The 124895-nt window shown below is 41.2% G+C and overlaps 7 protein-coding genes across 11 annotated transcripts in view; 3 read left to right on the plus strand and 4 right to left on the minus strand.

The window, feature by feature from the left end:
* The window catches only part of mex3a (mex-3 RNA binding family member A), a 4822-nt gene extending 3036 nt beyond the window's left edge, over positions 1-1786 (minus strand). The window contains exon 1 of the mRNA XM_022746425.1: positions 1350-1786. Coding sequence (XP_022602146.1) covers positions 1350-1770 — 421 coding nt within the window. The 5' untranslated portion in view covers positions 1771-1786. The remainder of the gene's footprint in view (positions 1-1349) is intronic.
* An 8179-nt stretch (positions 1787-9965) lies between these two features.
* On the plus strand, positions 9966-43529 carry lmna (lamin A/C). Of its 3 annotated transcripts, none has more exons than XM_022746351.1 (13): positions 9966-10050; positions 16494-16882; positions 35270-35426; positions 36043-36168; positions 36826-36996; positions 37535-37660; positions 37891-38111; positions 38942-39248; positions 39674-39781; positions 40206-40325; positions 40418-40477; positions 40623-40796; positions 41447-43529. In XM_022746351.1, exons 2-13 carry the CDS (start codon positions 16539-16541, stop codon positions 41480-41482), a joined length of 1950 nt encoding a protein of 649 aa, XP_022602072.1. In that variant the 5' UTR covers positions 9966-10050; positions 16494-16538; the 3' UTR covers positions 41483-43529. The 3 variants fall into 3 exon arrangements, with proteins under 3 accessions (XP_022602072.1, XP_022602070.1, XP_022602071.1); XM_022746349.1 differs by lacking the exon at positions 9966-10050 and adding an exon at positions 14603-14690; XM_022746350.1 differs by lacking the exon at positions 9966-10050 and adding an exon at positions 14699-14811.
* A 101-nt stretch (positions 43530-43630) lies between these two features.
* LOC111222568 (platelet endothelial aggregation receptor 1-like) lies at positions 43631-91314 on the minus strand. The gene is made up of 23 exons (XM_022746348.1): positions 91135-91314; positions 68772-68882; positions 67934-68035; positions 67736-67836; positions 64195-64287; positions 59775-60021; positions 57888-57990; positions 57338-57474; positions 56581-56793; positions 55354-55528; positions 55031-55151; positions 54717-54880; positions 53507-53609; positions 52579-52731; positions 52338-52469; positions 52064-52195; positions 51417-51536; positions 50565-50783; positions 49730-49839; positions 49463-49589; positions 48690-48752; positions 48194-48388; positions 43631-45597 (listed from the first exon to the last, which is right to left on the minus strand). The coding sequence occupies exons 2-23, from the start codon at positions 68876-68878 to the stop codon at positions 45446-45448; spliced, it is 3069 nt and encodes a 1022-aa protein (XP_022602069.1). The 5' UTR covers positions 68879-68882; positions 91135-91314; the 3' UTR covers positions 43631-45445.
* Positions 91315-93919: 2605 nt separating this feature from the next.
* On the plus strand, positions 93920-100757 carry gpatch4 (G-patch domain containing 4). The gene is made up of 8 exons (XM_022746435.1): positions 93920-94037; positions 95565-95643; positions 95739-95812; positions 95940-96032; positions 96537-96653; positions 97298-97416; positions 98018-98068; positions 98218-100757. Exons 2-8 carry the CDS (start codon positions 95565-95567, stop codon positions 98891-98893), a joined length of 1209 nt encoding a protein of 402 aa, XP_022602156.1. The 5' UTR covers positions 93920-94037; the 3' UTR covers positions 98894-100757.
* On the minus strand, positions 99243-105301 carry LOC111222641 (C-type lectin domain family 4 member A-like). Of its 3 annotated transcripts, none has more exons than XM_022746437.1 (7): positions 105101-105301; positions 104367-104444; positions 103819-103920; positions 102694-102900; positions 101529-101680; positions 101249-101367; positions 99243-100780 (listed from the first exon to the last, which is right to left on the minus strand). In XM_022746437.1, exons 1-7 carry the CDS (start codon positions 105159-105161, stop codon positions 100633-100635), a joined length of 867 nt encoding a protein of 288 aa, XP_022602158.1. In that variant the 5' UTR covers positions 105162-105301; the 3' UTR covers positions 99243-100632. The 3 variants fall into 3 exon arrangements, with proteins under 3 accessions (XP_022602158.1, XP_022602159.1, XP_022602157.1); XM_022746438.1 differs by having other exon boundaries at positions 99243-100767; positions 103819-103923; XM_022746436.1 differs by having other exon boundaries at positions 103819-103923.
* Positions 105302-106077: 776 nt separating this feature from the next.
* On the minus strand, positions 106078-112285 carry LOC111222620 (C-type lectin domain family 4 member G-like). The gene is made up of 7 exons (XM_022746411.1): positions 112122-112285; positions 111139-111216; positions 110939-111046; positions 110654-110848; positions 109197-109357; positions 107911-108029; positions 106078-106598 (listed from the first exon to the last, which is right to left on the minus strand). Exons 1-7 carry the CDS (start codon positions 112183-112185, stop codon positions 106451-106453), a joined length of 873 nt encoding a protein of 290 aa, XP_022602132.1. The 5' UTR covers positions 112186-112285; the 3' UTR covers positions 106078-106450.
* A 1654-nt stretch (positions 112286-113939) lies between these two features.
* LOC111222608 (tetraspanin-13-like) lies at positions 113940-117944 on the plus strand. The gene is made up of 6 exons (XM_022746399.1): positions 113940-114162; positions 115451-115618; positions 115764-115844; positions 116406-116519; positions 116645-116761; positions 116866-117944. The coding sequence occupies exons 1-6, from the start codon at positions 114100-114102 to the stop codon at positions 116938-116940; spliced, it is 618 nt and encodes a 205-aa protein (XP_022602120.1). The 5' UTR covers positions 113940-114099; the 3' UTR covers positions 116941-117944.
* The last annotated feature ends 6951 nt before the right edge of the window (positions 117945-124895 follow it).

Below are 124895 nucleotides of genomic sequence, written 5' to 3' on the forward strand. Positions count from 1 at the left end.
TCTCTCTGCCCCAAGCCCCTTATTTCTCCCTCTCCTGACAGGCAACCATGTGGTATTGAGAGTGTGCAGTGAAGTGGGGCTCATGAGGAGCCCCTTGTGTTGAGCTCCAAGGCGTGACTCCCATTCAGCTTTTTAGATGCTATACTGCCCTTCCGTCCCCATCCTTGTTTTTCCTGCCCCTCTCACCCATGGGTTCATCACATCAGTTAACAATGGGTGCAGCCACATAAACAACACCACCAAGCAGAAGAAAGAAGACGGAGGAAAAAAAAAAAAAACTACTTCTGGGTTCCCTGCTTCAAAACCAACTTAGGTTCAAGCTTGTTCGCAGCTTATTGTACATAAATAAAGAACTTGGGCAGAGTGAAAAATCACTTGACAACAGCTTTACTGCAAATAAGCACAAACAGAATATTATGTTTTTTTAAAAAAAGGATTCCCACCTCCTGGTGCAACTTCTCGCTGAGTCACTCTTTAAGACCATCCCGTGTGCCAAGCAGCCACACTGTCTTAGTGCGCCCCTCCCCTCATCCCCCGACTTTCACACCTTTGTTTGACAGCTGCTGTCATTCAACTTCAGGTCTTTGTTCAATAATAGAAAAACAACAACTGTAAGAGAAATAAGCAGAATCTAGAATGTGTCTGGAATTGAACTTTCCAACTCCCTCATTTAAAAAAAAAAAACAAAAAAAAACAAGGGGACCACGCTCGCTCTATTGTCCAATTGTGTCACTGGGGCAGTGCGCAACATAAACAACAAGCTGAATAAATGTGGAAAGAGGCAAAACATCTTCCACCCTTGAGCCCAAACGTCTGATTCGGGTTATTTTCTTAACGATCGATTCAAAGTGAAAGACATTCCTCCCTTCGCCAGCCGCACGTTGCCTTTTTGAACAGTCTGGCGCGTCTCAGACGACAAAGGAAGCAAGTGCTCTCTCCCTGCTCCAGTGTGTGTCTGTGCGCTGACATTGATGGCGTGGATGTAGAATAATTCGCCCAGGAGGGAACGGGGGGCTCTCTCGTGCCCCTGTGCAAATTCAACTCTAAAATAAAAATAATCAGCACAAAGCGGCGACCGACTTGTTTCAATGCTCGAGTGTTAACGATGAGTACACGGGAACTTGCAACATTGTAGGAGAAAAAGTGGGAGGCTGATGTCTCGGGGGAGTACAAAAAACACGCGAGCACACACACACACCACTCCCTTTTCTTTGTCAAATAACACCAGGTAACAGTAAGAGAACAAAAAAAACAAAGCACACGGGAAAGCACAGCGGGGATAATGCGGCACGGTTAGTGGGATAAAAGCACAAGTTTGGAGGGAAATTATTTGCAAGCCAGCGGTTTACCTTGTCTCCCCACTATTTCGGCCACATGTTCAGAGCTGGGCACTGGGACGCATTCTGTTATGTTGCAGCCTCGTCCTTTCGTCTCACTTGAGGAGCTCTCATACAGGGCGCACAACTTGCTCTTCCCTTGCAGAATCGCCGTGTCCCCGCCACCGCCGACGCTGTTCGTGTGGTTGTGGTGGTTGTTGTTATTGTTACTCCGGTCCTGTACTCCTGTTGTTGGGGCTCCGCCGCCGTCCTCGCCTTCCCCGAGCCCCAGCAGAGACAACTGGCCCAGCGCGACCCTAAGGGCACGGGAGTCGTCTTCCTCCTCATCGGGCGGCACAAGGAGACCCTCGCTTCCGAAGCCGGAGCCGGCCAGATCCCCGCCGTAGCCCCCATTTTTCTCCATGATCCCTGCTAGAACCAGCAGGCTAGGCATGGCTAACAAAAGAGTGTATGAGACAAAGACAGGGGAAAGAGACTGGAGAAACAGCACCCGTGCCGCCTCCTCCTCGCCCCCTCCTCCTTCCAATTCCCCCCTTTGCGCTAGTCCCTCCCATAGACCGGCCCCCTCTCTCTCTATCCGCCAGACTCTCAGTACAGTAGTCTCTCCGCGAGCTCCAGGCAAACGGGACACAAGGCCGTCTGCACGATAGATGGGGCTGGGCGATGTGTTGCTCCACCCAGTCTGGTTTACACAGCTCCCCTCCTCGCCGAGACAAAACGAGCCGCCCTCCCGTTGTACCATTCCGTCTCAGGTTCCCGAGCCTGTGGCATCTCGCGTCAAGCTTCCTCCCGTCACCTCCAGAAAAGAAGAAAAATTCCTCATCGTTTCCTCCTGCAGCCGCACTCGTTTTAACGCAGACTGGTTTTTTTTTTTTTTTTTTTTTTTTTTTTTTTTTTTTTTTTTCATTTGGAGCTGCAGTGTAGCCTGAAAACCGCATTTTGGCAACTTATGTAAGAATAGCCATCCAGGATGTAAACAGTTGCGTATCAAAAGGTGCAAGTACAGTGCGCACATGGTCATGTAGTGGTGCTGCTGAAAAGATGATGTCAACTTTATCATTACAACATAAAGAAACAGCAGCTCCTGTATGTAATAAACGGGGATCGTGGACCATCTGCCATGAAATGTTTGAGTTAGTGACATTATTTTTTGGGGAGGGGGGGTCCGCCCACCTCCATGTAGCCGTGCTTTGCGGCAGGTCACCGCGTTGTTGTTTCTGGCGCCGTTGCGCATGAGGATGTTATGTATAGGAGGGAAGGAGGGAAAGAGGGTGTCTGGGGGAGTGGGGGGGCTGTATACGAGGAGGAGAAGAGAAAGGGAGTTGTCAGACAGGCGTTGCAGAACCTATGCAGCGGGGGAACATCAGAAAAGCCCTCGCACATTTCCCGTTAAAAAAAAAAGGGTTTGCAGCAGCCCCGGTGAACAAAGAACCGCGCCGTTCGTTTCGCGTACAGACTCCCCAAGATGTCCTCGACAGAAGCCACGCCTGACGGCATGGTTGTAGTACAACACAAAGACTCAAACTGCAGTTATAAAAATAATCTTATAAAAATTCTACCGATGCAGTCAGTGCATTTACTCCGTTTTTTCCCCCTTTTTGTGGATTTCTTTTGTTTAGTTTCACACTGTAAAGTATCTGCAACTTAAATGAATTGTCATCAAAATGTTGAATTTTACACGAATCTTAAACAAACATAAAAAGATCAGAAAAAAACAATATACACCATAATATTTTTATGACTGAGTTGTAAATTATTATTACACTTGGGTCACTGTCATAAATAAAGCACTGAGGAAACATTGGATCTAACATATAATTATACAGTGCTGAGCAACAACTGATGTCCATGTTTTCAGCTTCCTCAAAGTGTCAGTTTAACTCAAGCTAAGCCTGTCCTTACCATCTGTGCATATGTATGGTGGGATGTACAGTGAGCATGTGTTGCGTAAGGATACCTGAATGACAAGGCAAACTCTGGGGATGTTTGAGAAAACATTAGATGCTCCACCACTTCACCATCCACCATCCACCAGTCCAGGGAAACACTGAACTTTATGTTGACTGGACTTTATATATATATTGCTGCCAGATGAAATGTCTGTGAAATCAGTCAGTGTGTATGTTTGCGTTCCCCAGGGAGGTATTGAATTCACTCAGTAGATTATTTGTGCATTTTAACCCCATCCAATAAAATGAATTTATTATTCTCCATCATATGTGGTGTTTTCCCACAGTGCAACTGGGTTACAACTGTAATAACAAAAAAAAAACACTCACAGTCTTCCATTTGGGCTTATATGACAGACTGAGCATGGCATGTGACTCTCAGAGAGATTCAGCATGAATATTTTAGCATTTCTAGTGAGAACACCTCCTGCCTTTTAATAACACATAGAACGGAGCAACAACAATATAATCACAAATTTCCAAACACCAGATCTGAAAATAGAAACAATATAAACGTTGTTATAAAATGGTACCAGAAAGACAGAGCAGGTGTATTTGCATGTGTAATCATAGTCTAGACCTGCTCGCTGGGTGCCAATCAGGAAGGGGTTCGTTCCCCAAAGGCGTGTTGCAGATGAGAACTCACAGGGAGACTCCTGGTATGAGGCCAGGATTAAAACATCCCCCACTCCACCCAATAACATGGATAAAAAAACAGCAGCAGGAGGAGAGCAGGATGGCGTGATGCGTGAAGGACCAGAGGGTGGTGGGCCCAGGGGGTCTGCCCCCAATCCCAACCCCACCCAGTGGAGGGGCCAGAGGATTGGGTGAGGGCATTGTTGGGGATGGGGACGAGAACCACACAAGAGCCAGCCCCTCCATGGTGCACCGGGTATGCCAGTGTGTCCAAGAGGTTGTCTGGCTCCATTAAAATGGGTCCGCTGGGAGTCCAGAGCCCCAATCAATAAAAAGCATGGATCTGGGATAGTGTTTCCCCCCTTCACACACCCCTGTCTGCCTGGATGTGTGGGTCTGGTGTAGCCTGTTGGAGGCCTGACTGGTGATGCTGCTGTGCCACATAACCTTTGTGACCCTGAACTAAACCTTCTCTGGCTCTGAATGGACCACAGCAGGTCTGGTTTTCATTCAGACTTCACTGCCTGTAGCTGTGGGCTACAATTGTGATTTGCACACTTGTGTTTCTCTGTGTGTGTGTGTGTGCGTGTGTGTGTGTTAGCTACAGGATACATGTGAAGCCCAGAGTGCTGAGGTCATGTTACTTGCACATAAAAAGCTCAATGATCTTGAACATCTGTTCGTCACAGTAGTGCTGTTTCTCTTTTTTCCCCCCGATGAAAGGCTGACTGGCATCTTTTTGGGAGATGCTGTGGTTTACTGTGCCGCAGAGACACACACACCAACCTCTTTGTCCGAGAGTCCATGCAAATATTGCTTTCACCTATATGGACAGTATCTGTCTTTCAAAGAGGACAGGCTTAATAGGCTGTGAAGACATGTCTGAGAATCCCTAAAGGACATCCCTTTGACTTCCATGGCCAGATGTCCTTTTCAAGACTTTTCTGGTGCCCCGCTGTCAGTTGAATGAGGCTTCTGCGAGCACAAAGGGACATGTTGGCTAAGCACCACGTGCTGATGCCATAATGAACGGGCTCTCAGGGATGATGTAAGACCTCATGCAAATGATACCACATCTTGTGCTCATAAGCTGATGGGAGCCCTGAAGTTGATCAGCTGAACAAATGAAACAGAACATGCAGAGGCCACTTCGTGTGTGGGGTTTTATCGCTTCTATTTTTTTTTCTGTTACTTGTTTATTTGTTTAGGTGTTTGCTCATGTTTGTTTTTATTTGTTGTCTTCGCTGTTGAGATATTTCTTTCAAGGAAGAGCAGGCCGAAGCAGCAGCAGCAGACGGACGGCGCATAATGATGATACGATAAAACAAAAAAAACATAAAAACAATAGTTAAAGAAAAAAGAGTAAAGGGCTGGAGAGCCAGTGGTGGCGCGTACAATTATAATGTAAGAACATCATTATACTTAAAGCAACTGTGTGTTTCTTTAAGCTCATGTTTTATCAACAGTTTGTTAAGTTTCTCTGCAGGTTTATCCACCGTGCAGGGATCCTGGTTATGACGCCTTTCCCTCCCAAACTTACATCTTTAGGGTAAGTCAGCGAAAGCACAAAGCTCCAGTGTTATTACTCAAACGTGAAAGTCGATGTGTATGACGTGCTCACAGATGTAAAACTTCCCTTTCTTTGAATAATCCAAGACACGACTTGACAGGACATGGACCCTGTAAAAGGGATGAGTTATTGCTGTTGGCTTCAAACAAAGCCAAACTCACATGGTATCAGTCTAATCTGAATGTAATTCAATTCAGATTCATTCAATCCAAGCATTGTTACATTGCCTGGGGCTTTGATCAGCGAGCAGTGTGAGCCACAAGACAAGTACACCCTTTACAAAACTATTGTTTGTGTGTGTGAGGGCGTGAGACCACTAAGAGTGTTGTCCTGTCCCTGAACGTTGGCTGTTTTTCAGGGCCACAACTAACAACTGATTATTTTCATTCATCATGAATCTGTTTTATTTGTATTAATTAACTATTATTTTATTCTATAAAATGTGGAAAATAGTGGGAAAATGCTAATGACATCTTCAAATAGCTTGTTTTGTCCAAATAAGATGCCAGAACCCAAAGATATTTTATACAGAATTAACAGACAAAACAGACAAAAACAGCAAATCCTCACATTCGAGGAGCTGGAACCAGAGAACAGTTGACAGATTTGGTCATTTAATTAGTAATTGATGATCAAAATCATTGTTGACAAATTTTCTGATTAATTATCTTATTGTTTCAGCCCTACTTTTTTCATCTGTAAACACGGTGCACAACAGCTTGACTGCAAACACTCAGGCAAGAACAAGTGAAACACACACATGCATATGAAGCTGTTGACCCACACACACATACACACTCTCACCTCACCCTCTGACAACAAACACACACACACACACACACACACACACACACACACACACACACACACACGCACTGGGATGTTGTGATTGGGAGAGCTGGTGTCAGCTGGGAATATGAGTCAGGTAGTATGACTTCATTGCTTTTTACGGGTATTAGGTCATCTCTCTCACTCACTTTCCCTCTTTCCACCCCCCCTACCCCACCCCACCCCCCGGCTGCCTCTCTAATCACATTGATGCTGTGGAGCTAGTGACACGCCTAGTGATGAGTAAGGCTCACCTCACCACTTGCTTCCCGTATGGTGGTGATCTCACACGCGTCACAGAGCCCCTTTGAACTCAAGGGTCCTCACTTTATTCTTGGCATCCGTTTCTCATTTCATTGACTGTATTTCAGACAATGTCAGTTGATTCAGATATTGAAAGATTGCTGTTTTAATCTGCAAAAGGATGAAGTCACAGGATCAGTTCCACGCTATGAAATTACTGATTGGGTCACATTTGAATAAAGAAATGTTGCTACTAAATTCTGCGGGCATGTTAGAAATTGAACCTCTCACATGCTACTTGCACATAATGAAGCTCTGATGCGCTTTAACCTTTTTTTATTTCAAGAATAAAATACAAATCAGATGGGCTTTAAAACCATTACTGTAATTCTCAGACATGTTTCATCATGGATGGAAAGTAACTGACATTGATGTGAGACATTTTTATTCTACTTAATACCACTGGTGGGAAGTAACAAAATACATTTATTCAGGTAATGTACTGCAGTACAAATCAGAGGTATTTGTACTTTACTTGTGTATTTCTATTTTGTACTTCTACTCCATTTAATCTCAGAGGGAAATAATACACTTGTAACTACACTACATTTGTTTGACACCTGCAGTTACTGGTTACTTAGTAGATTCAGATATTAATCACAAAACCAATGATCAGCTAAAGAAATGTGATGCATTTTTATGGGTTAACTACATAACAGATAAAATAGTTAAAATGACCTTCACTTTTACCAGCCACAACATTAAAATGCACATATAATACAATAATGTAATATATATACAATAATATAACATTGTGGAAGGGGCATTTTTGATATTTCAGGTACATTTTGCTGCTCATATTCTTTATTTTTAGTAATAGTAGTAGTAAAGTAAAATTTTGAATGGAGGATTTTAACATTGTGGTATTTGTACTTTTCCTTAAGTAAAGGATTTGAATTTGGCTTTAAGTGCTGCCTGATACTTCTTCTCCAAATAATGCATGTTATTGAAATAATCTATCTTCTCTGTGTTGTTTTTAATGTGTGGTGAAGCCGAGGGCCGTAAGGCCGCTGTCTGTAATGAGCTGGGCCGCGCTACATGAGGAAAAACTAGAGGACAGGCTCTTAAATGGAAGCTGAAATGTGGACACCAGTACACTTGATGAACAGACTGTCCCAACTTTTTTGATGTTTTTCAATTGTATTATTTTTTATCTTTTGTTTTTAATATAAATGTACCCAGGACTCAGTTGAAAGCAGTACTAGGTGGATTATCATTGGGAAATAAAGTAAATTGAATTGAAATGAATTGAACAGGTAAATTAATTTATTTTTATCTTTATATAACAGAACACTCTGAAAGCTGTAGGTGAAAATAACAAACTACATTCACTCAAGTATACGCCTACTGTACTGAAATATATTTTTGAGGTACTTGTACTCTCCCTGAGTCTTTCCATTTTATACTACTTTATACGTATACTCTATTAGGAAAATATTGGACTTTTTAGTCAACTCCATTTATTTAATAGTTATAGTTACTAGCTAGTTTTTAAATTAAGATTTAACACACAAAACATCATCAGTTTCTGAAATATAATGCAGTTACAAATCAATATACCCGACAGTATTAAGAAGTTTTGAAAGCAGGACTTGAACTTGTAATGGAGTACAGGATAGAGTTACTTTTTGTCGGTTGGTCTCCTGGACCGCTGTATTATCACAGTGTCAGACACATTTACTGTGTGGATCCATTTCTGTAGACAAATGTGCCCTGGAAGCTAAAATGTGGATGTTAAGGTTCTTTTTGTGGGTTTGGTTCTCCTAATGGGACATTCCAGAGGGTACAGCTTTGTGCCAAAACTTCGAAATATGTACATCTTTGTTAGCTGGATTATGCAATCACTTCCAAGCTACAGATGACAAACTAATACTATCCTGAAGGTAGAGTATTAGTGCCAGAGTGGGCTGCAGTCACAGCAAGCATGGGTGCATTCTCAGGCTTTGTTTTCTCAGAGATCAGGATGCCTCCGAGTGACCTACAGTCCTGCTCCATCATTTATGAATATTGTGAATGTAAACAAACCATTTACAGCTCAGTAACATAGGTCATGTAAAATTCATGTTCATCTGTTACATAATGATAAGCTTACCCATGAAGAGCTCTGTAAAATATCTCCAGCAGCACACTTCAGATGTTTTTAATTTGTGTTTTTGTTTGTATTTAGAATGAGTTTGGGATCACAGGGAATTAAACTGACTGCGCCATTCAACTGGACCATCTGTACAGCTTGATAGTGGCAGTCGTGCTGGTAAAGTTGCCTTGAGGAATAGTTGTATGATGCTCCCTGGCTGCCTGTTTAATTAAATTATCAATTCATGTGAAACCCAGCTCAGGTCAGTATATCAGTCACTGCCAAAGAGGGGTCCTTGGAGTCACAGGGGCCCCTCAGGGCTCTCCAGGGGGTCCTGAGTAAAATTAATACCACAGTTATTTCATTTATTTCAAGCCACTGACAGACAAGTTTATTGATGACGGTTAAGATAACAGATATCTGAATTGTGGTGTGAAATAATAACATTTTCCTCAGGCAAAGAAGACAAAAAATGAAATTAGTAATCAGCGGTGGGGGAAATAATCCTTTACTAAAACAAAAAAAGCAATACCACAATGTAATTCCATTGACATTTAAGTACACTTCCCTGCTAATATTGTGTACTTTTAATAAAGTGACTTTTTGAATTGACAGATTCAAAAAAGATTTGGAAACTGAAAAAAATACCTATAGATAGATAGATAGATAGATAGATAGATAGATAGATAGACAGATAGATAATTGACTGTGATATTTACTTAAGTAAAAGTGTGTGAGTAGCATTAGCAAAATGTACTTACCGTCACAGAAAATAGTCCCCAGTGGATACTGTTCTGTGTTATAACGTTGGTTTAAGGAACTGTTGTTTAGGTGAAGTTAGAATAGGATTGAATAGAATTGGACTGAACATTATATATAAGATTGTCATGTTGCTGTATGGAAAATCTTAATTTGTGAAGTAAAAACAGTGTAAATAAAGTAAATAAAGTACAAGTACCTCACAATTGTACTTAACTGCAGTACTTGAGTACAAACAAGTCTACAAACTTCACCCGCCTTTATTAAAAATCCTCACCAGCTAAAAAGTAATGACGACACGAAGCGACAGCAGAGCGTTAATTACGGTCGCCAGGTGGCGCCTATAGGCTGCATTGTAATTAGCAGAGACTGGCAGGCTAATCAAGTGTGTTGATGCGCAGGTGTCTGTTGGCTGCCAGCTCGGCTCGGTGGAGTTCATCCTCCCGGATTTGTTTCAAAGAAGAACCGGCCCTGTGGATAAGATCAGGGTCAAGTGGACTGCCGACAGTCGGGGAGGTCAGCGGTGACGGTGGAGAGGGGAGACATGTTTTTAAACGACTTCAGAAGAGCCTCGTTTCCTACTAAAGAGAAAAGGTAAGGTGTTTCGACCCTAGAAGCTAATTATGTGGCGGGTTTAAGGTGGTGTGTATTTAGTTTTGGGTCCTTGTGTGTTTAAAGACTAAGCCAGGCAGGCAGGGTGTCGCATCAGTTCATGAACTCTATGACCCGTGTTGAGGGATATCGCCCACAAGTTTTCATTCAGCGTGTCAGCCAGTGGATGGCGCTTCGCATCTTCCCTGTAAAAACCACTTGTGAATGACTTGACGTTGTGACTCTGTGCAGCCAGACAGACAGCAGGGAAGACAGGGGGCGTCAGACAGGCACAGAGCGAGAGCTGCTGCAGCCATTCATGTGGAAAACAGGCAGGCACTACAAGGATATGCACTCACTTTAATAAAGGTAAAATAATGCAGTCAAATACAATAAATCCCCCCTTCGTGGAGAGATGAAATGTTTGCTTTTTCAACTTTATTCAACTCTATGGAGACCGGTGAGTTGGATCCCGTGACATTGAAGGTGTTGATGATATTTTGTCCACACCTTTTTTTATATGAATGACTGTTGTCAGGTTGTGTTTTCTGTCAGTATAGTGGCTCCCATCTTTTTGAATGTGGAGAACATTTAAAGGAAAGGCTTAACACGTGTTAATGCAACACTCACATGCTCATGTATACAGCCTACAGCTGCCAGTTTATCAGTTACAACTGCAGACAGGTGACAAATTAAAGGAAAAACCTGAAAAAACAAGTGGAAAAGATTCATCAGACCAGGCTACGGGTTTCCAGTCCTCAGCTGCAGCCTCAGATTTCTGTCCTTGTGCTGACGGGACCTGAACCTGACGTGGTGTTCTGCTGTTGTTGTCCATCCACCTCAAGGTTCAACGTGTTGTGCACCTGAGACGCTTTTCCACTCACCACCATTGATAGGAGTGGTTATCTGCGTTACCGTAGCCTCAGAGTTGTACTTAAGCATATTAAAGCACCGAGGTAGTCCCGACCACACTCTGTATTTTTACTTTACTGTTACAGAGTTGATGAGACCCTGACAAAGAGGTGCTGGTGGAAACACCTGTGATTCCAAAGGTGAGATTTTCACCGCTGCAGCATCCAGAGGAACAGAAATAAGATTTTTAAAACTTATAGTAGTTAAAGATTGTTCAGCCTGGATGTGGGTTTTCTGTCCCATCTACAGTTTCCTCACTTTCCCTCGGGGAGAGTTACTTCCTCATGTTGTTGATTGAAGTAATGAGACAAGCCTCTGATCCTCAGTCATGGTTTATCTGTTCAGACCCACCCAGTTAAGAACAGTCTCTTATCGGAGAGATTGTGATGCTCATCCCAGCAACATTTATTCCACATTACCAGTACTTCATGAAAAATTATAAAATTAATTTACATAAGACTGGAGGCCTACATGATCATTTGCATGGTAAGCAAAACGAAAGCTCACAAAGCAACTATAGTTTGACATTTCAGTACATTACAGTATATGCTCTATGGATAGAAATGAACAGAATATCAAACTATTATTTAGCTTGTATCAAACAACCAAACAAGTTTAGTTTGTAACCTTAACTGTTTCCAAAGCACAGCAGGCTCTCGTTCATTGGTTAGAGATATGGCATGTTTTATTAATGATTAAAGCAGATATATGAACAATGGTTTCTGGAACAAGAGAGATAACACGGTGAGAGAATTAAAGCTGCTGCTGAGCTACAAAACGAGCAGATACAGACTCAAGGACAGTTTACTGTTTCTGACTGTTTGTCAAATGAAAGATTAATGCTTCTGTCAACTGTTAAATTATACAAATGAGTCATCGTTGTTTCACCGTGTTATCTGGAAAATAATCTGTACATGAGGGACTGTAGGCCTGCTCAGGAAATGGAGAAAAAGGGAGATAAGGGATGAAAAACAGGAGCTCTTGTATGTACTGCAGAGCATGTGTGAGCTTCAGGTTTTGAAAGTGGAATGGGTGCCCTGATTCAGTAGACTCTGTTTACTTGGCTTCAGAATATTCTGAAGAGATGACTCTCGCACCATATTTTCTCATGCTGAAAGTCGTCTGTGTCATCACTTTTTTCTCCCAGGAGAGCAGCAAGCCAGTGGCTCATGGTGGAGAAATGAAACCTTTAGATTGCACAACAGGCACGCCTTGTGTTTTTTGCCGCCTGCTTGGAATGCCATGGGGGCAGAGAGAGAAAGACGGGAAGAGCACTCATTGCAACCCATTGTTCAGTACTTGTCTCGCCTGGTGAGTTGCACCACAGTCTGTCATGCCCGTTTCTGTCTTTGGAGTTGATGAGTGAATCTGGGATTCAGACTATGTCAGACAGGTGGCTAAAGATATGAAAGCATTGGTGTTTGTTGGCAGTTGAAAAATGATTGTTTACTTTTTGAGTTTGTCAGATCTCATTATTCAAAGGTGCCGTATAGTTTTTGCTATTTGCTACACAGCCAACATTAGCATTAACAGCTGTTTACTCACCAGACTAGAAGAAACTTTGTGTTCAGCATCAAACTTCATTCCTTTACTTGCCAAGATCTGTCTCCAGCAACACTAATGTTCACCAAGCCCAGGGCTTGCTGGTTAGCATGCTAGCTTCACTAGATATCTCCACAACACACTACATAGATGTAGACTGTTATTCCTTCACATTCTGCTGATAGCTTTAGTTCATTTTTGAACGTTTTAAGCTAGAATACTCGCGTAAGCAGCATCCGAATGATCATTATGTGTTACTGTATCACTTTGAAAAATATTCTTTTGATGTCACACATTTTGCCTGTGTTGGACAATATTTTACTCAGTTCCTTGGGGAGTAAGAGCAAAGATCCAATAGGTGTAAATGCATCGCTGTGCAATTTACTGGAAAAATTGAGAGCTGAATCGATTAGATGTGCTACAGACAATTAATTTGCTAATAATTTGACTCAACACACAACACTTGCTGATAACAGCCTCTTAAATGTGAATATTTAGTGTTTTTCTTAATTTTAATATCTTTGTAAAAAAGAAAATGACTTTAAAATCATGGTTACGGTTTGTGGACAAAGTTTTCTTGCCTCTTGTAGCTAAAATGTGCTGCGGCCATGCTCATAGAAGAAGCTGATCATTGCAAACAGCAAGAAACGAAGGCATTAGGTTTGCCTTTAAAAACCAAGAAGTGGAGAGTTTTGAAACAGTGAGTTCATTATTGATAAACCACCTGCAGATTTGTTCCGTGGTATCGGAGAAAATGTCAGTTATCACAATTTTCCATCCTTTTTATTGTAGTTTGTGCCCAGAGAACATAAACAGAACAGAGGAAGATTCATAAAGGAGAGATGTTTGGGCTGCCAGCCAGGCATTCTTGTCTCAGTGTGACTTCCATGGAAACGAGGGGCTGAAAAGCTTGAAATGGAGAGATAGAGAGAAGGTTAGAGGAAGGAGGAGAGGCGGAGAGCAGGAGGACGCTGGAAAAATGAGCTGTTTGTACAAGGACGTGTGACTCAGAGTGGCCGCTTCAGAGACTGACGGCTCCTTTCCACTGCAAGGCCACACTGGAGCCAGGATACTCCCTTATAGCCACTGAGCCTGCCCCATGCCCAAAAACAGATGCTGTCTTGCCCCCTTGTTTAACCACAGGCGAATACAAAGTAACACACACACACACACACGAATGGACAAACCTTCATTTCCATGGTGAGGAGATGCATACACACACAGACACACACAGAAAACGTCTTTTTCTCCTGCATCAGACTTGATTGGACCTGTGATTCCATTAACTCCACCCCAAGGAAATAAATATAAGACCAGAATCAACTTGGATTTGAGTGTCAGAGCTTTGCACTTTCAAGATGACATGTGGGAATTATTCTATCATTCACTGGGAATATAATATGAAATATTTGTGGACTTTTTCCTCCATGGAGTCACTGGACGAGCTTGCTGACAGGTTATTATTGTTCTGCCATGGATAACAGCAGAGCCCTGCTATGAGGAGATCAATGATATGTATGTATTTGACTTGTTTGATTTCCATGCTATGTTTGTTTGACTGTCCTAAGTTTAGCTCTGGTCCTTTCTACAGCACTGAGGATTTTCTTTTCACTGTATAAAACCGAAACAGAAATTCCTCTTCCATGTATTTGCTTTAGAGTCGGCTGTCACAGCTGTTTTCAACCAGAAAAGTGGGCTAAGAATGTATTCCTCATAGCAGCAGGGAAGCAGGATCAGGGTGAGAGTCGCACATTCACACACTTTCATCCACCTGGGAGCTGTTCAGTATCATCAGTGTCACCGCGTTTTATTGACAGACCACTTGCACCAGTCGCTGAGGTCAGTCTGTCTGCGAGGGCGCTGTCTGAGTGAAATGAGAAAGGAAAAGATATGGCCAGTGCAGGGAGAGATAAAGCTCAGCAGCTGCTCTGTGTGCGCACACACACACAACACACACACACACACACACACACACACACACACACATACACAGTCTGTCTAGTGTGATTCGTTGCCCCACCCTCCCTCCTTCTTTTGCTCCCGCCCCTCTCCCTCTTCAGCAGTAGGTACATGTGCAGTGAGCGACAGCTAGGAAAGCAGTTCAGGGCACGAGCCAAAGGCACACACACCCACCAGCACAGAGCAAGACTGCATTATTCAACGGATCCTCTTCTCTCCGCTCCTCTGGGGTATGGCACACACACTCTCACAGCAGCTTACACACACTCAAACCAGCACTCAACTTCCAGAAAGGTCCTGTACAATCAGTCCTTCAGCAGGCTGCAGTCGAGAGGTTCTCTCACAACCGAGGTAAGGTTCAGAGTTTCCACAGATCTCCGTCTCCCTCTGAGACTTTATGTCGGTCACACTGATAAACAGTGCTCGTTTAACTTGTTCAGTCAGCTCAAAGCCGTTTTCATTGTCATTTTGGCAAGGAGTGGCGTGGAATAAGTTTGTAACTTGTAAAAGTTTTTCTTTTTTTTTTCTTTTTTTAATGTCTGCTGTTACTGAAGAGTGGAACATCAGACAGCACATTTTGGGAGCTTAAATGGATGCTTCATTTATTCAAAGTTAGTCCAGAGAGTACTTGTGAGTGTATGGGTTTGCTCCTGTGGGCGTGTGCACACATCATGTGCATGCATGTGTGCGCCATCCCACCCACATGGGCGTGCAAGTCCTTGTGTGCACTTTTGGTAATGGGCGGTGAGGGGATGGATGGCAAAGTTTGGTGCATCCACCCACTCCTGAACCAAACTGGAGAAGGCTTTCCTGCTGTACTTTGGCAAAGGGCTGTTAGGTTGTGAGTGGAGCAACTGCTGAGAAATAAAATGGCTCTTAAGTTCCACCTGTTCAGCCACAGGTGCCATCGATAATAACAGTGCTCATGCCTTTATCAATATTGTGGAATTCTTCCATACTTGCTGTTTCAAGTTGGATTCATAGCTTGAAATTTTCCTTTCCTTTACGATATTGGAGGCATCTTCCATTTGGAAAAAAAAAGATTGTTCTCTTTGTTCATTTATAATTCACCTTAAATTTAATATTAGATAATTAATGAAGAAAATTCTGGATTGTAGCTTCAATGACAGAAGTCTTTAACACAGAGCCATCTTATTCATTTGACTGTTACTACACATCTAAGGAGCCGTATGTCCTTATCAGGGCATCCTGCAGTATGTGTTTATATTATGAGTCAACACTTTGGTATTATAACTGATGCTCGGGCTAGACTTTTTTTTTTTTTTGTGGTTTGCCTCCATTTCACCAAAAACTGTGAAGAGCTGAGGAGGAGGAGGAGATATGTTTTTATTCATTTTTCCAATGTGCAGCTGCACATTTTACGAGTAATTATAAAAATATGTAATTGCTTTGTGTTTAGTCGGTGAGCCGAAGGTGGAGGCTGGTGTTCGTAAGGAACGTGTTTGCTCAGGAGTGAGCTGCATAAAGTGGCTGAACTGCTCCTAAAACAATTTACTGGGGCCAGAGGAGAAAACAGCAAGGCGCATGTTATGACTGTGTGCTCCACTTTGCAGTGAAAATGCTGGTGTGAATAAGGGATGTTATCAGCACTGAAAGCAGGAAAAAGGCAAGGAAACGGTACCTCCTTCTTTTATAAAATAATAGTAGTTATCTGAAACTTAACAAACAAGAAGTAAAGAAAACAGAGATTACGTTCCTGTGAAAATCACTTTTAATTCTTAGGTATTAAATTAAGCTTTAAAGATGGGCTCACTGATTGGAAAAAGGATCTTGGAATATATTGTCATGCAGAACTGTGAGCAGACCCAGCACCGAAGGCGGGCTGCCCAGACAAGGATCAGGTTTATTCAAGTTATTCATTTTCTCACTATAACTCCATTAAAGTTTAACATGTGACTCAGTCCGTGGTTTGGTGCACTGCGTTTCTAGGGAAGACAGTCCTAGAAACGCCTTGTAGTTTCACTGTGGATACCATAGTTTTCATTAACTCTTCTCGCCCTCCTCCCCCACAGCCAGTGACTCACCCCCTCTGCACCTCTTGCTGAGCCATTATTGCCATGGAAACCCCGAGCCAGAAACGCACCAGCCGTGGTCACACCACCACCCTCTCGCCGGCCCGCATCACCAGGCTGCAGGAGAAGGAGGACCTGTGCAACCTCAATGACCGCCTGGCGGTGTACATCGACAAGGTGCGTTCGCTGGAGGCAGAGAATGCCGGGCTGCGGCTGCGCATCACTGAGTCCGAGTCCTCAGTCACCCGCGACCTGTCGGGCATGAAGACAGCCTATGAGACAGAGCTGGCCGACGCCCGCAAGACCCTGGACCAGGTTGCCAAGGAGCGAGCACGTCTGCAGCTGGATCTGGGCAAGATCAGGGAGGAGCACAAGGAGCTTAAAGCCAGGTAGGAGGAGCATGATAGGGCGGAGCTTGAATGGGAGGGGCTATAGTACTACAATTGTGTGCATGAAATGGATGTAGCTTCACATACAGTACATGTTATCATATTTATTGAAAATAATGTATTTTAGCTTATAGCAACATGCAGTTAGTACTTGGTGCATCTCTCAGAATTTTCAGTGCACTGTTAAATGCATTGGAATAAAAGAGGCCTTCATGTGGTTGTAACCATCCATAAACCCTTCAAGAAGTACTGCAGTATGGATGACATAACATTTATTTGCTGTTATCAGGCTCCTCTGTGGGGGAATTCCCCAGCTTTTCTGTGATCCCACAGTAACTCAGGAATGTCTGTGACTCGGATTATAAACAAGCCCAGTGATGTTTATTGTGTGGCATAGTATGAAATGATTATTCAGATTAATTGTCCTTTTGGGTTTTACACACAGGTGCTATCTGACCCATTTATGATAACATTATTAAAGCGTTACGTTGTGCCTCTGTACTTGCTGTATCACATCAACCAGTGCAGGTTGGTTGTTGCATTGGTGTCCCTTTTTAAAATTAGCATTATTCATAATGCTCCGGAGCCATCAGCGTTTCAGCTTTCTCAAGAGACTTTTATTTTTTTTTTATGTTAGTGTGTTTCCAAAGCATCTCATAGCCGTGGTTAAGGCGGCGCTGCAGTCAAAACAGCTGAACACATGGATCTGAATGCTGTAATTTTACCTTTTGTGCTGTTATGCCTCCAGTTCACACCTGTTGTTGTTGTTGTGCGGTATGACTGAGGTGGTGCGACACCCTCATTTTCTAGCAGGAATGCAGTGTGGAGTGTGGAGCCATACCCTACATTAGTATTCTAGATGACATTCCTGGTGGTTAAGTTTGTATGACTCGTCATAGCAAGTTCAGTTATGTCACTTCAAGATGGTGGAAATGACACACGTCCCACGAAATAGACTCCACCTTTAACACACAGCCTGCTCTGTTTAGTGAGGCTTACTGCTCTAATGTCAGAATGTCTTTAATCACAGTGTGTGGCTCTGCTGTGTGATAACTTGACTAAATAGTGACAATATGGACAGAAGTGTAGAATTCACATCTGTAGTCTGCTGTACTCTTGACGGAGTTAGATAAACTAGTGTGCAGCGAGTACAAATCAGTGGACTGAGAAACGTGTGGAGCAAAAACTACTTTTTAAACAGTTTGTATTCATTAGAAATAAAACAAACAAACTTCTGTCACTTTACATTGCAGCAGAAATATTATGTGCAGCTCGATGCTTCGTTACATCCTGTAGGAGTCCACTGCATCACTAGCAAACATTTAGAGTTAATATTTTACTATCAAAAAAGTCACCTAGACCTTTGAGCAAACTTGGCACTGAAGGTGTGTGTGTGTGGGTGTGGTAGTAAATGAATGACTGGCTTAAGGTATTGTGGAGTATGATTTAGTAGAATTATATTATTTCTACTATCTCTTTTAAGATGCTTACTGACAGTACAGTATGAAATTTTCCTGTCACCTGCAGCTTCGTCGAATGTGTTATTGTCAGCTGTGATTTCTGCTACGTAGGTGAATGTCTGCAGACTACTGTCACAGAGCTCAGCCAGTGGTGGCTTCTCAGGAATGTGGCAACGTCTTGGCATAGTGCATCTCAGGTTAGAGGGGTCTGAGAAAGTGCAACTACTAAATATAAACTATTTGCACTCCCCCCACTGCATTTACCTGCACGTGCTCCTATCACAGAGATTCCCTTTCCCTGTTTACAGTCGAGAATGTAGAAGTAGAGACATTCAACACATGCTCTAAAATGGAAAAAAAAAGAAACTGGGTTTTAACACGACGAATTTCACTGCTGAAACGCCAGTGTGTGTGTGTGTGTGTGTGTACACGTGTGGTAGGGAATGCTCTCCCCCAATTACTGCTATTGTGGTCTTTTCGTGAAGTTGGCATTTTTGTTGAATGGGGACTGTGAGGCATGTGAACTCAGTGGGAGTGGTTCACGGCTGCTGCATGTGGAAAGATAAATAAAAATTTGAATCGTGTATAGGAAGTGTACCTTCAGTGTGGCTCGCGTGTACTCTGCAGCCGTGTATTTCGCTCGTGGCCTTCATTGTGGTGTCAGTGGTGCAAAGCTCATCAATCTGTGGTTTGTAAATTTGCACATGCTGTAGGTGGGTGAGGATGTTGACTTTGTTGCATGCTCCGGATAAAAGGCAGTGTGCGCCCTGCGATTGTTGAGAGAACAGTATTATCAAATTTTGTAAATGATCTCCACAGTATCCCCCTGCCTCTGTGCCTCTCCTTACTCTCCAGCTACTTGTCTAGAGAAGTAGCAACGGCTCCTGAAGTAATATTGTTTTCCAAAGGAAGCAGATCTTTTGACGCATGTGTGGTCTGGGCCGGCTTTATCTGTTATACTTCAGCCCAGCGTGTTTGGTGTTTGGTTGTCATGGAGCTCTGGGAGTCTTGGCTCGGCAGACGGGGTGGTGACTCAGAGGTTTTTCATGGCCTCTGGAATGGACTGACTGTGGACTCACTGTAACGGGAAGTCAGGTTTATTAATACACACTGACGGGCTTCTTCTGACTCGCCGCTGAGCCGAGCCTCAGGTGGCGACAGCAACAGACGGTGGTTTAACAAACACTACAGTGCTACGTCTCACAATATGTTGACTTTTTTGCTGATGTCCTTGGTTATTCCTCCCGAGTTTGACAGAACACACAACAACAGGTGGAGCCATCAGTGCAGTTCAGTTGACTGGACACACCTGTTTAGCCCAAAGGCACGACACTGCGTCTCTTTACAGACATGTCTTTGTATGCATAACTACTACAAGGAACACATGCTCTCCCTCCTGAGGCAACCCTTCAAACTGCTGGCCCAGAATGCCAACCATTCTCCCTGCAGCACTATTTGACTTGTAAATAATTCAAAACTGTAGAAAAAAAGCAAATAACCTGGCAAAAGCAGGTGTGGGAGGAATGTGGCACTGTAAAAGAAAGTCTAAACATAAATCTCAGAGCCATGTACGCAAGTTGAGGAAGAAAAACAGGTCAGAAAGACTAAATCTGAGCCCCTGAGCTACTGCAGGAGCCACAGAACCATGTTCACAGGTTGATCAAGGGCTTGTTTAGTCATCTTCCCTGTAATACTGAAATAGTGCTCCTGTCTGGTGTCTCGTGTCCAATCTAACCTCCAGCTGTGCCGCTGGCTGTGAAGCATTATCTTATGTGGGGGAACCGGCTCATCAGTGTCACTGCCAGTACTCGTTCCTGAAGTCCTGTCTCAGCGCCCCACCCACGCAGATGTGGAACTTTGTCTTTAGTTAGTTTAGTTTAATTTACTTTATCAACCTTTTTTTTTTTTTTTTTTGCAAAAGACAAATTTAAAAACTACATTAATGTTGATACAGTATTATCTGCTGCATGCATGCGTCTGCATACCCACGCTATCTAAATTCAAAACCCAACACCTTTTTTATGGATATTGTAAAGGACTAAGTGACTCTTTGCTTTTGTCTGATAAGGATGAGACTCAACTGGAGTTGTTGAATAGTTAACAGCCAAGCCCTTCGCCTGTTCAGTCCATTCTGAATACATAAAAGCAGGGATTTACCCCGGCTCAGTCTGCCCCGCCCGTCGGCATGGTGTGGTTCAGGGTGTGGTTCAGGGTGTGGCACCAGGTAGATGAAGCTCTTTTTTTGTTTGTTTTTTCTGCTGCCAGTCTGTTGGAACAATGTTTTTAAAATGAATCAAATAAGTGCTGTGGTAGACGAAACGTGACGGGACATGTTCAGCTGCAGACTGAAAAAGATCCAGTCTTGTACTTTACATGCTCTTAATGTTGTATCCAAGGACTGATATGTAATGTTGAGGCTGACTTGTGGCATTCACAGCTATCAAAGAACACAGCAGGAAATGCACTTATCATTTAACACATTCACATTTCCTTGATTGGGAATATTTTCTTTTGCCATTTGCTTTTCAGTATGTATTGCTCCTACTAAATATGACCCACGTGTTTTTGCAGTTAGGGAGTGATGTCACTTATTAAATTGTGTTGGATAAGATCACCCTTAGCTCTCTTTCATTAAGACTTTTTTTCCCCCACAAACTACATTTATTCATAATATCCCATTGACGTGCAAAGCTGTATTCTGCCCTTACTTCCTTTCCCCCGGCAACACATGTACATATTTTTATTGTCCTCTCAGAGCTACACAATAGACACTGACATTCATGCTCAAAGAAAAGAAGGTGTCGCATCCTAGGCAACGCATACAATGTGATAAACAGAAACTTTAATATTCAGCCAACCTGTATCCTGTGAAAGGAAAATGGGGAAGTAAAAGGGGGAGAGCATGATGGAGTGGTAGCGGCAGTAGATGTCATAAGTTAGTGGTCTAGTATTAGTCATAGCTTGAGTTTCAGTGGGTAAAGTTCCTATATTTACCTGAGGGGAAATTTTAAACACATCTCTAAGGTAACACAGTATACATGTGTGCTATTATTGGACCATGTTATGGATAACAGGAGGACTCATGTCAAGTTTGTTGAGATAAAATGTTTGTGTTCAAAGTCTCTTCCTAAAATGGACAAGAGCAAACCTGCACTCCCCTTCTGATCGTGCAGTTAAGCCTTTGAAATGTGAAGCTTTCTTTCAATAGACTTGTGGAATCGGTTCATCATTGTACTGGTTTTTTTTTTTTCTTTCTTTTCTTTTCTTTTTTTTTTTTGCGTATGCGACTGGGAAAGTACCGCTGACTGAGCAGCTCTGCCCTCTACTCTGCCGAAGGACTGGCATTATAATGACTGAGGAATCAGTGTGATGCACATAACGAAGTACTGAGTGATGGAAAATATTTATATTAAGGAAACTCCAGGAAACTAATTTCAAATATATAATATATATAATATATATATATATATATAACACACACACACACACACACACACAATCAGTTATCATTATTGATCATAATCTGCAGAATATTTTCGTGCTTAATTTTAGAAACTAGAACTGGAGAATATTTGATATTTATCCTCAGAAAGAAAATTACACAGGAAATGATTAATTATCAGAATAGTTGCAGATTCATTTTCTGTGAATTTACTGTTTGAGAGCTGCAAGAAATAATTTGTAAAAATTAAGCACAGCAGGTGAAGTATGCCTGAGTAGCTTCAGATAAGTATGGCATATTATTAGCCCCAGAATCTTCCTGCCAACATCTAAAAGACTGATTATGCGGACTTTGTAAAGAATTAATGACTGTAACAAGCTGTTATTAGGTCAGTGTAATTAGTGGGGTGAAAAATGAAGCTCGCCAGGTCGCTGTGATCCTGGTATATCATTGTTTAACAGTCAGAAGTATCAACTTTGACAGGTATCTCTATCTACAGTTTACACAAATCCATTTTAACAGACACTCATGGAAGCTCAAAGTCTGACTGCTTCATTCATAATTAACTGCAGCACAGTGTCTGGAAAAAAGTCTCCTGGCTGCTTTTATCTTCTTTTTTTTTTTTTTTTAGAAGAGACATTTAACATGTCAGGAAAAGCACAGGTAGAGCTGATTAAATTAACAATGGCTTTATTTGATGTACATGTGCCAGTAAGTCATGCTGTGAGCCACCACTCACAATACCAGGAACCTGGATCTGCCAGCGTTAATAACATTAACGCTGGCAGATCCTGGTATGACATGTCTTAACTTCTGCTGTGAAATATTTCTATTTCTTTTGTCAAATACATCTCTCTCAGTGTCAATAGCACCTTGTGGGGCATGAATATGGGGCAAAAGTCAACAAACAAACTTCCATTTATCTCACAGAACTTTAACACTTCAGCGTCACGAGCCCTGCTCCCTGACGCCAGAGACAGGCAGCAGACCACCATCCGCCAGCAGCAGATTTCACTGTGCTGCTGTAGAGATTTTCTCATGCAGTTTGATCACATCCTCCTCTCCCTTCTTCTGGCTGCCTCAGGGGGAAACCCTGTGTTCCCCTGCGATGATCTCAGCTTGTATTATGTGGCAGGAGACAATTGTCTGTCACAGTGAGTCATGCGAGGGCAGATGAGAGCTCAGAGAAGAGCCGGTGATTTTTGGGTGTCATCCGGCAGTGATGTAAATTAGATCACACGGCTCTTTCTAAGTGTCACAGCGTCGAGCACGCCCTTTCACACTAAATAAAAATAAAGCATCTAGTGCAGTGCTTTGCATATGAGAGTGATAAAAAATTTATATTTGAATTATCTCAAAGGGATACATGAATAAGTTTTTCCTACCCAGCACATTTTTCTTTAAAATGATTGGAGACATTACACAGCAGCAGTAGCTGCAGCAGACCATTAAACCCTGAATACAATTCTACACTGATTTATCATATTTACATGTACAAATATTATATTACAAATATTAGAAAATTGTGAAAAATACACATCACAGTTTACAAGATCGTGTCTTTATATACATTTTTATATCTGAACAACAGCCCAACATGCAAAGAAATTTAATTTACATCAATATAAAACAGAAAAATGCAGAACTGAGAAGCTGGAGCCAGAGACTGTCTGACATCTGGCAGCTGATTTTCTGGCGATTGACTAATTGATTAATTAATCGTCTTAGCTCTAGAACAGATAATTTTATTTAACAGAATTCTTTTCTAATCTTCTTTTTCCTCTGATACAGTTGGTTCATTATGTGGAGGTATAAAAGGGACACGGTTTTTTGATGGACTGTGACTGTCTATTCACAGCAGCATTAGAGTTGCAGCACAGTTTTTATGTAACTGCCTCTGTCTTCCCACAGACGTCCTATAGATAATGCCAGTAGGTGCTATAAGGCCTGGTGAGAGTACGGCTAGTCTGGTCTGCTGACTATTTGTTCCCTCAGCCTGTAACAGCATTCTTTGCAATGGAAAACAGATGGGGAGGCCTGTAAATGTGCTGGATGGCTGCAGCATGGAGCCGTCTCTGTTGGCTTTATTGGTGCGCGAGTAATGAGAGAGTCGGTCTTGGACTTGAGCGGAGCAGAGCTCGGTACTGAGCAGAGGTTTTGGCAGGAGGTTGGTGTGGGTGTGTGTGTGTGTGTGCTAGAGTGGAGTTTATAGAATTAGAGTTTCCATAGAGCCTTCAGATCCAGCCAAACCCATGATGACTCACTTGCACATGGAGAGGGAAAATCACTTTAAGATGGTGGGACTTTCTCTCTCTCCCTCCCTCTCTCTATCTTTCCTTAACTAACTCCCTCTCCCCAAAAGACCTTCCCCTATGGATAGTGGGCAAGGTGGGTGCACTGTAACCTCAACACCCCCCCCCCCCCCCATCTGGTTGGTTATGTAACAATTGTTCCGTTTCCTGAGCTACAAAAGCTCATTCACTGAAATAAACGAGTTGGGATGTTTGGGTTGTTCTGCTATATGATCTAAACAGGGCACTGAGTTTGTGAGGGAGCTCTTTCAACTTTCAGTCAATCTGAGACGCCTCAGATGTTCTGCATTAACTATTGCTCTTGTTTATTACAACTGAGGAAATGTGATGAGGAGCCAAGTTTTTACATCTTGATGTGATTCCTTGTCAGTAACAGAACTTTGGACTTTAGTTGGATTCTCTTGATAAGCATCATTTTAACTCTTTATCACCTGTGTTGCTTTATACTCTACGCTGCTCTATTCGTTTCTTTTTCTATACACTCTCTCTCTCTCTCTCTTTGTTATTAACGTGTTGGCAGATGGGTGGGGTTTGCCATGGAGAGCAGCACACAGAGTGCCAGAGTCGAGACAATCACAGGAAAGCTTGGGAATCTCAGTGCGGCATCATTTTCAGTGTTTTACAGCTCGCATGACACTGTACGAATTGTCCTGTTGCAAAAAACACCTTTTTTTCTCTGGGTGTGTGATGTTAGAACAGATCTCTGTCTCTGTTTGATATGCTGTGCAGTCACCAGTGAGCTCTCCTCTGTTTCCTGTATGTCCGCATTCACTGCCAGTCCACTTTGGCATCGCGTGAGAGAACCCAATCGTCAGGCTCGTCCCACAACCACAACTTGGTTACACTCCAAGCATCAAATCCCTTTTTTTTCCTTCATAGGCTAGCACACGTTAAAGAGTGCTGACTAGAACTCATCACATTCACATAAACTCCATATGGGTTTTTTTTTTTTTTAGCTTACAGCTAACATTAGCGGAAGTCTAAGTTTTTTATTGTAACTCAGCTGGAAAGAGCGCCGTGTCTCACCGGAGAGGAGCCTGGACTGGAGTCTGTTGCTGTTACATGGAGCGTAAGTGAGGGAGGAGATGCACCACGGAGCTTTTCTTGTTAATGCCAATGAGAATGAAAGTTTTGGATACAAATTGGGACGCAGTTCAATCAGAATAATGTGAATCACCAACATAAGAAGCACAATTAAAGTGACACACGTGCAGAGCGTCACTTCTTATTGGCAGAAGTCTCTACATGTAACACACTGACGTGGAACCTGTTTTCTAAAGAATGCAAAGTTGTATTTGGTGTGTGCGAGGTTGCATTCAGAAGACAGCCGGAGAGATGATTCATTCTAATTGTAAACATACTTGGAGTTTTACACACGTTTGTCAGGTCTGAGCAAGATTTTTTTTTAAGATGATGAACAGGAAGTTCACAGTTGGCATAGTAACGGTTACCAAGAACAGTTCTTATCTTGATTTAGCACTAACATTTGTGTTCTTTACTCCTGTGTTCATGTGTTCTCTTGCTTATTTAACGACACCGTAGAAAGAGAGAATGAGAGGGTGAAAGTATGTCCAGTTGCTAAGGCCAACACAAAGACCCGACAACCAGCGTCTGACTCACTCTCTGATGAATCATCAGCTAATCACGCAGGAGGAACAAGGGCTGTTTCATATGGCTTTTAGAGTCTGTAGACACACGCACGCACACACACACACACACACACACTTTATAACCGATGTTATCGGTGGGTGGGACATTGTTGTCTCTTTACCTTTTGACTGACACCATTTTTGAGGAACTGTATTAACGAATGCAAATTTTTATGGGCGTGAATGGGACAAAGAAAGCAGATATAAATCTCCTCAGTTTGCAAAGTTTGTTTTGGTGACATCTTAAACAAAACCATGAGTTTAACATGAGAGTCGTCACTGTCTCCCCCTCCCTCTGTGGTTGTCTCGTCAGAAGTCAGTTCCCTGAAACCCTGAAATCAGCAACGCTCTGCATTTGCTCTGCTTTAAGACTGGAAACACTAAGAGCTCTGTTCCCCTCTGCCACATGTGGATGTGTACGGGTCGCCTCTGGCAAAGGCTGCGTTGTTGTTGGCTTTTGGTGATTTATCACACACGCATATACACGCACACACGCACAATCCCTGTGATTGTGTTCTTCATCCCAGAAAAGATACAGGAAATGGTCATGTGCCAGTCTGTCATGTTTCTTTTGCTGCTTATTCCTGTGGGAGTTGCACAACACATTTGGAACAGCAGAGTTGACTTGAACTAGCAGGCCTGAACGCATCACTGACAGTTTATCTGCGAGTGTGTGCACCAACTCTTATTTAATACACATGTATGTATTTATTTTGTTTGCAGTTAGTGCGACAGTTTTTGATGGACTGAATGCATCTTTCTAACTATTGGTTAAAGTAGTTCATTTTATAGTTGATTTTAGATTTATGCAAATGAATGATTTGTCCTGAAATAATTAGTTTAATCGATTAGTCCATCAACTGTAAATGAATTAAACGATTCATTTTTTAATCATAATTGTTTAAGTGAAATAAGACCGTACAGTCTCACATCCCAGATTCTCACATATGAAGATTTGTTGTTTTTCTTTATATTCATGGAAATTATTGCACACAAGTCTAAAAAATATATTCCTGAGCAAACGGCTGCTGCTGTAATTACTCTGAGTGATACTGATAAAAATCTAGATTCCTACTTTTTTTTCATTCTTTGAATTATTGTCATTCTTCTGTTTTGATTTTACTGCTCTGTTTTGTGTTGTTTGTGCACCTGTTACTGAACTGTTGTCACACTAACACTAGGATCTTAAAATTGTTTTACTGATAGAGGCTTTTTGTTTGTCAAAGTCAAGTGAGTTCTCAAGTGAGTACTCAACTTTGACAAACATAAACAATCGTTGCTTGTTAAGTAATTAAATATCTGTAGGTACTAGACGATTGGATGGACAAAAGAATTTTGAAGGCACCATTTTTTTATCTTACATAAACTAAACAATTCATAAATCAAAAACATGCTAGATTAACTGATAATGGAATGATCATTATGTATTTTACTTGTAATTAGGTGTTTTATTGTAATGGCCCATTAACACAGTATTATATTGTACTCCCGCATGTTTTCTGTTTCTGGGCTCCTGTGTTTGTTTACTAAAACCCCATTATTCAACAACCTTCCTCTTAGTCACCTTTTCCCTGCAGTGCTCTCCACATAAAGCTGCTCTGTGAACTAAACGTAGTGGAGATGGAAAAAGGAAAGGTGGGCTATAATTGGAGAAGGGAACATTTTAGATATTCTATAGGGAATTTGGGAGAACCCCTTTTTTCCTCTCCTCAGTGTTTGAGCAGTGAGTCATTGGGAAACCCCACCCACACGTGCCCACATATGCTTGCCAGATTGTGTGTGTGTGTGTGTGTGTGCGTCTGTCTGTGTATTTATGTAGCAACATACCATATGGATCAATGAACACTTACACTGCACGTCAAAGGAATCCTTTGAGTAGTACCACAGGAAACAAACGAGGTGATGAATTGTTAGTAACTATAGCAGCTCGTCACAGAGAGTCAGTGATTTTAAACACACTGACAGGGAAAACATCAGAGGGTGAAATGAATGAGAATACAACCCCCCCACCCCCCTGTTCCCTCCACAACTTCAACAGATGTGTCCATGTGCAAAGCGCTGAAGCCCCTTCTGCTGCAGGGGAGCTGCTCTGTTGTGAACACTACAAGACTGCAGCTGGAGTGGGCAGCTCCCTGGTGCATGTAGGTGTCTCTGTTCCTCGCAGCTACTTTGCTTTTCCATGCAACAGCCGTGAATGAGAACGTGCGAGTCAGTTTTCCTTCTAGAATCAGCGAGAATAATTAAAGGCTTGCTTGTGGATTTTTTTTTTTTTTTTTTTTAAAGGTCAATTCATTCAAATTCCCCCCAAAAAAAGAGAAAAATCTTTTGTTGGCTGATTAATCTAAAGTTAATAAAAATAGATTTAAAAAAAATTCTGTGGTGGTAGGTAGTCACACTAATAAAATAGTTTTTATTTGCCCAAATCCATTTCATTTCTGCCACCACCCCAGCAGTCTCTCTCTGGAAATATTGTTAGATAAAGCAGACAGCGTGCTATCAACAGCTTTTACTCATCAGAATTACTGTTGACAGTGAGGTCTGTGGATTATCCAGAGCAAAGGGAACGCTGTTTCCGCTGCAAACACATGTTCCTATTGACATTTTACTCTTACAATGTTGTGGACTCCTAAAAATCTAAAACTACGTGCGTGGGTAGATAAACTAGCACAAGAAGGAAGGAAGAAAATGTGTTTTATTGTAACCTTTTTAACTTAACATCAATCAACATAATGTCCTCGCATTATGAGGAGCCGTCTGATCAGTGCAGGACAACCTATCGGACTACAGCATGGTTTCCCTCGGTAGTGACATCATGGATTTGGTTTGCAAAGTAGGAAAAATGTGGACAAATTTGGCAGCTCCATTAGTGCAAAGGTCAGTGTTTTATGTTTGGAAGTCCGGTAAAGTAGCCATGAAAAACATTTTGCACACAGATCTAACATCTGTGGAACCTACCTGTAGTAGTTTTAGAAATCCAGAGTGGTATGTTGAAGTGGTGCTGCTGCTAAATCTTAAAAATTGTAAACGAAAATATACGATTCTTTTTCTCCTTTTCTACGTTTAAATCTGCATCTGCTGTAAAATGGCTAAATCTATGTTCCAAATTGGTCGGTTTGCTTTTAGTTCCAGATGCTGATTATCTACTTGGCATCGGCGTTGCCAAGGTCTCATAAAGCCTTCTATTGGCTGTGTGGCTGCAGTAATTCGTCTGTCGTATCTTGAAGAAATTATGGGTTAGAATCTCCTTCACGAGGCTCCAAAAAACACTCCGTCTCAGTCTCGAGATGTTTTGAAAAATCTCCACACAGAAAACCTATTCCATTGCGTCCACAGCATGGTGGAAATGGCATTCTAGCAGGCCTGATGACAAGGCCTTGGTTTCTGTGGCAACGGCATAGCAAAACAGGGGGGTGGGGGGGGGTAGTGGGCTTTTTCTCTTTTTCACTCCACGAGGCGGGGTTCGTTTCTCGTTACTGGGATGGACAAAGATAGCTGTGAGTCATCCTTGAGGCTGGGAGCCGAGCCAACACATTCCTCCTCCTCCTCCTCCTCCTCAGATTTCTCGTCTCTATTATTCCCCCTCTTTCTCTTTCTCTTTTTGTCTCATTCTTTTCGCATTTCCATTTCACACTCCCCCACTAGCCTACCCTCCTCTCCCCCATCTCACACTGCCTCTGTCCAATAGCTCCCATTTTGTGTCTGTGCTTGAAAATGTGTCATTTACTCTATATTTGCTCTGTAACAAAATGCCTTAAAAAGCTTTGATGTTGCAGCTGAAAAGGGTAGAACAATGATATGAACCTTTATTTTTCGGTAATACATTTATTTTCAAGAGAGCAGACATTTATGTGTGGGAAGAAAGAAGGCATGACAAACAAGACAAGTGGTCTACGCTCAAAAAACAAGAATAAAGCTTGCCAAAATTACTCTTCTTTTTTCCGTTTTTAATTCCCTCTCTCTGTGCAGAATATAAAACATGCAGCGCTGCCCTTTTGGCACAAACATCTCTCTCAGTTTGCAAGCTTAGAATCGACTCTGCTGCCTCGTTTTACTTGCAACAGATTTCCGTTATCGTGATGAAACAGGCTGGTATTTTGATTTAAGTAATTTCTCAAACGTAATCTGCATTTCTTTGCTCATCTGTTGGATCTCAGCCGTTTTCAGTACCACGTTTGTTCTCATGCTGAGTGTGTATTGTATTATCAGTATCGATAAAACTGCAGAGTGACTGTACACGTGTCCTGAGCGCCGGCTGAGACACTTCAATGCTTCAGTGGAACAGAATGTAAACAGAGAGTCGGAGGATATTTATGCTGAAGCTCTCTAATTACATCATTTATACGGGATCATATAAACAGGTAGTCCCAAGCAAAGCACACACCATGCACTGGATTATGTAAATAGTATATGGGAAGACACATGTGCAGGGACATACAAATGCTTTCATACACACTGAGTTGATGGCGTACAAATAAACATTCAGTACGCAAATGCACTTAATGTACGTGGTGATACACACACACTCTTGGCAGTCAACACTCCCACACACACGCACACACACGGGTACACAGTGAAATGTGAACATACACACAAACTCACACACAAAAAAATTTTCTATTGCCTTTAGCCGGCACACAGTGATTTAGGCCGACATCCAGCAGCTGCATCCTGGAGGCGCCAGGAGCAACAGTACAGACCAGTCCGTCATACCCGTCTGAGCTGAACTCAAGTCCATTACTGCAACCACTGGTTATTGTGCTGTTTTTATTGTACTTACCCACTGATTTCTGTGAACAGATGACTTTTGCAGAGTGCAGATATGTTTGGTTTAATTTGTGAGTGTGTTAACAGCTTCATCAGTTTCATCATCCCAGGAACCAATACAGGCTGAACTTTTAACTGCAAATAATTATTTTCTTCCTTTTTGGATTTTTAAAATTTGTCTTCAAATCTGGCCCACATCTTTTCAAACTCTATCAGATCCACTTATCTTAATAAAATGAATGTGTTGGCAGTGGAGATGGAACCAGACTCCCTTGTCTGGTCATTTAAAAAAAAAGAAAAAAAATCTTTTAATTTGTCAGTTTCTTTAATTTGAAAACTCAACTCGTTAACACAAAAATGCAGCGATGGTACAGCCTGGTTCAGAGACAAATTCCTCACTACATTTAGAAAATATCTAAGCTACAGTGCTATGCAACAACATGGAGTTATTTTATGCTTTGTGAATTGTCGTATACTGCCATGCTGCTCGCTTCAGTGCCTGAAGAGCACCTACCTAAGGCTGGGACTATATTTCGTGTGATCAAACGGAACAAATTCCATATTTTTCACCAAATTTGAGCTCAATAGCTGCTCTGTTTGCCGGCTGACCAGCTGATCTTGTCAGTATTTTAGCACAATCTTGTTCAAAGCCCCTGATACCAGGCAAAAGCCTGAGAGCACCTCTGGATGAATGTGATTTGGAAGTGTTCCTCTGGTCCAATGCACCAGAAAATGCTGCATGACATAAAGAAATTAAATAACACGTTGCTCCGAGCACTTATGATGACAACAGTACTATGAATAAATACACTGGAAAAAAAGGTCAGAGGTCATGTATATGTAACTAACAGTCTCTGGCACAGTGTGTTGGATTTTCCGTCCTTCACTTTGGTCCAGGCGGAAATGTCTCAACACCTATTGGATGAGTTGCCATGAGATTTTGTACAGACCATGAGGTTGACATTTGTGGCTTTGAGCTAGAGTTGCAACGATAAGCCAATTATATTGATTAGTCAGTTGACAGAAAAATAAGCAGCAAGTACTTTGATAATCCATTGATTGTTTTTCTCTTTTTGCTTTTGTTTAATTTAGATAATATGTCAAAATTCTCTGGTTTCAGCTTCTCACATGTTGAACACTTTCTGGTTTCTTCTGTCTCCTCTGATAGGAAACACAGCATGTTTGGGTTTTGTATGAAGGTATTTTACAATACATCTCATCATGTCACCTCGAGCTTTGGAAAGTTGTGGCCTTTTTTCTCACAGTTACAAAACTAATCGATCGAATTGCATCCCTGCTTTGAGCCAAATATCTCTTGCTATTATTGGATGGATTGCCATGCCACATTCATGCCCCCCTCAGGATCAATTATAGTCACTTTGGTGAAGCCTCAGCTTTTTATCCAGCACCATCATCAGGTCCAAATGTTAATTTGTCCAATACTTTGGATCCTGACCATATACCTGAAAGACTTTAGCTGTACTTCATGTGTTAGCATGCTAACACGCTAAACGAAGAAAACTAAACTTTTAAACCTGCCAAACGTCAGCATGGTAGCATTGTAAGCATGTTAGCATGTGTATGTTAATATTTAGCTCAAAGCACCACTATGCCCACAGCACAGTCTCGCTGAGCTGCTAGCTGCAGACTAAGCAGAGTCTTGTTTTTTAAGGCATCTGCTCCCTGTGTAGTGTAATTGGTGCATCTCGTCTGGGCCACTTGTACTGAATACCAGAAGTATCTATTAAAAGCATTTATCAAATTGTTACACTGCATGCCATCCTGCTGTAAGGTATTCTCTCTGTCTTACCATCACATTTGTGTATGAAGAGAATACAAATAGTCAAGCAGCATGTCGGTACACCAAATCCACTTCTGTCCATTAATTCACTCCTGGAGCCGATCCACTGGGCCCATTAGCATTAATGAACGTCACAGCAGCCACCTACACACACTCACAAGCATTCATCTGCCCGCAGAGTCAGACTCTTAAAATGCTTCACTGAAAAAAATATTAGCATCTGGACAAAGAGCTGTATGGTTTCAAGTAGTGTTTATCTACAGTTCTAAACGTGTGTGTGTGTGTGTGTGTGTGTGTGTGTGTGAAATGTGAAAACATACACATCCTTAATGCCTTCACACTCCCCAAACCCAGTCCAATAAAAAGAAAACATGCCTCTCTTTGTCTCTTTCTCATTAAACAGACCTATTTGGGTTGATTTGGCTTCATTATTTAAGTCCATAATATGTTAATGAGCAGCACTGTGAAGAATTAAAAATGTTCCACAATAACAACGCCGGCCTTGGAAAATGAGTTTTCATCACACCTAGAGAGTTCTGCAAGCCTCAGGGAGCATGGCCCAACCAGAGGTGGTTAAACTCTATTATACCGTTATAGTCACTACAAGATAATAGTCATTAAAAGATTTTACAGCAGTAACCATGTCTCATTCTACCCCAGTTACTAATCTTCCTGTCTGACTGACGTGTTCATGTGGGGCAGCTGTGTTACTGTAGGCTCCAGTGTTGAAGGTTCAAGAATTCAGAGAATGTTTGTAGGTGTGTGTGTGTGTGTGTGTGTGTGTGTGTGTGTGTGTGTGTGTGTGTGTGTGTGTGTGTGTGTGTGTGTGTGTGTGTGTGTGTGTGTGTGTGTGTGTGTGTGTCACAAGTGCTTTCACACCTGTGTTGTAAAGAGTGACATTCTTCTCTTTTTATGAGTCAGTATGTTACAGCAGCAGAAAGTCTTCTGTGAGATCTACTCAGCATGCTTCTCATGTGTGTGTGTCCTACAGTTGCAATAACAAACAAATTATGCAATGAAATGGAGTTAAGCAACCTGCCCCTGAGCAAAACTTTAACACCCAGCTGCTAAATGGTAGAGGACTGTATTTGCACTGGGCTACTAGCGAAGTTTATAAATATGAATTGGTGCATTGCTGCAAAAACCAAGAATGTATGAACATCTGGTCCCAACATCTGGTCATTTAAATCCAGCTAAGGGCTCTGGAAAAGGTAATTGTTGCACTATATTGACTATATACACTTAGTTTGTTAGAGAACCTGGTGAAAAGTAATGCAGTCTCTCAAACAGAAACTGAATATTATGACCTTCATCAAGGTGGAATTTATTATTTTAGCGAGGTATTCTTAGTAAAGTGGCGTTTGGAGAAGATGTCTGATGTCTGCATTGGGGGCAATGATGCTTAACTGACCCTCTCAAACACTGGGCTTTCCCTCCGTTTTTTGTTATTCCCCCTTGAATCTGAACACTGAACAGTCTGGGGGGCTTTTATATAATTACTCATTCAGTTTCTCAAAGCCTGATTGTACATCTGTAAAGCATCAGGGATTTGTTTTCTCTGGATTTTGGATGGAGTTCTTTTATTTTATTTTTTTCAGGACATAAAAGACTTATTCTTTTCTTTTTTTTCATCTTTTTCCACTTTCCGTTTTTTTTTTCTGTTCATCCCCGAAGCACGCAGCCGTGGTGTAGTTCTGCTTTTTTTTTCGCCAGTTTGTCTCGTCTCTTTGTCCCGGTTCTTTTCAGGAAGCAGAATTGCATTTTCATGCTCTTCAGAAGCCGCACTGGTGTTTGCTGAATGCAGTAATAGATATTGATTGCCGTATCATAGACCAATAAGTGGCAGTTTCACGTCTGAGATAGTAGCTTGTGAATGGACTGGATGTTTGTTGTAAATCATCATTCTGCAGTGGAGTAACTGTATCTCGCTGTGAGTGCGTTTGTGTCACAGTTTAAGTGTATGCGTAGCTCACTCGGCCTGCTCCTCCACACACTGGCTGTCCTAACGCCCGGCTGGCAGTGACCGGAGGACTGTGAGGTCTATGTGAGCAGCCTGGAAGCCATCTCCTACAGCAGATGGCCATTATTAGTGACAATGAAGAGTAGCCCACAGGGCCAAATAGAATAACAGGGAGCCCATTTCCTCCTTGGCTGGGCATGAACCACCTATGCTGCTAACAACCTCTCTGTCTCCCCCTCCTCTCTCTTCATCTTCTGCTGGGAATGTATTGTTTTTCCATGGCTGTACCCAAGTTCTTTTTTTTTCTTCTTGTAACCAGTACTCTAAATTGGTTCCTGCAGAGATGTGAGAGGAGAGGCGGAGCACACATGCACAGGCACATGCACAACAAACGTGAATTCTCTTAATTCAACACAGGATCCCTTGAGATCGAGCTTAATGGGCTCTTATTCTTTACAGAAGGCTAATAACAGAACGCTGATGTGTTGGCCTGAGTTCAGTTCACATCAACAGTGGACAACTGCTGCACTCACTGTGCTGTACAATGGCAGTTTGTGTCATCCACAGCTTCGGTCACTACAGCAGTTATCCACTGATTATCAAGTTTCACTTGGGGCTGAAATAAAAGCACATGTTCTCATGAGTACCAGCACAAATTCAATGAGAGCTAAAAGTAAATCATGACTCAAAGTTACCAAAAAACATCTTAACTGCATGTAGAGAAGTTCTTTACATAAGGCAAAGAGATGTGTTAGAAAAGCGTTTTTAAAAACACAATGGAAAGGAAAGTGAAATCAAAATAGAATAAGGGGTAATCTTAGGTTTAATGCCACGCAGCAACATTTATTATCACTAACATTTTGGTATGATTACACAGCTCCAAACAGAAGTGGAACAGGTATATGACAGACATACACAGCAGAGGGAGATAATGACACATGCAGCATTGAAGAAGCGGCAAACTAACGACCACATCTTTACTGTCCCGTGTCCTCACAGGAACAGCAAGAAGGAGTCTGACCTGGAGGCGGCTCTGGCCAGACTGAGGGACCTGGAGGCGCTGCTCAACTCTAAAGATGCTTCCCTCACCACTGCCTTGGGGGAGAAGCGGGCCCTGGAGGCTGAGGTGAAGGACCTCAAGGCCCAGTTGGCCAAGGTAAAAACATTTTTACTGGAAATGAATGAAGAGTGTGTGTCATGACTCAGGTCAGAGAGAAACCTGTTCGAAAACCCCCTTTTTCTTAAACTGTTGGAGCACAGAAAGCCCCTTCACTAATATCAGGATCATTTCAGCTTATAGACAGCGTCGTCCGCTTGGTTTATGAACAAGGGAAAATGTTTCAAATCCTTAGTTGCTACCTGTCACAGAAACACTCCGTAGTTGGAGTGGAAAGCCGCAGTGACTGACATTTGAAGTGATCTCGGTGTGGCCACTTTCTCTGCCTCCACAGTGCAGAAATACCTCAGTGGAAGTAATAATTTGATGTGAACCCTGCAGGCAGTTGATTATGAATGAGGACAATGTGGTGAGGCAGACAAGGTTGCATTCTCTGCTGTTTGTTTTATCAATGAGTTGTACCACAGGACTGATGTAGATGCAGTTGTGGTCTTCCTCCACCTACTGGCTGCATTTAGGAACTACAGTTTTTCTCCTGAAAGAATAGTTCATAGCTCAAACAATGCTGCACAGATTGCCTCTTGAGCTGCGTTACATTTTTTTTGCTCACAATTTATCTCATCTCTCTCTCTTTCCTCCTCCCCCTCCCTCCCAGTTGGACGGCAACTTGGCCGATGCCAAGAAGCAGCTGCAGGATGAGATGCTGAGGAGAGTGGACGCCGAGAACCGCCTGCAGACCCTGAAGGAGGAGCTGGAGTTCCAGAAGAACATCTACAACGAGGTTCCTACTCTTCGCCTTAACCCTTCTATTTGTGTTCAGCTGTCTTAGGTCATCTGTCCTACTTTTCATCTTTTTCCACAGGATATTGATTCGCTTCCAACCACCTACTTGTTTGTTTTGCATTCCCCCTTCAGATCTGTCATGCAGATGTTTTTTTTATTTATTTTCACATAAAAACGAGAAAACACAGTTCAAGTAGCATCACTTACAAATTGTACAAGTATTTAAATGCTGACGTTTCATTTCTTGCCATAATTAATGTTTGGCCAGGTCCCAGTCTAGACCAGGACCAGCAACAGATGTGTTTTTTTTCTTTGTTTTTTTAAACACAATGATGAGGAGAAGCTTAAAGGTCACCAGAGCAGTAGATTTGTCTGCTGGAGCTCTGTACCTCTAAACGAGTAATTACTGCACAGCGACTCACTAATCAATGCAGTTAAGTTCATTGACCATGGCAGGTTTCTACAGGTGGAGTCTTTTAAATTGTTTATAGTGCCTGAAAGAAAATAAACCAAACATCAATACAGATGGCGCTTTTTGTAGTTTGATAAAGTAATAAGAAGCTGAGAAAGTTAAGTCGCCCTCTAATCAACACATTTCCAAATAAGACAAATAGCATCACTAACCTGTGTTTTCTCTCTCTGCTGGTGTTTGCAGGAGCTTCGTGAGTCCAAGCGTCGGTATGAGTCTCGCATGGTGGAGATCGACAGCGGGCGGCAGCAGGAGTTTGAGAGCAAGCTGGCCGAGGCCCTCTCCGAGCTGAGGGCCCAGCACGAGGCTCAGGTCCAAATCTACAAGGAGGAGCTCGAGAAGACCTACCAGTCCAAGGTAGGTCTGCATGCTGCAGGAGGCGCAGCTCTGTCGCCACCTACAGTCCAAGCAGAGACTGTTACCCAGTCGCCTTAGTAGTTCAGCTTGGTGTGTGGTTGCTTTGTTGTTGAATAGTCCGTAATTCAGATAATGCACAACATTGATTTGCACCCTTTTCATACAATCAGTGTTTTCGTTTATCTGTGTATAAAAATACGTTTATAGATTGTTTCTTGCCTTTCATCTACATTCAGGAAGGAAATTAATTTAACAGACGCAACCACTGTCCTGTGGGAATCCTAATGAGCAATGTGGATAAACACCACAGCGGTATTTGTCATTGTACAATGTACAAATGTTCTTCATCTTACTGGACCCCTGGAGGAAAATTATTTTGGGAATTACTGTGTCTGAAATAGTTGAATTAATAGGCGGGATTGTAGGAGGGAACACGACAAAGACTGTATTTTTCTGTCAAACGGCGCAGTTTTCCTCAGGTAGTTTGTTTGAGTAAAGCCCTGCTGATAGCTGACTGTTGCATCTCTCTGTCCGTCAGCTGGAGAACGCCCGTCATTCAGCTGACAGGAACAGCCACTTGGTGGGAGCCGCCCATGAAGAGCTGCAGCAGACCCGTATTCGAATGGAGGGCATGTCAGGCCAGCTCAGCCAGCTGCAGAGACAGGTACACACACACTCACACACACAGTCTGTCAGTGACACTATCTGTCAGCGGTTCGTTATCTGTCTGGTGGTTTTACTGGCCACGCTGCTGTGTGGCTGACTGATATTGACACGAGCGCTCCAAAACAAGCTTCACCTCACTCATCAACCTGTGTTCGCAGTGCAACAGACTGCTTAATTGGCCAGTCTTAATTAACCAGCCTTCCTGTGCGTGTGCTCTCTTCTCATCAGCTGTCATCCAGCGAGGCCAAGGTGCGGGAGCTGGAGGAGGCTCTGGCGCGAGAACGGGACCTGATGAGGCGGCGGCTGGAGGATAAAGAGCGGGAGATGGCTGAAATCCGAGCCCGGATGCAGCAGCAGCTGGACGATTACCAGGAGCTGCTGGACATCAAACTGGCCCTGGACATGGAGATTAATGCTTACAGGAAGCTGCTGGAGGGAGAGGAGGAGAGGTGAGATGGTTGTACAACAGCAGACAGACCATTGTGAAAGCTCGTCATCCTGAGACACCTTGAAGTCGTTACAGGAAGAGAGGGATCATTAACAAATCAGTGAAGAGTCTGTCGTCAGTGTAGGCAACACATGTTCCTTGTTACAGAGAGAGAAAATAAAGTAACTCCTCTATTTACTGACTAAGGCTGAAAGCACCAAAACAACATCATACATTAGACATATACCATGTCTGATGTGGTGTAAACAGACCTGTGTGTGTCTGCTGTTCACCTCGCTCTGTGTCAGTGTCCGTTTGGAAAAAATATCAGACTTTTAGACTAAATTTCCTGGAAAACAAACCAGTCTAAAGTATTTCTTTATATATAAATACATGGCATTCTCCTTCCTTAAAGTTTTATGTGTGCTGGGTAAGTCGGCTGAGAGTACACGCTCTTTTACAGCAGGCCCGTATCAACAGGAGCAGGCAGAGAGAATTAATATCTCCTAAAGCTGACAGTGAAGGAGGAGCAGTCACAGGCGGAGAAAGGTCACTGAGACTGGTACTGAAGTTATTGAGAGGTTTAAGTGTTTGGATGCAGGTTATTCCCTAAGACTGCTGCACTAAGAACAAAGGCAGTTTTTCACAGATCATTCCAGGTTTGGGGCTTTTTGAGCATCAACCAATCGCGGAGCAGGTTGGTCAGGTGTATGTAAGAGTGCCAGAGCAGCAAGGATGAGATGTAAGATGTCAACATTTGTGGGTTTTACAGTGTGAGACTGTATCTGTATGCTACACTGACTCCCTTTGTCTGTATCTATGATCTAAACCTCTTGCTCCATCCCTCCCCAGGCTGCGTCTGTCACCCAGCCCTCCGCCCACCAAGGTCACCGTCACGCGGACCTCGGGCTCGGGCCACGGCCACACCAGCCGCCTGCTCCACTCCTCGACCACCGCTTCCAGCAGCCGCAACTCCTCCGGCACGGCCAGCACCAAGAAGCGCCGCCTCAATGACAACGACAGCGAGACCTCCAGCATGGTGGGCGGCACCGTGACCAAGACTCGCATTAGTCAGCACGCCTCAGCCAGCGGCCGCATCACTGTGGACGAGGTGGACCTGGAGGGCAAGTTCATCCGTCTCAGCAACAAGGCCGACGAGGTAACGGAGGCTATCTATCAGCTGGGTTTGCAGAACCCTTTAACTTGGTTTAAGGTCATTTCACAGCAGTGAAAGGTGGCACTGACATATTGTTAACCTCAGACTGCGCTGTGTCCCACAGACAGCTGCTTTAACACAGACACTTACTGTATGTGCTGTCTCGGTTGTATAAAAATCAGCTACACATTTACAAATGTAGGATCACAAATGACATTCTAGCGTAAGTGTGGTAATCATATTGTCATTTTTGTGTGACCTTTAGAACACGTGTTATCTAAAGAGCTGCAGCTTCAGCCTACACGCTTTTGTGTTCGATTCGTTCTGTCGTGTTTCGGATGATCAATTGATTAGTTTTGTCTAATTTTTGGATAATTATTGTGGACTGCAGTGAATTTAAATTCTCTGCTCCCATGTCTCTGGTGTAGGATCAACCACTGGGCAACTGGCAGGTGAAGAGGCAAGTCGGGACCTCCACCCCCATCGTCTACAAGTTTCCCCCGAAGTTCACCCTGAAGGCCGGAGGAGCCGTGACTGTAAGTTACACAAATTCTTTGTTGCTATTTCCGTTTTCAATGAAGCTGCTGTATGCCTGTTTTTAAATGTACGGTGTGACTTTGTGGACCACTAGTAGTGGAGCTATGTTTTGTGGAACGAGTCCACATTAGCACGTGTGATGTAATACATGCTCCTTCTGCTGATCTAAAAGTAGCAATGTGCCAGCAAAATGCAGGGAAGAGAAGACTGTAAACTAACACACATGTATGTAAACGAAGAAGGTGTCACATTTATCCCAAAAACCTGACTTTTACAAAGGAAATTCAACCTGCCTGTCAGACCATAAGACTTTATGGAAACACTGAAGATAAATTCCATAAATAAAAGTCCACTGGGAACCTTTCAAGTCTCTTTAAAGCCTAGTGATCTCGTGCAAACTCTGTGACCTTTTGACCTTTTCAGGTCTGGGCTGCATCTGGCGGTGGAACCCACAACCCTCCCACTGATCTGTTGTGGAAGACCCAGAACTCCTGGGGCACCGGCGACCTCCTGCAGACCACCCTTATCAGCGCCAACGGAGAGGTCAGACTTCACCTTTCCTCAATGACACATTTCTACATATTTCTTTTACAACTGCAACGACTTAACATGTTGTTACTGGATTCCCCCAACAGGAAATGGCCATGAGGAAAGTGACACGCACCCTCTTCCGTGATGATGAAGATGATGACATGGTAAATTCCTCCTCTCTTTAGGCGGCCATTAAAAACCTCGGTGGGCCTTGCATCAGGAGCATCACAGCTCTCAGCTCACTGCAGCTACTCCCAGTGGAGCGGCAGTGTTAAGTAAACCCACCTTGTTGTGTGTCTCCCCCTGCAGGGAGCTCACAGCACGAGCGGTGCGGAGAACGAGTACAACCTGCGGAGCCGCACAGTGATCTGCGACTCCTGCGGGCAGTCGTCGGACCGCGGCTCAGGTGTTTGCAGCAGCGGGGGTCTACCTGAAGGCCTCGTGGGACATTCCTTCTTCATGGGGACCAACGAGCCCCGACAGGTACCGTACAATTATTGTCACAACATGGACAAAATAATTATGGAGCAAAATATTATTTTATATGATATTACTGATTTAAATAGTTGCACCAATAAACAAATCATGAAATCCAGGAGCACAGACACTGTCTCTGTCCTTGTGGAGAACGTTTTTATTAAGAGCATTCACAGAGAAACATGCGTATGTGTAGGAACACATGACGTGCTGTGCAGTGCAATTTGATGATTCTGAAAACATCAAACGACGACTAAGAATGTGGCAGTTAGATGCAAATAAGTCTCTTTCCATTGATTGCGACACACTTTACTCTCCATATTATGTTGAATTGTGGGCTGACTTGTAGACTAATTTTGGCATCTTTGGCAGTGTGTTGGCTTCACCAGCAATTAATTTAATAGTTTTTAGTACCAATTCACATCTTTATTTTCAGGGAACGTTTCTGGAGATTATCATAATATATGAAAAAAGGAAACTGGAAAAACAGCAATTAAAAAAGCACTAACTCACCTGTATTCATGGAAAAATTTAGCTTAGAGATTTATGAACAGCAATATCCATTTTTCGGTTTAATTTTCTTATTTGTTTTTGTGTGTTAATCTCTGTCTTAGTTTTCTAATTTTAACGCTGCGCTTTGTCACTTTGTCCTTCAGGGTCGTGCCAAGCCCGAGAACTGCTCCATCATGTAAAAACCAAACAGCACCTCACCTGAAGCCACCACCTCCTGCAGCCCACACAGGAGAATCATTTTCTACCATTGGGTCGTTTGTCTTTATTTTTTTATATGATCTTTGTCTTATTTTGTACTCAGATTAATCTGCAGGTTAGATTTGCTTCCAGGTTTTGGCAAAGGGCACACGATTTTCATATTCAGCTTTTGAGTTTGTATGTTTATGTTATCTTATTGCATGTGTGCCGTGCCTGCTCTGCTTGCACACTCACATTTATACACACACACACACACACACACACACACACACACACACACACACACCCACAGAGCTCCATTGACCAGTGCTTGTGTGTCGATCCAAGCTGGGGTTTCACATTTAATGGCCAGGCTGTCAACACTCAACACGCACAGCTAGTGAACCCTGTCAGGAATAAGTCTCTGCAGCCATACAGACGACAGGAAAATAAATCCTGTGGGGTTTGTTAATCATGTTTATCTCTCATCAAATCCAGCAAATCTTTATTTAAAGATGTTTACAGTTTGAATTTATTTGCCTTGTTTTTTTTTTGCTGTCTTTATATGACAGGGAGGTTAGGGCTCTTTGTTGAAAATTGTCCAAAGAAAGCCAAAGTACTGTAAACTCAGGGTGTACAGCAGGGTTTTTTCACCTTAGCCTTAAACAAACACGATGTAGTACATTTTCCATGTGGATTTAGATCATACGGTTGGGCAGCTGTGGTGCACACAGAGAAAATAATTGTTAGAGATGAATATATTTTTTTCTTCAATTCACAGCGTAGCCCCAGAGAAATGTGTCTAGTGATATTTTTTGAAAGTCTGAAAAGGAATTACTTTTTGCTGGAAAAGTTGAATGTACCCGCTTGAGAGTGTCTCGGCTAGATGAACATTGAAATGTGTTGCCTTATTATTTTTTAAGTAATTCCAAAGGTGTTTTGTCATGATGATAGAACATTGTAGAATTTGTTGTCTACTTGGGGAAATATCAGGAGTGGGTACTACATTCTTTACATATAAATTTGGTGCCATATTTACAGTATATATTTGTAAGAATTCTCTGCTTATTCAAACCGATCAACACTGCTCTAATGCAGAGCTGTTGCTTCCTTTTAGAGAGTGCAACAGTAGTTTTTGGAAACATTTTAACAAGCTTTTACTTTTTTTTTTTTACAGATTAAAAATACAATTGTGCCTTCAGAGAACAGAAAAAAGCATCAACAATCACTGTTCTTTGCTCACATGCCTTGTATTGCAGTCTTGTGACTGTCAGCCGTCCTCTGGTTTGTGTGGCTCCTAAAAACTGGTCATAAGGGCTTTTTTTCCTTTTCCTCTAAGCTTACTGACTTTTCAAATCCCCAGGCATGATTTTGGGGATCTGAGTAAGACTGTAGGGTTTGTATACTTTGTGACTTTGGCTTTATGCACTGCTTTTTTTGAGGGCCTTGCCAATTATGCACAGCAGCTAGATTTGTACTGTAGTCTGGCAGCTTAAGTCATTTATCCTCCAGAGAAAAGCATATCAAAGCATTTACGGAAAATACTTGATAGCTGTTTTTTGTTGTTCTGCCATATTAGATTCCTCTTTTTTTCCTTTGCCTTAAGTAGATGTCTGATTTTGACATTATGACCCCCCACAGTGCCTTAAAGGTCCATGACAATCGTTAAGAGAGCTTCAAAGATGTTTAGTATTTGGCCTTCGTGTCACAGATTCACAGTTAACACGCAGTATTTGTCTCATATGTACTGTACGTGTAAATTTATGAGACATGATTACTGTATGTAGTTGTGTAGTATGTGCTCTACTGTTAACTTTGTATGCAATGTTAGTTCACATGAATGAAGACCCAGGACACTTTGAAACTCAGATGTGTTGTATGTTGCTAAAACACTTAGAAGGACCTGAGGATGTCAGCAAAGGGATTTCTTGTTGCAAGTCTTGAATGCCAAAGTTGTATTAAGCTCAAGGTGGGATTCGTGTCAGATCATAATGATGCTACATTATGGACATTACATTCAGATGTATTGAATGTCTTTTTTTTCTCTTGTTTTCTTTTCTAAAATAATGCTGAGTAAAACCTTTTTTCCGGTGTTTGTTAGCTGTGATTATTTCCTTGATTTAGTTCATTGTCATTCAAAACAACTGATCAAAAGTGCAGTCATTTTTATTTACATTATTATACACAACATGTTCCCATGGTTACATTCAAAAATATATGATCATATGTTTAGAAAAAAAAGCTGAAGCTCTACCCAAAACTATAGCATTTAAAGCACAATGTACATTCTCTCTGGTACACAGGGTTTCTGTCATGTAGCTGGCAGGATGACGGACCTTCGGTTCAGTATTGACAGACATCAGTAAACAATTAAACCTTATAACGTTTCTAAAATCATTTCGAGGCAAAACGACACCTTGACTGACAAAAAAGAATAAAGAAATGGTGACAAACTGATTAAAGGGTCAATTCAGGCTTATTACACATTTTTCATTTAGCAGTATCTAGTCATTCAGATAGTTTTGGTTTTATTTCATGTAGGTTTTTACGCAGGTTTCCAGGTGAATGGAATTTCCTTTATGGAGCTCACAGCCTTGAAGCTCTTTTTTTTTTAAAATTGACAGGTTGTTTTTTCTTGATGTTTTTTTTTTTTGGTACAAGATAGTTCCAGTACAAACTGTTCATGGTGAAGTTATCTCAGAGACAGCTGTGTCAAAACCATCAACATGAATAAAGTGATAATGTGGGTGAACAGGTCCTTTAAACAGACAGAGACAAAACTTGCTGCTGTGGAATTCTGTATTAACATTCATAACGCTGCTTTGATTTGGTTTCTTCTTCCCAGTTTGACGATGGTTTGTTTTTCACATCATAAACAGTATGTGTTTACACACTGTCCTTTTGGTGACTTTCTGTAAATGTAATGTATCTTCAGTCCCACAAACCCCCCAAACAACATATTCATCTTAGAATAGGGCTGTTCTTTGACATTACTGTGACGCTGACAATATATTTATTTCTATATTTACAAAGTTTTTCTCTGACAGCAGCAGTAAGTGAGCCACACTGGTATACTTGTGTCTTCAAAGGCCATATTTGGAAAAAACGGTGATAAGGATTTTTCCTTTTTTAAACAAAAGTTGTTCTTGGCTCTTTGGTGGTAAACAAACATGGATATTTTGGTGAAACAAACTTGACTTTTTGGTTTTAGGTTGAAAAAACTGAAACACTGGCAGATAATTTTTTCCAATATTCAGTTTGCTGTAAAACATGGACTCAAATGCATCATTAAAAATGTCCCATGACATTGATGATATATATATATATTTTTTTAACTTTGACAGGGTTTTATAAAGAGTAGATCAAAACAAAGTCCAGCTGAGATGAGCTCATCCAAAGCTGCCTGTTAAAATAAAAATAAAAAAATTCAATGACAACATTTGTCAAAGTTTGTCTTCTGATCAAAGGGCCTTTACATGTGCACAACATCTGATCAGTAGCAAGCAAAATAAGTGGAAAACTTCAATTACAGCATGTTTAGATGAGTTCAAACACATAAACATTCCCTTAGTTGCTGCTTTTAACCGTGAAGTCTTTTGGTGTATTTTCTTTCCCATGGGATTTGAATGCAGCTGAAGCCCCGCTGGCGTCGCCACAGTCCAGCCTTCCTCACCGCAGCCTGCTGGCTCCACAATCTGGATGACAAGTCTGTCACGGTGAAGCAAGTACCACGTTAGCCCACAGAGGGGCAGTGTTGAGTTGGAAACGGAGGGGGCCATCCACAGTAAACAATAGTTCCTCAGCGGGACAGGGGCCTCGCTGCTGCCGCTCTGTGGGTGGTCTACAGCTCTGATTGTCGGAGAAGAGCATCAAGTTTGCTCTTTCTTTGCGAGCACAGGCCAGAAATCATCCCCAAAGTGAGGAGGAGGAGGAGGAGGAGGAGGAGGAAGAGGAGGGAAACTTGATCACTGAGGTGATCTCCTGGGGGAGGGGGAAGGGGAGGGGGGCCGGCGGACTGGTGGCAGGTCGTAGTGTCCCGGGATGTGGCTGTTCACAGGGAGGTCATAGTGGCTCTGTGGGTCCTCGTGTGGAGCGTGACCGAGGGAGCTCTGACGCTCTGCGGGGGGTGAAAAGACAGCAGCACTAAGCTTTACATTGTTCTACAGACACACACACTTATATACATATATACATATCCCACATATTCCTCAACTACATTTACCAAATAAAGTCCCATCATCACCGTTTTGATGTTTTGTTTTGGTCTGGGAAATATGTGGACTTGAACATTTCCTGAGGTTTAAATGATATATTATAGAAAGACTTTATTATCTGATTCTATAATCTAGTTTACTATTTACATTTATTGTAGAATTAATTGAGAGTGTTGATGTTGAAGAAAAAATAAACGTGTACGGAGTGTGTTTTAACATTTTAAAGCCAGTATCCTACACAAACCATTTCTAGAGGCGTGTGAAACGTCAGCTCCACGGACATTATATAATACATAGATAAATGATCGATAATGCAACGTTTGCTGACACACAGTGGTTGAGAAGTGTGGTAGCAGTCATAAGAGCATAATGATCATATTGTTGACACGAGCTGTTTTACTCTGCCTCAGAATGACTGCTTACCTTGACCCGACCATTCTCACTCCTCATGCCAAACCCCGAACCAACCCAACCAGCGGGGGCAAAGATCATTAGCCAATCAGAGCCAATCAACTGTATAGGAGCGTTTTTAAGTTTACATCCGGCTGCTGTAACATTGATAGCCACTGGAAGGATAAAATCACAATGGAGGAAAAGCGTACTGCAGATTCTTTTAGGGGAACCGCCAGCTAAAGAGAGCACAGGTGAAGTCCAGCCTTCCCAGCAGAGCAGCTCCACCAGCATCGTTTTCGTTTGGCACCCGCCGGACTACCAGCGTTAGCACCGCCCACCACTAAGGACCCCTGCGGCTAACAGGTGTCAGCCTGGGCTTGACTTGGCAGGTAAAGGGAAGCTCTTCAACCACTAAACTTTAATCTTCCGGCCAGACGTTTTGGGAAAGAAACTTTCAGCCGTGCATTTACACCAGCTTCGCTAAATGGATGAGGCTGCATCACGTGGTGTGGAGTGAGGTCAGGTTGTGTGTTTTGCTCACGTGAAGAGGCAGCAGAGGGAAACCGGTTGATTTGGCGGTTCCCCTTCACCTTGTGGAGGAGCCGGGCCCAGGCCGGCCTGATGGCCACATTTGGATTATTATAACTACTGGAGCACGTTGTCTGCAGCTCCAGGTAAGATATTCAGCTGTAGATTACCTTTAACATCACACTGATATAACTTTGTTGGAAAAATGTGCGTATTTGGATATGTTATCGTGTGCATGGGCAATGGGCTTTTGGACTTGTGTTTGGCATTATTGTGAGCTATTTGTTACTCCTGCTGCTTCTTTGGTGTGTGTGTAGTAGTAGTAGTATTGTTGTAGGCCTATGTTGTATTTGTATGGGTTGTATTGTATTAAGGGTTGGGGTAAAATGCTCCTCCCACTACTGCACCCCCAACCTAAAACATCTTCCCGTGGCCCTGGTAGCAGTTCTTTCCAAAGTACAGACGAAGCAGGAATTACTCAACATCAGGTTATACTGTATTTGTCTTGACTGAAATGAAGGGGTTCTGCTCCTTTTCTGCCAATCTCAATCTTACAGTTTAAAACAGAAAAGACAATATAAAGGATCCAGGCTCACTGAGCTCTATATATGATCCCAAGAATCACATTTTTCAACTTAACATCACAGGTTTTTAAACTCATCAATACTCCAACAGTTTGTCTAGTGGAGCTCACTTTACAAGCTCAAACAGGCGAGGAGGCCAATCTAAGTATTACTGTTTCAGTAATCGCTGTAGCATTTATTTAATGATACAGGCTTGTATGTTTTTATTAATCACAGTCCTTTGCGTCCAACAGAGCCAGTGGATTAACAGTTATTTCTCCCTTCTCCTCACTCAGGAGGAGACTGTATCTCCACCAAACCAATACCTCCATCAATCGAAGCATTTGATTCTCTTAACCTATGAGAACACCGGTTTCACTTCATCATTAATTAGCCTGACTGCATGGTGATGTATCACCAGGGCTACGTTACAGTGAAATACAGAGGTAGTAGTAGAACATCCTCAGCCGCCCTGAGCTTCCTCTCTCTTGCTCTTCCTCTTCCTCTACACTTCCATGTAAACAGTCGTTCATTCATGAGGCTGTGCCTTGAGGAAGCTCATCCTCCCCATCTGTCAGACAGGCCACGAGCACAAATCCTGTTCACGTCTGTAAGTCTGTCATGTCTGAAATCTTCCTTGTAAGTCTCATCTGTCTCTAATGAGTGTGTGCATCGTCTACCTTTGATTGACAGTGGAAGGATGGTACATTTCTGCACATTCTTCAGAACAGTTACACAGGTTGGACATTACAGAATATTTCATGAGGTCACCTTGGGCTTTAGAAAGCTGTGATGGGCCCTTTAATATTTTCTGACATTTTACTGCTACTGACGGCAAAGATATGTTTACTTTAGTCTTCTTTCTCTTCTTCATGATGCTTGAACATCCATCTTTTTCAAGCGCTCATACCTTGTTGAACTGTGTTGTCAGTCCACGTGACTCTATCTACCTGATCACCCAGAGTATTTGTTTTTTGGTTGTGACACAGTAGTGAGGTGTAAACTGGTTCTTCACCTCTGTGTAAGGTGCCCGTGTTGAACGGCGGCGGGCTGATTTCAGTGTATGCTCGCTCCCTGGGCACGGCCGACTTCATCTCCATGTAGCTGCTCTCCGGGGGGCAGAAGGGCAATCCTGGCAGGTCTTTGATGGTGGCGTAAGGGTTCTCACTGTTCAGAGAGCTGCTGCTCGCCGCCACCGTGTCCTTCAGCTCTGTCACCACACAGGACGCAAAGAGACAGAAGTTTAAATATCTCAAAGTATTGGACTGACTGACTAACTGACAATGACCAGCACTGCCACACTGGCATGGCTAACAAGTGACAGAAGTTATAGTCTGTAAAATTTACTTTGCAGTGTATTACAAAAGAAATCTATCTTAAAAAGCTAAATATCTTACTTTTTGAGCTTTTATGTGGCTAATAATCCTGTAATCGTGTAGTTTTATGTAGCATCACCTTGCTGATATAGTTCTAGTGTTCCCATTTCTCAACAGTAAGTAATAGGAACCTACCTTTGCTGTAATATTTTCCGAGGCTGGCGCTGTAGCTGTAGCTCCGATCGATTCCAAAAGCTCCTGTAAACAATAAAAGACAAATCTGGCATCTTCTTTTTCTTTTATGGCAAACTAATCAGAAGCAGATAAGCTGCTTTGGAAACCTGCAAAATCAATACCAGGTGAGTTAACGCTGGCAATGCAACTATCGCTTTTTATGAAGCCCCTTATTATTTTTATAGTCTCGTATCAGATGTGCATTGTTGACTGAAGTGATTTTCTGTCCAAAGCAAATGTAATGGTCGATAAAGTGTCCTGTAGACTGTATAAAAAAATGACTTTCTAAGTTTTCTTCCTGGATGACCCGACTTGAAAGTCTCTACATTTATCTGCCTTTTGTGGTGAGAATATTTTGTTATATCTAAAGGCCATTATCAACACAGGTATTTTTATACTTTAGCTGCTGATAGCTGATATTTTCTGCTGGTATTCACTGTCTTAAAGAATGATTATTTTATTGTTAAACACATTAGACAACTTCAGCGTTTAAGGAAATCCATTTAGGTGTGTTAGCGGACGGTCACATTAGCAGTAAGATTGCAGGTTTTACTGATTATTTTTATGTAGCTGTGGTCAGAAGGTCAGGAAACCAGCTTCTTACTTTTATTGGCTTGTAAATGTTAATCCACTCATTTCATTTTACTCTAACAGCTGCAGGTCTCTCTGCATCAGTGTCTTCACTTAAAATGTTAAGTAACTGAATCACACAGCGGAGAGCCGCTCACACGGACCTGTGTCTTTGCGAGGCTCGTGGTGTTTCCAGTCTGCAGGCAGAGTGGCGTTGCTCTCGACCCCAAACAGACCCCGCCTCTCCCGCTCCATGTTTTTCACGCTGCAGAACAGCTGGTTATTGGTATTCTGTATGACAGAGAGAATGATAAACCAATCAGAAATCAACAATGTGAAGAAAAGAGCTGTTTGCTGCGCTCACTATGGTGTCTATGACTCCATAGCCCTGAATACATGACCAGTTGTTCAGTATCAGAGCTGACACTCACCTTGATAGTGCGGTCGTGGTTGTTGGGGAGGTGTGGCAGTGGAGGCCTGTTCTGGCTCAGTGTGTGGTAGCTGGGGTTGGAGTAGTAGTGGTGGTAACTGTGAGGAACATCTGCAGGCCAAAACAAACACATGGAATCACGTCTGCTGCTATTAAGTTACCGCAAGGTCAATAAAATGCATCTCTGTGGATCACTGATTAAAAAAAAAACACAACCATGAGACAGAACCAAAAACGATTACGCACAAGAACAACTATAAAAAAAACATCAAAATATAACGACTAAGTCATTTGAAAATGTTACCCAGTGTGCACTGCTCAGCATCTGAAATGATTTCACTCCACCACATTTCAGTGGGCATTTTAAGATATGACTTGCATCGGGTTTAAAATCAATAAACCATTAAGCAGCAACACGCCTTCCTGCAAAAGTCGAGACTGACATTTACAGGAAATGTGATCTCAAGTTTGAGAAACACACACGCAATAGCACAGAGGCTGTCGTCTCTCACACGGTCTCACCTGTTATAACATCTAATTTGTCAGTAATAAATAAAATAGTGTGAATTAATGTCACTTGTTAAATGCCAGATGTTTCGCCTTTAGTCTCTTGAGCTGGATTCATCATTACACACACAGCACATGATCTCTAGATTTTAAAAGATATCAGATGTGTCAAAGGGATGGATAGAAAGACATTTCATTGTTGTTTTCATTATAAACACAATAGTTTCAATGAGGCATTAGATGTCAGACGCAGAATATACATCTCCTGTTATAACACCTTAAAATCTATATTCGTGTTTGATTGATCTCAAACACCATGTCTACTGTACCTGGAACAGCGTATTCTGAGTTGACTGTGCGGCTGGTGGAAAAGGAGACAGTCGGCGTGTTGTTCTGCTTGTCCTTCTGCCTGCGGCGGTAGAGCAGCAGCAGAGCCAGCAGCAAGACCACCAGAATGACGAGCACGACAATGCCGCCGATGGCCCCCCACGACTCCCTCTCACCGGGAGGGAGAGGGACCATGACGCTCCCTGACTGCTCAGGCGATTCTGTCAAACAGGTCAGTTTGCTTTCATTAAAGGTCCCATATTTTACACCTTTACAGTGTTTTGTTTGAAGTGCTGATCCATAAGAAGATATATTTGTGGTTTTAAGAGCCATCTCGGTGTAGTTTTACATCTCCTCTCTCAGGCTTCTCTCTGGAGCTCTAGTAGCAACAGACCGGTGAGCCAATCAGAAGAGAGGAGGCTCTGAGCCTGATCAAACACTCAGAGAAACCAAATCCTGCAAGGTTGGTCCAAGTGGGCGTGGCTCGGGGCATAGCTAAAGGTGGTGACTGCTTTGTTGTGACATCACAAACTTAAAGAAGTCCTGATGGCTTATTTTTAGGCATTAAAATTTCTCTGTGGACTGAGCGCTTTGATACTTTAACAGTATTAATATAGAACCAAGACACAGAAGTCTCACTTTATACAATATGGGACCTTTAACTTTCCACCTCTGACATAGTACAGACACAGCCATGCTGCCCACAGAGTTTACAAAAGGAGTATCAAGGCAATTTTTTAGGAAAAAGACTGACTTCAATCACAAAAAGTTAATATATGTGAAGGAAAAGAGGCAGATTATCATGTATGTATTTGCTCCTATATTCATGAGAAAACCAGTTTGTTTGTTTATACCTTGTTTGCAGTCATCTCCACTTTCACAAACACAGTCTCCAGTAAACCGGTCACAGTTGAGGTTGGTCGGACAGGAGCAGGTCTGAGTACAGAATGAGCCAAAACGTCCTGGACTACAGGCTGAAAAACACACGGTACTCACAGTATAACACCCACGCATCACACATGTGCGATAAGTATTTAACTGTGATGCAATGATGATGTGTGTGCACATATTTCACCAACTTCGTGGCAACTAGTGGAATTAGTTGCAGTGCTAAATACAATAATATTCTGCTCTTATTTTATCTGTCTGAAAGAATTTTGGTTTGAAATTTGGAGAGATATTACACTGAAGAGCTAACTAATAACAATAACAGGATTCTTTCCACTCAGGTGTTCTGACATTTTGCAGAGCGAATGATTAATTCATCTAAAAATAATTTGAAGATTAATCAATGAAAATAATGGTTAACTGCAGCCCTAAGAGACCTGAAAAATAATAACACCCAAGCGAGCGTACAAGGCAAATGTAGTTTTCCCACCCATGAGACCACTAAGTAAATTATACCAAAGCATTCAGAGATCAGCCGAACTCTCCTCACTGCAGTTACATTTCATATGTGACATGCTTTCCTAGTCGCTACATTAAGTCCTGTGGCACTCACGTATGGAGCAGTCAGTCGCAGTCCAGCCAGGCAGACATTCACAGTGCCCGTCCCGGTGGTCACATGTGGAGTTGTTGGCACATTTAACACACACTTCAGAACACTGTTTGCCATAGTAACCCGCTGGGCAGACTGTGAAACACACAGTGCAGCTTATTAAATCACCTGCACTTGTTTATATGGAGACTGAATGAAGATTTTCTGTGACGTCTACTTTAAATCTTGGAGAATATGCACACAGGTGCGCTGCATAATTATTGATGCAAACGCCAACCTTGATCACAGTTGTGTCCAGTGTATCCAGGCAGGCAGTCACACTCTCCTGTCACATGATGGCAGCGGTACGACTGTCCACAGGACGGGCAGGACATACTGCACTGCTCACCATACATACCAGCTCTGCATTCTGGGAGATAAACGAGTGAAGGCAGGCCAGATGTTACACAGTAAATCCAGTTCAGCTCAGGGTCTGATCTGATCAGTTTCTGTCAGCTGGCTGATAACATAACACTCACTGTTCTGGCAGGTGACTCCCCAGTAGCCTGGACGACACACACACGCTCCGTTTTCCCTCAAGCATGTGTCACTGTTGGGACAATGCTTGAAACAGGTCTGGTTACAGTGGCGCCCCCACAAGCCCTCTGAACATGGCTCACTGCAGCGGGAACCTGGAGGACAAAAGTGGATAATGATGAAGGAAGCAGTGAAGCCCAGCTGTTAGTGTGATGTAACTGTAGTGGTAGGGCAGGAAAAAGTACTCGTATAATTCACCTAAATAAAAATGACAATACTACAATATACTCCATTTTCACATCCAAGTAAAACTGCATTCATGAGTTTACTTCAATGAAAAGAATAAACAGTAAAATGACACTGTTCTGAAATCAGAGACGTCTCAGATGGTGATCTGAGGAAGATTTAGGCTAAGCTAAGTGGCTAACATGTACCCTCACACAGGTGTTTTTAATTATTCTGGCTGATAAGACCTCCCAGGTCACCAAGCTCAACGTACCAATAACAAAAATGATGAAGATGTAAGTTGCCCAACCTACAGGTGCAACCGGAGAGTGAGGGAGCTGTCAATCAGTCTGGACACGCCCACTTAGTCCTAATCAGGTACAGTGTTGTAAGTAAAGATCTGAATACTACAGAGAATGCTAATAAACATAAAAAGCATAAGAATAAACCTTTACTGTGATGGATCATCTATCCTGTATAACTTTTAAAATGAAAACTAATGGCTGCCTGGTGGAAAATCAAACCTAAAAACCTGAAAATATGTGGTTTGGTTAAAAAAAAAAAAAAAGGTTGACATTAATGTAAAGAACAGAGAACAGTGTGATCAGACTCAAACCTGTGGCTCACTCATTTTCTATTGGACCAGACTTATCTGTGATACCAAAGCCAAGCTGGCAGCGACACCAGGAGGACGTCATCACTTACCCCACCATCCTGGCAGACAGTGGCACTCCCCGGTGGTTGCCTGGCAGCCGTCGGCATGAACACAATCACACCTCTTCAGGCAGGCTGGCCCAAATGAGCCCATCTGCACATGTGAACAAATGCCAACGGGCACAGAATTGTCAGGGGAATCTCTTCAGCGTTCGGCCAGCTCAGTCAGAGTCAGACAAAATACTACACTGGCAGTGTGTTGTTATATAGACAACCTGGTGGGCTGGCATGACAAAGGCGAGGGGGGTATGCATCCAAAACTCTAGATTAAAGCATACAGGGTGAGGGTGAGGTAAGGGATGAAAAGCTGGACCGCATTTCTGCAAACTGTCCAACCAGAACAAACATGTTATGTATAATTATCACCCTTCATGATTTGTGTATGCATCTTATCAGAGATAGCGTTTCATTTGTCTACTCAACTTGACATAGAATAAATATATAGTGCACTTTTCTTATCTTTTAGAGTTTGTATTGTTTCACAAAGTGCCGTGTGTTTTCATGCAGTGTTGTGGTTTGAATCCAGGACATTTTTCTGTTGCTTTAACAGGCAAACAGAGAATAAGCCAGGGGGAATTAACACAATGAAACCGATCTTTTCATTATATTGTGCCCTAATTTGTACTTCGCAGCTTCCTGTATTTCAGATTTATTTTATATTTTATTTCACTACAGATTTATATAGTATATTTGTATATTGAGAATTTTGGGTGCAAGAAATTTAAATTGTACTTGAATACAGTTGTAATTTATCTTTCTAACCTACCATTTTATTTACAGTTTACACACTTGACTGACAAAAGTCTTTATGACTCAAATTCATATTATAGTCATGTCATAAAACGAAATGGGTTTATTGTCTGTATTGATGCCCTAGCTTTTAATTTTACAAACTGGGTGGTATAATCTTCTTCCTGTGCAGAGAGAAAGAAGGTTTATGGAAATATATATATCTATGTATATTTGTTTTAGTATTCAAGGTTCAAAGTTTTCTTTTACTGACTCCCATTAGAGAAAACCATCTTGGATTACAGGGACTGTGGCACAAAAAACAGGCATGCCACAACAATTCACACTTTTTATGTCTACTCTGAGGTTATCTGAAGGATCTTTCAGTATGAGTTTGCCCACCTCTTTTCTACTTCCTAATACAAATAAATGAAGGTTAAAAGAAAGAAGAAGCTCATATCCAGGTACTTACGGGGCATGGTTGGTCACAGCGCGCCCCCTGCCAGCCGGCTGTGCAGGTGCAGGATCCATCTGCAGGGTTACATTTTGCCCCGTTGGCGCAGTGGCAGGTGGCGTTGCATCCTGGGCCCCAGGTTCCCTCAGAGCAGGGGGTGGAACAGTCCGGCCCTCGCCAGCCTGCAGACACACAAAGGACCGTCAGCCATGCTGGACTGGGTACATGGTGGACCTACAGTTCTTTCACCAGTTTTGCTCCAGTTATACATTCACCAGTCAAATATTCAACACTCCCTCTTTGTCTCTGTTTTCTCTGTCTCAGTGTCTTACCCTCTTTGCAGAAGCACGTCCCGTCAGCTGGTGAGCAGTCGATGAAGTTTTTACAGGAGCACTCCAGGGAGCAGTTTTTGCCGTAGGTCCCACTTTTACATGGACTCTCACAGTGAACCCCCTGCAATAATACATAATAATATTACCTTCAATAAGGCAGATAAGTGTGAGATTTTGATGTATCACGTACAGTAAAAATAGCCATTAATTTTGAGAGTGTGTACACACCAACAGAAAATGAATAAATATAAATGATTCTTAAAACTGATTTATTAGCTCACCCAGTAATTTCTAGCTAAATTATGCCAAACTGCCCCACTCACCGTGAACCCCGGGGCACACTGACATCGGCCTGTGGCGCTATCACACACCCCTCCATTTACACACAGACACGGCTCCAGGCAACCGTGACCGTAGAAACCATGAGCACACGTCTCATTACAGTACAATCCTGCCCAGCCCGGCTGGCATGTGCACTCTCCTTTCATTGGATGGCAGCTGGACAATAGAAACAGAAGTAGATGTGATGAAATGCCAACAAAAAACACAATGGAGCAGTGAGAAACTAATGACTCTGCCGAACTATCGCACACCAAGACAAAGACAGTGTGTGCCATTGTATGTGTGCCGTGGGTGTTCCCTCATTGTTTTTATTGGGGTAAGTGTATTGATATCTACTGTATTTTGTTTTATTGATGTAGTCATTTTTAATTGGCAGATTGTTCTGAAATCAAAAATAAATGAATTGGTTAAAGAGACTGAATGAATTTGAGCAGAATTCAAGCTAAGATAATTGGCTAACATGTACACTCACAGGTGTTTTCAATGATCCTGGCTGATTAGACCTCCCAGACTGAAGTTAGATCACCAAGCTCAACTACCAATAACAAGATTGATGCAGGTGCAACAGGAGAGTGAGGGAGATGTCAATCAAGCAGAGTCTGGACACGCCCACTCAGTCTCAATCAGGTGAGGTGAAAACACCTGTATGGATGTGCCATGTTAGCCACTCAGACTCAGTAAGGCAAGGCCTGGTCAAAACAGGTAAGAGCTAGCTTGGATAGCATAGCATAGCTAACAATAAGAGAACCTGTACTTGGTTCAAATCACCAATTGATTTTCTTGTTAGCTGGCTCTTCTTCAGTATCATAAAGGAATAAAAATGATTTTTTAATTTATTTTAGTTCATTGTTTTCCAGTTAACAGATTGCTAACATTAGCTGCGTCTGAAGGCCAACTAACCCCTTGTTGGCAGAGGTTGCAGGAGCTCACCAGGCCCTCCAGCAGGAGGTGTTGACTTGGACCAGCCTTACAAAGGTGAGATCTGTGCTTTATTTGAAGTATTTTCAAACGGTATGCTTCACTGCTTCATGTTTACAAGAAGAGAAGCCTCACCTTCTGTAGAAAGCAGCACAAATCTGAAGCCCTGAAGGTCTAAATGTGGCCATGTACCAGTAGCTAGCTAACTGTTTCTACCTCCAGTGTAGCACTGCCTCAGAGAAATGTTTTTGTAGCTTCAGCCCGTTCTTCTCCTGGCAGCAGCCACTCACCTGAGTGTGTGTTTGGTCTGACACAGACATGTACGTTCACAGTGCATGCCGTATTTGCCAGTTGCACACATCCTGTCTCTGCAGTGTGGACCACTGAAGCCCGGCTCACACAGACAGCCCCCATCAATGTTGTAGCAGCGAGCGCCATTTGCACAGTCACACACACCTTTACAGTCCTGGCCATAAGTGCCTGCAGCACACTCCTCGTTACACCTGAGGGCACAACACAAAGCGTTATGTAGATACACGTGGAGGCTCGACAAATGGGAAATAATGCACACTGTCTGTTCTTTATTCGCTCATGAGCCATAAACTTAAAACTAAACTTCTGTTTTGTGTTGCGGTTAGCCAGTATGATGTTAGCCAGTAGTCTGTCCTCTTCTGTCTCTGGTGTTTGTTTAATATTTAATTGAATTTGACATAAAAAACAGAAATACGGTTTAAATTAACAACTGCTCTGTGACCAGAAATGTAATATAATGTGACATCAGTACACTGCAAACACAAATGATTTATATCAAAGGACATCAATGCTGAAACATCTAACCAGGCTTTGTCTGACTAAGGATTCAATTACACTCATTGCCTGGGGGACAGTTTTTTGTTTTGATTCTTCACTTGCAGTGAAGGGAGAAGCTGTCATTGACTATACCAGACACCAGAAATGGCATGAATGGCCTCATGCACAAGACAGTGAAGAAAAGGCAAATGCAGACACATACTCTGTGTTTTCGAAGGGGCACTTGCACATACACACCTGTTACCGGTGAAACCTTTAGCACACTGGCACTGTCCAGTTTCAGGGTCACATTTTCCCCTGTTGTGACAAACACACTCCTCAGCACAGTTTGGTCCAAACCTTCCCTCTGGACATCGCTCCGTACAAACTGCACCCTGCAGAGAAACAAGGAAAAACACACTCAAGAGGCAGAAAGAGACTGATGCACTCAAATTAGTGTGAGTGCATCGGTGCATAAAACTGGAACAAAACACCAGCAGTTTATGCAATTACTCAGAAAATAATCTGTTAGTTTGCTCTCTGATGGGATCACAATCACGTCTCCTCTTCTAAAAGCAAAGAAACCTCATGATGAATTTTCACATTGGTGGAAAACCAAGAATCTGCAGGTCTCCAGAGACGACAGGTTGTCTTCTAAATGTCTTTCGGAATAAGTCAGAGATGAGAAAGACTTTGTCCAAAGTCTGGAGCCAGCTGGAACATAACACATGAGCTAATTCGAAATCTGGAAACCTCCACGGATAACATGAAGGTTAGAGTCAGTGCAAGCTTAAAGCTGAAAACGTACCGTCCACCCAGGGGGGCAAGCGCAGATCCCTTTGCCCCTACAGATGCCACCATTCTGACAGGGGCATCGTGCCTGGCATTTCCTGGGACACGCCTTCTCACAGCTGCGGAGAAGGATGAAGACGATGCTTAATAGCGGATTAATGGACCACTTTAGGCAAAAACACTCCATGTGTCTTGGGACATTCCTCAGGAATTAAGTAATTGTTTTGTTCTACAGTAAAAAAGCACAAAATGACTATTTACAGAGTTTTTATAAGACTGGTTATTGAAGCATCAGCTCAAACTGTGGTGGAAAGTAACTAAGTGCAAGTACAATTCTGAGGTACTTGTACTTTACCTGAGTATTTAAATTTTCTGCTGTTTTATGCTTCTACTCCGCTAGTTCAATATTTCATTAGTTCACTACTTCAGTCACTTGTTCCTTTGCAGATTCAGATTAATAATACAAAATATAATCAATAAATAAATTCTGAAGTGTTACAGTAGATAAGACTTCATGGAGTCCAGGTGAAAATTCACAAGCTGTCCAGCGTATATAGAGTAGTTACAATTAGTCCCACCATTATCAGCTGCAACATTAAAGTGATGCAAACACTAATGCATAAATAATTACAATTCAGTAATGTAATATACCATTTTCGCATAATTCACAATTTTTTTTTTGGTACTTAAAGTACATTTTTGTCACAAATAATGTTATTGCAGAATTTTAAACTTTTACTTTGTTATTTTTTACACTGTAATATTTCTGCTTTACCACTGAGCACAAATTATGAGACATTAATGTCACCACTTTCACAGTTTAAAACTGTTGAAATCATGTGACTCTAGAGCAGTTACATCCACATGCAGTGACCTTACAGACAACATTTAACTGTTCATACTGCCGTAATATATTCTCTTCAAACTAATCTGAGGAAAAATAGTAAGAATAAAAAAAGAAAGACTAACAGTAGCTCCCTCATTACTTTAAGACTTGGCAGGACAAAAGCTTTGTGGGAATCATCAGCACAGTTGGAACATGTCTTTGACCAATCAGATTACTTGGCTTAAACTTCCTGTAGCACAAAATGCTCGGATATTATATTTTTCTAATACACCCTGGAGGTGAAATAACATGGACAGACTTCAGATGTACACAATTCATCAAGGAGCTTTATCCCATGATCAGTGTTGCCAAGCCCCCTTTTTTATTTAGCTCGAAGTGGTGTGTTGTGCTTTGACATTGGCAGTATAATAGTTTCCACTAATATCTAGTGGGGATGAATGTTGAGTGCTTACTCATCCTCAGGGGCATCTAAAAAACGGGGTGTAACAGATGACTCACGGATTATAATGCAGCACATCAGCATCTTTTTGTTTTTTTTTTGTTCCATCTTAAAATTGAGTTGTGGAAAAATAATGTAGTTGGCCATGAAAGATCTGTGCCTGTCAGACCCTCTATGATAATGAGGTGATGTGTAATGAAATAATTAACTGTCCACACTCTAAAAATGTCTCTTCACTTCAGATGTTTGTCGGTTAGTTCGCCGCTTTGGACCAGAACGAAATATCTCAACGACTGTTGGATGGATCACCGTGAAATTTGGTTCACACATTCATGGTCCCCAGAGGATGAATCATAAGAACTTTGATGATCCCCTGACTGTTCCTCTAGCGTTACCATGAGGTTGACATGTTTGCTTTTCAGTGAAATATCTTAACGGCTATTGGATGAGCTGCCAGGTTCTACAAAAAAGTACATTTGTACAAAACTTATTTGTCTTTGTTGACCCGCTTACCTCAAATTTATTTCAGTCAATGTTCTTCTCCATTTACAAAGTCAACACAGCATTTCAGAATGGATCTCCTCATTATTATTTTTTTTCTCGCTTTATGCACTTACAATGTCCCGGTGAATCCGTCCCGACATATGCACTCTCCTGTTGCTTTATCGCAGGAGCCCCCAGTGCCACACTTGCACCTCTGCAGACAGCCCTTCCCGAAGGTGCCTGCTGGACACGACTCCTCGCAGTAGCGTCCTATGAACCCTGGAAGACACTGACACGCCCCCTTCACAGGATCGCAGAGAGCTCCGTTCTCACACTTGCACTGCTGATTGCAGCTCGAGTCCCAGTGTTTGTCATCACAGGCTGAAAAGTAAGAGGACAACTGTTATTGATTGTGAAGAACATTGTCCCAGACTATGCTGTTCAGCCAAGATACTGAAGCACAAGCCCTGATTCTTTTGTTTATTTGTAGAAAAGATGAATTGGGATTTTAGATTTGCTTTGTGTTTGTCTTAAGCTCCAAATTAGATATAGTACATGATTCTGTTTCCTGGATTTTAAAACGTATTTATCCAGAAGAAAGTTTTTTCAGCACCACCCTTCACTTTTACACCAGGGAGGTTCTCACTTTTATTGCCCACATTTTCCAGGGATTCAGACCAGTCTTCTTCCAGTAATATGCCTGCTTCTCCAAACACTGAGTCAAATCTACTCTGCCATGCTGGAACTTAAGTGAAAACACCAAGGCAAAATAACATTACACATGATTGTTGTAACTTGCATTTGGGGCAAGTCTGATTGTTTTGTGTCAGTTTTGTTTCTCCTAATTCACTTTTCCTCCCATAAACCTAAAACTTACAGGCGTATATGATGTCATGAAAAACAAACAGAAACAAATGTGATTAAATTTAATGTGTTCAGCAGCAAAAAGACAAACAACAGAACAGGAACAAGAGAGGAAGAGTGGGAGTGGAGGGTGGGGGCATACTGTCTCTTCCACACATTACTGTGAATCTCCCCCATGCTTCCACATCCAAATCTGGCCCTTTAGCTCAGGAGTGTTAAGTTACCAACAAATAATTTTGAATCGGCAGGGAGATTTGCATGGAGCTCACAAGACGGACAAGTTTTAAATGGTTAATTTTACAGAAGCCTAAAGATCGGCTCTGGGGGGGGTGGGTTAGCATGCAGTGGAGATTCACACACGGTTTGGATTTCAATCCATGATGAAGAGATCTCAGTCCACTGAGAAAACCCACATTGGTCATGGGCGCATTCCTCAAATTTCTCATCAATAACTTCGACTGTCTTGGACATCGGACATCATTGAGAAAATGTGATATCCAATAACACTGACGTAACAGATGGATGGGCCTCAGTTATCTCTCCTCAAGCTAAAAACCACGCCAGCAATTTCATGCTGACCTCTGTGAATCATCTTTCTTTTTTTTCTTCAGACATTCGTGCACAAAATCAAGCTACACATCAGATGTGTCCATGTTCCCCCCACCTCTGCCTGTGCTGCACATGTGCCCTGCCGCAGCTTAGAAAAGTACAAGGACTGCTTTGACAATAATTGCACAGAGGGAAAAGTAGAGCCAAATTTGGCTTGGAGCTAACCGTGCTGCCACGGACTGTAGTGTTTATAGCACTAACTCGGAGCAGGACCCTTGCCTCTTTTGTTTAAATGAATCATAACCTCACCGGTTCTCCTAGTGGGCATTGGAGAGGGGTTCTGCCGGAGTGTGTCACATTGAGTAATGAGAAACTCAGCTGGAGCAGCGATTATGTTTACACAGATATTCTCCAGGACAGCAGGGGAGGTTTACTGAAGGGTCTGCAGGGCAGTCAGCGCAGGCACCGAGGGCTGATACGTCCACACAGCAGAGCACTGAATGGGTGAAATTTACCACACTGGACGTGTGATTTTTTATTTTTTATTTTGGTCCAACCAGCTGGTAGAGTCTGAGCCCTCCACTGACCAGTATCAAAACGCTTCCCATCTGTTTGTTCATCTGCATGGAAACATACAGTACATCACCAAGTGCAAGTCTTTCTCTGACAGTGTTGCTGAGTTTGTTTACCTTCATCAAATACACTCACTTTAGCCCGAGTGTGTCCAGCTTCGACTTAATCCCTTTAGAGAATTTTGCTCTGTTTGCACCTGTATATGACAGTGATTTACAGCATTTTGATTTATCACAACAAAGTATCCAGACTGTTTAAACTGTAAGATTGCATCCTATTTTATAAACTGATCATATGTTTGTGTATAAAATCTTTATCTTAAGAGTAACTAATAAGGTGTAGAAAAAAAGTCGATCTGTGTCTGTTACCGTGGCTCCCAGGCTTGATTTTAGCTTTTAACTTGAACTCCATGACGGCGCTCAGTGGATGTTAACATCTTTCATTTTCTGTCCTTGTGATTTTTCTTTTCTTTCATTGTTTCCTGAAATATTGTCGAGGTTTGCACTTCCAGGTCCACAATATTACATCAATAATATAACAATATAATCTCAGTTAGCATCAGATAAGTAACCATGCCACATAACAGCAGATGCAGCGGTTTTCATTTTTTGTAAACTGATAACCCAAATATTATGGCGCGTGTGAGAAGTCATGTTTTGATAATCCTAAATTATGATATTGTTGGGATACTGAGACAAATTCAAAATCTGGTGTAATGTTATTTGTCTTTCCATTATATTAATATTATTCACGATATTCCCTTCAACCTTAAATAAACTGGCAACTCGGTGTATAATTTGCTCCCAGGCTTCCTGCAAAAGAGATCTTGATCTCAATGAGACTTCCTGAATAAATCAAGGCCAACTTAAGTTCATTTCTGTGATGAAGATTCAAACTGAGTATCATTAATATGACCTCTACTCACACACGACCAGTGCTCATAAACCTGTTGATTGACATGCACTTCAGATCTGGCATCTCCTCAGTGCCCTTTATAAGGAATGCACACTGATATGGTGGGAAAATTCTTCCTTTTCCCCTGTGCATTGTCCAAGCAGTGGTTTGGGTTTTGCTTGTGTCCAAAGTTCACATAATCTCCTGGAAATCTAACAAGCAGCCCTCGCTGCTCGTTTTTGATTCCAGCTCAAAATCTGCTCCGAAACAGGGCTTAAATAAAGCAAATGCTGCTCTGACGTGACATTTCTAGCTCCCAATAAGCCACATTCTTGTCTTTCTATCACCTCACTCACTGTAATTACTTATATTCTCCCATTTTCCACTCTCTCTTGTATCCACTCGGCACCTCCTCTCTTTTTGTCACCTTCTTCAACACTTCTCCCTCCTCGTCTATTCTCCAAATCTATGGGCAAACAGTCCTAAGAGTGTTCAGTATGAAAACCTCAGGCCCCTCTCCTCTTTCCCACAGTTAGATAGCTCAACACACAGGCATCCAGGAAGTGTCAGGTCTTATTCTGCCAAAAACGACTCCATTATAGGACGATGCAGCAGAGCCAAGGCAGAAAAGAGCAGAGTGAACGAGTGAAAACAAAGAAAGAAAATTTACGTCAGTGAGGGGTAGGGTAGAGAGGGAGTGTAAGGAGAGACGGCGCAAACTGGGCCACGCAAGACAGAGAGTGGGGTAACATTTTCCATTTCCCCTTCCCATCATCCCCCTGTCAAGACATCAACCGCTGCCCGTTAAAGCTAATTCCCGCTCTCTGCAGTGGAATAGAGGGGAAATGGAGGAGGGCTGTGTACTATTGACCCAGCTGAGTGCGATGAAACGGGCTGAAGGTGGTGGAAAACTTCATTTCAGTGAGGGTAACAGCAGCCCCATGAAATGTGGTCCTGGTTTCACACTCCACCATCTAATTCATGGAGATTTCAGAAAAGACAAACAGGGTTAGACTCACTGTTCTGAGTTGGCGCCTTGAACAGCTCTTATATAACTATTTCTGCTGATTTCACTTCTGTAAAAGAAGTTGTAACGAGTAGAAAGAGAACATATAATGTCTGTCTTAAATCTTTTTTATGGACTATGGCTCCTTTCAGTATATCATACAGTATTTAACTCATAAATTATTGCTTTCATACTATTTTTTAACATCTTTGTTGGAGGAACAAGTCTCAGCTTTATTAGACACGATTGTTTTATTCCTTTATTTCCTCCTCAGCTTTATTAAGAAAAGCTGTTGTGAAATTTTGACTATAATCCTTAATACTTCTGAATAGTAACTGTGAGTGAGAGGTGGAGGTGCAGCTCAGTGTCCTTCTGGACTAGTAAACTGGTTCCTGGACTGAGGCTGACAATAATGACTCACTGCTGTGCATGCGGTAATGCTCCCTTGCTGTTTCCATTGGAAAGGCCTCCGGTGTGTGATGGAATGGTGTATGTGAAGATCAGCCACTTGAGCAATGGCCAGTTGTCATTTCCTGTTGTGTATGTGAACTGTTTTTGTGTGTGCACCTGAAGAGAGAAAGTGATGGAAAGGGAAAAAAAAAAAAAAAAAAAAGCAAAGGAGAGAGAGTGAGGAAATGTCTGAACGAGGGGAAAAGGCTGATTCATACCGCTGGAACAGTCGTCTCCTCGCCAGCCTCCCTCGCACTGGCAGTGGTCTGGAGCCACACATCGGCCGTGGACACACTCCTTGGTGCAGCGAGCTGTTGATGAGAAATACATTTTAATTTTATTTTTTACCAGGCGTAGCTTTGCAGGGAACGTTCATCCTGCACATATAATGTTTAAAACGCAGTTGATAAGGTGTGCAGTGATCTGAAGCTCAGATACCCGTCACATCGGGCTCCAGATGTTCATTCAAACTGAACTGGATGTTGTTTAACATTAATAACTGTATAAATGTGATGCAGTGATCCTGGAACTGTCTGTGTTCAGGCTTTCTGTAACAGGAATGCTTTAAGCTCTGATATCTGTGCTCATATGTTCACTAGTTTTCACACACCCTCAACAGCAGCACTGGTGTTCAGCTGCCGCAGGTTGGCGGGAGATGAGTCCTGCTCAACTGATCCTGTAGCTGCTAGTTTAGTGATTATTGTGATGATAAAATAAACTAAAAATCAGCCTCACAGCAGTTTACAATCCTCCAAACCAAATCTAATACTTTCTGTTCTTTCTGATTAATTAAACTCCACAGTGTTTCCACATACACACTGACAAGTGGAATGACTGGTAGGGCGTAGTGTCACACATGTACAGTTTATCAGACCAGAAAGAATGTCGATATCACTTTGACCTTTGGCTGAGCTTCTCTTTTCTCCTTTTCTGCAAGATAAATCACCCACTGTCAAACCAGTTTATCCGCTTGGTTTCACAACTTTTTCACCATTTTCCTGTCAAATTATTTGGAAGTCACTTTGCTCATATTTGCTTTTTGTAACATCTCCAAACTGCTAACTATGTGTGTCCTGTTTGTGCTCTTTGAAATTTGAAGCACACTTCATAAGAAAAAGCTGCTCAAGAAATGCTTCTTCTTCTTCTAATTAGTATTATTACCAAAGACTGTGTGCCTGTTAAATCTATTTCAAAAGTGCACTTTTTTTTATTCGATCAACAATCCATTCAGCTGAATTGCATTCTTTCCCTCTAAATTTATTCCACCCATCATAAACAGTTATGAGCTGCCAGCCCGACAGCTGGGGCCCAACCAAGCAATCGAAAGCCCCAGTGCTGAATGCCATTCATACTGTCAGTGAGCTTTGAGTTGTGTGCATGCCAGCGTTATAAATGGTGCTGCCATTAAGTTCATTCAAACATGCATTTATGAGTGAAAACTGATAATCTGCCAGAGAGCTTTTCATTTTTTGTTACACTAGACAAGTGTTTTGAAACCATTGGGCACTGAGAACCACACGCTGTATACACACACACACACACACACACACACACACACACGTTTGTTTTCTTCAAACACACCAAATAATCGTTTCACTCTTTATTCTTTCTCTAGATGAAAGTGTGTGGACACTGGAGGATGGAGATTCGGGGGATCTAAGAAAAGGCTAACGTCATAAAATGAAAGAGGTAAGTGTAATTATAGCTAATTATATGTATTTACTAAAAAAAACAAACAAAAAAAAACAGTGATCATGAGGCTTCATCCTGGCTTTTCTGATGCGAGTCAGTAAAATCAGAAGCTTTGTGTTTGGCTACAAAAGACCTACACACACGGTATTTGGGATTTCTTGAGACTGCTGTGAAACGTAGCTCAACAATAAGCAACCAAAGCTTTTTTGGTTGCTTATTGTTGAGTATATTATCTCTGCTGAGTGAACGTCAGCTTTCAAGGGACTACAAACAAAAAACCTTGTTTTGTTATTACCATCCTCATTTCTCAGATCAACCAGTGATGTATGAGAGGGTTCGTAAAGCTAAGGTAGAACTGTGTCCACCCACGCGAGGCCGTGTATGGTTTCGCTTTATTTATGTGCCACTAGAGCGATGACAGTGTGTCAGCAAACTCTTGACAGCTGCATCCATTTGTCATTTTCAGATTATAACAACGTTCAACTAACTATCTGCTACTTATGTTAACCGCTGCAGCTACGTGTGTTGTCATGTAAAACTGCTCTGAATGGTATTTTAAGCACATGAAAGTACTAAGGCTTAGATTTATTGTTAGATAAATAAATGGTTTATTTGGGAGATATCATGGTAACTGAGACATGAATCAATTTAAAAAAAAAATCAAATCCAAACTAAACCAAAATGAAATAAATATCCACGTCACGAATTTCATGAATAACATGTCACCTTACTCCATAAATAACTTGACATTTACAGTGAAGCGTTTTACATACGCGTCCCGTCCCTGGTGTTAAAGCGGAGCTGAGTGTAGACCCCAGTTATCTGACAGTATTCATGAACATGCTCACTAATGATATTGTTGGTGTGACAAGAGTTTGCTGTGCAGGCAGCAGTGATCCAGCGATAACAGATGCTTTGCTGATGGAAAAAAAAGTCGCTGAAATGATGTGAAATCCTTGAACTGAAATGAAAATATTAAAATGACCAAGATGGGAGCATCGGGGATGTTTTCAAGACGGCAACACACAGTTTAAAGTTGAAAATTCCAGCTAGTGCTGCCAGTACATACTGTGCATTTTCAGCATGAGAAGCCCCTGTGGGAATTAAACCCATAATTTTGGTAATTCCAGTGTCATATGCTCCTTATTGACGAAGCACATAAGGTGGAAAAAAGGGGAAAAAACACAGGCTTGCTGTGAGTAATGAGTGAGTTAGTCTGTGTGTACAAAATGTCACATTGTTTCATTTGCAAATCACAACGTTAGCAACCATTTTAGCGTTGTACTTTACTGCTGATGCTCGTATTCCTGCGTCATCACGTCCCAGCGTCACGTTCCTTTGTTTTACTTGTGTCTCTCTGCACCTGTGGCTGTACTGGACAATGCCAGATAACTTGGTTTTAACATCATAATTCTAGCTGTGTGAAACAAATATAAAATATAATATGATAAAAATGTAAAATAAAAAAAGGAGACTGTGTCGAAGAACCTGGTTTTATAGTGCAGTCGATGGAAAATGATCAGATAATACAGCGGGAGAAAACATGTGGAGCGAGTTGTGATTACTTGACCTGTGAAGTTCTTTATAATAACAGTGTCTGTGAATCAATATAGTTTCTTACTTAGTGCTAGTTTATTTACTAAAGACCATAAAGATAAAAATTCTTACACTGTAGCGCAGCAGACATGAAGCTAATCTGTAACCCCAGGCTTTTAAATGTAGATTAAACAGATGAACAATTAAGTAGATAAAATAGAATCAGAATAAAAACAACAGGACAGATAAACTGCACATGTGTACATGTCTATGAATGCGTCCATTGAAATTGTAATTGCACTCATAAATGCATTTAATCAAATATTATTCAGTGCTGTTTAAGCAATTGTTTCACTTTCGTACTGAAAACTTTAAGTTAAGTTTGGTGATAATTGTGCTTAAAACTTCTGCCTCAAAACTGTGAGGAGTCCCAGCTGACCGAGGACTGAACCTTCTCCTCTACTGTTTCATCCTCAGCGTCCCTGCTGTCTTACTGTTAAAGATTGTTCAAAGGTTTCCGCAGTTACTTACGGACACACTTGTCTCTGCTCTCATAGTAGCCTGGACAGCACTGGTACCTCTTGCGATAGTCTGTCTTCACCGCCTGCCTGTAGGCCGTCTTGTAGGTGATCCTGAAAGAATAACACAGTCAAACAGGATGCTTTGACCCTCCACTGACAGGAGCAGGAAGTCAGCCCGACAGGAAATGAGTCATCACGTTGGTGCTACCTGTGGCGCATGCATCTGTAGGAGGTCCGAGGGTCCGCACAGGGCTCCTCTGTCACATGGTCGTAAGGATGAAAGTAGGACTCTTTGACTGAGGTGGTGAAGCTGAAAAGGGAGACATGAGTCAGTCAGTGATGCACAGTCACAAGAGGTAGAAACTATTTATTTATTTATTTATTATTTAAAAACTGAGACATTTTGTAGATGTTCATGGTCTCCAGAAGATGAATCCTACTTTGTGATTTCCTGACTTTCTCTCTCGTATCTCCAGCAGCTCAAAGAAAAGCAGCTGTTTCACATTTTCATGTTACCTGAAAGCCATGTAGACTCTCCATATGCTTAGAAAGGGAGTGGTGAGAGCTCTTCATCTGTTTGCTATCTGCAACCTCACTGCTAGATCCTACACACTGGTCTTTTAAGATCACAAAACTGTAACAAAATGACCTCATATGAAAGTACAATCCTAATTCCAGTAAATATCCTGCACACCTCAGGTTGGACACCAACACCAGCCACACGCCCAGTGCCTTTGAATTTTAAATTTTGGCAGACGTGAGAGTTAATGGTCTCTGACAGGTCTGATAGGCCAGATAAACAACTATTTCTACCCTGAAAGCTGGGCACTGAGGTATTTTTGTTAAAGAGAAAGTTTCCCATCTCCTATGAGCAAGTACGTACTGCAGTGCTGCTGTTTTTTCCAGAAGTTTACTCGACCATTTATGTGATAGATGAGTGCCCCGACCGACTGCTGGCCCTCTTGAATCTCGCTAAAAGTGCAGTGTATAAAAAATGTGTATCACAGCAGCAACATGTTTGTTTGTCATAGATAAACTGGCCTCACCTCTCCCACAGGCTGCACACATTCGGGTCTCTTGGGTTCAGGGAGCAGCTCAGACCAATCAGGAGGCCAAGAATCAGCAGGAGGGCGGAGCTCGGCATGATCGGCATGGTCCTGAGGGCGAAAAAAGGAAAGGCATTTACAGACGGATGTAAAACCCCAAACATCAGCAAGACAGCAACAGGGCCAAACTAGAGTTTATTGCTATTGCAAAGAGACGGACACGTACAAGCAGCGTTTGTACAATTTAATGCACTCTGGTTCTGCAAGAAATGTTCAAGATCATACTGTTTTGTTTGTCAAAGAGGGGATGTTTTAACACTGAAGTCATTTGTGAGGTTGTTCAGTTGGATTACATTATGCTGTTTCCCTCCTGTAAACGCTCACGTATATGAACTAAAAACAAAAATCCGTGCAAAAGTAATATATTTTTGGAGTTTTTTTTTTTTTTTTTACTGAGTGACAAATCTGAGCGGCCTTGAAACACAGCAATAACTTTGCAGTACTCTGCAAGGGAAACACACAGTGGAAAAAGTTGCACACACAGATGGAAAAAGTAAAAAAGAAAAAAGAAAAAAGTTTTATTCCCACTCTCAACAAGAGATTTGCATTCATTGTTTGTTTTTCATTTACTATAATTAATGTTTCACAGTGTGGCGGATAGAAAGATTCATTGACAACTGGTTCTCGGTACCTATAAATTGTGGCTAAGATTTAGCCTCTGACTGTAAAAGAGTTCATTAAACGCTCAGCAGAGGTGAGGCAAAGAGCCAGGCTTGAAGCGTAGCGCTGTCAGCTCCCCGTTGAGCTCCACACCGTCTCAACAGAGTACATAAAACACAGGCATCAGGAGGAAACCCGACAGGATGGATGGAGTAGAGTAAGAGCATAAGAAAGAAATAAAATGAAAGGTGGGGGGGATTAATCCCAACTACATCCTGACCCCTATCAATCAGTGCAGCAGTGCAGCTTCACGCTCGTCTGCTGTCCCCATCCACACTCCAGCAGCATCTGGATCCAATCAGTGCATCGGCCCAAGAGAGCGTCTCGGCGCGGGGACCCTGTTAGGCTCTCAGGGAGCAAAAGGGAGGCTTTTTTTTTTTTTCCTCTTTTTCCCCTTAAAAATATCCCATGGAAATGAACAGAAGTTCAGCAGAGCAGTGGTGTGAGCCTTCTGCTAAAAGCATCGTGGGAATGTAACGACATTTTCTAGAAAACAGGGACATCTTGTTGACATAGGATCGGTCAAGCCTGTTCTCCAGTGTTTTCTCAACAAGTCCCCTCTGACAGAATAACTGTACCACAGCTTCTCATGTCTACATGTAGCCTTGGGGAGATATCTGACATGTTGGAACAGTGACATCGCAGCCACGGATCCAGATTATCTTCTTTTGGTCAAGTGACTGTAAATGTAAAAACCATCTCAGATCTCAGAAGAAGGAGCAACAACAAAGGTCTCTCTAAACTTTGACGTCCTTAGATCTTCACGCAACAGTTTCATGAGATTTCAGACTGTGTATTTGTAGATTTGTTTGGTTGCTGTCACTTGACTAACATCACATGGGAAAAGTTAAGTTTAGGCAACTAAAACTTTACCAAAGTTCTGCAATAACAGTTAACAGGGTCAGATTTTGGTCATGGGTGAGTAACATGAACTAAACTAAATCAACAATCTAAAGCCACTGTGGTGTTTTGAGCTAAATGCTAACATCAGCATGCTTATAATACAATGTCAGTTTTTGCTAATGAGCATCGAAGCACAGCTGAATGATGGGAATTAGTTTTGCAGGAATCTGATCACAAAGCAAAGTATACAGGAGAAAATCACATTTTCAGGAAAAGGCAGGAGATCTCCAAAGTTATTACGATAAATCTTGAAGGGGACGTGAGAGCTTGTACAAAGTGCCATGCCAAACCATCCATGGCTAAAAAAAACTGATTGAAGCTGCTTTAAATTTATACTGCTATGACTTTGGTATGAAATGGGGTAAGATTTTGGTCACGGGTGAGTTAAGATAAACTAAAAAAATGATATGATTTGTAAGTTTGACCCTGGTTGTTGGCAGTAGTTTCCACTCCCTCGCTCTACTGTCAAACTGCATCCTGTTTCTCGCCCTGACTCCTTCATGTCATGTTTGTGGTGGAGAAACATTTCTTTCACTTTCAATGCACATATTTATATTTTAAGAAACTGTGGCCATTTTAGGAAAAAGGTCTTTTGGGATAAAAAAAGATTTGCCTTTGAAAAAGAAAACAAGCATGACTCTTCTGAGTTGTGTGACTGTCATCACATAAAATGGTTAGAGTTAAGTTTAGGCAACTAGACCTTTGGTAGGACTTGGGAGGATCTGAGGCAAGGTTAAGTGAGATAAGCTCAAAACTAAATTAGTAAAAACAAAAAACTATCATTTGGAAATTAGACCCTGCTTTCTGGCAGTAGAATCCATTGATTCATTTCACTGTTAAACTACTTTCTATTCCTGTCTCCTTCACGTCATCTCTTTGTGGTGGAGAAACATATCTCTCTCACTCTTCTTGCACATATTTGCATTTTAAGTCAATGTGCTTGGGAACATTTTGGGAAGTTTGCTGAGATGAGAAAAAGATTTGCTTGTGGCTTGGTGAATAATACATCACTGTAACACTGCCAAGGTCAGCAGTTCAATTCAGTGCAACTTCACGTGCTGTACGTCTTCTTTTTGGTACTTTGAAGGAAACTACACTTCAGAATGAGCATTGTTTGATGAGTTTTTAGAAGCTGCCCACTATAAACACCTCAACAATCAATCAGGATCTCATTTAACAGATTTACGTCGACATTAACTCTGTCCAGTGGCTGGTTATCGCCGCTGGAGATTTGGCATGGCGAGGACTGAGGCATAAATCAGTATAAGTGCTCGGATCTTCTGCTTCTGATAAAGTGCCTCTTACTACTCTCCTCCCCACCATCAGGAGTTAATTCACTCGCTGGCACAAACACTAACGCCTAAGAAATCTGTGCCACAAAAACAGAGCTTTATGAGAGCAGGCATATGGCTTTTATTAAGAGGAGTCACCAGCTTCACCAGCCACTTCATTGGACTGGGGGTAAATATTTTTCATTACCTTCTTTTCATTTTAATTGTGTTTCATTAGAGAAAGGCTTCAAACCACATGGGAATTCTTAAATGCTGAGAAAGAGAGCTTAATGAGTGTAGACGGAGTTGTTTTGAAGTCGAGCTCAGCTGCTGTTTGCATTGTATGTTTGCGTCACCTACAGTGGGGGGGGGGGCAGGTAGAGCCACTGGAGCTCCAGGTGGTAACATCATCATCGGTGAACTGGACTCTCCAAGGAGGCAACCCTGCTTTTTAGTGCAATAGAGAAGGACAGGTAGCCTAAAACTGGAGCTTTACATGAAACTCCACATCGACTGTTGACTGATTCTTCCCCTTTCCTCCTTCTCAGATAATAACCCTCTGCTCCGTTACATCCAGCCGTGAGCCATCATCTTTTCCTCTGAGTTTTTTCCAGCTCTGCAGCTCTGAAGCTTTTCACGAGTTTCACAAAGTAGCATGATGCATCTCAACAGCTCCTCCATTCAGGTTTGATGTGTCTAGCGAACAGGGAACTGGCAGTAATGTATGCACACTCCCACAGTTCACATCCGCCGGTCAAAGAGGTACAGTCTGGACCGAGATCAGTAAAAAACCACAATAGTAGAGGTTGCTCCAACATATTTTTGGTCGTGTTTGTAATGAAAAAAACAGACAATCTCATCCAGCTCAGTGAGACTTTCATGTGGCTTTATAAACCAATAGAAAATAGGCATAATGCCACACACACACGCACACACACAGGCGTTTGTGCCAGTGCATGAACTCATACACACACAGTTAATGTCCATATGCATGCACATACACACTCTACTCTGTAACTCTTTCATGGACTCATCTTGTGTTTTCATGTTCTGCAGTCATTACACACACACACATCAAATGAGTCCCATACGCTGAAAGAAGTTCAGAGAGAAACTATTTTTAGTGTCTGAGGACATTTTGCTAATTCACTAGGCTTCTACTGACTCATACTGTCGAGGCCCAGAGCAGCGGCCCACGCGTACACGCATCGTACTGAGGAATGCTGCGAGCTGTTTAAGAGCCCCGCAATGCTCTTTCCAGAACCGCACAGGGGCTTCAGTGAAAACAAAGCCCAAATGGAAACAGATGCACTGGTTTTATATTAATCTCGCTAGACATTCGTACCCATGTTATTACTATATTCCGTTTCAATCACGGGCCCTTCAGGACGTGTAAGTGCTGACAACTAAAAAATTATTTTCATTCAATTTCATGCAAGAGAGCCATTATCTTGACAGATGAGTATTCCCATCGGACTGCATGTTTGTATTAGTTAAACAGTCAGGACGGCGACTCTCTCCCCATGCAGAGAGATCTCGTTCTCTATAATCAAAAGCATGAAGCAACAACAACCTGTTATCTGCCTGGAGGTTACTGATTAACACATCATATCTCGATTAAAGAAAAAAACAAGGGTAAAACAACATGTTGTGGTTTTTCTCGGCGGGTTATGTGCGGAGCTTTTCCTTGGCTGGGCGCGTGTTGCCTTATACTAAACTAAACTAACCCACTGCTAAAACTATCATCTCATTTAAAGTAAACTTCAGATATTATTGTTTTTCTGCAACTAACCAGTAAATTACCTACATGACGTCCCTTATAATCTTCAACTATTTATTTGCTTGTTTGTTTGTTTTTTGCATTTGTGTCTGTTTTTATTGTGTATCATGTTTTCTTAATGTCTTATTTTTAATGTTTTTAATTAATCTATGCCTCTGTAAAGCACCTTGACCTGCCTTGGTTTGGAATGGTGATATATTAATAACCTTGCCTTGCTGGCTTGAGCATCATATTGACAGTGACATGAGAATCATATTAATCAATCAGGATATCAACAATTACAGTTATAAATCTATGAACACAAAATTAAATTACAAAATGAAACCAGTTGCAACAGCCACTTCTTGCATGAACCATGATTGAGGAGTCTGGCTATTTCAATTTTATCCAAAGCAATTTATAATTTCTTTTTCATTCAGCCACACGCACACAACAATAGCAGAGAGCTACCATGCAGCCTGCTACAGCCTGATCATCGAGAGCAATTTGAGGTCCAGTGTTTTGCCCGAGGACACCTCAACATGTGGACTGGAGGAGCTGGGGACTGAACCGCCAACTCCTTTGATTAGCCCCATAAAAATACCAAAATTGATACAACTTATACTTTAAAGTGACTTTATTTTATCCCCTTGAGTTGGATTAAAACTAATAACAGGTTCCGTAGAAAAAGGTCCTTTATTACATTTTTGTGACATTTTAAGCAAAGCACATGGCCCCGATCAAACTGTTTGCTTCCCTGTTTCCTCTCCATCGAACCTCTGAGCTCTGACTCTGTTTATTTCTATGTACTTGTAGTTGCTAATTGAAATAGAAAATATTAGTCACCCTGCAAGGGAAAGTCACAGGGGAAAAGTCATAAAATAGAAAGCATATTAGCTGGGGGAGAGACAGCTACAGAGAAAGAGAGAGACAGTTCTGCTAGATACAAGTTCATGTTCATGTCAAGGTGCTCTGATGTCAGTCAGACAGAAATACATCTCCATCTTCCAGACTTTCTTTTATTTCTGAGCTTCTCCTGGTGTTGCAGATTCAATCCAGCACATATAAGATATATAACATAAGAACTTAAAAGGCCTTTACTGTGTGCAGTATTTCAAAACTCCCACCAAAGCCAGTGAGACTACCAAAGAAAGGCAGCATGGTGAAATACTGCAGGTTTTCTTGCAGCCGTTCTTCTTTAGAGTTACGACACGTGATCCTGCAGGTGCAACACATTCTTGAGTGGCACAGTCGTGTGAATCTGCGGTTAATTTATGGCTTCTTTCATGCTATCCCGGTAATAAGTAACTCTAACAGCACCAGATTCCCACTCCAGTTTAATGTCAGCTGTAAAAAGGTTCATAATAAGGTCACTCACACAACAGGCTAACTTAACAATGAAGGATGCAAGGTTGGAGAGCAAAGCTTGTTATCCTGTTGAGGTTCAAATGGAAAACAAAACTGAAACTGAATACTGTTGAATAATGAAAAATAAGATGCACACAGTTATAAATGTTTTGAAGAACATTAGAAGATCACTTCTGGGAATACTTTGAAAGGAAAATCAAGAAACTGGACGGCTATTTAAATGATGACAGGTGTTCTTTATGAAATGAATAAAGACATGGGATCGATTTCCTGGATTTTGTCATTGCAATGCAAATAAAAGTGAAAAATCACAAACTAAAAGGCAGTTAACAGACTTACATTTTTGAGTTTTCATAATCCCTTGAATTGCTCATTACAGTTTTAATAACATAATTGGAAGACAGTTTCAAAATAAGAGTTGCCTGCCCAACCCATCAACTTACAGCTGAACTGAGCTGATTTGATTTACTTAACCAGAGGTTCCCAAAGGGAGGGATAAGGAGTGGTTAAACTCTATTATAATGCCATTAAAACAATGAGAGCACAGAAATGAAGAATCATCGTTCTTGTTTCAGGCTTTACTCCAGAGTGCTTTGCCCACCCAACGTGAACTCTGCACAAAATCTCCCCGAGCTGAGCTCCTCGAGACAAACATCTTACCAACAGGAGTCTGTGGCCTTTTAAAGGGGCCCTTGACGTTAAAATATGGGCAACCAGGGCATTCTGCAAAATTGTGAACATTACAAACTGGCAAAACCTCCAGCAACAGACAAACAAAGAGAAACCAAAGGACAAAAAAAAATCAACTCCAATGTTTCCTGGCAACAACATGGTCACACTGCACATGATTAAAGCATCGCCGTGCACCATTACACTTAAAAATGGGGCCTGTAAAGTTGCGGTGCGTATCAGAGCCTTAAGGAGATTTAAATGATCACTCTCTGATTGTGATCAACATGGGTATCAAAAAAAATACCCTCCCCAGGAGACTACAGCCAGAGGTTTGTGTCTCAAATTTACTGTTCAGCTCTTAGAATAACAAATCTATAAAACTGCTCAAGGGCAGAAACTGACAGTAACTGGAATAAATTAGCCAGAGTCCTCCGATGTGACACACCGACCGCAGCTACAGTCCCCACTCCCCCTCCTCCCAATCCCACCCTCACATTAAACCGGAGTTACTGTAAACTGAATATAAGACCCATAATCCTTTGCATCTGGGTTCTCGTCTTGATGCGCAGGACGGGTTCGGCTGCTAGACCGCAGCGAGGCTGGCACACACTCTCCAGTTACTGCTGTGCCTCGTGTTGAGTGGGTGGGTGGTTGGTGTGTGTGTGTGTGTGTGGGGGGGGGGGGGGGGGGGGGGAGCAGAGACCCTTAACAACACACTGGAGAAACCATTACACGCCGCACCCAGAAATGTAATGTGAGAGGGGACGTTAAACTCGAGAAAAACACACCCACAGATTTCACGCCGTTCATTAATTTTGCCACATTATCGGAGCCGTCCTGTGAAAAATCACAACGCCTACGTCAACATGTTTCACTCTGTTTACAGTAAAGACATCATATACAGTAAAAGGTGGTACTCTGCCACAAAGCTGGAACCCCCACACTGGAAAAAGCTTTTGAGTGGAAAACTCTTGGCAGCTCAAATGCAGTTGAGAGTTCTCGGGGGAGTTGCGTGACAAAAGGATGATCTAGTGAGGAGGGGGGGGGAGGGGGAAGCCTCGAGTTCTGCAGCGTTTGCAATCTTGAAGATTCATGCAAAGTGAGCTGAGTAACCTTGAACCTTTGACCTTTTGAACTTTAACAAACCCTGCACACCTTTGCACTTTGAAAAGTTTATTTCTTTTGTCTCATTTTTGAGACAGCCGTATTGTCTTAATTTGACCCCATCCTCTGCAGCCGTATCTTACAATTATGTCAGCAGATCTGCGCCACTATTTTTGCGAGAGTTTCCAGTAATAACATGGGAATAAATAATTTGGATGCTCCTCAACAAAAGACTCTTAAATACAACGACAGATGCCCGGTGCAGCCTGCCAATCTGTCCGTGGGTTCGAGTCATTTTAAAGCTCTGTTAATTAGGGGAGCTGCAATGGAAAAACTAATGAAATCACCTCATGTCAACTCCTTGTCCTCTCTACAACAACATCTAGCCAGCTCTCATTTGGCAGCCTCAGGAACTGTGGTCTGGGATACTTAACTTAACTGAGAAAAACAGGATATAATATGTGTCCCCCATTCCTGGTCCCCCATTACATTTAATCAAATGTAGGTTCCAGGGAGAACCAAACACTAGTGGAGAGTCGTGGACCTGAAGCAGGTGGCAGATCTGAGAGTTATTATCAGTCTTGAACATCACTTCTCTTCTCTTCACTTCACTTTATTGCCCCATCAAGAGGACAATAAATACACACAAGTAAAGCTGCAATTATTAGACAATTTGCTGCATTTCCTCGTCTTGACAGTTTTAGTAAATTCAACCTTTAGATGCTGGTCGGACTAAACAGGCATCAAATAACATTTTTAACAGTGTTCTGGTGTTTTATAGAACACAAAGTGATTTATCAATTAGTTAAGAAAAAAAAGGCAGATCAACTGATAATTAAGATAATTATTAGTTGCAGCCCAGTGGCGATTGCTCTGAGACTTCCTTCTCATTCATCCCCGCAGCGCCACAGCGCTTTACACAGTGTAGACGCCGAGCGTCTACTGACTTCAGTGGGGAAGCACAGAGTGGGTTGTTCCACCGCAGTGAAACTAGACGTCATTGGATAAATGCTGGACTTTGTCCCGCCCATCGGACGCTCAGCGTCTCTGGGGGTCTATGGGGCAGTGGGCTGGCCCGGACGCTCGGCTTCTGCATGATGATTGGATGATCTGTCTGAGGCTGAGTCCCTTTTTGATTGACAGCGAAATGAGCAAATCAGCGATCTTGAAGTATAAACATCCACTGGAGCATTTTTCGAGTTTTTCATTCCGTTGTTCGGAGTTGATCTGGAGACGTTACTGATCCTCAGCCACTTTGTCTTTGTTAAAAACGACTAGCGTTGTGTTTGGCGACTCTCTTCTGTCACTCTGCAAATTTACATATAAATAAACGGACACATTTTATGATGTAGGCCGAAAATGAGCTTCCCCTCCTTATAAGACCAGCAGCCGCCACTGGTGCAGCCATATATCTAAACATAACAGCAACCATTAAAAATCAACCAATCAAGGACCTCGACAAAGAAAAACGTAATAATTTAAAAGATTAACTTAAGTAAGTCGATTTAAGGGATTCGAGAGGACGCAGTGTACGATGACCACACCTTTTCCTCTAGTGGTGCAGAGCTAGCAGTGTGTGTGTGTGTGTGTGTGTGTGTGTGTGTGTGTGTGTGTGTGTGTGTGTGTGTGTGTGTGTGTGTGTGTGTGTGTGTGAGAGAGAGAGCGTGTGAGCCTGTTTATGTTGGAGAGTGTCTTTATGAGTGAGGTCAGGAGGTACTGGAGCTCATGTCACAGCCTTTGTCCCCATGGTGATGGAGAACAGACCATGGACAAGTGATAAGGTTACCATGGCGACGCTGTTGTTTTGGACCATATGAGGACATCAACATGAGCTCAACACAGAGCCGAAGGAAGGCTGATTTGGTCTCGACTCCTATCTGCAACCAGCAGGAACTGCAACAACACTGATAGAACTTGAACTGGACACAAAACACTGCAAATTGAAACAAGCTGTTTTTTAGCTTCGCAGAGTCAGTCTAACACTATAAATCCCAGCTTTTGGTTTTCTGTGAGGTAAACGTCCCCTGCGAAGCAACTGAGTTGGAACATGATCCGGTCAGTGAGCAGTGGGGAGCGGTTTCGATGACGACGTGTTTTGAATTGGACCTGAGCTCTGATTCGACCATCTCTCCGCTTTTGAACCTTGTGAACATCCACGTAAAATCCAACACAGATCTAAAACTATGCGAGTCCTCCGTATTTAATGACATAATATCTTGTTTGTAACTGTCCATCAGAATGAGAAAGCCTCTTCTGATCTGACACTATGGTTAAGATTTGGTCAGAAACAGCTGGGTTTACAATTATGGAAAGATCATTTGGTTAAAATTATATTTTGTTAAGGTCAGGTTAGATGGATTACAAAAATGTCACTTTTAGAGAATTGGGTCTGATATTTTGTTGACCCATCCCAGTCCATACCATCACCTCACTTCTTTCTTTGCTCCAGATGGATAAAATACTTCTGCCAGTGGAGGGCTTCGTCACTGCAGCGTACTTTTAGCATTTGTTGAAACAGTTGGGTTTGTTGTTCTGCTCGCTGGGATTTCCAAGCGGCTGCAAGAAAAACCTGAGGCAATGTGACAGCGCTGTGTTTCTCCAGTCAGGTGCAGAAAGACTTCATCCTGTCACCTGCAATTCAGGTCTACACCCATTAATAATGCCCCTGACCCAAACTAATGCCTACCGATCCACGACAGACAAAAGTCACAGAAACAAACTTAGAGGGTGGCATGGTTTGGGTTTTGCTTTTCTAACCTTTTAAGATGCACATTGCTCATTTAGCACAATCCCCCCCAATCACCGAGCAGCTGTAAATGCCAGTACTGGCTTAAACAGAATTCAAGACGCAAACATATGTCATCACCTAGCAAAGTGTAACCTTCCCAGCAGACACACACACCAAATTTGTGCTATTGGGAAAAACTGATCACATTCTTAGATCATCGACAGTGTCACACATGATGCCTTTGACCAAGTTTTCAGTATGACTGCACAGGGAATAAAATGTGTTAAATGTAATAAAAGAAAACAAATGTTGTAATTGAGGTCTTTGGGGACATCGATGAGAAAAGAAATAAATAATCCTTGTTTTCTTTATTCATGTTTTCTGTTCTGTTTACTTTTTGCAGCTGTGTGTGATCTGATGTGGTTTCCATCGAAACTCTCTAGTTTTTATGTCGCACTGGGCTCCTTGCCAGTTGGAGGCCTTTGCTCTCCCTGCTGTATTACTCCGACACGTTTGAGGCTCGTGCGCTCTCGTACGCAGACCCACAGTGCAAACTGCTGCCTGGTCCTCCACACTCCAGACCGAAACCACAGGCAGGATGACTGTGGCTTCATTGGTCAGAGAAAGCAGAGGGGTCCACAAAAACAAACTTAAACACCAAGACACTGTCATAAATACACCAACTCACCTCTGTGGAGCAGAACAAACAAAAGCACAGACTCACACACCTTGGATCGAAACCACGTCTGGTCTCTTTAAAGAAGTGTTTTTTTTTATCCAAACTTCAGTCGGTGAAATGGTGGAAAAACCAAAATGGAGGCCCTGGCTGAGGTTTCAGAGGGACATGACCATACAGTGCTGTAATTATATGTGCTGTAATGCTCTGTGGATCACACGGGTGCAAAGACACATAGAGTCCTTGTAAAAAAAAAACAAAAAAAAAAACAGCCTTTCCACAAACTGTGACCAAAACACACAGCTTTGCATTGTAAACGCTCACAGTAAGAACACAGGCGAAAAACCTCTCCGTCCACAACATTAGAGGGCTGCAGCTCATAAGAAACACGAGTAGTGTTTTAAAGAAGTTCACAGCATGTGGAATCACCAAGACATCGTTTTAACTAAAACTATAGTTTTGTCTCCAAATAAAGTGGTTTAGATGCTGTAATCTGGCTGAACTGTTGGGCTGCAACCTCCACTGTGTGTGTCCCCAGAACTCAGCAATTACTTTGTTTAGCAATGACTGAAATAATGTCCAAAGCTAAGACAATAAGCCAACAATAACCCACGTTGTAAAAAAGCAGAGTTATTCTTTAAGCGCTAAACACTAAGCCCAGCTGAGGCTGATGGGAATGTCATTAGTTTTGCAGGTCTTGGGTTTTAACCAAAGTATTGGACAAATTAAAATTAGGATGGTGGTGCTGGATGAAAAGTGAAGGGATCATCAAAGTCATTACAAATCACCCTGATGGGGACATGAATATGTGTGTGTAAAAGAAAAAACAAACTTCATGATGAACCGACCAACAGTTGTTTCATTTCACTCAAAACCTCAAATTTAACCTCATGTTGGCGCGACAGGAAACGTCAGAGGATCAGCAGTATCAGTAGGAAACACTGTCAGGGAACCATTAACGTCTGTACAAAATATCATAGCAATCCATTCAACCTTTGTTGAGGTATTTCAGGCTTAATCGGAGTGCAGAACTAAACGAGCGAACAGTGGACACTGCCGTCCCTGAATCCATGTCACCAGCGCGTCTAATAATACAATGAACTGAATTTGTCCTTCAGTGAAAAACACATCGACCACACATGGCACAAGAATTTACAACCTCAGTGCATCATGTTCAAACTATCTGAAAACATCTCTGCCATAACGATTCTATACGCAGGATATTTCTAATGGCTGTGGCGCTAGATCGACCTCGCCACAGCCATTGTTTCTGCATGACTCACAGACGCGTTGTTGATTCAGACTTAAACTCTCTCCTCATCTCTTCCTGAGTTTCAGTATCTAACCTCCGGCCTCCGCTGTCATTCAGGAAACTCCTCATATTCTTGCAATGAATGTTTCAGTGAGTCAAGTTATTGTATTAGTTCACGACAAGGCCGTGATTCTTGTAACATAACTGAAATGATGCTTCACTTCCTTATGACATAATAAGTTAATAGTAAAAAATGAAATACGATCCTTTTAGGGCTGCAACTAAAGATTATTTTCATTCTAAAACAGTAAAAAAAAACAAAAAAAACTTTGAACGCAACATCCCAAAACCAAACATCAAATGTTTTGTTTTGTCCGACCAACAGTCGAAAACCACAAAATATTACATTTAACAAAAGACAGAAAATCATTTGAGAACAAGAAACCAATTTCTTTTAACCCTCAGTATGAAAAATGTGTTGAAATGCAGCTGCACAGTGACACTCCCCTGACCATGTGGTCTGCCCTCCAACCTTTAATTTTACCATTGACCCCTCTGAAGTTTTGGTCCTAATTCTCTTTAAACATCAGAGCGTCATCCTCATGCTCATTTTCCCACCATGACAAACTAATTTCTTTAATAATAACGTCTTTCTCTTCGCCTAATCTCCCCTCAAAAACAAATGATGTCTGTCCTCCTCTTTCAGGGTCATAAAGTTGTGGGAAACGCAGCTATAGTCGCCGCGTCTTTAGCTGATCTTCCAATGATAAAACTATGCAAAGGCCAACACTTATTCATTCATATTTATTATTACGCGGAGATCCCCCAATATATACAGAACAGGCCACAGGGTCAAGAGCCTTTGAAGTCTTCAGAGGAGCATAAGAAAACAGACACGACCTCCACTGAACTCTCACAACAACCACAAACTGCTGCTGTTAGTGAGCAGAAGAAGTCTGTTAAGAGAAAAGCATCAGTAATTGTATTAAACAGGCAAACAAGCAACTATTGAATTGGTGTAAGGACACTTTAGTCCTTTCTCTTATACTTGTTTTGATTCGGACTTGGTCAATGACTTGACTGTTTGTTGCCAAATAATATACTGTGAAGGGCCACTGCATCAATGCTTAACCTCTGTTTGCAATGAGGTTGTGTAGAGCTGATGTGCAGCTACATCAACACCTGTTTTCATCTGGATGACGCCCAAAAATCATTACTTTTCATGTTGCAGCTGTACCTGTCTTCAATCATAACAGTCAATCAAACTTTATTTGTATACAAAACAAGCAAAAAGTTCATATGACACACACACACACACACACACACACATATATATATATATAATGATTAAAAAAGAAGTATGATTTCAACACCTCCAGGTCTAAGACTCTTCCAATGGCTCCGAGTATAAAAGATAAAAAAGTATTGAGTTAGAAGGTCAGTTCGACTTGATTTATTCTGCTTTTGGTCTCATCGATCTCTAAACCATCAGGAACTCTACTTGGAGTAATTCTTATTGGTTGAGGGGTTTCTATTATATTTCTATCTGCAAAATTTGCAAATACAATAGGATGAGATGAAGCATTGAGGAGCCAAACCCTGACAGAGCTTATCGTGCCACAGAGCTCCATTGTTGTCCAAAACTATTAAAAACACATCAGTGAGCCACACCATTGCGCTGTCTGACCTGTTTCTTCATTGTGATGAACATGGGAAATGTTTATTTTTCTAGACACACATGTCCTGCTGTCCTGCCGCCATAAAGACTCAACAGAGCAGCGATTGTGTATTAATCCACAGCTGAAAATAGTCCCTGTTTTCACCCACTTTCTTCCTAATGCATTGTTGGCTTCAGTTTTTTCAGCTGATCAGTAATCACTTAGTCACACTATCATTATATTTATTGACTGTCATTGGTGCAAAGACTCGTAAAGACTAGGATGTCACCCTGTGCATTGTGCACATCTGGATGTGCTTCACGTGTGGTGACATATGCAAAAACAATCAGTATCTATTGCAGCTTTGTCAAACTTTACAGTCTATCCCTCACAGGCTGGTTGATGACTGTTTGTGCAGTTCTCCAGTCACTTCTTTGACTTGTAGTCTCTTACGAGGGGAAACAGGCGATCAGACTGCAGCCAGTAAAGGGAAACGCTGAAGCACTGCAGGCAGCCAAAACTGCCAAGTCATCACAAAACTCAGTATCAAACATCGACATAAACACAGATGTGCACACACAGACCTTGCCTGTTCCGTGCGCCTCGACACACACACCCACACAGGCAGGCAGGCAGGCAGGCAGGCAGGCAGGCACGCTGCTTTCTTTTCTTTCCATTACAACCTTTGTTTTGGCTGAGGAGCGTGCAGATTGCTTACTCTTGTGGTCTTGACCCTCATGGTCGGGGAGCTGCTGTCCAAACTCTGTTGGAGAGGTGTGAAATCAAACCCCATCTGCTTTGGCAAAGCCTGCCAGTGAGCACAGAAGCTGAATGGGCTCTAGTGTCTGAAAAACCCAATTCTAAACTTATTTCAACCCCACGGATGCTGCACTTAATAAGGAAGCTCATTTTGTCACAAAGAGTTCCAGAGTGTTTTTCTTTTCTGTATTAATCAAGCCCTACTGTATAAAAACACTGGTCGAAATTCAGTGTTATATTGATGTTTGATAAAATATGGGAGTTTGGTGACAACTGACATGATTATATCCCTCTGAATGTCTGCAGCGTCTGAATTATATCCCAGGAAGCATCATCCTTTACTGTGAGACAAGGCTAAAGAACGCCGTATTTCATACTGCGGATAAGGGTTCCCATGCAAGAGCTTCAATGTAAGTCTCTAAGTCGTGGCTGCATGAAACAGAGAGCAATTTACAGTAACAGACTTTAACCACGCCGCATCTGGCTTCGATTAAGACAACACTTCTAATGTGACTGGATGGCAGCTTTGTTTTTTTGCTTTTTTTCTCCTTGCAGCTGCTACGATACAGCGAGTGAGCTGGAACTATTTGAGCTGGTGTGGCCATCGCTTTCTGTTGCTGCTGCTGATGTTTTTCTGCCATTTGTCTCTAGGATTAACCTGTAGTGCCATTTCCTTGTCCATGGAAAAATAATGTGACACCTGGGTGATTTACCTAAGACTCGAGTGTTGCTGCCTGCAGGGTGGCTCAGCCGTTGTGCAGGGAGAGTGGGAGCTGCACACTGGGAGGCGTTTGTGTGTTTCAATTAGTGCCATGTGGTCAAACGTCTTACTGTAACGGAGGTACCCTAGATAACCAGGAAAAGCTCAGTAAAACTTAAACACAAGCAGCGGCAGCAGCAGCAGCAGAGTACCACCAAGACAGATAGAGTTCCCCAGAGTAGTTATCAGTTATTATCTCTGTTGGCTTTCCTTCACTATCTCTATTTCCAGGAAGTCCAGCCTGGGCCAGTAAATTCCTAAAAGTTAAACCACATTGATTTACAGGCCTACCACTGGCACATGGTGTGCTGCCTTTCTGGAGGACAAGGTGGAAACCTGCAACTTATTAAAGTGATCATTTTAGAGCACCTTTTTTTTTTTTTTACACATAGCCCCAAAAGCTCCTTCTCTCCTCCTCCCTCCCTCTCTCCAGATGGGCCTCATTCTGCAAGCATCTGGAAGTTAAAGCCTTATTTTCTTCACTCAAAAACTTGAGCCACGTGTGCTACCCTGAAGGTGAACCCTCGGAGATGTTCCTTTACTTAGGCTGATCCTCCGCGCTTTTCCCAGCAGTGCCACTAGACTGAAACAGTTTCAACCCCCACAGGTGGTGCCATTAATTCACTTTGCTGGATGTCCGTGTGGCTAATGAAAGATGAAAGTCGGCTCTCCAGAATGTGCTCTAGTTAAGTGAAAACACTGGCATGGTCATTTATATTGTGCGACATTTGTCTCTAGGGGCTTTTTGGTATGACACCTGCATATCTGTGCAACACAACAGGAAATGGGGGAGGCTGGGGGGGGGGCAGATATAAGCCACCACACAGGACATCCTGGGCAAACAACACAGAGGGAGGGCAAACACTGTCGATGGTAGGGGGGGGGAGAAGGGGTCCAGGCGCCCGTCATCTTGTTTGAGTATGACGTTCACAACTCAAGGAACCAAGTGGAGGGGAAACTGTTAACACTTTTTCTTCTTGTAGATGCCCAGAGGCAAACAGAAGCAGCAGGAAACACAGCAGGTCGTCTGTGAGTCATGGAGGATTGGTTTTTTTTTTTTAATTTTATGACAGTGAGGCTTCTTTTGGCTCTTCAAAAACGGCTGTAAATTGTTTTCATCTATTTACCGATTAATGAGCAAGCATGCAATTTAGCTGTTAACACGTTGCAGAAGCAAGTTACCACAGAGTATCTTGTCAGCATTTCGCTGACAATGTCTTTGAAGATAACATGCTTTTCTCATTAATTTTTAATTGACTACAACTCCCTGGTTCACATTCATCTGTCTACTGCTAATAATGTCATCTCTTCATCTGAATTCCTTCTAGCTTTTCCTCTACAGGACAAAAGAAAAAACCAATCCCCGACACTACAGTTCCTCCACAGGTCCACGCTCTCTCCTCTGTCTTCAATCATCACTGCAGTGCACCAGGGGAATAAAAACTGGGACAAACAATAGGAAGCCGAAAGGAAACATCTTGCATGTACATCCAGGTCTGCACCTCCACGTTCACTTCCTTTTGACATGCAAAGAGAAGCGAGTCGGGAATAAAAAAAAAGTCAGGTGTGTAAAAGGAAAAGTCCTTGAACGCTGCCATCATACCTATACTGTCTCTGCTATTACCACATTTTCCAAAAAGCAAATCTCCTTTGGCTTCTCAGTGTCCTTCTTCACAAAGAACCCTTTTTAACAGACAGACCTTGTGCTGTTTTGAGGAATGGGGACGCTGACAAATAGTGATAATCTGTCATCTTGCCTTTCCTAAGCCTCGGTTTGTCTTTCAGAAGTGGCCTGGAAAATGAAATACATAAAAAAGGAAAATAAGTCCTCTCATAAAATGCAAGATGGACGACTTCGAGTCATAGCTTAACAGCTGGTGGAGTGGATCTGAGTGTGAGCTCAAGAAAAACATCAAGCGTTCTAGCGTGGTGCCAAGCATGACATAAAGGCCATTTGTTTTTCACATGCAAACCTTTCATCTTGCGTGGAAGACTCATGACACTTCTCATAACTGACAAAATAAACCTTCTCCTCTCCATCATCACAAACGATTTCACTTTTAAAAACAAACAACAATGTAAATATAAACCTCTTTTCATCACCAGGATGGAAACAAAACACGAAAGGCCCTCTGGGCCTTGAATTTGGGGCTGTATTTCCTCTAATTCTACATCTCAGGTTTCACTTGGTTCCAGTCATCCTGCATAGACACCACAGCGAGACATAGACACCAGTGAAAGCCCCAGAAATCTTAATGAACAATGTCTCCACTGCTGCTCCACCCACCAGCCCAAACGCCACCCACCAACCACCAACATAAGCAACTTCAGGAAAGACCCTCACCACAGTACAAGTAGTCTGTGGTCGCTCCATCAAGCTGCTGCTGACTCCACCTCCTGTTCCAGCCCCAAACCCCTCGACCTCTGCTTTTTATGATTGGTTATTTGAACCAGAGCCCAATGAAACTGTGCATGTTCCACAGCCAGAGCAGAGCGAGCGACCCGAGCTGGAGGGCTGCAGTCCAATCTGCTCCAAATTATTTGCACGGCTGCAGAGCACATGGGGTTGAAAGGCTTATATAAGCCCGTGGTAGGAATATTCAACCCATGTCACCTTCTTTTGAATTCCCTGTGCTCTTTGTCTTTTTCATCAGGACTGTTTTTAAATCAAATTAGAGGTTGGGGAGAAGACATCTACTTAACTTTCAAAACAAAAACTTTGTTGATGATGTGTAAGAAAGGGAGTGTGGGATGAATAAACTGAATTTCCAGTGACATTATGCAACATTTTACACAAAGTAAACGTCAAAGTAAATTATCCTGTTTTATATTTGTCATTGACATTAGAGTTTATAAATTGTGTTCTGTGATTTTGATGTATTTTAGAGGCCCATCTAGGGCCATGCATTGCAAAATAGCTTAGGCTATGAATGCTATGAGGCACTGGTTCATGCTATCTTATCACTATGTAAATAAAATGAATAAGTCTGAAAACCTCATTCATTAGACAACCTAAGAAAAAAAGAGAGCCAAGTGCCGGAAACAGAGCAACAATGAATATTTGAGGCCGAGAGTCAAGATAACTAAAAGAAAATGAAACAAACAAATATGGCAGTGTCCGTGTGAGGCTGTGATAAAGCAGTGCTTTGAGATAAACGCCAACAACACCATGCCATGACAATGCTAACCTGCTGATGCTGCTAACCTGACCTGAAATGGGTATAATGTATACCATGGTCGCCATCTTAACATAGCTTGTTAGCATGCTAACATTTACTAAGAAGCGCTAGACACAAAGTGCAACTGAATGTCATTAGCTTTGCAGATATTTGGTAAATATAAACCAAAGTATTGGACACATTAAAACTATGAACTGATGACGGTGCGAGATGAAAAGTGAACCACACTCGGTTCATCCTGAGGAGAGCATGAATGTCTGTACCAAAGTTCACAGCAACCCATCCAGTAGTTGTTGAGACATTTCACCCAAAAGCTCAAATGTGAACCTCATGGCGGTGCTGGAGGAGAAGTCAGGGAACCATCAAAGTCATTAGGATTCATCCTCTGTCTGTACAACATTTCTAGGAAATTCATTAATAGGTGTACTGACATTTCAGTCTGGACAGAGGTGGAGGATGGAAAGACCAATCCATACAGCCACACTGCCAGTCTGGCTACCATTTTAAACCACACAGGTAATTCTATAGCACAAAGTCAGTGCTTATACAGATGATACAGAGACGTCAGGCTGTGACCTCACTTCAACAACACACAAGTGGTTTGTGGCCATTGGGTATAAACATGTCAAGAATCGCTGTGGCTTTCAAAAGACAATGTGCAGACACCCTCGGTGCCCTGTGTGGTATAACTATAAATTTTACACAACTCCAGGCACTGGGGGATCAAATTAACACTAATGAATCTTACCCAAGTTTCCTTTTTTTTTCTATTTCTACCTCATCTCTTTGTGTCTCTGGCCAGTTTCATCTCCAACCAAAACATATCCAATTGCTCGCCTGAGCCTGAATCCTCTCCTGGACAAACAGATGGTAAGTCAGCCAGATCTCCAGCTGTCAGACAAGAGACGATCTTGTTGCTTGACCAGACAAAAAAAAAATAAAAAATGGGTCACCATTATACCAGTGATAGCTGAAACAGTCTGGAGGAGGGCAGGCGCATTTTCAAGGAGGAGATGATATTTTTCCACTAATGAGGATCTCATATGAGGAAAACTAAGATGGTGTTCTTTGTGGAGGCACAGTTGTGTTACTTTTCACATACAGAATTCAGCTCATTAAAACAATATTATGTAAATAATGGCACATATAAAAATGGCACGGTGCTTTAGGAATACTTGGAAAAGGACAAAGGAAAGTTCAGTCTGCAGTCAGAGAGACTTCCTGGGGATTTTTTTTGGTTGCCAGAGCAGATGTGATGTCCTGAGTCCAGACCAGGTGGCTGAGATTTACCCGGACAGTTAATCATATGTTGTCTTCCACACAGATGTTTTTATGTGTTTATGTGTTTCATTCATAAGTCACGGTCACAACAAATACATACGTGTAAAATGCTCCATTTAAAGGGTGATTTTACAGCTGCACCGAGGAAAAGAAATGAGGAGTTTGTTTTTTCCAAAACAGTGTAATTCCATGTACAGCAGTTTATCATTATCATTTCATAGCTGTGTCAAAAAGGGGCATGAACAACCTAGTTAAGTAAAGTAGTTTGTCTTTAATTTGGTGCTGCTGGTTGGTTTCTAAAATCTCAGTGTAGAAACACTCCGCAGATCTTTTCTGCTTCCTAACATCTGGAGCATCACGGCCTGCACCGTCTCAAGAAAACAATCCATCACAGTCAAAATGAGGGTTAGTTAGTCAAAACGAGCGCACAAAAGCACCTTTATCGCATCCCCTTTAATCACTGGATGAATCAGAGACACTCTACTCCTGCATATGTAAACAAAACCAGCCCAAAGGCATTAACAACCCACAGCGGCCTCGCACATCTGCAGAGGAAAAAACACTCCACCTCCATCTGCTTCTTTTGATAAACTTCATTGACAATTGACATGAAAATTGAGTCACAGCATCGCACTCAGGATGTCACTCAGTTGTATGAGGTATAGCAACATCGCCGCCACGTTTCACTGGCTTGACTCACAGCTCATCTGTGACCCAAAACACAGACCAAGAGCTGGATCCAGTGCTTGGATTAAGACCGAAACGACTTAATGAAAATCAAACACATGAGAGGCAGAAGACGAGGAGAAGGAGGAGGCAGAGTACTGAGGAAACATTAGCAGACCTACTCCCAGCAACTTCCTCTGAAATGAATCAGCGTGCCAGAGGAGCACAGCTTGTCTTGATAGTGGCTGGAGAAGTTTTCAAAGCAAGAGCCACAGATGCCAAAAAAACAGGCAGGAAAAATACAGCAAGTGCATAAAGTGGCAACACAATGCCAGGTCATCACTTCAACATGTGGTTTAATTCACTCACTGATAAGAGCTAGATGTTGTGTTTTTTTTATGCCGCCTAATAATAGTCTGTTCACTTGTTGATATGGTTTTATTCACTACCACTGGTTTAATGTCACTTAGCACATTTAAGCAAGTGCTGAACTTCATTTTGAAGTTCTTGTACTTCACTTGATTATTTCTATTTTATCCTCTTCAATATTTCCACCCCTCTCTATTTATTTGACAGCTAAAGTTGCTGTTAACATTGCAAATGAAGATTTTAAATACAAAACGTAATTTTGTCAACTAAAATATGCTATAATGTCATGGACCAGACATCCCATGAACTTACATTTCACTTAAATAAAAGTAGAAATACTGAAATATAAACACACTATCACAAGTAAATGTGCCTCAAGTAAAAGTTTATAAACATTGTTAGTAAATGAAAAATGGCCCCGTGAATGTTATATTAAAATAGATTAAATTATTGGATTACTCTTACAGATGCATTAATATGACAGTAGCATTTTATTGTTGTAGCTGGTCAATTTAATGTATAACATTTCACTTATTTCCTATATTCTGAATTGCAGGGTAAAGTCGCATAAAAATAGAAATAGTCAAGTAAAGTGCAAGTACCTCAGGTTGTACATAAGCACAGTTGCTTTCCACCCCTGTGTTTAAATAAAGTTTTGAATATGGGACTTTACTTGTGATGGAATATATTTTACTTTACTATAGCCTACTTTTACTTCAGTATAGGATCTGAACTCATATACTGTAAGTAATAGTACACAACCACTGCTCACAACTACATGTGCAAGTTACCATCTTTAAAAAATGACTTGTGTGAAAGAACTGATGTCTTCTTTTCGAGCCTTTACCTTTTTTGGGGATGTTTAGAGATTGCGCAATAGTTTGCATATTTCGCAAATGAAGTCCTTAGCAAATGAAAACAAATGTGATAAAAGTAGATGACAAGAAGACTACAGTTGCACTTTAAGACCCTATATAGTCAATAGGCAATTGGTCCTCATCGTTCACCATTTTAGGGACCGTGGTACATGCTGCACTACTGTTATTTTCCATAACAGCACATTCCCATACAGTACGTGAAAGCTTAGGGTACACATCAAAATGTATCTGTCGATCTGGTCACTGATCACGTGTCCTCATAATTGTAATAAAAAAATAAATAAAAATCTTCAGCTTTCAGAAAAAACATAAAACCTATTGTTCTGTTTTTAAAAAATTCACTGACAACATTTTACTAACCTTGCCGGCCAAGAACTCCCGGGTGAACTGTCGCGCTGATAACGTTGTTACACACCAACTTCCATGGACGAAATTGAGAAGAAAAAGGCTTTTTGTTTTAAGGGCTCGCACACTTAGAAAAACCTTGAATCGGTGTAAACATTTAGAAGAGTGTAAAGAGGCAGAGAGAGACCAGTCGCATCCAACGGGGGAGGGTCCTGAAGTGGATCCAAAGAAACTGGAAAAACTGTGACAGCACGGGGACTGGTGGAGGGAGGGAGGAGAGAGAGAGAGAGAAAAAAAGGAGGGATGGAGCAGAGAGGAGGTTTTGGGAAGTCTGGGGGGAAATTGGGAGTATTGTTTTTGTCTTCAGCAGACCTTGATGTCAAAGTGCGTGTGCATGTGTGTGTTTGTGTGTTGAGGATTGTTAAGGGGATAAAAGGTCCAGTGGGATAATACCTGATGGAAAACAGAAGAACATTTGTCTGACTATTGCAGGTGGAAAAATAAGGTTCCTTTCATCTCTATATAGATAGATAGATAGATAGATAGATAGATAGATAGATAGATAGATAGATAGATAGATAGATAGATTTATGTACCTATCCTTATCAGGAGTGTCCACATACTTTTGGGCCATACAGTTCTTTTTCTCCCTCTGTCTGGGATAATTGTCAGTCAGCCTTTGCAGCCAGCAGTATGGGCTTCTGCTCAAACAGTAGGTCAGCCATGATAACCAGCCTGTCCAGGACGGGTGTCCTCCTCCCCCTGCTGAGTGTTGACACAGATAAACAACTCATGGATGGAGGCCTGATGGAGCAAACATCCTCACTGAACGGAAACCGAGAGCAGAGGGAAAGGGAAATAAAATAGTTTCCTGTGGGCGACATATAGGGAGCTGAAGAGCCGTCCCATGGTGAGCGCACACAGAGAGAGGGTGCCATCACGTTAGTGTCATTTTAACTTTTATAGAAATGCCATAAAAGATACTGAAAGAGCACAAGCCTAGGTTTAACTATCAGAAATATCACTCCTAACATTTCAAAACCTTTCTTGCTGTTAGCATTTGCAACAAGAGTCTGGCTCTACTGGTTTCAGACTTATGGAAAAAATATGACAAAAACTGAAATGTTTGGTTAATAAATAAAATGAAATGATGTTGAAAACAATAATCTACTTTAAGTCTTTATTCTATGAGATGTTTAAAGGGAAGATGTGATATTAAATGAATAATGATGTAATGTATAATGCCTGTTTTTGTTTGGGAAGAAGAGAGCTTGAAATTGATTTCAGCCAAGTATGAGAATAACTGAGGTAGTGACTTGGCTTCTGACCAGGAATCTCATAAAGGGAGCTCCTAAATCCTGCAAGCCATTAGCTGAATAATGCATCTATCAGATACAGTATGTTGTGATCAGAGTGGAGTGCAGCTATTAGATGAGTTTAGCTTCTGCATGCAGATCTTACCCAGCAAAACTCCCACTAATAATTGTTATTGCATGGAGTATATTCAATATGTTTTAGGGAACACATATATTTGATATAAAGAACATGACATGTTTGCACCTGCGGTGTTTCTTAGAAAATAACATGTATAGATTATGATGCTTTTTAGACTTTGTGTGAAATACTGCCATCTACTGGCATGCTTGTGTATTACGGATACTCTGATTCACCTCTGGGACAGTCGTTAACAACTTGAAGCAAAAACGTTGTTCAAACTTGCTGAACTTTATTTTAATTTCTAGCCGAGATCCAAGCATTTTCAAAGACATCAGGCATGTCAGGGTGAAATATATATTTAACATGGCTGGAGTATTTCCATGTGATGGAATGGTAATGACATAAAAACATGAAGTCATGAGTCTTGATTACTGTGAACATCATTCAGCTTCAATGAAGAGCTGAAACAAGCTGATAAAGAATATATAGTCTATGTGATACTGAGAGATCGGTTGGAATAAGATAAGGTTTGTTTTTCCAACCTCAAAGCTACTTAAAAGAAAACAAAATGGAGAAATGATGTTACAGAGTTGAAAGAAAGTTGAAAGAGTTGAAAGAAAGTGGATATTTGTGAACATAGCAGCAGTTTTCATTTCAAACAGAAGAAGACATTTTGTCAGGCATAACTGAGAGCCTTTAATAAATCAGTGCAGCAAATGTGAACTGATCCTTTTCTCTTCCTCTTCTTCTGAGGTTGTTTTCTCGTTTTATGTCGTAGCCCAGGGGCTCCAAAGTCCCCATGTTTATGCAGTATCATTTGGGTCTACATAATTTGATTAATCGCAAATTTTTTTGAACCATTTGAAGTAGAATATCAACTGTGATCCTCTGCCTTGTGACCCTGATCTTGTAGAGAGACCCTGTGTCAAAATCTTTAGCGTTGATTGTTTTAGTTTAAATTGAGCTCATTTGTTGTAAAATGGTCTTTTATCAAATTGCTTTAATTTTTTTCCAACACACAGAAAACCTGGAGCAAGGTCGCACTGCATTACAGAAGAACTATAACCAACCAGCAATTATTTTCATAATCAATATGTTGGTTTTGTATTTTCTTTAATAATCAGTTGATTGTTCAGTGTATAAAACGTTGTGTGTCTAGTGGTCAGTTTAGTCAGGAGAATTTTTATAACAAAAAAAGTAAATGTTTACGTCTGTGTACAAAAGCGTCTAAGGCGATGTTAATATGATTTACTATCATCTTCTAAGAGGAGAAACAGTCCTCTGCTCTATATGTCTATGCCCCTGTTCTACTGCAGAAATATATACAGAGAAGAAGAAAGCATCTGCAGTGACGTCTTTCCGGTGTCATGTCTACCCTGTGTTGAAACCACATGGCTAGCGACTGTCGCTGCGTTTAAATTTGTATTTTCCCAGTCTCACGTTTTTAGTAAAGACGTTTTAATGCAAGAAGACATCAAGAGGTATGTGTCGTTATGTTTCTATTGTGTGAGCATGGTGTTATAAAACCTTAGCTGACGAAAGGCAATATAAAAATAATGCAGGCGAGTTGTGTGAGTGGTTCCAGTTTTGGCTTTTAATGGTAAGCAGCTAAATGCTACCTGTCAACATCAAAGATTAATAATGACGTGTGTTATTTACATCTTATGATAAGTTTGCGCTTAAGTGCTTTACTGTCATAAGAAAAGATCAAATATGGCGCAGAGATAGGATAGACATAAAATAGAGACTAAGTACAGCGCAGAAATTATAAAAGCAAAATATGGTTTATGCACGACAAGTAAAAATTTGCCTGACGCATTTAACTTTACAGTTTTAATGGAAATAAAGGCTGTTAATAAATCTTTGACCTGACTGTACATCAGAGATTAAACAGAGCAGGGGCTTTATTTTTAATGTTCTGATTGTTCAGATCATTATAAAATGACATCTTCAGTTTTATTAAACACTGAGCAGCAGGATAAATATAAGTTATCACTTCCCACGTGCAGTTGTAAGCAAAAAAAATTTGGCAAATTTTTTTTGTTGTTGTTTTGTTTGTTTTTTTTAAGTGAAAAGAAGTAAACACAACCTCTGCTTCTTCAAATATCAATCAATGTCAATAAATCAATTGATCAATGTGCGTTGATCAGCTGGGAGATTAATCGTCTAATTGTTTCATGTGTATTTTTTTTTTCTACACCAAATCTGATAACAGTTTGTGAAGATACAAGATCTATCATGTAACGTTCGCTTGACCTGGAACAATTTTCAATATCAGAGGTTTCATGGTGAAAATGTGAAACAGCTTGTTTACCAGACAGTGAGAGGTTCAGCTAGTTTCTAACAGATACAGGGAAGCTACAGCCCTGTGCAATGGTTTTAGACCAATCAAAGGCTGAAACTTAATTATATTAAAACAATATGCAGAAGTTCTCAGTTAGAGGATTTACAGCATCTGACTTAAAGACATCTTATTTGCTCAGAGGATTTTTTTAAGTCCCACTTTGACTTTGCTGCTTTTGTGTTTTTCTCTCTCAATTTTATGAAGTTGTCTAAAATGTTTGTACGGTAAATCAATCTGTATGTTCATGTTATAAAAAGTCATTTCTCCATCTCACACTGATGTCTTTTGAAAAATGTTCAAAGGCCTGAAGTGGTAAAATGATTAAGCAATTAACACGGAAAAAGATACAATAATGTGCGAGGACTCAAAAACAAACATAATTTTGTGCTGCAGACATTTGTTTATTCTGTTTTCCTCTCCGTTTATCATCTTGGGATCCCTGGGGTTTAGCTTCAACCTCTCGTAGGAAATAGTGTTCAAGCACATAGTGAGATGTTAATGTGTATCATACTTCACCAGCTGCTGTTTTTACCAGTAAAACATATATCAACAGATATCGTCGCATGTTTTACAATAGAAATAACAATTTTAAATAAGTAAATAATTCATTTTGAATTTTTCAGTATTCAGTGGTTGTGCCTAATATTCCACTAACTGTCCACAGATGGCAGAAGTTGTACAGGAGAAAAGTCGTGGCTTGAAGTTTGCAGAGCAGCAACTCCTGCGTCACGGCTGGGAACATGGTAAGATAATATTGGTCTGTTTTGTGCAACAATCCAACCAACACCACCACAATGTGGCAGCCTCAGGTTTCTTACTCAGTCCACTCTGTCCTCAGGTAAAGGACTGGGACGAGCGGAGAATGGCATATCAGAAGCTATCAAGGTCAAAGTGAAATGTGACAAAGGAGGGGTGAGTGTGCAATGATACATGAAGATCTTTTTTTGGGTTTCTTTTTTCATTATTAACCACATCTGTCTCTGGTTTGGTCAGAACTAGAGAGTTGTTGTTTGTAGATTCACATGTTGCTCCTCTCCAGGTTGGCCATAAGGAAGGAGAGCAGTTCACCTTCCACTGGTGGGATCACGTCTTCAATAAGGCCTCTTCCAGTCTGCAGGTGGAGTCTGATCAAGTAGGTCTTACCTTCACATGTCTGAACACACAATCACCTGCACTCTCACACAACACAACTGGTGGACTAGACATTTTTATCTAAAGGGTAGTGATGCAGTCTCGCCACGTTTGAAAGGTTTTGTGTGTGTTGTGTTTATTTTATTTTATGCTAACAGGGTGACTTGTTTCAGAATGAGGAAATAACTTGATATAATCAGCTCATTTATTGGTCAAACATTAGCTAAGTTAACCACCTCCTCCATTTGTGAATGTAGCTGTATTGAGCCACTTTGTTGAGTCAGTGCCGATGTGTCAGAGAAACAACTTTGAAGAGTTAATGAAAGATGTGTTTAAACTCTGAACTAAAGTTACCATTGAAGTCACTTTGTGGTGTCTTTGAACTAAAGAAGTTTCCCCACAAAATCACTGATTACACTGATTAGTTCCTCCTCTCTTGTCAAAGAGGAGAATCAGCTGGTTTAGTCTTAAACAGAGAGTCAAGTGTTTTGTGGTTTTCATCCAGGGCGGTATTAAGTTGAAGAAGTCGGTGGAGGAAGATGAAGAAGATGGCACGATCTCCAATAAGAAGCCACGGAAGGCCTCGCTGGCTAAAGCCAAACTTTATGGATGCTTTGTCAAGGTAATCTGTGCATTTCTCATTTACTAAGGAAATGCTCAATGAGTTCTAGTCCTATTTCTGGCACTACATATAACTGACCTAAAAGACATTTATACCTTTACATGTGTAACTTTGTGTCAGTCTGCTCTCCTTAGGGCCTAAACTGTGTGTGAGGTCTCATCACTTATGTTGACACACAGTGTGAAACAGACGGGCGTCCTGCCACAGTGTGGCAGTGATCATATTTCTCCTTGTTTGGTTTGCAAACCAAAGCTTGTAAACTTCCAAAACCTGCATTTACTGGGCAGAGTTTTAAATAAGTGTTACTCTGAGAGGTTACAGATTTATGAAGTGGAGAGGAGTCGGTACAAATCTTATTCCAGTTTTTCCCACTGGTGGAGAATGTATTTGTAGCGCAGCTTAATTCACAAACTAAGGAACAATGGCAAACATATACATTCATCTGGTAGACTTTGAATTTAATGGTCAGAACTTTATAGTTCAAATAAACCTTTACAAACATGCTGGATGTGATGCTTAAGGATGTTGTTTTGTTTGAGTTTCAGCGCCACAGCAGGAAGCATTCCAGTATTTTCAGATGTGACTGATTGTGGTCTGAAATGTCCCTGATAGTGTTTGCTTTTGTTGGCGTGCTTCTCTTTCAGTCAGCCACACTGATGTCTGGTCAGGAGCAGCCAGAGCCGAAGTCTTCCAACTCAGATGACAGCAGTAGCTCAGACGAGGAGGAAGAGGACCAGAGGCTGGATCTCTCCAGCACCACCAAGTAAGACCTTCACCTCAAACAGACTAGATTTTTGGGAACACTTTACTTTAAGCCCTTATAATAAACAGTTTAAAAGACAGTTTAACTCACTTATAAGTAGATATAAGGTCATTTTTAAATGGTTATTACAATATTTGTCAATTATAACTTCTATTTTGTACCATTACAGATGTTTCTTAATAGATATTCATTATTCATATGTTATTAATTCAAGTGTTTATACACTAGCCTCTACTCATGGGTGCCCACAGGAGGAATTACAGTAAATCAATAAACACCTATATCTGCTTACAACAACATTTATGTGTGTTTTAAACCATTTATAAAATGTTTACATACTGCTTAATGGAGGGGTTAAGTAAAGTGTTGCCTGTTTTCTTAGAACCTGTCTAATGCACGGTCAACATGACAACAGCGCCAGAGCAATTCTTGATTTCTTACCCTCTAATTGGTGTATTTAAGTTCTTTATAATCAATAAGGTTTTAACTGCTGTTTGACTTTATTATTCGGTCTCTTTGAATTGTCTACAAAACACTTTCATGTTCAATTTCAAACTTTCAATAATGCCATAAAATTGAAGCTACTCGTTGATACCCTCAGGCTTTCTGATGCCGATCTGATGAAGGCTTGTGGAGGACGCACGGCTCACAAGTAAGCTGATTAAATTCTACAAAATTTGAGTGCTACATCCCACTTGAAAGAAACAGGATGCCTCACACCCTTGTTTTCAGTAAAAATCACAGAGAAACTGTGAAATGTTTCAACATGACTGAATTTTCTATGCTGCTTGTGTTCTGTAGAGGAGCCAGACACGGCCTGACCATGAGCGCCAAATTAGCCAGGCTGGAGCAGCAGGAGGCTGAGTTCATGGCAAAGTATGGCAAGAAGAGCCAACCAGCAAGTGCCTCAGCAAGATCCTCCGGAAGCATTAATGAGCTAAATGGTAATGAAGTGTCTGAAAGTCCTGAAACAGACGTTAAACCCAAAAAGAAGAAGAAGAAGAAAAAAGCCTGTGGTGTAACTGAGGAAATAACTGATGCAGTTTCCACAAAGGATAATGTGATGTGTGTAGAAAATGGTGAAGTGGACCATTCTGACAAAACAAAGAGGAAGCATAAAAAGAAGAAAAACAAAGCAGAGTCCAGTGAAGAAGAAAGGGTGTCTTCACCTGCAGCGCAGAGCAAGAGTCCTGAGGAGACAGCTGAGCTGCACACTGACACTAAAGTGAAGAAGAAGAAGAAGAAGAAGAAGAAATCCTCCAAGCACCACAGTGAGGATGAGGAGAGAATCTGTACAGAATCCAGCCAGTCAGAGAAGGTCCAGGATGCAATTTCATACCAAAAAGAAAAAGTTACGGAGGAAGAATCAACAGTAAAGCAGAAAAGGAAAAAGTGTAAAAAGGACAAACTGTTAATAGATGATAAAGTAGATGAGGAGGCACTTCCTCCAAAGAAGAAAAAGAAGTCCACAGTGTAGTATTTGGCTGACTGGGGAACTTAGCTTTACATTAAATCAGCGGCGGAGTGAAACGTGCTAAACGTGGATGATTCGGAGGCTGTGCTCTCTGCTTTGACCTGTAAATGGTGTTTTCCACTGATTGGACAATAACTTTAATCAGTTATTCAGACCAGTAACAAGATGATGACATCAAGAAGTTGTGCTTCTCCTGCCTCTTGAACGACCTCACTTGAAATCTGTCAAATAAATTTTTCGAAGAGCATTGATTATTAGCTTTTGTATATTTAGTAGCCTGTCGCAGATTTACAAGTGACTGAGAAAATCAGGTCTGTTAAGGTTTATTAAGGTTGTTGCTGGTGGTGCAGGCTTTTTTTTTTTTTTTTTAAGGTTGTTGATTGTCTACAACTTGAAATATGTGCAGCTCAATGAGCCAATTAATCTTTTATTTTGATGCTGTAAATCATTGTTTTGATGAGTCAGCACTCTCAGCTCATCCATACAGTGCAGCCCCAAATGCAGCTTTTCTAAGCTGACACTTATAAAGAAGTAAATCTGACATTTGTGCAGCCAATTAAAAGTAAGTTGTCTGTGTTGACCACTTCATGGGGAATTTTTAGTGGAAAACGAGTATGAAATGTAAAGAGTTAATTGTAGTTTCTGCACCTCCTCTACGAAGGAGCTGCCAACTTTGCTGTATTTTTATTATAAGGACAAACTATTACAACAAATTCTGAACTTTATATGCAAATGAATGGCACATTAAACTCCACTTGTGTGATTCTTTCAGATTTACAGATTTCATATTTCTGTTATTGGCTTAAACAAGAAAAAACGACACCATAGAATTACAATAAAAAGAAAAAAAAAAAGGAATTCATTATACAAATAGAAAGAATATTGATACGGATTGACCTTAACTTCATAGTGGGGACAACTACTGCCTTCAATTTGTTATCTCTAACCATGTAAAAATTACAATCTCTTTAGCACTTACTTCCAATTTCTTTCACCCACAACATCGTGTGTCAACAGTTTGTCAACAGCTCATGACAGATTTGACACAAATGACGTATTAAATGCATGCAGTGTTTCTGAATGTGAAATTACCTTATTGCATGTTCCGTTCTTACTTTTAGATCATTTGCCCACACGGCCTGCTTCCACCCTAATATGAAGCACGGTAGCCTAGGGACAGTGTGCATGTGAAATGCAATACGACCATCTTGTATGGTAAGAATATGATAAGGCTCATATCCAGTAATAACCTATATTCAGTGATACAAAAATTGGGGGAATCAAAATGTCAACAAGCGTAAAGGTTCTCCAAGTAGACCAACATTTTTTTTTATCTATGACAAATCTGTTATAATGTCGCAATGTGCAAAACAAATTTCCACACTTTTCAGTGCACAACATGCAACACGACGAACACAGAAACAGACGTTTGCTGCAACAGTTTGTGGATGCGTACAAGTCCAATATATTTAGTCCGATATCTATAATGAAAGTATATTCCCAGTAAAGGTAATTGATATCTAATTGCTTTAATTCAAAGATAATTACATTGACAGATGATTCAATTCTCTAACCTCCATCCCAACAAATGAGTGCTAGCTGGGCTGTGAGTCCTAATCTCCAGTGGAGATTATATGTTTGAAATTTCTCATTTTAAGAACTGGTGATACAATTTTGGAAATGTAATTTGCAGGCAACATGTAGAGTAGGAATACACTAAGCAAACAAATATTACTAGTTACCTAATTGGACCTTGTCAGGACGTCACTCTCACAGATGAATCTGTTGTACATTACACAGTCTGCTGGGTCCCAGCTGGCTGTTGGGTTTTTCCTAGGGATCATCAGTGCACATGGACCATCGTCACCAAGTTGATCCTTCATCCAGTACCTCCAGACACAAACATGAATATCATTATCTTTGATAACCTTTCTGCTAGATAATAAATAAGAACAAATAAAGAGAGGATACAAAAGTAATGAGAATTGAATATGAAAAAAACAAATGACATCATGTGAAGATTTTTATTCATTCCACTAGTAAGATATGTAGAGGTTTGTTTATTTATTTTTGACTCTCAGTTCAGTTTACTCTCCACATTGGAAACAGCAATCATAAGGTTTCAGTTGTATCACACAATGTTCCTCAGCAGATTACATGTATTCATCCATGTTGGCGTAAATCTTGAGAGTGAAAACTTCCATCTCAAATGATAATTCTGTCATTATTAGTGGCGAGGCAGCCTTGTTGCGGTGCTAACAAAACTGACTTCATGTTATGATTGCTGTCAAGTGAAACCTGCCAGATGCTCATGAAGCAGAGTTGGGTAAATTCAAATGCTCACTAAGGTTTTCTTACCCCAGAGTGTCATTGCGTCCATCAACCCAGAGCCAGTCTGTATCAGAGGTTTGATGTAATCCGATCCAGTATCCATGAAATCTGTCGTAGTAGTACTTGCTGTGATTAGTGATGAATTCCTATCAATCATACCACGGCAGATTATTAAAAACGTGAACTCTTTCACACTTCTATGCACTGATTCTGAGAAAACATTGAAAACACTCAACTTCCCCCATGTTTAATTTAAATTTAAAAACTAATTCAAACTGTGAATTTGTATTATGGTGGTAGAGCTCACCTGTTCTTGTAGGTTATCAATAACAACCAGATGTGCTGCTGTCTTTTGGCAATACTTTTGGCTCTCTTGCCATTTCAACCAAAGAACTTTCGTGTAAAACAGATAGCACTTTTCCTGGAATAGAATCCAGCCTTTCTGACACGGTTGACACTCTATATTCATGAAATAAGCAGAGAAATGGAACAAAATTTCAATCTGTTATTTTAAGCACACGAGGCCCTAATGACAGAACTGCTTTTTCTAGATCGAGCATACCAGTGCACTTTACAAGTACTGCATAACACCAATAAAACATAAACAAGCAGATTTTATATAAGCTTGGGCAACACCTACCAACATTACATGTGATTTATGAGCATGGTAAACATTAACATTTAGCTCAAAGCAACGTTGTGGTTTATAATTTAGGCATTACAAATTAGCTAAGGCTAGTGAGGCTCATTAAGCATGTGTGCCAATACAAATAAACATAAATAAATAGCAATTCAGCCTCACAGAGCGGCTAGTATGACTTTATACTTAGTCTTGGTGGTGTTGTTTAGAAACAAAGTCCTACACAGAGATGGCGGCTAACTGCTTAAATATGGTATATGGTATGCCCTTGTTGGGGGATTGTCTGAGGGCACGCTTTTATCGTAGCTGTTTTGTGACTGCTTTTAGCAGAATGTTTAGCTTTTCTGCAACCAGTTTAATGCAGACTAAGCTAGCAATTTTATAGCTGCCTAAGGCTAATGTGTTGCAAATACAACATTTTGAATAACTGTTCATTTCCTGTTGGGCTAACTGTTAATGCGCTATGTATTATCTCTTTTTACTTTTGCTCTTGTGGGCTCTGTGTTTACCACTGTGTTGTATTTCATATGTGGTGATATTTAGCTTTTTATTTTGAAAACTATTAATTTTAGTTGTTTTTTCTTGTTATGACACAAATTAGTTTGGTATCTCATCTTTTCCTTATTTCTAATCATCATCATTGAATTTGTTGTCAAAGATGCTTACAGTAAAGGCCAAATCTTTACTTAAACCTTTACTGAATGTGTGAGCTTACTGTATAGCTAAATCCTGCATGTAGGCCTATGTCAAAACAAATGTGTCCATACATAATAAGTCATTTGTGAGTTAAGAGCTAGGCATATTGTGTGTGTCATCATAGTAAAGTACTCACTTTTCTCAGGGCAGTATTCATTTACTGGAAAGGTGTTAAATTTCAGGATGACACTGAGCGTCCAGTTGAGATCATCTCTGTCTCTGCTCAGCTCCTCTGTCATATTCTCTAAGACGCTCTTCTCCATCATCAGCTGCTGATATTCTGTCGTGAGGTTGATCAGGTTTGCTTTGTAGTTTGCTTTCTGTTCTTTCATTAACATACTGACTATGGGGCGGATGAGAAAAAGACAGCGTATGTCAGTCAGTCAGTGGATGCAAAAGTGGTCATCAAAGAAGCAGGGCTCCTGACATTTTTAGATCGACTGCTGACCTCCTAGCATTCCTCCCAACATCCAAACTCAGAAAGGAGTTTTTTTCTTTTCTTGACACAACTATTTGTCACTTTTTTTTTTTTGTTGCTAATGCTACATAGCCAGCGTTAGCATTAACAACTGTTTACCTAGAGGAAGAATCTAGAATAAACGTTGCGAGTTCAGCGTCAATCTTCATTCCAACTTCAGCATTAACAGCTGTTTACTTACCAGAGCTTCAGCCATTGTTGCATTTACAAGTGGTTATAAATACAGCCGGGCCACCTGCTCAGGGCAGACTGGATGCTACAGTGACTCAGTATCAGAAAGTGATGCTATAGTCTGATCAGACCAGAGCTGGCTGGTTAGCATGCAAACTTTTGTAGAAGAAAAGAAGTGATGTACAATGAAGCCGAACCACAGTTAACATTGTCGTTACTTCCCACCACTGGAGACAGCTCTTGGTGAGTAAAGGAATAAAATTTGATGCTGAATTCGCATCATTTCTTCTAGACTGTAAACAGTTGCTAATGCTAACACTGGCTATGTGGCGATAGCAAAGCCTACAAATAGCTCCTTTAAACGCAGCAGCAGGTGGAGCTTTTGAAAATGTTTCAGCTCACTGCTGCAGTACATGGTGATACTAAAACTTTAAAAAAAAAAAAAGAAATAGGTGAAATCATCATTGTGAGCAACATTAAAACTGTTCAATGACTGAAACATAAATGACTGCTGAAAAAATCCATACAGAAACTTCATAATATAAAATGCTTTAATATGCTTTAGAAAATGATCCAACAACAGGCTGTACACGTATATTGAAATCTACTCACTGTAGATGATAGCGCTGATGCTCGTCACCAGAAGGACACAAAGTATTCCCAAACACACCACCAACAGGCAAGAGTGCTGAGAGTGTGCGGCTGGTTCGCCATCTGCTTGTAATGAATAAACTCATTTTCAAATCGTGATGGTAATTTTTTTTTTCCCCCTTTGTCTTCTGGGATTAGATGACTGAAATGATCACTGTGACTTTTTCCACTGTCACTTCTATAATCGTACAGGAAATTAATATAATTATTTGAGTTTTTTATCAGCTTAAGGAGTAACACTGCCAAAAGTCTAAATGTCAGAATCGCTCACATTCATGTTTGATGTGAAAAGGCTCCGAACAGGTTGGGAAGAGCAAATTTTGCCTAATTTGGTTCAATTTTCTCCTTTGTGAAGCATTTTGAAACAACTGTTTTGAGAGATCCTCTTGAAATTATAATGAAATAATATATGAAGTGTGAATTTATACTTTTTTTCCCACAAGTAAAGCATATTGTACATTTTGAAGTGTTTAAGCTTAAATGAAAATTAATTAATTTATTTAACTTACTTGGTGCAGCAGTTGGAGGCCCTTTAGATTTTACTGTAGAATAAATTGTTGAGTCTTCATTTTTCTCTGGTTGATGAACTATATTGAGAAATTATAAGAGACAGTTTACGGTGATGTTTTTCCCCAGTGTCACGATGAAATTACAGTATGTGTAACTGTCGAGTCCAGAAGGGACATAACATGGTGATTGTGTGAATGCTTGCAGGTTTTATTGCGTGAGAATGTAATTTGATGAATTTCTGCTACCTGTGCAAAAGCTGTAATGTGAGAGCAGATTTCACACAACAATCTTCTGCTTCTCACTTTGTTTCCAGTTAAGAGGAATGTTTCTCTTGTGTTGACTCGTGTGAGATGTATATAATGAACATGTAAAGGAACACCAGGTTAGTTCGTTTTTTTTTCCAAGAAAGAAAGAGAGAAAAGACGACGGAAAGAGAAGCAGAGTAAGAAATGCGATTATCGGATAAACAGTTGTTCAAAGAGTCATTGCACAGCGTGAGGTTCCAGCAGCGGCAGAAGAAACAATCCAGAGCACTTTTCAAGCTCATACAGGAAAACAAACAGCCTTTTCTTCAGCATGGCTAAGGCACTTTAACTTTAAAATCCATTGTGTATGAAGTTATTAATTGTTAAAAATTAGGAATTAAGAATTTCAGTGTGATTTCTTTTTGAAAAAAGGTTAACTAGTTAATCCCAGTGACATGTTTTATTTCAGTAAAGTGAGAGTCCCTTACCTTTTGGAGGTTTGCCACCATTTTTGAAAACCACAGTAGAATAATTTAATTCTTCTTCCATCCTTAAAAGTCACACGTTGCCGTACTTGCTTTAGTGGAGAGAATGAGAGCAGGATTCAACAGAAACTTTTGCTGATGCTTGAAAGGTGTGACTGAACCAACTTTCACAGCACAGCAGTATCTGATGGAGAACCAACAAGAGTTTCCTCTTTCCCCTCAACACGTTATAAACTGCACCTTCTCAGTTTGCATTATGACACGTTTTTACCGGACAATGTAAAACAGCGACGCTGGAGCCACAGTGTGGCTTTGTGGTTACTGGTTACAAAAGATATGTGTAATGTGTGTTGTCAGACGTCTGTATCCTTCTGTTACAAAAGAAGCGCCACACACAAGCAAGTGTGTGATACTGAACTCAATATATTAACCTGTCTGGGACATTAACTCACATCTGGATTTATCAACTGATGATCAGTTTAGTTGTGACACACCATGTGATGAGACAAGCTAAGGCTATTCTGTATTTTTGTGCACACTGTGTTTTTTTTAATGAAATAGTGCATTTGTTTGAGGACTATATTGAGCCGCAGTTTAATGCACATTTGGTGCTCTAGTGCGTATTTACAGCACCAGGACGGTGTATGTCGGATTGACTCAGAATAAACCACCGCATGTTCCTCATAATGTACGCAGGAACAGTGCAGCAGTGTGGCTCATTAATGTGTTTTTGATAGTTTTTTGGACAACAATGAGACTCTATGACACAGTCTGTAGCTACATAGACGTGTGCGTGTTTGAAGAACCAGTTCATTGCTTTTTGTGGAATTTGCTGACAATAAGAAAAATATAGAATATTACCAGATTCGCCCTTCAAATTAGTCCTCCCACCAATCTCCTGCCACAATATACATTATTTAATTCAAAGGACATGTGGGTTTATGTTCAACAAATATAAAGAAATGATCACATTTATTCAGCACAAAGATGATAGACTGATAGATGATCAGTACACGTGTACAAAGGCTGACATATATTTCTATACATAGTATTCAGCAAGGTATGTCATGTAAGTGGCAGAAGGGACAAAACTTCAACATCAGTGAGACCCCATCTTATTACTCCTACAATAACTCAATAGTAATACTGTAGTATATAGTATACTATGACTACTAACCATAATAATAATGTTAATTGTATATATATGCTGCCTTTGTAGAAACTGCAATAAAAGTAGAAAAGAGAAATGGATATCTTTAGTTTTAATATTCAGTCGTAACAAAACAAAACAGAAAGATAGACAATTTGATTTCTTAAATGTGAAATAACTTATTTTGATAATGAGACTGATTCCTAATCCGCTTTGATCAAGGCTCTTCTTTCACAGATATAGCGGTTTTTCATGCTGCAGCCCGCTGTCTGCCAGTTGGCCATAGGATCTTCATGTGGCAAACTTAGAACACAAGGCACTCTGGGGTCAGGTTCCTGTGCTGTCCAGTACCTGGTGAAGAAAAAAACATCACATGATCTTCCATCTGTGTCCCTGCTTACATCTTGGGAAATACGCTCTTTTCTTTTCTTGCAAAGAGTTAGATGAGAAGACTGATACCATTCCCATGTCTGTCTGTGAGGTCTATGACGCTATAGCCAACAGCCAATTAGCTTAGCTTAGCATAAAGAATTGAAATTGAACAACAAGCCCAGCTTTGTCCTAATTTACCAAATTTCGCCCACTAGCACCTCATTAATCAACTTGTTGGAGTTTTCCAGGAAGTCAGTGCTCCCAGCCTAAATAAAAGAAAAAATCTGTGGCACATAACTTGTAACCTGTAACAATGTGAAACATTAAACTCTGGTTTTTACACTTTTGTCTCTTCTAGTTAGTGTTTGGAGTCTTATCGTGTTCAGGAAGTCACAGCTCACAGTCAAGAAATAGTTCTGCTCACACCTCACAAATTGTTGTTTTTTACATGTTAGTTTTTATACAGTTTGAACAGTTAAGCAAAATCAAGCTTTTTGTTTTCCTTTGTTTCATTCTGTTTCCAGTTTATGTGCTAAACTAAGCTAACTGTTCACTGGCTGTAGCTCCAAATTAAGTATATAGACATGAAACTGATATCGCTCTTCTTATCTTCTCTTGTCAAAAAGGCATGTTGAGGTATTTCGCTAAATTCTCTGCTGCACAGTTCATTGTTGATATGTGTGTGGCATTCCCCTGTTCTGCACGAGAGTGAAGTAATGTGTGAGTGTCTGAGTTGTGTCACACTGTGTGCTGTCAGTGTGTCTCTGTACAAGTGTCAGTTTAATGCCAGACTGATTTCTAGAGTCACTGTTAGAGTTAGCAAATAAGACCATTGTCAAGACAACTGGTAACCTTAGCCTAGGGTTGCCTTCTATGTGAAGAAATAAGGGACTTCCTCTGTTTGAGGACATAGTTTATAAATTAAGTCACTTGTACAAAAATACGGGACAAATTGTGTGGCATTTTATTTTCAAATGCAGGACGATCTAGTTTTGTACGAGATACGAGATTATACCTGGCAACCTTATCTCAGTCTTTGTGTCCCCCCTCTTTGCTTCTGTTGGGAGAGGCTTTATTTTTGGCATTGAAAGGGATTTTTCCTTCAGAGTTTTATTAATTTCATCATCTGTCCTTTGACACAAAGTGTTATATGCAGCATGCAGGAGGGAAGATGCTGCCAGTCTCCATGCTGATGGTCTGGTTTGTTTGGAGTAATGATAAAAACAATGTGCCAGATTGTTGTCATGGTTCATTGAGATTAAAGTGACTGTTAGTATGTTTTTGTGCTTACATCATGGTGACGTTGCTTCCATCTACCCACATCCGCGTGTCCATCTCATTCTTACTCAAGCCAATCCAGTAGCCATGCCTTTCATCACGATACTCTTCAGTATGATTACTGATGAATTCCTACATTTGTGATACAGGTGTTAATTGTCAAGAAAGATATATATCTCTCTGTGTCCACTATGATATAATAATAATAAGAAATACAACAATCTTCAGTATGTTTCATAAAACAAAGATCCAATACAATGTGCTTCACAAAGTTAGGCTTAAAAGATGAAAAACATCATCATGAGAAGACAGATCCAAGAAATAGGAACATTAAAAACATTGAAGGCATGTGAAATAAATTTAAAGATCTGAGTTTCGTTATCTATAGCGACACCTATGGCCATAGATGGTAAACGCAGGTTTGTTATTGAACCACACTTGAGTGGCTCAATCACAATTGTGTGACCACGTTTGGTGAGAGAATGAAAACCTTTGAGATTTCCACTTTAAATATGTGGTTCTACTGCAGGGTACAATGCAAATCATTTTATTTACATGATTATAAGGGAAGGAATAACTTTGCATATTAAAATCAAATCATCTATTGTGTCTAAATTATTGTTTCATATGTACACACTTTTAAAGACTGTGACATCTCTATCTCCAGTAACTAAGTACTGTACCTACTGAATTTTAAGGTGCTTGTACTTTACTTAAGTATGTCCATTTTCTACTACTTTATACTTCAACCACACTGCAATTCCAGAGGGAAATAACCTTTTTAAACCACTACATGTATCTGGCAGCTGGAGTCACAAGTTACTTTTTGAATGAAGATTATACATGTGATAAACTTATAAAATACAGTACAAATGTGTGTAATTTCAGATGTCTATGAGTTGTTAGCAGTTCCACCGAAGAGATATTTCCCCTCAAATGGTTTCATTTAATTATTAAACTGTTTGACATCCACAGAGGTAAAATTATCCAACATTTCACATTTAAGCAAAGATTGGAGAAAAATCCAAAAACTGAAAATGACTCCTTGGATTTATCTTGTGACCCTTTGGAGGGACCTGACCCCAGAGTTGGGAACCACAAGTACATTTCACTGATAATATTATGTAGGTTACTTTTACTTTCGAATGCAGGACTTTTACCTTGTGTTATTGGTACTTTCTTTAAGTAAAGGATCTGAGTAGGGTACATATTCCCCCACTGACCTATGAAGATAGAGGTGGAGTGCTTTTAGCTTATTTGAGCATGAAAATACAAATTGAATCACAAAATCAGTCTTGCCTGTTCCTCCTGGCTGTCAATCACCACCAGATCTGCCATGGTTTGTTTGCAGGATGCTTGACTTTCCTTCCAAGTATTCCAATAAGAAGAATATTTATCTTTTGAAAACAGGTAACAGCTTGATTGGAAAGGTACCCAGCCATCCAGACAAGGTCTACACACTGTTAAACAAGAATGAAATAACAAAATCACAGTCATTTTCTATTGTATGTATATTATGCATTAAAGAATATATATTCTCTGTATGTCTTTTCAATAATAGATAGTTATATGCTTAACCAGGTAATATTTTTTAGTAAGTTATTTTTTGGGGAGCTTTTTATGCCTTTATTAGAGTAGCAGTGAGAGAGAGACAGGATGGTTGTGGGTGAGAGAGGGGATGAAGGGCCGTGGGTCGAATTCAAACCCAGGCTGCTGCGGGAAGGAGTGAGTCCTAATGGTATGCGCAGTAACAGGTGAGCCACCGAGGCGCCGATTAATCAGGTAATTTGACTCAAATTAAAAATGTTTATGTTGCAGAAAGTTCGAGCTATGAAAGAGTCATAATCATAAAACAGTAAAAGTAAAATAGAAATGATATCACAAATATAATACATTCATAATTTAAGAGTTTAAGAGGTTCAACAGCAGGAAACAAACAGGAATGGGAACATTGACAAATTTAATATAATATACTAGTTTAGTTTAGTTTAGTTTAGTTTATTTCGAACATGTGCGAGTAACACAACAAAGTAAACTGAAAAACAAACAAATCCAATAACAATAGTCAAAACAAAAATAATAATGTGAACCCAACATGTCCGAAAAGGAGTAGGATGAAGCATATGCTTATTTAAACCTACCCCTTCTCCACTACTCAATTATCAGTCTTTCTCCCCAAACATATATATTTACATAAAAAAGAAGAAAAAAAAAAGAAGTAGAAAATAAATAGATTAAATTAAAAAAAAATCAATAAATCATTTATCATTTATGAAAACAGCCGATTATTAAAGCCCTTCTTCCTCCCTGTACCTTGTGAAAACCATGTGTTTGTACTGCTTTTTAAACTGGATCATGCTTGGACATTGCCTGAGCTCCACACCCAGTCTGTTCCACAGCCTCACTCCACAAACTGACAGACAAAAACTTTTTAGTGTTGTTCGTGCCCGTGGATGTTTTAAGTTGAACTCACCCCTCAGATTATAACCCCCAACTCTGTAAAAAAAATTTTTTTTGAATATTTCCAGGAAGTAGATTGTTTATTGCTTTGTACATAATTTGTGCTGTTTGGAAATGAACCAGGTCAGTGAATTTTAATGTTTTTGATTTTAAGAATAGTGAATTTGTGTGATCTCTATAACCGGTATTATGAATTATTCTTATGGCTATATCTTATACTATCTTATACTATAATATAATATAATAATGTATATAAATTTGGCATATTTTTTGCATAAACTGTAATTTTTTTTCACCTTTCTGTGGACAGTAGGTATTCACTGGAAAGTTCTCATGTTCCAGGATGACTCTGATGGTCCAGTTGAGTCCGTCTCTCTCTCTGGTCAGCTCCTCTGTCTGTCGCTCTAAGTCTGTCCTCTCCTTCGTCAGCAGCAGATTCTGCGCTGTTAACGTCATGTTTTCTCTGTTGTGCTCTGACATGACTGTTTTCACTGCAGTCAGGGAAGACACTGTTACAGTGGCACTCACTTACTATTGTCAAAGGTGCCTTAGTGGACAGGTGGACGGACAGGTGGACTTACAGTGGATAGTGAGGGCGATGATGACTGACACCAGGATGACACAAACAACCCCCAAACCTGCTGCCACCAGATGAAGCAGAGTACATAGTGGAGCTTTCTTTTCACTTTCTACCAAGAACAACAAACAATTGATTTATTACACACATTTATGGCAAATAGTTATAACATTTCTTTTTTTATTATAATAAACCACAAATAACCTTGTATGACAGGATCTGTATCCCACACCTGCTCAGCCTTCACCTCATCATAGATTATTTCCAGGTCATTTGTTTTCTCTGTAAAACACAAAACAGCTGTTTGGAAAGCAAAACTTTGAGTTCTCAGATTTGTGACTTTCAGGGCCACTGCTTTATAATTAAAACATAATATTATAATTGCAAAGTTAACAATTCTTTCCATTCAAATACAGCTTAAGTTAAAACTTAATACTGACATGCTCTATATCTGTGACTGGTCCCCTCCCAAACAGCGAGCTACACCTCCATAACATGACCCCAATCACAAGTAATATTCAGTAATATCAACAGAGAATGTGGCTTTGATGAAGTTGAGCACACTCTATGTGCAATCATACATAAAGACATTTATTCTAGAAAGAGTCTGAGAGCTGCCTGGTACTGCATGTGCAGAGTGACCTCCTCAAACATCAGTGATAGAGGCAGCACTCAAATTCTTTACTTTGCTAAAAACAGAAATACAACTAAATTACACCATTATACAAGTGAAAATGCTATTCAAAATCTTACTCAAATACAAATATTATAAGTAAAATGCGTTTAAAGTAAGACATAAAACCAGAATGAACCCTGTCAGAGTTTCTCTACTATACAGTATATTATATGGTAGGAAGTTTGTATGAAGTTTGGTGAAGCAAATTTTAACTGATGAGTTACTGTATGGAGTAGTTCAAAGTCAAACAATGGATTATATTTTAGAAGCTGGCCATATGTTTTGTATGTAAAATATTACTCTTCAAGTATGTCTGTCAAACAAATGTAGTGGAGGAAAAAGTACAATACTTCCCTGTTACAGTAAATGCAGTGGAGTGGAAGTTTAAAGTTAAACATATAAAGTACAAGTTCCTCAAATCCAGAGTGACTGTTAAAACACTTCTGGGTTCAAGTGCAATTAATAACTTCAGGCTGTGCTCCAAAATTCAGAATATATGATTTACTCTTACCCTTGAAAGTCACCGTTACATAATTCAGCTCTTCCTCCATAATTATAAGTTGTAGCATGGGCATGGCAGCTGATCAAATGCAGGTCATATTGGCTTCAGGGGTTCAGCAGCAGAGAAACCAACTGTGGCTGGTTTCATGACCCATAGTTCTTCTTTTTGGGAGAATGTTGTAAGACAGAAAAGTGGTGCTTTCGGTCATTGATGTTCTTGATAGTCATGTCCGGGTGGGCGGGAGTTATGACAGCTTACACTGGATAAAGGTCAGGCCGCCACACTTCTTATTATGACATGAATGAAACAAAAAAGTTAAGATAAAATCACTGGCGGTAAAATCATCTCTTACAGGTGGTTTGGTTGTAATGCAGACAACAAAGTGTCATCCCTACATACATATCCACTGTTTTGACACTGCTGCACTGACACTGCAGTAAAGCAGAAACATCTTTGAAAAGACAGAAAGATGTTTGCAACATATGAGTTGGATGAGCGGTAATTGTTGGTTTTTACAAAATAAAAAAGTCTAAAAAGGGGAAAACAATAAAACATGCACGGTGATGTGACTTTCTACATTCATGCAATCTGTTCCTCTTCTGCTCTCTGCTGACCAATAATGTGAGAAATCACCTCGCATGTTCCAGGCCAACTTCTTTAAAAATCTGAATTAAGAGACATGGCTGACTTTACTGCAAAAAGTAAGTAGATAAACAGATAGATTTGACCTTTTTGTCCTAATATTTTGCAACACTGTTTGTCCACCAGATAGGGAGTTAAAACTTTACTTAGAGACAAAATATACATTCAAACTTCAACTTCTCTATCTTTAACTGATATTTGCTCAAATTGATCAATAAATGACGATGGAAGTTGAGAGGTTCAGTACAGTGGTGTAAAGTAGTAAATTAATTCAAGTGCTGTTCTTAAATGCATTTTAAGGTACTTTTATTTTTGCTTGAGTAGATCCATTTTGTGTTACTTTAAACTTCTACTTTACCACTTTTCAGAGAGAAATACTTATCTTAAACAACAGTACTGCCCACATGTTAATGCATCATTAAAATGCTTCCATAGTTATAACAATTTAAAACTGTGTTTATGAGTGTTTTGAGCATAGCTTTTAATGAATCATTAATGAATACAGTCAAATATCAGCATGTGTGTGTAACCAGACAGAAACTGTATTGAATATTAATAATAACAAAACAAAAAGTAATAAGTGCAAGCATTATATAATAATCATTCAAAGAAATAGGGGGAAATTTGAAAATAAAAACAACATTAAGGTAACACTAATGTAGTAATACACTGCAACAAATTAAACTCACATAAATGATATTGCACACAACAATATTCTGCACCCAGTTAAGTGTCTGAATTGAATTAAACTTCTAAATTCGCTATTTATATGTCTTCACTTTTACAACTTTACAAATGACATGCTGGCAACCACAACAGATGAGGAATCTGTTGTGGGGACTTTTAGCCACTAGGGGAACTATAGAGCACAATCATGTGGGGAAAAATATGTATGTTTTAATTTGACGATCCATCTGTCATTCAAGTGAAGTAAACCCAAACACAACATCCTTGAAAGGCTTCAAAACGAATATGAACATTGTTATTCTGTTATTTTGCGAAATTATTGGATATAATTGTCTTTTTTTTAACTTATAGATTCAACTTTTTTTTTTCCTTTTTTTTCTAACAAAAAACGAAGTGAGGGATTATTTTAGTAATCTTTCACCTCTATTGATCTGAGTTAATTTGTAACTGGCTATAGAAAAGCAAAAAGTGACTCGTGTTAACAGATGCAACTGACAAATCAGCGCGCGAGGATCCTTCCAGGAAGCGCTCCCTGGTTTAGTTTCCACCTGCAGAGCAGCAGGTAGCTACAAGGAGCCAGAGAGTCTCAGGACCGACGCAGTCTCACAGAGAAAGCTGGAGAAATATCTTTGTATTTAGGACAGTCCGGAGATCAGCGATGGTTTGTGGGGGATTTGTTTGCACCAAGAACGGGCTCTGCGCTCTCAATATCCTGTATGTTGTAAGTAGGACTTTAATGCTGTTAAATGTTTTTTTCACCGACATGTAGTTGGTCCTAGAACAAGTGCTTGAAGTGGCGTTCAGTTTCCTGTCTGCGTCTCGGGAAATGCGGTACTGGCCGGTTAGTTTGAGTCTAAAGGAGATGAAAATGTTCGAGCTGTTTTCTGATCAGTTGGAACAGGCAGGTGTTGGTGGTGGTTGATTGATTGGGCCAAGTTAATGGTAGCTAGTTGCTTTTGTCAGTGGTGGTTATTGGTAGCTGGTGTATCCCTGAACAGTCTCACGAAGAATCTTCTTGAGGACATTAACATTATGATGTTGTTTTTTTTTATTATTTCATTACAGTTTATTTAATTTATTTCTTGCATTCTCCTGATTTATATTGTATGGTATCTCTGGAGCTGTATGTGTGTGCATTAGTTTGTCTGTCATCCCCTGTTCTCCATATTAAATAACCAATAATAATTCAAATACCTGAGATAGATTTGTTTAGAGCTGCAGCAAGTGGTCAATTAATTGATTGACAGAAAATTAATTAGCCGTTATTTTGATAATCAAATAATCGTTTTTAAGGAAATATTACAAACACTCAGTGGTTCCAGCTTCTGAATTATGAAAATTTGATGCTTTTTTTTTTTTTGTCATTTGAAGACCTGTCACCCTGGGCATTGGGAAATTCTAACTTCAATAATAAGGAAACTCAGTTGCAGGATTAGATTTAATCTCAGTCCACTCTGGGTGGAGAAACAGCTCTCCGGTTCTCTAAACAGTGTAAAACGGCTGATTTTTAGCACAATAAGTACCTGTTTCTCTTCAACCTTTGTCCTGTAGATTAATGAGGGGCATAATGTAGAGCTGCTTTCAGGAATGGTGGGGACACGATGAAGTTAGGTTTGTGAAACAAAACAAAAAACATGTGACTGCTAATTCCTGCATTTATACACATTCATGTCAATTTAGGAAATGGCAAATTGTGATGAAACTGGTCATCATACTTTCTGTTTAGAGAAAAAAAAGAACAAACGTTATGTACATTTCTGTAATCTTAAACCCTAAAAATCATGTTCAGTTTCCCTGATGGACACCTGACATTTTATGATAAATAATTTTGCATTGACATCTGAAGACAACAGGTTGCAGTGAGAAAAAGCTGCTTTTACGAAGTTATCCTGCTCAGTGTGGACGTACTCCGAGTTTAATTTTTCAGACTATTAGTGATCAGCGACTGTGAAGGTCATTGTTCTTCCTTCTTCTCCCATGCCAACATTGTTCTTTCTGTTCCTCCTCAGTTGGTGAGTCTGCTGCTGATCGGAGTGGCAGCCTGGGGGAAATGGTTCGGCCTGGTCTCAAGCATCAGGGTGGTGGCAGGGGTCATCAGCGTGGGTATCTTCCTGTTCCTTGTTGCCTTTGTGGGGCTGTGCGGCGCCCTGAAGCACCACCAGGTCCTGCTGTTCTTTGTATCCTTTGGTTCAGGGAGTCGTCTTATTTTATTTCTCTGCTGGGCTTGTGTTTTTAATGGCTCTTGTGTAGCAGCAACACAGTGAGATTTCAGGGTGTTTTCATGATTGTTAATCTGACGTTAACTTCCTAAACTTGATCCAGTACATGATCATCCTGTTCATAGTGTTCGTTGTGCAGTTCGCTGTGTCCTGTGCTTGTCTGGCCCTGAATAAAGACCAGCAGGTGTGTTTGTTTCATCTGTGCTGAGTTGATAATATTATGCTATTTTTATTCTAACTGTAGATTTTACATAATTCTATATTTGTATAAACAAACATTATCCATGTCAGTGGTGGAAAGTAACTAAGTACATTGACTTAATGACTGTATTTTATTTTGAGGCACTTGTGCTTTACCTGAGTGTTTTTATTTCATTAATTTCTCTAGATAGATAGATAGATAGATAGATAGATAGATAGATAGATACTTTATTTATCCCCTAGGGGAAATTCATGTTTACAATAAATATCATTCAAAAGTGGGTCTTTTTCCAGAATGAGTACTTCTCATTTGGGTACATCAAGTATACTGTATATTAACATCTTTGTACTAAAGTAAAATTTTGAATGAAGTCTGCCCTGCAGTACTGCCACTTCTACTTAAGTAAATGCTCTGATTACTGCTTCACTGGCCCCTGTTCACATTTGTGATCCAGTTGACCGTCTTATCCTGCTGCCACCTAGTCTCAAGCTTTTCAAATAAATGCTGCTTTTCACAACCAGGCTGTGTGACTCTCCTTTACAGAACCTTCTGCTGGAGGCCGGGTGGAACAAATCCGAGGCCACTCAACAGGACGTGGAGAAAACACTCGACTGCTGTGGCTTCCAAAGTGTCAACTTCAATGGCTCCTGTGCTGCTGTAAGTAAACTGTGTGGGAGATTCTTTTCTCTTCGTCTCGGCAGCAACTTGATCTTCACGGACATGACCGTGTCTCTGTCTCTGGGAGTTATTGAATTTTTCTCCCTTACTTCCTCTTCCTTTAGAGCTGCTTTAAGAGCCCTTCACTGTCTTGTGAAACCTGCTCAAGCATCCTCCAGCACTATGCAGGGGAGGTGCTACAGTTTGTGGGTGGTCTTGGACTCTTCTTCAGTTTCACAGAGGTTGGTAAAACGTCACACTGACAAATCTAACAGGTTTTGAGGCTGCAGATGAATGTACTGTATATTCAGAAAACTGACACTTGTTTGTTTGTCTTCCTGTTCAGATCCTTGGAGTTTGGCTCACCCACAGATACAGAAATATCAAAGATCCTAGATCAAACCCTGGGGCTTTTCTATAATCACTCACAATTTAATAAACTGCACTGCTGAATAATTCTTTGTCCCCTTAATTTAGAAAACCACACATATCTGTACATTTATATGATTTAAACTGTAACGTTGGCTAATTAATTCCCACTGTCATTCAAAATTTTCCAGCATTAACCACCATAAGCGTGTCTTTTTCTTTAATTGCATATCTTTATAAGAATGGTTTGACATTTTGGGAAGTACACTTATTTACTTTATCACTGAAAGTAAATGAGATTGATACCACTCTGTCTGTATGGTGAATATTTAGCTGGAGCCAGCGGACGGTTAGTTTAGCTAAGCATAAAGGCTGGAAACAGGGGGAAACTGTTAGCCTGCGGCTCTGTCCAAAGTTCTGTAGCTCATTTACACATTATAGTCTATCTTGTCTGTTTAAATATAGGGTAAAAACTACAATTTAAGGTTTTACAGTGGGTTATGTTATACAATTTTTTTTCGGCTTGGACCATTGACTGAACACAAAATGGCTCAAAACCCGAACCAGTTGACATACAGTGTTGGCTGTTACTTTTGGACAGAGCCAGGCAAGCAGTTCACTCCTGTTTCCACTCTTTATGCTAAGCTAAGCTAAGCTAACCGGTTGCTGGCTGTAGCTTCAGACATAAGAGTGGTAATAATCTTTAAGTGATAGAAGCTCACAGCAGCTGTGTATGCTCACCACAGACACACACCTTATGCAAATACAATGCTGGTTATAGCACCATGATCGCTGAATGACTGTAGTCACCACTCCCAGATGAACTATTCACAGGTGACCACATACACTGGTGTGCTCTGCAGGCAGTGGGTTTGGGTGTTGGATGTCCTAATAGTAGGAAAAGATTAAGATCAAATCAAAGTAAAACCTGTTGCATCTGAATGGAGAGATAAATATTAAACCAAGCTTGTTTTTGTTTTATTTGTGTATTTATTGCTCTTTAATTTCTATAAAAAAAAATCTTAATGAATTTATAATAAATCGTGTTGCATCATATTCATCGTCTCACAGCCTAGTTTTCCTTAATTGTCCAAAATAACCATGCAGAGTTGCAAAACATAACACGGGAAATTTCCATATGTGCTTTGCTTGTTAGATCCGGTGTTGATAGACTGTTTCTCAGGAGAACTTGGTAACTCTGCACCACATGACGTTGCTCACATTCCTCACCCTAAACAGGATGCCAACCAGGAACTGCACTCACTGTTTAGGTTCCTCTGCATGGACTCAGCCGGTCCGACCTGTTCACCAGTGTCTCTGAACTCTGCCAAAATGTTATGTAAAGTCATTGTGTACACACCATGTTATTACCTCTATTCTACTGTATATTGTAAGTTGCACTTTTGTTTTTTGTCATTGCTGTTTGTATAACTGTAGACTCCATTTTTATGAGGTAGTTACTGTCTATAATCAAAAACTTTTAAATCAAATCAAATCAAATCAAATCAAAATTATTTTAATAAATTTTAATTTGAAATGAATTAAATAAAAAAACAGAGATTACAGTGTGTTTTACAGAAACTAAAACTCTGAAATTATTTTGTAAAATACTGTAAACTCAAAGGTCATTTTCCTCAGACATAGTAAGGCATAAAATGTCATAGTATAGTCAGACATAAAAATATCAAAAAATATAATACTATAGTAAGACAAAAAAAAACATCAAAAAACGTCATTGTATAGTTAGGCAAAAAAACTTCATAGTATAGTAAGGGATAAAATGTCATGGTATAATAAGGCATAGAAACGTCAAAAAAAGTCATAGTATATTAAGGTAAAAAAAACATCAAAAAACGTCATAGTATAGTAAGGAATAAAATGTCATAATATAGTAAGGCATAAAAAGTCATAAAAACGTCATCTGCTGAACCGTTTTACATTAAATAATAGAATAGAAACTAATACTAAGTTTGGTGTCATTGTGCAGGTGCACATGTCATGATGGTTCTCAGCTCTCAGTGATGTTCTTTATTCTGACAGAGACAGAATCATTCCAACAGATGTTTTGGTTCCTGTCATCAATAATGAAATGAACTAGAGCTGAAAACTAGCCAACTAACACTGAACCAAACTTAATATGAACAAACACGACACACACGTCCGCTGCTCTGCTCTTTAACAGCGCGTCCAGACACGACAGTTCACTGTAATAACGGGATCGTTTAGTGACCGTGACTTACCGACATTGACAACCCGCTGTCCCTGTTAACACTAAGGTCGGTGACGTCACCTTCGCTTTGCAGAACTCATTTTAAAACACGTTATAACATGTTTTCCCTTGGTCTATGGTTTTAATACAAGCGGTTACACCACACAGTTAGTTTACACACAGTAACTTCAGCTAATATTACAAAGGTTCTCCTCATATATGTGATATTTACCAAAAGTTGACCAGTTTGGAATTTGCTACCTAAGTTTATTTCAACACTAATATATAAAGTTTACCTCCAATTATGAATGCTAACTGTGTTAGCAGCGACTTCGTGTCACGTATCCAGGAGTCTGCTGCGGTCAGGTAGCCGGTGTAGGCAGCCGTGCATAGCAAAGACTCTTTCTACAGTTGTTCTTGTTATTACAGCCTGTTGCTGCACAAAGCTCGGGCATTTTAACACTAACTGATGGATTACTTGTCCCTGTTGGAGCAGAGAGAAGGAGCCTCCGACTCCACGGCCGGCTTCTCCTATTGGTGCAGCAACGATCCTGTCAGCCCTCACCACAGCTGCTGCCGTTTTAGCATCAGAGGAATAGAGCTTAAGAGCCCAGTCCATACATCATTAGTGGCGGCTGACATGATAGGCAGCTTGCCTCTTTACCTCCTTTGTGAACATTTGTGTGTAATTTGGTTTGAGATGCTGGTAGTGATTGTTGGGGACTGGGCTAGGTTTAAAATTCTAATTGTGCATTACACCCTTAGAAAAAGACTGTTGTTCGGGGCGTCGTGTGGCGTAGTGGTCCCCATGTGTAGAGGCTACAGTCCTCTCTGCAGTCGGCCCCGGTTCGAGTCCCGCATCGGACGGCCTTTACTGCATGTCATTCCCCCTCTCTGCCTCCCCATTTCCTGTCTCTCTACTGTCCTGTCGAATAAAGGCATAAAAAGCCCAAAAAAATATACTTAAAAAAAAAAAAAAGAAAAAGACTGCTCCTCCTTGAACCGTCACTTTACCGTGGTGGAGGAGTTTGAGAGCCCTAATGACCCTAGGAGCTATGTTGTCGGGGGCATTTTCCCAAGGCAGACTGGTCCCAGGTGAAGGGCCAGACGAAGAACGGTTCAGAAGAACGGTTCAGAAGATCCTAATGTTGAGAAATATCAAGAACCCGTGTACCCGGCCCGGAGGGACACCGGGGCCCCGCCCTGGAGCCAGGCCTGGGGTTCGGGCCCGTGGGCGAGCGCCTGGTGGCCAGGCCTTGGCCCATGGGGCCCGGCCGAGCCCAGCCCGAACCGGCTACATGGGTTTGTCTCCCAGTGGGCTCACCACCTGCAGGAAGAGTCAGCGGGATCCGGTACAGTGTGGCTTGGGCAGCAGACCTAGGCGGGGGCCTTGGCGGTCCGATCCTCGGTTACGGAAACTGGTTTTTGGAACATGGAACATCACCTCTCTGGCGGGGAAGGAGCGGGAGCTTGTGGAAGAGGTTGAGCAATACCGGCTAGATATAGTCGGCCTCACCTCGACACATAGCGTCGGCTCCGGAACCCAAGTCCTTGAGAGGGGCTGGTCTCTCCTCTTTGCTGTTCAGACTACCCACCTTTTTTTGGAGTCCTTGGGACGGGTGCTGGAAAGTGCCCCGAAAGGAGACTCCATTGTCCTATTGGGAGACTTCAACGCTCACGTGGGCAATGACAGCGTGACCTGGAAGGGTGTGGTGGGGAGGAACGGCCTGCCCGATCTGAACCCAAGCGGCGTTCAGTTATTGGACTTCTGTGCTAGTCACAGCTTGGCCATAACTAACACCATGTTCAAACATAAGGATGTCCACAGGTGCACTTGGCACCAGGACACCCTAGGTCGCAGGTCTATGATCGACTTTGTAGTCGTATCATCAGACCTGCGGCCGCATGTTTTGGACACTCGGGTGAAGAGAGGAGCAGAGTTGTCAACCGACCACCACCTGGTGATGAGTTGGATCAGATGGCGGGGGAAGACGCCGTGCAGACCTGGCAGGCCCAAACGGGTTGTGAGGGTCTGCTGGGAAAGCCTGGCGAAAGAACCCGTCAAAATGATTTTCAACGCACACCTCCGGCAGAGTTTCGATCGCGTTCCGAGGGTGGTGGGGGACATTGAGTCCGAATGGGCCTTGTTCCGCTCTGCTATTGTTGAGGCGGCTGTTGCAAGCTGCGGCCGCAAGGTAGCTGGGGCCAGTCGTGGCGGTAACCCCCGTACCCGCTGGTGGACACCAGGGGTGGGGGAAACCGTCAGGCTGAAGAAGGAGGCCTACAGGGCGTGGTTGGCCTGTGGGTCTCAGGAATCAGCTGACTGGTACCGGCGGGCCAAGCGGAGTGCAAACACGGCAGTTGCTGAGGCAAAAACTCGGACGTGGGAGGAGTTCGGTGAGACAAAGGAGGAAGACTATCGATCGGCTCCATAAAGGTTCTGGCAAACCGTCCAGCGCCTCAGGGGAGGAAGGCAGCAACTCGCTCACACTGTTTACAGTGGGGGCGGGAGCTGCTGACGTCAACTGAGGATATAGTCAGACGGTGGAAGGAATACTTTGAGGAGCTCCTCAATCCCACCAACACGTATTCCGTGGAGGAAACAGAGCCAAGAAGACCGTTGGGGATGGATGAATCTAATCTCCGGGGCAGAAGTCGCCGAAGTACGGTGAAACAACTGTGGGTGGCAGAGCCCCGGGGGTTTGAGATATCCTCTGGGTATCTCAAGGCTCTGGATGTTGTAGGACTGTCTTGGTTGACACGCCTCTGCAACATTGCGTGGACATCGGGGCAGTGCCTCTGGAGTGGCAAACCGGGGGGGTGGTCCCCATCTTTAAGAAGGGTGACCAGAGGGTGTGTTCCACAACCGTGGAATTACACTCCTCAGCTCCCTGGTAAGGTCTATGCCAGGGGTACTGGAAAAAAGGGTCCGGTCGATAGTTGAAACCTCAGATCGAGGAGGAGCAAATGTGGTTTTCGTCCTGGGCGTGGAACTGTGGACCAGCTTTTACCCTCGCTAGGGTGCTGGAGGGAGCATGGGAGTTTGCCATCCAGTCCACATGTGTTTTGTGGATTTGGAGAAGGCTTACGACCGCTGTTTCCCAGGGGCACCCTGTGGGGGGCACTCCGGGAGTAAAGATGGGTGGATGGCCCCTTGTTAGTGTCCATTAAGTCCCTGTAGCAAAAGGTGTGAGTTTCTGGTTTGCGTAGCCGGCAGTAAGTCGGACCTGTTCCGGTGAGGGTTGGACTCCGCCAGGGCTGCCCTTTGTCACCGGTTCTGTTCATAACTTTTATGGACAGAATTTCTAGGCGCAGCCGGGTGGTGGACGGGTTTTGGGTTCGGTGGCGGGAGGATCTCCGTTCTGCTTTTTTGCGGATGATGTGGTCCGCCTAGCTTCATCGATGCGGCCGACCTTAAGCTCTCGCTTGGGCGGTTCGCGGCCAAGTGTGAAGCGGCTGGGATGAAGATCAGCACCTCCAAGTCTGAGGCCATGGTTCTCAGCCGGAAATGGGTGGATTGCCTGCTCCGGGTCGGGGGGGAGGCTCTGCCTCAGGTGGAGGAGTTTAAGTATCTCGGGATCTTGTTCACGAGTCAAGGTAGGATGGAGTGGGAGATCGACAGGCGGATTGGGGCGGCGTCAGCAGTAATACGGGCGCTGAATCGGTCCCTTGTGGGGAAGAGGGAGCTAAGCCGGAAGTCGAAACTCTCAATTTTCCGGTCGATCTACGTTCCAATCCTCACCTATGGTCATGAGCTCGGTCATCCGGGAGGGACTCGGAGTAGAGCCGCTGCTCCTCCATGTCGAGAGGAGCCAGTTGAGATGGTTCGGGCATCTGGCGAGGATGCCTCCTGGACGCCTCCCCGGGGAGGTGTTTTGGGCATGTCCCACCGGGAGGAGGCCTCGGGGCCGACCAAGGACATGCTGGAGGGATTATATCTCTCGGCTGGCCTTGGAACGCCTCGGGATTCTCCTGGAGGAGCTGGTGGAAGTGGCTGGGGAGAGGGCCGTCTGGACCTCTTTGCTGAGGCTGCTGCCCCCGCGACCCGGATCCGGATAAGCGGGAGACGACAAACGAACTATACTATGTCATTTCTTGACATTTTTCTGCCATACTATACTAAGATCTTTTTTGGCATTATTATGCCTAATTATATTACTGTCTATGTCGTTTTTTGACACTTTTGACACTTTTCTGTAATACTATACTAAGATCTTATTTGGCATTTCTATGGCTAATCATATTATTTCTTCTCATGCCTGACCATACTATAACGTTTTTATGAACTTTCATGCCTTAATATACTATGATGTATTTTTAACATTTTATGCCATATTAGACTATGTGGTTTTTTGACAATTTTCTGCCATACTACACTAAGATCTTTTTTGGCATTTCTATGGCTAATTATATTATTTTGTCTCATGCCTGACCATACTATAATGTTTTTATGACTTTTTATGCCTTAATATAATATGATGTATTTTTGACATTTTATGCCATACTATACTAAGATCTTTTTTGGCATTTTTACGCCTAATTATATTACTTTGTCTCATTTCTTGACATACTGTGATGATTTTATGACCTTTTATGCCTTAATATACTATGATGTATTTTTGACATTTTATGACATAGCATAAAATGTCGTTTTTTGACATTTTTCTGCCATACTATACTAAGATCTTTTTTGGCATTTCTATGGCTAATTATATTACTTCGTCTCATGCCTGACCATACTATAACGTTTTTATGCTATTAATATTTTTCGATGATGTCTTTTTGACATTTTCTGCCATACTATACTATGTCTTTTTTTGACATTTTTCTGCCATACTGTACTATGTCGTTTTTTGGCATTTTTATGACTAATTATATTATTTCGGCTCATGCCTTGACATACTATGACGTTCTTATGACCTTTTATGCCTTAATATACTATGATGTATTTTTGACATTTTTCTGCCATACTAGACTATGTCGTTTTTTGTCATTTTTCTGCCATACTATACTAAGATCTTTTTTGGCATTTTTATGCGCTAATTATATTATTTCGGCTCATGCCTGACATACTTGACGTTTTATGACCTTTTATGCCTTAATATACTATGATGTATTTTTGACATTTTATGCCATTATCTATACTATTGTTTTTTGACATTTTTCTGCATACTGATACTAAGATCTTTTTTGGCATTTTTATGCCTAATGATATTACTTTGTCTCATTCTTGACATACTATGATACGATTTTTATGATTTTATGCCTTAATATACTATGTGTAATTTTTGACATTTTTTGCCATACTAGAACTATGATCTTTTTTTTGGCATTTTTATGCCTAATTATATTATTTCGTTCTCATCCTTGACCATAAAGAAGTTGACTTGTTTTTTTTATGATGTATTTTAATCTTTATGCCATACTGATACTCTGACGTTTTTTGACATTTTTCTGCATACTAATACTTGTCGTTTTTTGAAAATTTTCTGCATACTAACTAAGCTCTTTTTTGGCATTTTCTATGGGCTAATTATATTATTTGTCTCATGCCTGACCATACTTAACGTTTTTATGACTTTTTATGCCTTAATATACAATGATGTATTTTTGACATTTTATGCCATACTATAACTTATGTCGTTTTTTGACATTTTTCTGCCATACTATACTATATCTTTTTTGGCATTTTTATGCCTAATTAATATTATTTCGTCTCATGCCTGACCATCCTATGACGTTTTTTATGACCTTTATGCCTTAATTATATGATGTATTTTTGACATTTCGTGCATAGC

Source organism: Seriola dumerili, unplaced genomic scaffold (assembly GCF_002260705.1).
Source record: "Seriola dumerili isolate Sdu_G_001 unplaced genomic scaffold, Sdu_1.0 BDQW01000104.1, whole genome shotgun sequence".
In the NCBI taxonomy this organism is placed as follows: Eukaryota; Metazoa; Chordata; class Actinopteri; order Carangiformes; family Carangidae; genus Seriola; species Seriola dumerili.

Bases quoted from the DNA above. Each gene is read 5' to 3' on its own strand.
- lmna (XM_022746351.1), top strand. From the start codon at position 16,539: ATGGAAACCCCGAGCCAGAAACGCACCAGCCGTGGTCACACCACCACC. The intron at 37,661-37,890 runs GTACACACACAC...TCTTCTCATCAG, and splicing joins TCAGCCAGCTGCAGAGACAG to CTGTCATCCAGCGAGGCCAA. The intron at 40,478-40,622 runs GTAAATTCCTCC...CTCCCCCTGCAG, and splicing joins ATGATGAAGATGATGACATG to GGAGCTCACAGCACGAGCGG.
- LOC111222568 (XM_022746348.1), bottom strand. From the start codon at position 68,878: ATGCCGATCATGCCGAGCTCCGCCCTCCTGCTGATTCTTGGCCTCCTG. The intron at 57,475-57,887 runs GTACGTTTTCAG...GTTTCTCTGCAG, and splicing joins CTTGCCCCCCTGGGTGGACG to GGTGCAGTTTGTACGGAGCG. The intron at 53,610-54,716 runs GTAAGTACCTGG...TCACATGTGCAG, and splicing joins GCTGTGACCAACCATGCCCC to ATGGGCTCATTTGGGCCAGC.
- gpatch4 (XM_022746435.1), top strand. From the start codon at position 95,565: ATGGCAGAAGTTGTACAGGAGAAAAGTCGTGGCTTGAAGTTTGCAGAG. The intron at 95,644-95,738 runs GTAAGATAATAT...CTCTGTCCTCAG, and splicing joins GCGTCACGGCTGGGAACATG to GTAAAGGACTGGGACGAGCG. The intron at 98,069-98,217 runs GTAAGCTGATTA...TGTGTTCTGTAG, and splicing joins GGAGGACGCACGGCTCACAA to AGGAGCCAGACACGGCCTGA.
- LOC111222641 (XM_022746436.1), bottom strand. From the start codon at position 105,161: ATGGAAGAAGAATTAAATTATTCTACTGTGGTTTTCAAAAATGGTGGC. The intron at 103,924-104,366 runs GTAAGTTAAATA...ATTCATTACAAG, and splicing joins GCCTCCAACTGCTGCACCAA to CAGATGGCGAACCAGCCGCA. The intron at 102,901-103,818 runs GTGAGTAGATTT...TCCGCCCCATAG, and splicing joins CATCAGCGCTATCATCTACA to TCAGTATGTTAATGAAAGAA.
- LOC111222620 (XM_022746411.1), bottom strand. From the start codon at position 112,185: ATGCCCATGCTACAACTTATAATTATGGAGGAAGAGCTGAATTATGTA. The intron at 111,217-112,121 runs GTAAGAGTAAAT...TGTGTTTTACAG, and splicing joins TGTAACGGTGACTTTCAAGG to AGAAAACAAATGACCTGGAA. The intron at 111,047-111,138 runs GTTATTTGTGGT...TGTTCTTGGTAG, and splicing joins TACAGATCCTGTCATACAAG to AAAGTGAAAAGAAAGCTCCA.
- LOC111222608 (XM_022746399.1), top strand. From the start codon at position 114,100: ATGGTTTGTGGGGGATTTGTTTGCACCAAGAACGGGCTCTGCGCTCTC. The intron at 116,520-116,644 runs GTAAGTAAACTG...CTCTTCCTTTAG, and splicing joins TCAATGGCTCCTGTGCTGCT to AGCTGCTTTAAGAGCCCTTC. The intron at 116,762-116,865 runs GTTGGTAAAACG...CTTCCTGTTCAG, and splicing joins TCTTCTTCAGTTTCACAGAG to ATCCTTGGAGTTTGGCTCAC.